Below are 144,179 nucleotides of genomic sequence, written 5' to 3'. Positions count from 1 at the left end.
TGGCATGATGGTTTTATTCAGCTGCATGGTAAACCAAATTAGGAACTTGATCTGGCTGTAAAAGGCCATGGGAGAGGGTAGAGGAAGAGAGGCACCTTTTTCAGCTGACTTATTTCACCAGCCTGATCCATCAAGCAGCACTGCTACTGGTGCAGCTGAGGGGCTGGCTTGGGGGCAGAGACAAGTAGGGAGAGATAAGAGATTGCAGGGCAGCAGTAGCTTGTGCTGGTTTTTATAGCAGTGTTGCTAGTTGTTGAGTCATGACCTGATCTTGATGATAGAGCTAAGCCAAAGTAATAGCTGGCTGCCGCTGAAGGGTAGTGCTATGCCTCTGTCCTCACCCCTGGTCACAGCTTCCTGTCACTTCCTTTATGCCAGCACTAGTGCTTATCTGACCCCTGGCGAGCCAGTTGTGGGCACTAACCTGGCACAGAAGTATTTGCTTCTTCCTATAAGGTTGGCTGCCCATCTTTTCAGCTGGGTGCCCGTGGAGCCCAACCGCTCAGGAGCTGCCTGGTGCTCTGTCAACACTGCTACCTTCTCAGTTGCAACACTTCACCTTTCCCTGTCATCTGCTGGTCTCTTCTCTCTCTGTCTCCATATCTACTCCATCTGCTCTTCTCGTAGCCATACTAATGATGTCCTTTTGGTCACCTTCAACATATGGAATACCCTCCCTGAAGTGATCACGCTTCAGATCTTTCAAGATTTCTTCTACCATGACACATATGGTAAACTGCCATCTGATAATGGCCAGATTACTTGCCGGAAGAAATACTAATTTTCTTTACTGCACTTAATGTGTCTGTGTATTTGCTTGAGATGGGCACACACTGCCAATTTGTTTGACAATTTAAGAGATCAAACTGCTACAGAATCTTATTTATTTATTTTAACAAAAACTCCTAAAGCTATGCCCTGCAGAAGGTGTGTCCTCCTGAGGCTTTATATAAATATCAGAGGCTTGTTGTCATTGCACCTTGGGCCATTTGCTTGTGCAAATGGACATAGTATTATTTAGAGTAGTGACTTGGAGAAATGTAAATTACTGCACCAGAGAGATAGAGGAAAGTCAGTGCTCGTATAGTCAGTGCAAGTATAGAGACTCTGGGATTCCCTTTCATCTAGTTGTTTTCATCGTTTGGGGTCTTTTTAGACATATGTAGAAGCATATCCTAAATATATTTTATCTGAATGTTTTGGTATGGTAAGCATTCTTTTTTTGTTCATAATAACAGAAAATGCATGGAAACCCAGCAATGACTAAACGTTCACATTGCCTTGGAAGCAATAAAAAAGAACTACCCATGTTCCGTGTTAGAAGAAGCATGACAGAGGGCACCTCCGTACCATGCAACCAGCACAGCGCTAACACAGGGACAAGTGTTCCCGTTAAGTGACCTGTTCAGGTGGAAGCAGCAGCAGTAGGAGACTCACTCTTGGTAAAAAAAAGGTATATCCTAAGTATATTCCTGAAATACTGACCACACAATTGCTCTCTTCTCAAATAACTGATTTTAAGATAGCCATAAAACCTTCCTTGGAAAATAATTTGAAGATTCAAATTGATGATTGTATGGAGCCTGGTTTGTTTATTAGTAAGGAAAAGTAAGCTGAAGAAGTAAAATAATTTTTTTTTGTCCAAGAGAGAGCATTCAGAATGACCTACAGGAGAGAAGGGTAATAGTACATCCTTCTCCTCTTTAATTTTTTAAAAAGAGCTCAAATAGTAATTTTGGCAACTTCTTTATTTCCTTTCTACTTGATAGGCAGATGAGATAGAGATTTTATTAGAATGTAGTGAACCATCAATAATCAGCCCATGGCAAGTCAGCAAGGCACTATACAACATAATATACTTGGGCATAAAGGATTAAGATTCGACACCTGTGAAATTATGAAAATGATGAAAATTAATAGCTTTTTGTGATTAGAATGGTTGTTCCTGGTGTTTTGTAAATTGTTTAATGTCACAGGGAGGGATCTGGTTCCCTGAAGATTTGAACAATCGCTGTAAACTTTATAATGTCATCAACCCTTTTTTTTGTTGTTGTTCAAGGCATGACAGTGATAGTGAAAATACAATAGCAAGAACATAGATTATAAAAAATATTGTTGAAAGAAAAGCATGCACAGAGTAAGTAGCCAAGAAAACGAATCTGGATGTTTTTTGCGTTTTTAAATTCTTTTTGATGCTATCTTCAATTAAGATTTTTTCCACTGTGTCTGCCAGGAAAATTTATGCATGCACAGCTAGATATCTCTGACTTTTAAAGTCACGGCACTTAGTAAAATGCTTTTAAAGAGACACACAAAAGCCAACATTAACCAGGAAACTTTTGTAAATATTTATAGGCAATATACGTATGATTTTTGTATTTTTTAATTTTATTTTTTATTTAAAAAATCCATCTGCTGGCAGATTATAAATATTTAGATCAAATTTGTGCCTGGAATACAAGGGCATTATTTCTTCCAGAAGGCCATTAAATTAGATACTATCAGCCCAGCCCCAGTTCCGCAGCGCAAACGGTGTCATGGATTCATATGAAACAGTTTCCAAGGCTGTAAGGCTGTAAGCACCCTTAGTGATCTTGTTGTCAGATCTCCTTCAGGAATTTGGTGCATAGAAAAATATCTAATTTCGCCTTAAAGACTCCAAGCAATGGTGAATCTACCAGCTCCCCTGGCAAGTTATTCCAGTGTTTAATTACCCCCACTGCTAAGAAATTACATCTTATTTCAAGCTTGAATTTGTCTAACTCCAGTTTCCAGTCATTAGATCTTGTTACATTTTTGTCTGCAATACCATCCTCCCTCCCTCCTACTGTCAAGTGTATGTATCTGTGCAGACCGATCCAGTCACCACTCTTCTTTTTGTTAAATTTAAAAGATATCCTAAACCTTTTATCTTAAACATGGTTTTTCAGCCTTTTGAATCCTTTTACTGTTTTCTGAATTTTCTATAGATTCTGCATAGGCTTCTTGAATCACAGGCACTGGGTTTTCTGATGCTATGCAGTAGAGCAAGGTCATTTCCCGAAGGTTATTTGCCTTTTTCACATAGCAGATAGGTTGCTGATTATTATATATTAGAACTGATGTGTGCTGGAAACATTGCATGTATGGACAGGGACTCACGTATCATGTATTGATATAGTCCCTAGAACTGGAGAGGTGTGACACTTGTAGTCTGAATGCATGTTTACATTACCTCTCATATTATATGCTCTAAATTAAAAGAACCATGCTAGATCTTTGCTACTTAGGTCATCTGTACCTCCTAATAATATATTTAAATTGTCATTCCAAATTTTCTAAATAAAAAGTAAAAAGCTGAATTGTAAAGCGTGAATTTTCTCCTTCCCATAGAATAAGTCCTACAGCAGGAAGAGGAGAAGAAACTATGCTTTTGCTGTGCTCAGAGTAGAAGGAATAAGGAAGAAAAAGGGCAAAGAAGCACTGAGAAAGCCTAGTGGTTGTTGTCTTTTGAGGCAGCTGAGTGGCTGCTCTTTCCTGGGCAACAGGAGAGTGGAAACAGCAGCCAATTGAAAGGAGTTTTTTCTAAGGAGAGCTGAAATTTAATGGAAGCCAAAGATTCTTTGTCATTTCTGTCTAGATTAAATCTGGATGCACACACACACGCAAAATGGTGAGGGAAACATTTCTTAGCTTGTGTAGGTTTAAAATATGCTTATTGATATTCTTCATTTAGCACATATGCAAAAAAAAATCTCGTGAGTGCTGAGGAGTTGCTTTTTCTTTCTGTAGCAGGGAATTATAAAATCATAGGAGTGTTGTTTGGGAGAGATTTAGCTCTTTGCTTGGAACAGCACTGCACCAACACTCACTCAGGAATAGAACTCCCAGGATCATCTGAAAAAATTACTGAAGAATCTTCCTTTAATTCAGGGACCCAAGGCTATATTTGGATGTAAATCTCTGTCAATACCTTCTCCAACACTTTATCTGCTATACCTATCTATTTTTTTCTCATTCTGACGTGATCCTTCCCATCATGTAGGTGAGTACTTTTCAGCACCAGGGTACACTGGATCAGGGAACTCCCTTGACTGAAAAGAAAATGCTTTTTTTTTTGTCTCCAGAGTTTTTCAGCCTAATCAGCCCCTGGATCTGATCCCTCACAAGGCTACAAGGCTCTGTGTTGACACATGAATGGTACAGGAGCAGATATGAGCAGCCATAGGGCATGGGGAACCGCCTATGCATCCCAGCTCTGCAGTACAACTGGACAACTCCAGGAGTTTGCCAATGCCAGATGAGATGGTTCTGTGCCTCCCACCTCTTCCTGGGCCGTGCGTTTCCACTTCTCTGGTGGCCATGGTGAGCTGAACTAGAAGAAAACAAACCGTATCATAAAAAGCAAGTGGCTGCCGAATGGTTTAGTGAGCAACAGTGGGAGCAGGGCAGGAGAGTGTAGCACTGCTCCTCTCAGTAGCAGCTCGCCATTTGCTTGCCTTTGCTGCGATGTGAAATCTCATCTCTGGAAAGCTGCTCCGTGGCAGTTTGTGCAGAGCTGCTGCCATAGTCCCTCATGTTCATGCAGCTGAGCAGTGCGTTCATCCAGGGAACTTAGCAGCCAAGAACTAACCTTGCCAAAAAAGAAAGCAGCTCTTTCTTGACTGATTCCAGCGAGTTGGTGTGGCTGAAAATGAATCACTATTTTATACAGTGAGTTAAGAGCCAAGTCTGCAAGCTGATCTGCTGTAGTGTGCTGGAACATGTGGAGAAATGAGGAGGGGATAAAGGCTGGATTGTGAACTCGCATCCTCAGACACAGACAGTGCCCATGACTTTACTTGTTCTTTTCCTGAAGCACATTATCGATGTGACTTTTGGAGCTTGCAGTAGGTCTGGAGATTATTGTAAGATGTTGAAAGAGGCCTGTCATGTATGAAGGCATGTGGAGTCAATATTCTGTGGATCATTCTGGACTCAATGATTATTGAATGGCAGCTTGTGTTTGCAAAGACTGACTCAGTGACCCAGATGGTCTCTTCCAGTCTTATGTTTCTAGCAATATCCTTCCTAAAAGCATCTTACTCTTAAAGCTTTTGAAAACTACTTTTTCTTTAGCCTGTATTTTACTTCAGCCAGCTTGTATTTTGTGGCATTTGCTACCCCTCAGCCATTGACTATTTCTTTAACAGTAGATAAAGGGAGAAAGAGAGATTTTGCTCTTAGTTATGCTGAAGATTTTCCCCAAATGTAGTCATTAGAGACCAGCTGCAGACAAAACAGCACAGGCATTTGGTTTTTTTGCGACAGTGTTCCATTTTGAGCTCCTGTCTGCAGTAATTAATTAGCATCACCGCTGAGCTGAGTCCCTGCGGGACTGCATGATCGTTAGTGCCAGTACCAGGGAGGGAGCAGGAACTCCCAAACCCCTGAGTAGGCTGCAAAGGCAGTTGTTGGCATCCATAGAGCATTTCAAGAACATTTCAAGTGACACTGGGAAAAAGTTCCCTTTCTCATCTCTATGAGGGGATGGCCCGAGTTTGATTAAGCTGCTGCCTGGGATCAAGCAAATCTACTTCATGGACCAGCTATGTCAAAGACTGCCTGACACCTGCAGGGATGCTCCCAGCTAGCTCACCTTCACTCCACTGCTGTGCTCATTAGAGAAGACTTGAGAGAGCTCAGGGTGCAAGTCCATGATGAGCTACAGTACAGGGGTTTCTATTGCAAATGCTAGCCCAGAACTAAAAATATTTCAACTAGAAATTGAGTGTGAGTCTAGCATAGACAGAACTGAATCCAAGCAGGCCAAAAAGAAAGTCCTAGCATGAAATTAAACAACTTCCCATGAAATTAAACAACTTCCTTCATATGTAGGAGAAACAGGAGATAGTATTTACAAATCACTTCAATTTTATTTTTTTTTTTTTCAGGCTTGGGATGTGTAATGTAGTTTAATCTCTTCTCTCATCCCCCATGCCTGTTTCAGAGGAGAACAAGAAATTTAATCCAAACAAAGGATTAGGAAATTTCAATAACAGGACTAGTGCCAGGAGCCGGACAATGGGCTGGCTCTTCAAATGCTCGTTCTTGACTGAAGTCAATGACTGCATCAGAAGCAGCAGAATCAGAATGCAAAAAAGAGGAAATGAAAAGTCTAGAAGAGCTACACAATTATTTTACCTACTGCACCCTTCCAGCAGTGCATCCTGTGAATAAGCATCTCTGAGCAAGAATCTCTCCTCGTTGGGGAATAGAGCTAAGGGCAAATTTTGTGAGATGGACAGAAGAAAATGAAATGAGATTTAATATAGATAAATGTAAGGTAATACACCTGGGAAGAAATAATAATCATTGTACATACAAAATCAGGCATTGCTGTTTAGAAAACAGTAATGGAGAATAAGACCTGGGAGCGAAGGTTTATAATTAATTACTGTAGACAGGAACTTAAAAGGTAACGCTGTAGCAAAAGTCAAATGCATTATTATTCTGGGACAGCAGCAGAGATTTTCTTTTACAGTGACTGCCTGGAGATCATTTACACAAACACAAAGGAGAGCCAGCAAACACATAAAAATCTTTTATGGCTACCACATTACTAGTTTTTATTTACGAGCTAGAGCCTTGACCTCTGATAACCACAAGCACAAGCTCATGGTTTTCTAACTTCTGATGAGTTTGTAGGAGGGTACTTTCTCTTTTTCAGTCTTCATATTTAAATGTGAAACAGTGACTTAAAAATAATCAGATTTAAGATTGAGAAAACAAAAACTTTCTTAAAGAAAAGTAGTAGAGCTTAAAACAACCTGGAAAAAAAAAGACAATGTAAATTCTTCCTTGAATAGACTTTTTACCGCTCCATAATTCAAAGAGAGAATCTGTTTGGAAGCAAATGTAGAAATACACTTTTATTTGAGTAAGAAATATTGCTGAACACATGCATTTAGCAGATAATGAACAAAGATATCAGAACTATCAATGTTCCACGAAAGACGAGATGAAAGATTACTATGCTGAGAAGCCAGCGTCATGTGAAAGACTGCCAGACAACCCAGACGGAGTGTCACGAGGAACTGTCTGATTGCAAGACCTGATGCCTGCGTATTTAGAAGTTCACAGACTTGCAGATCAGAACTCAACACAAATTCATTCTAGTCTTCAAAAAGGAGGAAAAAAAAAAAGCTAAGAAGGCACAGGCTGCAGGACATTGAGGATTTACAGGACTATTTTATCTTGCTAGTGCTGTGAGTTACTAGCCCAGGGTAACTCTGTCTTTGATTCCCTTCAGGCCGTTCCTGAAGTGTATGTGGCACATATGCTCACTATAAGGTGATATTATGGTGGTATCATTCCTCCCCAGACAGGATATAGATTGTCCTCAGAACTACCAGACAGCAAAAATGCACAGGCAGAAGCCCTGCATACACCAGGACAGCTGCAGTTATGGGTGATGGGCCATGTCTTATAGACATATAACTCAAGAAGCAATCCTCTAGATCTAGTCTCCCTAAAAATGTGATATAATCTCATCTGTCCACATTGGTCAGTGCACCACACCTCAAGGCACAACCCTTTTCCCTGGCAGATCAACATCTGGATAAGAAAATTTCCTTTTTGGACAAACTAGAGACTTGATTATTGAGCCATATCAGCCAGGGGAACTCAGTGTGCTGGGGAGATCCATGATTAGCCTGCTAATTCAGATCAGCATCATCTTTGCATGCTCAAATCAGTGCTCAAGTGCTCTGGCAGGAGACAGGCCTTTTCTTAAGCCTTGTCCTTCATCTTTGCTTGCTTACAGGTTTTAAATCCCCAGGGTGAAACTGCAGAGACATTGAAAGAAAAAGTAACTATTGCACTTTGCCAAGAACTGTCCAACCTACCTGAAGTTCAGCATGTGCTTAGGGGATTTAGGGTCGGCACTCTCAGTGATGGTCTTTATTACGGCTTCTTTCCAGACTGCAATCCCAGATTCTGCACTGAATTACAGGATACTTAGTGGCAGGATGCACTGGTGCTGGCTCTTGTCTCTTGCAAACCACCCGCTCAAGTAGTTAATCTGTGGATTCTAGGCTTTTTTCAAGGTTGCTTTCCATCCAGTTGCTGCTTTTTATCTTTTTCAGTTGCATCTTGCTTACCTCTCAGCTTCCATCCTGCCTTGCCCCGGTAACAACAGGCTGCGAGCTGTGTGCGTCAGAGCACTTAACATCACTTTCAGTGTGTTTCAGTGCCACTGCAAAGGGCATTTGCTCCTTTCTGCACAGTCCCATTGGTTCCCTTCACTTTTCTCTTTCTGATTTCTCTTTACTTTTCAAGCTTTGTCTCTTCTACAACATCAAGAGGTAGTCCCTCACTGCCATTATACAAATGATGCCAATTTTTTAAAGCATTACTGTATATACACTTTCATACTTTCATCCATGCTAGGTGAATTTTAATGAATTTTAAGAGCATTACTACTAATAAAAGAGTGAACTAAAATATTTCTTTATTTATAACTCTAAATTCCAGGAAGTAGCTTCAACACAGGATGTTTAATTTACCATACAGAAATTGTTTATATCTGTTGAGTCCTGGAAGAAGTTTGCCATGGGGACTAAGAGAGAAAGAGGGGGACTAGGACTGTGTCTTTTGGGACTGGTGACTCTTAGATTGACTAGAGAACTGGGTGATCCACATGTTCTCGCTGTTTAGCAGCCTCGAGTATTACATTTTAATTCATAGCCAAAAAGTGCCTGTTTTATTCAGGGGAAAAAAAAAACAACTTCGTCAAACAACATCGATACTGGTCTCTGGCAGAAATACACATGTGGTTGGTAAAGATGACTCTATTGACATAATACACTAGAATTTATTTAGAGCATTAGATTTACTTGGTATGGCAGCCTATTTAGGGGTTGTGTGAGAATCAATTGAATAAAAAATGGCTTTATACATAGTTGTATGTTGGATCATAGCCTCCCCCTCATCCATGCCTGCCTCTTTTTCCATGTTTCCCATGACTTAATTTGCTCATAATTTGTCTTATTTAAAGATGAAGACGTCCAGTATCCCCATGATCTATAGTGCTTGAGGTGTTCAGAACCCCAAAATAAGAGACACTGGAGCCAAAGTACTTTGATGAGGATCAATCCCTTTCCAATTACAATCCAGAGCTAGAAGGGAGACCTGCCTTCTCTCTGTTTTATAAAAGAGGCATAATTAGATTCCTGCTTGAATAAAACACAGATCTCTGATGCCTCCAGAGAAAAAAGCTCATGAACTGCTGATTTAGAATGAGCCCAGTACAGGGTGTGACTCAATCTAGTTCCCAGTGATATGTGCACCTTTAAAATAGCCTAACATTACAGCACACAGTTTTAGAGAGAGCTTTCGTCTTCCAGGAGATTCTGTTTCATTAGGAGAACTTGATATTTAATCTAGGTTGCAAGGTAGTGTTTCTAAATACTGCTTAAAATGGTTAAATGCAATTCATGCCCACTCCATTTATTAAGTATTAGTGAAGGCCCTTCCCTGCACGCATAGGGCAGACATGGAAAAGCTGTAGGGTAACTCATTCCAAGGTAGTCCTGTCTTGTGAGTTGCCCAGTCTGTCCTTTTACCACTTCTAGATATGACCTGGTGGAGGAGATTCCTATAAAATGACTTCAGACACCACAGCTCGAAACTGCCCTTAGGTAGAACACCTCTGGGAACAGAGTTATAATTGCCAGAATATATCACAGAAATAGAACTCTTTTGTCATTATCGCAAACCTACAATTCTTAATGATATTTCCAAGTATGTAATAGAAGGTAGAATTGCGGGTTCTTTTGACACTCAAGAACAAAAAGTGATTATAATATGATATATTTTAAGTTGCCTAGCATGGGTGGCTAATTAAGGTCATGGTCATGGAGCTTCAAAATTTGTATGCTTTTAAAAAACGGATTATACACTCAATAAATGCTGCTGGTTTTCTGCTTCTTTGGTATTCAGGAAGGTCTGATTTCCCAAACTGCAGATCCTATTAATTATCAGGATGTTACATATTTATTCTAGTGGGTATACAGTAAAAGGGCCTTTGACTTAAGTCATACGAGCAATGTACACATGCTGTATGAATAAACCATACACAAAACTTCTCTGATTGCAGGTAAGGAGCACACTTCCTCCTGTATGTGAAAAATTTCAGAAGACATAATTCAGAAAAGTCATGAATGCTTGGAGAGCTGTGGTCCTGACTTATTGATATATGTAGGAACAAGGCAGTGAAGAAATTATTTCGTATAAAATAACTTATATTGTCATCAGTCAAAACATTTCCTTCAAAAATATATTTTGACTTTTTGAGGTAAATTACTGTAAGCAGACAGATTTATTCTTTTTTTGACTATATTCAATTAAAAAGTGTGTTATGAGAGACAAAATTAAACATGCTTATAATAATCTGATCTCTTCTACATAATGAAATGCTTGTATTGTGCTTAAAAAGTCTCTCAGGATTATGGATATGGCTTTAACAAATGACTAGTGTTATCAACAGAGACTTTAAGTTCAGAAGGCTGCACTGTAATAGACTTGTTTGACTTGAATAACAAACTCTTCAGTATTTGAGCCCATAAATCCTGAAGAGAAAGATATCATTCTCTTAGGTCACTGAAAAATCTTAAAAGGGAATCATTGTTTGCAGAGCTCCACACAGTTAACACAGTCCTAGTTAACGATTTCACTATAGTAATTACATTCTGTGATCTGTCAATCAGAAAATTTTAAGGTATTTAGTGTGGGACACATTAATTTATTGCAACGCTAGTATTTTGCCTTGTTTCATGGTGTTTGCTTATCATTCAGCCCATAAAAAGTTATGGACTGAATTGAGCCAAATTTCAGTAGAAAAATGTTTTTAAATATCAGAGATATTTTAAATCCTGCAACTTTCATGAATAGTTGAAGCTGGGTAAAGAGATGATCCCATGAATGCTCCCATGGGGAAAAGGTATTGTTACAAGCTCAACTATTACCATTTCTGTAAGGCATGCTAGAGGACCAGTTGGCCTATGCCTAGTCCAGAATTTACATGTCATGTGCTGGCCCTTGTCAAGCTAGCAGTTAGAGCTGGGCAATGAACTAAGGAGTACATGCACATCGCAGCTAGGTGTTTTTCATAGCGTGCTTATCCACTGGGCATTAGGTAAAGTCATACCCTGCACTGGGCTCATTCTAAATCAGCAGTTCATGAGCTTTATTTGCTGTTTGCATCAGTAATTTGTGTGTTTTTTTTTTTTAAATCCAAATAGGAATACACCTCTTTTAAAAAACAGAGAGAAGGCAGGTCTCCCTTCTAGTTTTGGGTTGTAACTGGAAAGAGACTGATCCTCATCAAGCTGTTTTAGTTCCTGCGCCCATTATTTTGGTGTCCTGAACACTTCAAGAACAAGAGTTTATGCAAAGACTAGGCTTTTTTTAAACATGAGTTCACTGAGCCTGCTTGCCAATGTTTGTAAAGGACTGGCACCCAATTGTGTGCTGACATTGGTTTCAATTAGTGTGTGATAAGTCTCTGTTGTGGAAAGCATCATGCTTAATGGTATAAATAGGCAGAGCAACTGGCTAATAAAATGTAAAGTGAAATAAAATCAGTTTTAATATGTTTGTAGGAACTGGGTCATGACTTTTTTCAGCACAACAGTTGGTGCCACAGCTTGGAGAAGCTTGAGAACATCTGTTATTTCTGTTGGAAAATACAAGAACATTGAGTAACTCACACCTTTAAAATTCCTGTGTGGGGGAGGAAGCCAACTCATCTCAACACAAAGCTGATTTATTCAGGTTTTGGAGAACATTTGACTAGTTCATCCTTTAGGTCTCTCATAATTCAGGCACAAATGTTCTTTGAAGGGAAACTTTGAAAAGGAAAGAAAAGGTTTTTCTCTTGTATGACTAATCTGTGAGTTGATTCCAGAAGGAAGGGCTAAAATGTCTTACAAATTTACAATAAACAGCTGTTAATCTTGCATATAAACTTACTTATTTCCTCTAATACATGAAGTTAGTGTCTTTTAAAAAGCTAGAAAGAAATAGTTACAACAGAACTGTGGTACAAGACTATATTTCTTCTGTATAGCTTAAATGTTTGTTATCGAACCAAACATTTTAGTAATGTTTGTAACAAGTCCCAGGAGTCAGCAAGAGCCATCAAGAACTGAGAATATTTCTTACCATTACTGCACCTATAATATCTGCATATGTGTAACGCCCTCGGTATATACATCACAGAACATAATTGAAGTTATCTTCTCTTTTTTTATCCTTGAAACTTTGTTGGTACAGAGTATTTTTTCATGACCCAAAAATACATGTTCTTTGTGCCAGCACACACCAAGGCCTATATATTTTACAAGCATTTGGGTGCTTGGCCACCCCCTTAGCTAGCATCAGCCAAGAGGCTTGTTTTCTGGGCTCACAAGAAAGGTCTGAGTGGCAATTCTTTGAGAATGAAGAGCCTGGGTAGGCTCTGAATATCATAGCACAGACTGAGGTATGTGGAATAACAAATAATAGCAGACCTTTTGTAATAAGGTTGGATAGGTGGATGTGTCGGTGGGGGAGGTCAGAAGGCATAATATGGAAAGAGATGTGTTCTCAGTGCTAATATGGAGATTAGAAGTACTAGCTTTGGGTGTGGGGGAGGAGGCAGGATGGGGGCTAGACAAACAGCCTGAAGCTTCAGACTGGATGCAAACTATGACTAGTTTGATGGGGAAGTGTGACGGGGAAGCTTGAGACAAGGTATAGGACAGGGAGTGACTAAGCTGGCCTGTTCACTGTAGGAAGAGTCTGGTATCAGCATCCTCTCAAGTGCTGTTGAAGTTGGTCCCCTGCAGGTTGCCACAGTCACATATACAGGCAGAAAGAGATGAGTGGATCCTGCTATTTGACCATTCTTTCGACTTGAAAAGGAAATATATCGAAATATGCTTATGGCAGAATGGAAGGGTAGTATAATACTTGTGTATAATAATGCTGTGTTGCCTTGTTTGAGCTTAGCTTAATGCTGGCTTGCATTTGCATTGGCCCGGGTTGGTACTGTGCTCTGTGAAGGATACAATTCTGCACCTCATTCCCATTTGCTGCTCTGGACAAGGTGTGTGTTTAGACTAGGTCTGCTATGAGAAACCCATCATCCTGCAAGTACCGCCTAATGTGGCAGTTTGGTAATCCTTCCTGGGAAAGATAACCCATCAAGAGAATGTGGTTGCTGAATGATAACTGCCCAGAAACTCCACAACAGTTCACGCAGGGAAAGATTAGATTTAAATTAACTCAAAAAAACAATAGCAATTCAGTTTAACCCAGAATAACACATTTTGTTCTACTTTTCCTAACAGAATAGAAACATTTCAGGAAAATTGTTATTCAGATACTTGATTTTCCAAGGAAATAAAGCATCTTGTAGAGCATTCAGAGACTTTCTTTATATCAAAGAGTGTGTAATTTAGATTAGTAGAAATGAGGAAATGTCAGATAACATATTTTCTTCTTTTTATTTTTTTTGCCTTTCCTGGTTCCTAATTTTTTTCAATGTAGCTTAGTGAATTTTCTACTTCTTTTTCATCTGCGACAATCAGACTCGTCCTGTTTTTTCCTTCTGATTAAACAGTGTGTATATTTCTCCTGACATTTTCCCCCCACATTTTTACCTTGTGATCTCCTGTTAGTTGCCTGCATGTGTGCTTTTTCTTCTCTGTGTTCTTCATCTTTCCACTTCACCAAATTCTGTCTTACTTGTTTTTCTGAAGTTATTTAAACTGCGGTTCCTCTCTACCAGCATTGTCTTGTTCTCCCCCTATGTCACATACTCAGTGTGTTTTCTCTCACAATACTAGCGAGCAGGCCCTTCACTTTCCTTCCCTCATCACTCCCTTTGGTGGAGACATGATTTTCTTTTTCTGAATCAGGATTTACATCTGTATGCGTTTTTTTTCTCAGTTATTTTTTAATTCCAACTTCAACTTTGCCCCTAGGAGAAAGAATGAGATAGTATTTTTTGCCCCTTGGATGGCATTCCTCCATAAGTGAGAATGATTATTTCTGTTCTAGATAGTGTTTAGTCATTAACAAAGAAAGGTTGCTTTGCAAATATTTGTCAATAGTTTAGCTAAATAGTAACGAAAGGTAAACTGTCCAATTATGAATCCAAAATTCCTTCTTCTGTGGTGATTTAGGTCATACATAAAAGAGAAGATCTAGTATTAGTGTAAAATATTTAAAGGAAGGCTTTTTAGCATGAACAAGTATATATGGGACAAGAACAATTACAAAAATATTTTTGTTATTAAAAAGTATATGTAATGACTAGAAAATAAAAGTTACAAAGTGCCTTATTAATACTTTAAGTGCATATATTTTAAAGCTAACCGAAAGAATACACACATTAAACTTAAGACAATACAAAGCTTATTTTTCCCCAGAGAAACAGAAATCATGGCCAGGGTACAAGACTAGAGATAATTAGAGATTTGTTTCTTCTGTACTTCCCAAGGTAGGACTTAATCCTACAGTAATCTCTTCATTGAGAGCCAAGTGTTAGTCATGGAGCCTGCTGCACGGATTTCAACCTAGCATTTAGTCCGTATTTTTGGTATCTAGCAAGGAGTTCTCCTACAACCATGTATTGTGTTGTTTTTAAGATGTATCTTGATATATTTCTTCATTTTATCCTGCACTGTCATGCAATAGAAGGGGTGGGCATGCCTCGTGATAAATTTGTTAGCTGATGTTGTGACATGGGTGAGACTTGTCTTTTGTGAGCAGTAAAGCTCCAGAGCTCCTCTGTCTTGTAGCACAGAATGTGGTTTGCGCTGGGCCCACGGGGAATGTGCATGTGTACAAACTCTATGTGTGTGGGTAAGCAGGTTCTCCCGGGGCAGTTTTGCCTTTGGGCATTGCAGTGCTGTGGTGCCCCATTGTCAAGAATGCTGGAAGGACAAATGCCCCCTTACCCAGGGAGTCTAGGGCTCATTCAGAGGTTGTGGATATTGAGCAAGTTGATTTGCTTTGAGTGTCTTTGTTTCCAAACTGTGGTTTGTGGAGCTACTGCAAGCTGGTTTGGTTTTTTGATTCCCAGGTTAGATGGGAGAGAGAAAAGCAGCAAGGAGGAAAAAAAACGATGTCGTTAATTTTGTTTAAGAAAGAACTAAAGGTTAGACCCACAAATGGACTTAAGTGGTATGTAAGGTTAAAATTTACACTCAGATGCAATTCCACATGAAAGAATCCATAGTCTAGAGGTACCTATTTCTCTGATAATAAAGTTATGTCATTGCAGATGGATTGGGGTACCCCCAGCCTTGACGGTGCTGGGAAACTCAGCACTCATTTATCTGCAATCCACTGAGGTTCCCAGGGGAGGAATTTCCTTCATATGTGGCAATTAATGCAGCAATCTTTCTTAGAGCTCACTTAGCAGCACAGGCTCCATGCGGAACAGCCATGTCAGTCTGTGGTTAAAACTAAACTCTTAAAATATTTTTTGTAGGCCAGTAAAAAGGCAAGAGTGGCCTGTACCCTCCCCTTGTTTATCTGAGGGCTTAATGATTAATGTAATCACGCAGGCGGTGTGTACACAATGTCCATTTCATTCACTGCTTGCAGGAATTTGAAAGGCAGTCCTCCAATTGTTGGCCTATAAAGCATTCTTGTATTCTGCTCAGTAGTCCTATAGGACAGATAGCAGAAGACAGAGTGAAACCCACGTGTCCTCCCTTGTGCAGCTCCAGCTCCAGGTTTCTCTCTTCACAAGCAGAGATTACTGCTCGGGCCATGCGGTTGCAGGGGAGTGCGGAGCAGCTGCAGCACGTGGGAGAGCGCGGTGTGCTCTGTTGTGCTGCTCCAAAGGTGCCAGTCTCTGTGGCACATTCTGTTACTGGAGAGGGAGTTGGTGGCATTTGCTTGTCTGTAGAAAAGTGCTGGGTTCTGGGTGCAGTGGTTTCTGCAGGAACATATTAGTTCACCAAAGTCTTCTCCCATATAAATGGAATTCCTTGTCATAACCAAATGTGTTAAGTGCTAGCGTATGTAGGAATTTGGGCACTCATCCGAAATACAAGGGATGGATATCAAAATCAGTTTAATTTAAACAGAGCTTCTTCAATCTCAGCTGAATGACCCGAGCTCAGAGCCGTTTACTCTTCTGGAACGGGCAGCTTTATCTCACTTTATTCCTGTAGATTTTTAATATGTATGGGGCCATGTCAGAGCAAGGCAAAACATTTTTCTTAAACTTCCATGAATCATCATAAAATAGGAAAATGATCTATTCCTCTTTCCTGCTTTGCTCCAAGAGAAAAACAACCAGCTGTTCCTGCATGTCTTTTGTAGTCAATAGGGAGTTGAGCCTGCCCTCTTTTCCCCATGGGGATGGGAGGTATAACCCCACATTAGCACCAAAGAGACCTCACAGAGCTGGAGCACCAAATTAGCCCTTGGCTACACCTGGGAGTGGGAAGCAAGTGTGTGGTGGGGCACATTTGCAGGGGAGCTGAGAGGAGCAGGAAAGAATTGGGAGGGAAACACGCTCTGTGGGGAGATGTTTGGTGCTTGGCTGTAGGAAAACAATGAAATCTAAGAATTTTCTGAAAAAAAACCCCAAACAACAGAAATCGAGCTGGAGGATTTTGGCAGACTAGAAGTCATACTCCTGGTAAGTGGTGATTGCTGCAGTGTGTTGTGTGGGGACAAGAAGGGTATCCCCACGTCTCATTGCTCTGAAGGGGAGCGTGGGTTTGCCAGAGGGCAGGCCCTGTGCGTTAGCAAGTCGTCTCTGTGCCTGGTTCTGCTTCTGTGAGCTTGGAGAGGGGTGGGAGGCTGGACTGGCGAGGGGCACTCGCACAGATCCTGCCTGTGGCTCCAACTGGTGCAGCCTGCCTGGGTTTGTGTGGTGGCCTGGTGTGCACAGGTGTTGCCTGCACATAGAAATTAGCTTCCATGCAGGGAGAAACTGCATTTGTTTGGTTCCTTGGAAAGGAAAGAGGCTGATAACCTGTACAGGAGGTCACCAGAAGAAACCTCTTCTCTCCCTAAAGAAAGGAAGAGGAAGGCATTGCCCCACCCATGGCAGAATGTTGTATGTAGCTTTAGTAGAGCTGTTTCTGAGGCTCTGCTTTTTCCCTTCGTGTGAATGGCTGTCTGGGTCCAGGTGTATTGAATGAGAGCTCATGATTTCAGTTCTTCTTTTGAAGAGCTGAGACAGAGGCTTTTAAAAGTGTTTTCTAGGAAGGGTGGAGGCAGCAGAATTGAGATTACCACTGGAAATACATTTCCTTTACCCTGGCAATCATTGACTGTAGAATTTATTTGCTGTGTTGGCCTAACCAAGTCTGGAATTAGGGACTGAAAAGGACAAGCTACATATACACCCATCAAGCAAGGGAGCATTTTTTTTCTGCCTAGTTCCAACTATCATGAAGTGTTCAGAGGCTCAAAAAATCCATGATTTTATTTCTTAATCTAGTTAGGGATATCTATACTGGTATTGTTTAGAAACCTATAAAGCGGACAAAACAATCCCTCCATAACTATATATAATTTTTTGTCTCCCAGTATAAATGTTCTTTGCTGCTTCTTCCCTACTAATGTATCTTCCTTCCTGTTACTCTCCATGCTTTTAAGTGGTGCATACTTGAAAGTGGAGCTTTTCTCCACTGCAAAGCAGAGCTGAGCAAAGAAGCACTATTATTTATCTCCTAAATACGTGAAGCCCTCCGAAGCTTGTGGAGGGGCAGTGTGCACTACTGAAATGCTCCTGCTAATTGGCAAAGCTGAGGTATTCTCGTAAAAGATCCTGCTAAAACTGTTTCATTACATCTCTTCCTCTTAAATGTTAACTTTAAATTATATGCTGGAAACAATTGGAATAGAAAAACTTCTATAATTAAGGAATTATTAAAAAAATCACTAAAATATTCCTTATGCATACTTATGCCATTTTATACTTTCATCTGTGTGTCTGAGGGCTCTAATGGCACTAGAAATGATATCTTGCCATGCCTCTTGCCATATCTCCCATTAGTATGCTGTAAGGTAGCATTAAGAAGATCATTAAGAGCATAGTCTCTTTATGTTCCCATAAGCTTTCCATTAATTTTCATTTAGGAGTCTAAAGTACAGCACAGTTAATATTTACAACAAGATAATACATTACTAACAGAAATGTGAAACACATTTGCTCTTCTTAGTTTATTAATATTGCTACTATCTAGGCACAGATGTGTTTTCCTGAAATTTGCTTTTTATTAAAAAAAAAAAAAAAAAAAAAAAAGCGTGCTCAGAGCCTTGCTGGAAATGCCTGAATTCCCTGGAGCTCCCGGGCCTGCTCCGCTCCCGCACGTGCCCCGCAGCGTTGCAGGGGCTGCGGCAGGCAGAGAGGCTCTGCTGCTGAGAGCTTTCCTGCTGCTACCCTGTCTCCTGGACCTTACTCAGAAATACAGTGTTACTGGTTATTTATTTAGTTATTTGATGTTTCAATTTTGAAAGCAGTTTTAAACAATGATGACAAGGAAAATAATTACGTGTGTGTGTTTTTTATTTTATTTTTATTTTTAGCTAGCCCCAGGCTGCACATCTCATCATATATGGCCTGTGCTCTCAGTAAGGATGGGGACCCTACTTAGATTCAGAAAGAGTAGAGAAAGGAAGTTAAGGCCAGTATCACTTGCAGCATTTAATTTTCTTGTGCATGTGTTGGGGCCTGAGTGAACTTTTGCAGTAACATTAAATGTGGCTTTTTCATCAGGCCTGCAGGGTTGCTATTGCAGGAAGTTTTAATTTTTAAATTTATTCTTGGTTTGACTGGAAGTCCTTCAGGACCAAGCACTAACATTTGTATATTGTCTTAGCACGTCTCTATGGAGCACTGCTCCATTTGTGCCTAGGATCACTAAGAAACAGTATAATGAAAGGAAAAACAAATGGTGAATGATTCGCAATTGCTGTTGTGTTGTGCTAACTGCACTAAGGTATTTGTTTAAATGAAAGCTTTTAGCATAAATAGCTATGCATAGAGAAACTAATTAAAGTTTTGAGAGGTCTACGTAAACTTCTGTTTGCTTCCACAACAACTTTAAGAATGAAATAACCACAGTAGTCTGACAGGAGCCATATGCACTTTCTTATGTTAGAGTAATAGTTAGAGTAATAACAATCAACTTCTAGCACATTACTGCACTAGTGTTGAAATGTTCGTAAACTGCCTAATAAGGACATTTTGCAGTGTCTCGGATGCTGAAGAACTTGAGCAACATTTAATTGAAAACTTCATCTTTAAAAACACTGTCAGTCCTAGTTTTAACATTAGAGAGAGAAGTATAATCAATAGTCGGCTCAATTGGTTTGGTTTATGAATATATGTAAGCTGGGTTTGGAAATAAACCTCTAAATGTCTCAAATTTAAGTGAAAAGGATTTCTTTTCACGGGAGGAAAAAAAACTGCCTGAAACTGTTGCTCATCGCTTTGTTACTGTTCAAACATGGCTTTGCAGAAATCAAGGTCTGTGCTTTGCTTTTTTAAAAAAGTGTATTGCAACACAAAGCCTGATGCGTGTGGGTAACTTTTTCTGTATTTGTTTACCAGAGCAACCCTAACTTAAGGTCAAATATGGCAAGTCAGGATTAGCAGTATTGTGGTATTAGCAGGATTGCAGTAAATCACAGAATCACAGAATGGTTGAGGTTGGAAGGGACCTTTAGAGATCATCCAGTCCAACCCCCTACTCCATCAGGGACACCCAGAGCACGTGGCACAGGGTGGCATCCAGGCAGGTTTCGAAGATCTCCAGAGAAGGAGACTCCACAACCTCTCTGGGCAGCCTGTTCCAGGGCTCATGCTTTTAGGCTTCTTGAAAGGGAATATCTACAGACAGTAACAGGATAAGGGATACAAAGAGGACAAAAGAGAAAACAAAACAAATCCTATAGGTAGATCTACCACAACTCATTACAACACATGCAACTCATGTTGACTGATTTCTCTAAATTTAAATAATGACAAGAATAGCAGCTACAGATTCCCATTGCCATATATATAAACACATGCCTAAGGCTAAAATCTTAGGTTAGAATCTCAGAATTTTAATCTTTTAATACTTACGGTATGTCCTTAAAGGAATGGATTTCTGCTACTGCTTTTCAAAACTGAGAGAGAGAAACAGAAGAGAGGCTTAAGGGGAGGTGGTTTAGTTCTGCTTCACTTGCATCTAGTTCTTCAGGCTTATGTTTTCCATTCCTTCTGGCTTTCTAGTTATACCTGACATCATAGCATAATGCTACATAGCAGGTTTATGTAATTCTTGGATCTTGTTCCTAAGTCATTTCTTAGAGACATGGATTTTTTTTTTAATTGACTTTTCACAATCCTGTTAGGATAATAAAATGAAGGCTGCTATTCTTTACCTGAAGGCATATCAACCTAGTGGCATTTGCCTTCAGATTAAGAATATAAAGCAGCAGGAGATTTGATTAAAACAAGATCTTGTTTCCTTGCAAATATTACCACTGTCACATCCAGCTAGATTCTTGTTTGTATTGATAATGACCTTGGGTGCCTCTCTGGTATCTGAGCTGAAAGCAAAGGTGGTAGCTTGCTTTTTTTTTGCTCCCTTTAGTTTTCTTTTGTTTTCCCCACAGTAATTTGGAAAAATTGTGGAGTTTTTGGAGGGGTGAATCAGGACTGTTCAGAATATAATAGGTGGTATAGGGGGTGCACAGCAAGAGGTAGAAATAATACTTCCTTGGTAGAATAATACTTCCTTTGAAGGAAGGAAACACAAAGTACTTGGACTTCTATATGTAGTCATGATGTTGCTGCTGTAAAAATTAATCCTGAAATCAAGAAAACCTTTTGAAATTAGAATTCTTTTTCTACCTGGATATCTTGATTCAGGAAAGTGGCAATAGAGTTGCAGCTGAAGCTGATAAAAATGTCACTCAGTTTAGAATTGCTTATTTTGGCACAAAATAACATAGAAATAGCTAATGCAATTCTAAAAAAATATATATTTTTTGATTCAGAGATGGGGAATAGGTAGTCCTGACATTGATTATAGGGCTTGAGATTTATAGCTTGCTTGTTATTCACTCTCTAGGATGCTAATGTGATCCCAGAGTTGTATATTATTGGAATTTATGGGCAACTGGCAATGTAGCAACATGCTGAGTGGTTGGAAATTTCCATATCTGTTGTGTGTTGATGGAAGACTACTTGTGGAAATGTGTTTCCTAATTTGGTTTGGCATCCTTGCTGTTAGCAGATTCCTTGTGAGGCTGTGTGCAATAACTCCTAGAAAATACAGAATGGTGAGACGAGTTGCAGTTGGGGGAACATAGAGACTAGCATGTTAAGCCTTCTCTACCTGAGACTGAATCTAGGCAGCTGAAGGGGAAATCAGGTGGCCACGAAGCAGTGGCTGGCAGAAATTTTGGAAATCTGATCCTGTTGTGATGTACGTTTGTTTTGATGCTTGGGAGCACTGAGGCAGCATGTCCTTCTTGGAAGTACAGGTAAATTCCATTCTTGGGAAGAAATTCTTCTGGATTTGCGAACAAGGAAGTTATGATTAGCCTGTGTCTGATCTGAGCTGATGCCATAAGTAGGTATTGAGGTATCTGGCTGGCCTGAGAGTGCTTGGTCAGGGAGGAGGGCTAAAGATACAAGAAACAAAACACATACAGTCAATCTTACTTTTTCTTTTTTTCCTTTCCGGGTGTTTACATCACCCGGAATCCTGAAAACATCCTGCTACCAGGAGGTGATCAAAAAGTTAGAGCATTGCATGTCTGTTAATAAAAACTTTGGAGAGCCTCAGTAACTTTCATCTTTTCACTCTCCCAGGATGAGTTGCAGTAGGGTCACTGTTTATATCCAAGACTCCGTGCTGATTTACACCCCAGGTAACTGAATCCAATAAGGTTAAACAGTGAACTATATGCTTCCTAAATTACACATACTTGCTATCCTTATGTTAGTTTGTTTTTTATTCATTACTTGATTGTACTCGTGGCACGTTCTTACTGTTTCGTGATTTATAATGGGTCTCTTTATTGAATTATTGAGTAAAACTTTTAAATAAAACATCAAAGAATTCGCTTCTACTATCAGTTCTCCTACAGCGTAAGATGTATCAACCCTTAGGACCGCTTTCCTCATCAGAATACTAACTCTGCTAGGCTTGTTCCTAAATGTGCTCTGCACTAATATGTTCATCCACTATAGGCTTGCTTGCTTTCTTTTGAAAGTGAAATGATTTGCCTCATAAATATGCATAATTAAATTGCTTTTGGGGCAGGTATCAGTTTTATTCTTTCTGGCCACCTTACATGTGCAATATTTGTGTGTGCTCTGAATCCTATTTCAGACGGGAGGAAAAACAAAGTACTCCTAAGAAGTGATTTGACTGCAGTTTCAGAAAGTCTGTATCAGAGTTGAGAAGAAGGTAAAGCTTCACTTCCAACTCATGGTCTGACTAGAACAAGCCTCTCCCTTGTTCTACACCTTATTTAGTGCTTTGAGTACTGCTTTCCTTGGGCTAGAGAGTCACAGTGAATTCAGACTACATGAAACAGTGAGTGGTGATTCCTTGTCAGTAACTCAGATTGTGCAGAAATCAAAATTTGAGCTCAGGTCTGTCATGGTCATTCCTGTATGCTCTACTTGCTAATGCTTTACCCAGGTTTGTCTGCTTGTTTCAATGCATTAGAATGGGCTGTATGGTTCTGGTTACTGCTGTGTGATAATTTTATAATCTCTTTGAGTTTCTTGGCACTTCCATAGAACAAGCAAGTCTGGTACTTGCCTGGAGGGATTAGTGTTTAGTGTGCACATAACAAAACAGTGAGAAGATGTCAAGTACGGTTCGGTTATTCCAGAACTCCAAGAAATAGTTTGTAGTGTAAGTATTATGCTTTAAGAATGGATGAGATGAGGCTGCTGGGAACAGCATCAATTTTTGAAAGTAAAATGTAAGCTTTGATTCACAGAAAATGAAATTTGGAACAGCTTGGGCTTTTTTTTTTTGTTGTTGTTGTTGTTAATGAAATACCAAAAGGAATACATTACTGATGCATGTTTTTATTTAAATGTTTAATTTCTGTGGGCAGTACTAAATATGTATTTTTCCAAAGACTATAAAAGGCTTGCTAGGATAGCCATGCTGGAAACCCTTCTATTGTATGTTGTGGTCTAATATTTTCTAGTCCCTCAAAAGGGAATAGCTATACAGGCAAAACAACTTATATTTGTGATAATTCTAAAAAGGAGGGGATAAGAAAGACTTTCAACACAAGCTGACACTGCTTCCCTGGTGGAAACTTTCCATAGGGCTGGCCTGAGATCAGAAGCTTTTTTTTTTTTTTTTTTTTTTTTTTCTCTCCCCCCCCCCCCCCCCTTTTTTTTTTCTCTTCATCTGAGCAAGGTTTCAGTAAGTGCTTGGACCAAAGGATGAAAGACAAGTCAGCCTAGGGCTTCTGAGCTAGTGTCTTTGCATCCTAGACTTAGGAAGTCCCTGAGCTACAGCTGGGTGGAAGCTGGGAGTGAGCCTGAGGACAGATGCCACCTGCTTGTCTCTCATACCCCTCCTTGCCACGGCTCACTGGCAGAAACAGGACCCAGACCTTGGCAGCAAGGCTGTTACCCAGCTCTAATGCACCCTCCAGGGTTTGGCATGGTCTGTGTCTGGGCAGCACAGGCTTTTCCTCGGCGTTTGGGGCCATCAGTATGTTTTGCGGTTGCAACTCTTTGAGTTTGAGTAAAAGACCTGTTTTTCTTCACTACATTGAACAACAGAAAAAATAAAGCTAGATAGTTAAAGCTGAAGATGTAGGTATTGAGAGAGACTTTAGGCTTTAGACCTTCAGGCTCTGAGAACAGCCTTTTAAATCCTACTACAACCTGCCTCCTTGACTGCTTCTCATGTCAAATCCAGACAATGGAGTTTCTTTGCCTTTTGATCTGAATTATTTTCTTTTCTGGCCTTCAAGGCCCTAGCAATGTCTTTATAAATTAGTTTTTATATATATATCAGATGCTGATGGCAATATTATGTCTCAAATATGCCATGTTAATTATTGAATACTTTATATATGTAGCATAAAAAGACCTTTTTATGATTTAGTTTGCAACATTTCTGTGAGGCACACTCAAAAAAACTTTTTGTCTTGATTTGCTCAGCTGACTATAAGTCTTTCTTGCCATTACTGGTGAAATGTTATTAGGCAGCTCTTGGTTTCCTTTCAACAACTGTTTCTTCCCTGAGCAGTTGGAAATTCCCATATTGTACCTCTGTACCTCCTGTTTAATTTGCAAGAGTCATTCATTTCTGCCCTTAATTCCTGTTTGAACTGGCGCTGGGGACTGTGCTGGTCTCAGATTGTCTTACAGGGCATGACACTGTGGGTCCTTCTACTGCAGGTTCAGGGTCTTCCTTCCATCACACTCCAAGATCTGTTTTAACTGTTACTGTTTTGATCACTTACTAGGCTCCCATAACACATTTTCCCCTCTGCTGTTTTTCAGTGCAAAAAGCTAAATTGCATAAAAATCAGACAGATTTTTTGTTTATTTTTGTTTGTTTTTGTTTTTTCCATGAGAGCTTTTAAACTTTTCCTGGATCCATTTCTTTTGTTCTTGCACAAATAATGCAGCTTTATATTCAATGATGGGTCAGGAAATCCTGTTGTTACGGAGTTTGATGCTATTATACCACTGTACTGCAATATGCCGATGGAAGCTCTTTCTTTCTCCTACTTGTTTCATGGTGGTTGTTCTCCTCAGTCCTGTAAGGATGGCTGTCTTCGCAGTTTGGGCTCTCTCTAATCAATAGGAGACAGAACTGTGGTGTCCTGCAGAGATACATGAGATGCCAGTTTATTCATTTTGTTTAGTGGGCCGTGGTCTGAAGACAGGAAAGGTAAATGTTCTTGGTGGTAGCTGTGAGGTGATTTGAGCAAGCTAGTGCTTTCTGTGCCCTAGAAAATAATCCAGGAGAGGTGACTGTTTTGTAATTCAGAGGGAGAAACCTCAAATGCCAACAGCTACTTACTGACTCGCCGCCTTTTTACTCTGAATGTGCCATGCCTCACCTTGGGCACCGTGTTTAGGGGCTGTGCTCCAGATCTTTAGGAAAGCGTTCCCAAGGTGTCTCCTCTCCCTTCCTTTCTGTTCTTCCAGCTACTCCACCTCCTGCCTTTCACAATTTGGAGCCTGAAAAAGGCTGTTACTGACTTGTATTCACAGAGGTGAAATAACTGTCCAGCAGGAAGCTCAGTGCTCAAGCATTTCTCAAAGCAAACTAGAGAGGAGAATTTTTACCTACAGCATCCTTATTTCCCTACAATGTCTACCTGGGAGAGGATGGAATGTAGGAGGGGAGAACTTGTCAACCCCTGCCTTCCCCATTAGATGTGCTAGAAGCTGGGGACAGGACCCTGTCCTCTTGGCACCATAAGAAGGCAGAATACACATGTGCACCAAAAGGAACATGAATGCAAATATGAGAACTCAAAATGATGGGAAATCTTCAACTGAAATTAGATTTAATTTGCTTGAATGACAACAGGAAAAACAAAACCTACTTTCAAATCCTTTTGGGACTGAGACAACTGGTATGCTGTAAGAAAGACAGTGGACAGTGCCCTCTCCATGATATTAATAGCTGGGTACTGTAGCTGAGGATGGGAGAACAAAAGGGAAGAGCAGGAATTACAGCCTTAGGAAGCAGGACCTCTATTTCTGTGCTTTGCAATAGATTGTCTAGGGATGCTATGTTATTTCCATCAACAGAGATTTTTAAAGAAAAGTAAGATAAGTATCTGTTGGTGTAGGTTTGCTTTGCCTTATCTTGTGAGGAAAAGATGGACAAAAAGTACTTTTAATGGTTCTTTGAATTTATGTGAAAAACATATATATAATTTTACCCTACCTTTGTGGGGAAACTCCCCAGGTTAAGTGTATTGCTCTACCCTGCTATCAGTGGTGTTCCTGTGATTCTTTTAATCAGACACACGGGGTCAGACAGAGAAGTTCAGTTGCGCTCCCTGAGGGATATAATGCTCCATTTTTCTCTCTGCCACAATTGCAGCAAATTCTATGATCGTTGTCCTGCAGAGAAGTGATAATTAGGCAAAGAGAAAGCGTGATAGTACGATATAGCATAAAGGGTTTTCACATGAATACAGATGCATTACTCTCAACTATTGAACCTATACTTTATGAAAATCATCATGCCTTTGGTGCCAGGAGCACTCTCCTAATCTTGTACCATCTGTGCATCTGGCAGAATATTACTGGAAACTCATTTATACATCCACTTGGGAGTGTATCCTTCCTATAAAAAAATACCCATATTTAGGTTTATAGTGTAAAATACTGCATTTCAAACAGACTATTGTTGACAGATTTTTTTTTTTTCTCTCCATTTTATTTCTTGGACTAATGTTCTTATCCCAAGACAATAAAATGCAGATGAACAGTATCTTCATGTTAACAAGATGCTAATCAATGTTTAATGTTTCAAACTTCAGGAAAGATTTCAACAAGGTTTTTCTTAGCCAGTCTTGAGATTTTTTTTTTTTCCTGGAGTGGATGGTGAACAGGAGCATAAGTGTTACAATCAAAATGACAGAGAAGTTTGATATACCTGTATCAATCCTCTTATGCTATGATAGCTGAGAGTGTAATGAGCAGGTAGGATCACCACAAGAGAGATTATCCCACTTCCATCTATTAGAGATGACTCTGCATGTAGTAAGCTAGGACTTTTCAGCACAGGAAGGCCTCTGAGGAAGGATTTGAGAGATGTACACACAAAAATGAATAGTTCTGGAATAGTGACTTATGAATGTTTATTCACTGCTCTTCCTGCAGAAGAACTAGGCGCTACTAAATAAAACGACCTAGCAGTAAGTCTGCAGTTTGAAGGGGAAAATATATGAGACAAATTGAACTGGAATTTATTGTTTTAAGATGCTTTGGATGTGAGTAAATGCTTTTGAGGCAGATTTACAAAGAAAGGGTCTATCAAAGGCTATTCTAAATGCTGACATAGAATTTAAGCCTGCTTTCAGGAGGTTTTTCTGCTGAGGAAGGAAGATCAATCTATTCTTACCATATTCCTGTGCTCTTTTCTTTCCCAAGGATCTGCTGGATACTGCTAGACAGACTGCTTGGCTTGGCCTGTCCTAGTGCAGCCACTCTTGCATTTGTGATATAGCTATGCAGATATGTGCTATCCTCAATAATGTCTAGGTCTTCATTTGTTTGTTTTACTTGTGTAGTTATTAACTTTTGTCTACGGGGATTTTGTGCAAAATAATACAAAGATTTGGGTATATTGCAAAATGTAACTACTTGTGCAGAATATAGTTACTTTTCTGGCAGCTCCTGCTGAGTACTACATAAAGTAAAAAGTAGAGTCTTCTGTATGATCAGTGAATTGAAAGCAGATGTCTGCATAAGTGAATGTGAGTTTTCTTTATGTTGGGAAATGTAAATAAATGTTTCCAGTCAGGATTGCCATCTTCACCATCTCTAGCTTATGGTGAAGTGTTCTCTAACTGCTTGAAACTATGGTACAGAGATAACCTTCACCTCTGTATTCAAGTGATGTTTAGAAAGAGTGTAATCCTTTGCAGGATTATTTTCAGTGTGCAGGGATCATCAGTTAGTTAAAATGGAAATAACTCTAGGGTTATAATTATTGCAGGGGAATGGTATTAGAAATCATCTCTCTGGGTTGCTGTGAATGTGGTCAGGTACCAACTGAACCCACTGGTGCAGAGCGAGTCAGGACTGTGGTCTGGCACCTCTCTGCTGGAGCAGGAGCAGAGAGAAGGGACGAATATGACAGAAGAGGAGGGCAGTTTATGAGTAGTTTTTAACTAATTGTGATAAGTGTTGGAGATTTAGTAGCTTAATGACAGGATGTAATGAACTGTTTAAACTAGCAGCATGCTTAGTTGTGGGGGTGGGGATTTATAGCTTCATTTTTTAGGGAAAAGAAAAGCTCCTTTTTTACAGTCAGAAAGCTCTGCAGTTATTAAGGACAGTCCCCTGCTGCGAAAGAGTCTCTGCTTTTGCATCTCCTACCTCCCAGCACCTTAAGGGTAAAAAAACTAAAACAGTTTAACGCACTAGAATCTGAAGAATAAAAAATAATCATTTAAAATTACTAAGTGAATATTGTTCAGCCCTTTTCTGTCCTCTCCCCAACGCTCAATTACAGAAAAAAAGCAAAAAACCAAAGCCACAGGTGCCCCTCGCTTCCTTCGCTTGTCAGCCGTTCGCGTGGCTCATTTCACACGCTGGCTAGCTTGGTGGATGAAAGGTATGTGTGATTTGCTAATTTATGGCTGACAATTCCCTATTATCACTGTAATCCCTCTATTGTCAAACAATAACAATTCCCAGGGTGGGTTCAACAGGATACTACAAATAATTTGTCTAAATTTTCTGATAATAAGAACAGGCTTTAAGGAATGAGAAAAAGCTTATAATAATAATAATTGTTTGCAGGTGCTAAGTCGAGAGCATTATAGAATTATATATGTGTAACACTCTATGTAACCAGAATCTCATATTAAGAGATGGACAATGGTAGGGAAGCCTACACATTTCACAGCTGAGGAATTGTTCAAGGAAATCATATTCCAATCACTGTTCAAGTGACATGAGTTTTCATACTTACAGTAATCTCCTATATTGACAGTACATCAAAACTAGTTCTCTAAAGAATAAAGCTAATTTTCTAACCCAGTCAACCCTCACTTTGAAGTCTGAATTGGGGTAGTGATGGAAAACTTTCTGCAAAGTTGAAGTACTGAGCCTTAAAGCATTCTTTATTCTTCCAGTCTAGTGATGGCAAATCTACCCTCTCTCATTTCAGTCTTTTGAATAAGTCTCTAAAGCAGAAATACGCAAAGCTTCACCTTTCTGTGCTTAACTCTTTCAATTCCTTTCTCTTCTAGATCTTGTACAACTGCCGTTAGTCTTCCATGTCATCTAATTTCAAGATTTTAACTAATCTTGCTAATAGTTTCTCTTCATAGGGCCTTTCACTCTCTTTGCAAGAAGTACATTTCTTTTGCATACGTAATAGATTTTTGTTGAAGCTGCTTAATGAATTACAGCCAGTGTTTGAAGATGGCAGGAATGCAGGGCTGGGCTGTCCCTGCAATGCCAGAAAGCTGGCAGCAGGTCTCTTTGAGGAGAGGGTTACTGTTTGGACGCTGGAAACTCTTGTACCTCTCCTCCATGCAGGAAGTTTCCCCTTGGCCCACTGGTGTGCAGCTTGCACTTGCCAGGTCTAAAAGCCCTCTGCAACGACTGCACACCAAGCTCCCTGAGGGCAGGTCCTGCCCGGCTCACGGAGGATGGTGAGAGAAGGTGATGCCTTTGTGAACCTCTGCTTTGACTCTGCTGAACTGGCTCCTTCTACTGCGGCTTCTCCGCACTCATTCAGCTGCAGCTACTGCTGCCTCTTCGCTGCAGCAGCACGCAAAACCATCCGAGTACTTGTTGAAGAGGACTCTCCTTAGGTGTAATACAGAAAGAAATGGTGTAGTCTCATAAATCACCACCTCCGAATATTGAGATTTTCTTGAAAATATAATGGTACCATGAGTGGCTGTACTTAAAAGCTAGCTGCTGTTACCCCCATCACTGGTGACCCCTCTCCAGACTGTCTCTCTTCCTTGTTTTCATGTCCCTTTCCAAGTGTTCCTAATCAAATGTTGCTGCCGTGGCTTGCACCAGGGTTCAGGCGAGTACATAACAACTTGCACAGTTTATAGCTGGGAGTTTGGATGTGGGCGGGTGTTGTGTAAACTTTAGTCATTGCGCCTTTCAGATCTGCACCACATCCAGCTCTGCCCGGAGTTTAACTGTTAGCTCTGTATGACTTCCTAGTGTCACTTCCATGGAGAAACCAAGCAGAAAGTTGAGCAGAGAGGAAAAATAGTAGTAACTTTAATAACTGGTTTAAAAAAAAATTTTTTTTAAAGGAATTCAAGTGGGTTCACTTCATTAGCAGGCCAGAATGTACCTACTGTGAAGTCTATGACACTCTGAAAGTTTGGAGGCCCCACCGATTAAAGGAGCTGTCAGTCTGTCTTTACTGTGATATTTTCTGAAGCACTGTGAAGTTTAGGATGTTCTAATACAAATAACTATTTTGTGCTGAAGTACGCTAAGACAATATCATAGCAGGATCAGTTGTTATCTTCGGCTTGGTGCGTCCATTGGTTTCATTGATGGGCACCTCAGAAATGCAAAACGAAAAACTCCTCCAGTGTCACAAATTACGGGGTTCCTGGGTAAGAAAAAGCTAATTCCTGCAAGTTCCAGTTCAAGCAATAAGCTGAAAGGCCAAGTTAAATGAATTAACTCAATTGTAATGAGATGCCAAAGACACTATCTTGTCAGCTTTTGACAGTAGCTATGTTTATTGACTTATACTAACCTTAGTTATAGAAAATCTATACACTGACTCAAATCTTATTTCCATCTTTTGCATATGCATCTCTAAGATGGAAAATCAAAGATAAGAGAGAGCTGAAAATGATTCAGGACGGTGTTAGGTATTTAAATGAGTGTCAAAAATTGTTTATGGCGCTCAGTTGCTATCTTCAGAATTAGCAGAAATTATGCTAATGCTTGAGGAATGTTACTGGAAACACTTGTAGCTCAGAGAGGAGCATGCTTTTGGACAGCTGGAGGAGAAAAACAAGCCCACAACATGCAGGTCCCTATGCGTTATGTAGGAGCTGGAAGTATGGGACAGAGCCTGTCTCGGACGATGCACTGACTGCTTCTGTGGAATTAAACTGCCTAATCCACAGCGCAGAGTGCCCAGGAGCTCTGCACCTGATACTGCTTTCTGCTTATGCTGAACATAAAACATTTGGATAATTACCTGGGCTGCAGAGCTGTGCCAAGGTAACTGCTCCCTAGTACTCTTTCCAGGGGGTGAAATATTTGTGCATTTATCTGTGGTCAAGGAGGTTTCAAGTTGTGCCGAACCATAAGTAACGTGAGAAACGATGGGAGATGGGGGCTGTGGCTGCGAATCGCCTGCTCCAGCCGCTGGCACTCGTGGCTGCGTTGCCTTGTGCCCTAATAAAGCTCCCTCTAGGAGAGGGATGGCTTCAGATAAGATAGTGAGAGGCAGAAATAAATAATGTTGGGGAGGATAAGTGTGAAAGAAGGACAAGGGAGATAGTGAGACAATTGCTCATCTGAGCATCTGCATCTCAGTTCAGCAACAAGTCTTGTTTGGGGCTTGCTGGGATTTTCGTAAGATCAGTAAGCTCCAAGCTACAGCAGTATTTCAGACCTCATTACTATCCTAGGGACAAGACAAGACTTTTATCTTTTTTTTTTTTTCCCTCCAGACAAAACAAGGATTCTTTTATAATCCTGCACAGGATGCACAAGGAGGCTTTGCTTGCTCCAAGTATTGCATGGTTGGTAGTAAGTTGCAGAGCTTACTGGCAGATCTTAGTGGTGTGTCAGTCTGAGTGCTTCTGACTGCTGGAATTAAAGGCTGGCACATTGCTCCAGCTCTGCTCGACGTTAGTAAAGTGAATGGACTTCACATGCCTGATCTGGTATTTTCACACTGCACTGACTGCTGGAAATAGGAGCGGGGAAAAATGTTAAAGGTTCACAGACAAGGAGAGCACAATTGCTTTCCAGTAATAGTCTGACTAGTCACGATTTAAAAGTCAAATAAGTATGTGGCCCTTGAATGAGCAGGAGTGCTGCTGAAGTGTAGCTGTTTATCTGAAAAAAATGATTCAAATGGCATTTCGGAGCTTCTTGTTGAATGTCACGGTGATTTCCAGAACCGGTATTCCTGCTTTAAGCACAGAAAGGGGAGAGGAAGGGTACTGCTGGAAAGCAGCAAACCTGAAAATACAGCCTGGTGCTTGAATTGGTGCAAGTGTTTCCTCCTTTGCCTAGTGGGGGCTAAAGGTAGAGCATCACTTGTACCAGTTTGTTCCTCGGTGGTTCCTGCTCGGTGTTTGGCGAGGTGCAGGTGGTTGGTGCACGTGCACAGGGTCACCTTGCTCTGTGCTGGCTCTTCATGGCTTGTGGCAGGAAAATTGCAGAGGTTAGAAATGGAGGTGAAAATAATACAGAAGTCAGGAGGAGTTTTTCATGCAGCAAAATTTCTTCATGATACCCTTCAGGATTCTGGAGACCTTCAAAGCAATGTTGACATCTTATTGATGTGATAACCCATTTGCAACAACAGAGAATTAAAATATGCAGATTTGTCACATTTGTACATCATTACACCTAGCAAATAAGACCAGGAGAGACCGGAAGGCCTGCCTGGGTTGCACACGTTTGTGTGCAGGTGTCTGCAGTGCTCAGCTTTGGGCAGCTCGGCCTCTCCTGCGCAGCCCGTGCCGTTAGCCTCGCGCTGACCCGGTAGCGAAGCGCGAGCGTAGCTGACGCGGCGGCGCGGAAAGCAGGAGAAAGCAGGAAGAAACCGGCCTCCCTGCAGGCAGAAGGGCAGAGCGGTGTCTTGCTTTGATCAGGGAAGCGCGAGACGCTGCCTGGCGCTGGGAGGGTTGAGTGGCAGATGTTGTCAGACACGCGGTGTGCACCTGCACCGTCTGCGCCGGGCACCCCGGGGAAGGGGACACCGAGCGGCTGTAACTGCTACCGCGTCGCTGCTCGAGTCCTGGGCACGGTTTGCGACGGCTGAAGATCTGCCCGAGTTCATTATGGTGGAGGGATGTCTAGGATTTCATTTTCTATGGTACTTTGACCATTCCCATCTCCTTTTCCCCTTAGGAGTCAGTCAAAACAAAGCCCATTTTAAAAGAAATGAATGTAGAAAATGTGAAACGTAAGGATCTTTTACAAAGCATCTTTTACAGTGCTGCGGACATGAAACAGGGCAGTGGAAGATAAGCCATTATGTATGTTGAGGAAGTCTAAGAATAAAGATTATAGGCAAACAGTCTACCTTTCTTTACAAGGCCTTGATTTACATCCCTGAAATCTCAAATTTAGCTATTACAATGAAGTTCTGTTGCAGACAGAGCTGACTTTTTATCACCACTTAAAATCTAATTAATCCGTATTGAAGCACAAAGATTTCTGTTGTGTTTTAGGGTGAGGGGTCATAGAGCCTTCTTTGTTCATCCTTAGGCTTGTAATCATCAGGCATTGGGATATAATTTTACCAAGCAAATTGGAAGGTAGCAGATCAAATCCTTATCGGAAAGCCTAACTCATGGTTTAGCAAAGTCCTCCGTCCTTTATGTGAAACACTATATTCACAAAGAACAAAACAGTGTTTCAGAGCATACAAAGGGTTAATTGCCAAGGCTTATATTTGGGGCACCAGAGAAGTAAAAATCATCATAGCTCCCACACCACCAAAGGTAGCGCTGGTTGCAGGGCGGCTGGGGCGACGCTCCTGACTGCGCTCTCGCCATGGCCTTGGTCTGCCGGCCCACGGCGCAGCTGAGCGGCATGTTGTTCTCGCTGCTGGGATGGGTGCTCTCCTGCCTCACCACCTACTTACCTCAGTGGAAAAACCTTAACTTGGAACTGAACGAACTGGAGATCTGGACCATGGGACTCTGGCAAGCTTGTGTTGTCCAGGAGGAAGGGGGGATGCAGTGCAAGGACTTTGATTCTTTCTTAGCCTTGCCTCCAGAGCTGAGGATTTCTAGGGTTTTGATGTTTGTTTCCAATGGGCTGGGGCTTTTGGGCCTCTTGCTCTCAGGATTTGGGTTGGACTGTTTGAAAATTGGCGAAAGACAACAGGAACTAAAGAAACGGCTGTTGCTGCTTGGAGGAACGCTCTTCTGGATGTCAGGGATCACAGCTATTGTCCCAGTTTCTTGGGTGGCCCACTCCACAGTCCAGGAATTTTGGGATGAGAGTATACCAGACATTGTCCCCAGGTGGGATTTTGGGGAGGCGTTATTCACTGGCTGGCTTGCTGGATTTTGTCTTATATTGGGAGGATCCCTGCTTAACTGCACACTCTGTTCAACTGAAGTCCTTCCATCTTCGGTCCATCTTGCTGTAGCGGAACTGCAAGACCAGTGTCAACACTTGGAAACTGAAAGCAGGCCGGAACACTGAAGATTTTAAGCAGTACGGACTGACTACCCTATCTCTTTCAAGCACTAGTACAAGCCAGACACTTGTTCTACTAGTAATTCAAAGGATTCTTTGTTACCTAGCTGATTTGCTAAATTTATGTCTGTTTTCTTTCTTTTTTTTTTCCCATAACTGGTATTTGAAAGCAGTGTTTTCTCACTTACAGAACTGTTTTAAACTTTGTTTCACAGCAGGATGCTGAAGTTTTTGTAGCTTGCGGAGAAATGACACTTTTACCTTTTCAACTGTACTGTAAAATTCTAGAAATGGCTAAGTATGTTCCCTTGCATCTTGGCTTTTAACCGAAGTTATGCTTCCTTTTCATATAAAAACTAATTAAATGAGCCTCGGAGCTTGGCTCCCTGTTGCAGTTTTCCCCCTGCCTAATGCAGGGGCACACGAGCTTGAGAGTTTTCACATCCCCACCAGCCTGCGCCAGTTACAGAGCCGCAAGCAGCTCGCTCTGTTCTCGAGAACTGCTGGGTTGCCTAAGAGGACTGCCGTGCTCGTGAGCTGTGCACGAAGCTTTTCCTGGTGGGAGTAGCGAGGGGGAGCTCTTGTGTCCAGGGAGTCGTTTTCCTACCCCAGCACACTAAACAGCACACCCCAGTTATGCGAGGTGCTGTGGCAACTGCACGCTTTGGGCACCCAAAAGGAAGGCTGGGCAACAACTCTTGGACACGTTTAGCTCTTTATCCAACAGAAGAACTGAGGCTTATCTGTCATATAAAAGGCTTCTACAGGATTAGTGCTTTTCTGAATATGTCAACTTTCTGACTTTAGCAAATGCTATTTAGCTAGCCATAGCACAGACAGCTTCATTCATTTACTGCTGCAAGCCAAACGGCATCAATGCACTGTTTGAACTGCCTATACGTGTGACTCCTACCATAGATTTATAGCATGCAATATGAGCAGCTACAATTAGCACAACCCTTGTAAGTTTAAAGCAGATTAATGGAAAGCTATATATATGTGTGTGTGTGTGTATATATATATATATGTGTACACACACATATATATATATATATATATATATATATATATATATATATATATATATATATATATAAAGAGAGAGAGAGAGAGAGCCTGGGGGTGCCGCTGTGGCCGCCCCCTCCCCATCCTGGTTCATTGCGCTGCTTCCGTGGCCCCCAGCGCTGCGCGTGGAAGCAGGTGCCGTGTCCAGGTCTCTGTTAAGTGCTGATGGGGAGGAGCGCATCATGCTGTATAAGCACTGTTTTAACCTTGCTTATGGTTAAGTAATGACTTAGAGCTGAATATTGTTTGCAGAAACCAGCAGTTTCCCCCTTCTATGGCTGCTGAAAAACAAGCTCAGTGCACAGAGGCAGGGTGCAGGTAGCAGGATTACTGGTGGCTGTGGTTGGGTGGCTTTTAACTGGTGCCTGCAACTATCTGCCAGACTGGAAAAAAATCAATTAAAACTTAAATTTACTGTAAACCTGGACCATGGGACTCTGGCAAACCTGTGTAGTGCAAGATAGAGGAGGAACACAGTGTAAAGACTTTGATTCTTTCCTAGCTTTGGTGGTAGAATTCAAGATTTCCAGGATTTTACTGTCTGCATCAAATGGACTAAGACTTGTGAGCCTTGTGATCTCTAGTTTTGGTTTATACTGCCTAAAGATGGAAGATACAGTGCAGAAATTAAAGAAATGGCTGTTGCTACTTGGATGGCTGGAGTTCTGGCCTTGGTCCCTGTTTCTTGGGCTGCCCGTGTCATCATCCAGGAATTTTGGGACGAAGGTATCCCAGAGATCGTGCCCAGATGGGAATTGTTCAATGGTTAGTTTGGTGGATTTTTTTACCATTCTAGGAGCATCCCTACTTCTCTCCAGCACCTGCTCCTCCACTGCTCACCTGTTCCCAGGGCAGCTTGCAGTGACAGATGCCCAGGATACCTGGAAACACCTGGAACTGGAAGCTAGAAGACTTTAAAAAGGGTAGATAACCATTTTTCAGATTTTATTCTTGCATTACAACAAGGAAGGTCTGCTGAACAAACTGGTTACTGTTTACAAGATATTAGGGGGATGTCTTTCTTACTGTGTATGTTCTTTAATAACTACTTACTTTGACTATTAACCATCCCTTTAACTACTTAATCAGATCGGTATAGCTCATCAGTTTGTTAACTTTAAGGAGCAAGTTACCATGCTTTCTTCCCACACCTGATCAGCTGCTTCTTTAGGACAGAGTGTAAATGTTGGATCTTTGGGGCTGCATGGAGGCTTCACTGGCTGGTTCAGATTAAGAGAGTCTGCTTTGATGTCCTGCTTAAAACAGTAACATGAGACTAAGTCTTTGGACTGTTCGTAGTGCCAGCTCAACAGCAACCACAAAGAGCGAGGAGGGTGGAATCTGAAATGAAATTCCCCAGCCCTTTTCCATTTATATTGGTGTAAACTAAACCATCTCGGACAATGTCACGTAATAGGAGATTCCCCTTTGTCTGTGAGGGAGTAAGAATAGAGCTGAGCATAAGGCTCCCCCTCCAAAGCTGGGTCACAGTGTTTCAAAATACCTTACTGCCACGTTGAGAGCCGACCATGCTCACTGCCATGGCTGTTTTTATTTAATGAACGTAAAAAACTAACTTCAAGTATATGAATTACTTTTCCTTATAACTTATCCTAAGACTTGTCAGTGATTGATGTGAACTTTCTATAAATTGCAATGACTTTAAGCTGACAAAGCTGTAGCAACCATCTGTTTCTAGAAAGAACATATAAAGACATAAGAGCAGCAATAAAAGAATGAAATAAAACATGAGTCTGCAAAGGAGCTTTGTTTTTTTAAAAAATGTATTTTCCAATCACTGAAACACATGGAAAAGTGCAGAGACAAGTTAATCTATGTGATGTATTTGCATATGCTTACAGACAAAATTAGAACAGAAACACATTCAGAATATAACCTGATTAAATATTTAGTTCAGTCCTGAGCATTTGATATTTAATACAATATAAACATAGCAATAGTATAAAAGGATCTTAAAATTATTTGATTTGTATCCTATTAAGATTTCTGCTAAAATTTGCTCATTTGGCTAAGTATTCTTGTACCAGTAATATTTAGATTTTGATACATACAACTGCAGAGACATTGGTACCTGGAAGCAGAACTAATTTTGTTCATTACACCCTGCTATGCAGAGTAAGTTCTACTTGAGAGTAGTATTTCTACGTTTAAGATGACAGGGATTTATCCATGTGCATTTTAATTTATTCTGTTGGGTGTTTCAAGTGTGAACAATTTTAATTAATAATAATAATAATAATAATAATAATAAAAACATCCATGCCCAGAACTGTTTAAAAGCTGTCTATAAATCATGTTCAGGACTACTGATCTGGGAAGTGAGGAGCATCAATATGTTTAAGTCTCTCATTTTTAAATGAGAGTTTTGCAAGCTAAATCCAGCAATACTTCAATTTTGGCCTCACCCTATACTGAGCAGGTGATAATACTTTTTTGAAAGCTATTCAACGTGTAAGAGAGACACAGCTAATCTGGTAAGAGTTTGGAGGGCTCTAAGTATTTTCCACAAATAGTGTCCTTAATGTCAAACATTTTTATGGCCAGAACTGAACTATATTAAACAGAACATAAATAAGACTGTAAATAAATAAAAGAAAAATCATAAAGTACACCTCTAAACATCATTCTACAAACATTTTATATAATCAAATTAAGAAGCTGAAACAGTCAACCTTCATTTCACCTCTACATTAAATAATTCCAGATTTTTTTTTTTTATTTGACCTTTCAAACATGAATGCATCTTACGCCCAAGAAACCAAAACCAAAGGGGTCATTTCTAAAGCATATCCCGCCAGCTACCTTGCCCCAGGCAGGGCAGTGCGGGGCTCTGCGCACTTGTGCCCGGGAGGCTCCGGGGAGGCTGCGATAGCAGAGCCGCCTCCTCCTGCACGCCGCACGACGGGACCTCCCGGAGCCTCTGAGGGAGGAGAGCAGGTGCTGCTGGTTGCTGCTTGGGAAGGAGAGTTTCACCAGTGAATTAAACACAGCCGAGTGCAACAGAATGATTTCATTTTCTACTTACTAGGTTATGTGCAGAGTCTAGCTACTTACACAGTACACACCGATAACCCCAGCTGCTTTACCAGGGCAGGGCTTTTTAAACATCTTGTGCTACATTTAAGGTTCTGGACTTCCAGCAAAGCGAATGCAAGCTCATGTGTCTTCCTAGGAGGTTGGCTCAGGTAAGACAAATCTGAAACTTGCTATTCAATTTTACTTGTAAATTATGCCTATGCAGCCTGAGCTGCACACAGGGCCATATTATGTATTTTTTAAAATGGTATTTTTTTGTTGGAACTTTTTCTGTTCCAAAAAGAGTTTTACAATGTCACCAAGATTTCTGATATCTGAGTATATGACAGAGTAAAAGATTTTCCTTCTGGTACAAATATTTTAACAAAAACATCCCCATATGTAAAATTTTTACATTTTCCTAGTTGGTAGCAGACAACACCTCCAGGACAAAAAAAACCTACACTTAAAAATGAGATTTTTCTCTATACTGCAGTGGATATAACTATTCTGATTTCAGCATTGGTGGTATAAATTTGATTCAGCTTCCAGTTCAGAAAGCAGCTGCCCTTTTGGTAGTCTCATCAAAACTTTAGGGTTACTTGTCTGCCTTGCCTTCCCACTCTCCAGCAGATGCAAGAAACCTTTTAGTGCAGGTCAAAGTACTGTACATTCACCGAACTCGGTCTCTTCCTACAAAGAATTAAAAAAACAAAAACAGAAAAAACTTGTGTTTCAGAAACAAAATTCCAATGTGGGTTTTGAATCTAATTAGCAGCTCTTGTGAGGCAGCCTTGATGTTTTGGAAAGGAGCTTGCACTTACGGTTAGCTTCAAATTATGAAAGTCACACTCTTGTACAAAAAATATTGCATGGCATAACAGCCATCTTCACAGTCTGCTCACATGAAAATAGTGAAAAGATAAACAAGCTTCTGTTGAACGTAGTATTTCTCAACACAGTGCGGTTCAACAGCATACATGCTTAGTACTGCGCCTTTGTTCCTCTGTTCCATCTTTACAAAATAAAAGCACACATGCAATACATACAAACTGTACAAAGTCAGCAACAGTATACCAAAATTAACCTACTTTGGTTTTCTGGTTGTTGGGTTTTTGCTTTTTTTTTTTTTAAGCATTTAAGAAATCAACTCACTGTATTTTACAAATAAACATAGCAATGGTGAATGTAAAATAGAAGATCTTTAAAAGCAGGTCACTAGAACTACAAAGTTCATCTAAAAGAAAGGATGAGCAAGTAGAAAACCACTTCAGCAAAAATGCACAGTTTATACGTCATCAGCTGGAAGGGCTGGTATGCTGATCTTTGCTCTTGTGAAGTACGCTATCTTCTCCCTAAATGCAGGAAGGAAAACAACTTATTAGTTTAGTATTTATCACCCCAGTGTCATCTGCTGTTGCGTTCCTGATGTTACAGCCCAGCTGTTTAAATTACGAGTTTGGCAAACCCACAGTGAATTTATTTGCAGCAGAGGTGGCTGCCAGGGCGGCTCCGAGGAGACGCTCCGCTCCTCTCGAGAGCTCCTGCACGATTAGTTTCTGAGGCCGAACCCCGGCGAGAAGCGCAGCTCGGAGGACGCGCGCGGTTCAGCCTTGGCGCTCGTGGCCACTTGTCTGCGAGACAAACCGGATCATCCCTGGCACAGCTCGAGATCCCGTCAAGAGCAGTACCTCACAGCAAAAACACTTGTGCAGACTCAGTTCCTCGGCTAACTGGGGAGTGATCAGAAAATAGAGTGGATTTTCACACACATCATCCTGGGGGGTAGTGATGATGTCTTGAGCACCGTTACCTCCACAACTGTGAGTGTAGAATCGAAGCAAGAGAAGTTGTCCCTGGGGTCTTGCAGGTCCCTATTTGCGTATCTTATAGATTTCTCAAACTGCTTACAATACATGAGTTTAAGAAAAATAAATAAATCTCCAAATTGATTAGCAGCTTGCTCAAGATTTGTACAAAGCAATCCAGAAATCAAACTTCAAAAACTTGCGTTAAAATATAACTACAAACCACTTTCATGTGTTTTAGCGCTATCTGGAAGAGCAAGGATTGTATCTTTCAATCAACTTTTTTTTTTTTTTTTTTTAATATATAGGGAAGTGTGGCCTTCAGGCTGCTAGTCTGCCACTTGTGTTTATACTGTTAGGAATTAGCTCCAGTTAAAACTGAAAGCTGAGACGTAAATTGTTTAATTCTAGCTCATGCTAAGTGAGAGAACCAAACTAATCACTTCATGTCCCCTCTGATGCTTCTGCAACCAAAAGGCGGAAACACCCTGATCTCCCTGAAACACAAGTCTTGAGCAAGACCCCAGTGATGTTTCCTCAGCTTCCCAATCAATGTGCATTGCCCAACTGCTCCTTAGGAGGGGGTTTGCTTCAGGCACCCGCATCACTGAATAGTTCCTATTACTTAAAGCACAGGGGCAACTTCCCGTGGGTCAGCTGAACCATGGGGATGTGTGATAAAAGATGCTTAGCCCATAGGAGCTGCAGCAGTGTTACAAGGTGGTTTTATTTTTTCCTTTTTTTCCCCACCCCTCTTCTTTTTCCTCCACAGCTTAGCTGATAAGTAGCTGCTTCTGCCACATGAGCAAGCCAGAGACCTGGTCCTCAGAATCTACAGCTTTGAGCTGTATTAGAAATGAATGGTGTTTCCTGCAGCATGAGTTTGGATTTTTAAGCAATATCATAGGGCACGCTCAATTATATTTAGGAATATTTTCTGTTACTTCACTACAGTAAAAAGAGCCCCAAAAGCAGAACAGGCCGTACCTGAATGACTGCACTTGCAGCGGCACTTTCTGGCTCTGCTCCCGTAGGCGACACACGTCCTTGGACGCTTTCCTCATCAGCTTCTCGGCACTTAAACCCCCTTTATGCTCCTCCTTGGACTGTTCAGCCTGTGAAGCAGGAAAATGACTGTATTTTGATAATACTGAGCAACTGCTTGTTTCAAAGAAAGGACCTGTGCCAAGCAAAAATCTGTGTAGGAAGCTCAGCAAAGGAAGAGACTCCTATCCCAGGCCTATGAAGTGGGCACTGAAAAAATAGGAAAAAGAACACGCTACAACAGCTGGTTACCAGCTGACATAAGGTTCGACGAGGAATTTCTTAAGGTTACAGTTGGACAATAGCTGTGTGAACACACGCTGTCCAACCAAATGTCTTACCAGAACCGAGACATAGTGATTCTCTTTCCATGTGAAAAAGCTTTCATTGGGAAATCAAAAGTGTTAGCAAAATTGCCTCTCCCTAATCTGAGGTGACAGGCAAAAAGAGAAGACAGGCTCTCCAAGTAAACATCCATTTTTTGTTAACCTTGTTTTCAAAGTAAATATGCATGTACTCTTACTTTTATTCATGACAAGATACCTGTTTTAAAGAAAAATTAAGTTCAACTCAAACATGTGCCTGTTCTAATGTTTGTGCTAACACTTCCATCTTCCCACTTTTCATTAAAGAAATGCTCAGACCAGCTACAGAAAGAAACACCTGGGATTGATGATCTGTGTTCTTATATGGCTTTACACCAACTGCAGGTCTAGCTTTAGCACACAGTTACCTCAAAGGTGCTCTGTAACTTTATACAAGAAAATCACTGCTTTGGGACACACTAAAATGCCTACATTTAACAGATAAGTAGGGAATACAAAACAATCAAAATAGCTGTTTTCCTCCAAATTATTATTTCTCATGTAACCTTCTACTGTGAGAATGCTTCACATGTTCTAAGGGCACAAAACAAAACCAAGCTAAGCTAAGACTAAACCCACTAGCATCACTTCCCAGGACCATGCAACTGATATAACATAGATAGGAGATAGGGTTGCCCATCATTAACAAGGGTGTTCATGCCGCTACATCCAAATGTTCTAGTCACATCTGTTCAAACCTGAGGTTTACGCCCTTGCTGTGCCATCAGTAATGTAGCAGGGGCTGCAGGGTCACCAGTATTTTGTACACAAAGGGTGTATTTTGGTGTTTCTGTCACCTCAGGTGAGGAGCAGGCCTGTCCTAGCCCTTGTGGATCCTTTATCAGATCCTGCACACAAGAGCTGGAGGGAGCTCTGCACTGCAAGGAGGGGAAAGACGAGCGCTCCCAAGGCTGCCGGGTTGTCATTTCCATCTCGGCAGTCCCCTCCGGCTGCGGCTCCCTGGAGCCGGGTTTGGATTACCCGGCGCTGCCCTCTCGCTCCTGGTGGCGGTGAAGTCACAGTCCGAGCAGAAGGGGCCACATAAGCTGCTGCAAAGCACAGATTTTGTATGTGGATAAAGACTGATTCTTTACCTGGCACTGTAGCAGAGCCAAAGCCAGGGCGATGGGTGCGGCGAGCGGAGCGCCAGCCCCGTGCCAGAGATCAGGGAGCTCCTGGCGCCGCCGGCGCCGAGCCCGGGGCACCCGCAGCGAGCGGCCGCGCTCCCGCCGCCAGCGCTGCCCTCCCTGCCACCCGCTGCGGGAGCTGGCACTGCCACTTCAGGACAAGGCCACAGCTGCGCCACCCTGCCTTTGCTATTAGTTAGTGAGCATACATTTGCAACCTATAACTAGAAATCAGTTTTAAAAATATACATGTGTCATTAGCCATAAGTTTTATCAGCTTCCCTAGCTAGCACTTATAAAAGCAGTAAACACACAATGCACTGACAATTCCTACTTTTATCTTCCTCTTAGTCACCTAGGAGATTCTTGAAACTGTACCATGCGTCAGGTTAACAGCAGAGATAAAATGACTTCCTTCTAATATTCTCCATTACTCTGCTGTTTAGCTGTATGTGCTGCTTTTGATATTTCTTGATCCTTTTATTTTTATATGCTTGAAATTACTGTGAGCCAACGATACGCAGCGACCGATTATGGGTCTGCAGACTTATGATCTCTGTCAGGCTTAGCTGTTCTGGCTGTAGAAGTTCCTTCTATCAATTTTAATTTAAACTAGTGCGGCAGGCTGCAAGCTGCAAGGGGTATGGAGCTAAAAGATGTTCTCTGCTGGTGCAGAGCACTAATCTCCAGCAGAAGGAAGGCACGGACAGCTCAGGGAAGTCATTTTTTCCCCCGTCTGCCACAGCTACATCTAACACTCGTTGAGACTCAGAACTCAACAGCTTCGGGATGCTCTCACCGAGACTTGGATTTCAGCTCCGTGTCTGTGATGCACATGGGAAGGATGGACACGATCACGTTTACAGTAACATCACGTTGCTCGAGTGGCTTATGTAAAAGGGAGTCAGTTCTCCACCTATATGAAATACAGGAGGACACACTAGTACGTTGGCCCCTCGCTGAATGCCAAGATCGGGCCTCAGCCAGGCTTGTACAGCCCCAGGTAGAGAGGGGGATAGGTGAACCTCTGTATCTGCATTTAATGTAGGCAGCAAGATAAAGTATAAGGAAACATTTTCAAAATTAAAACTGAAACACTAATTCCTGTTGTGTTCGGTGGTTTTTCTATAAAAAGAAAGTGAACCTAAAGAGTTAACTGTGCAAAATACCGGAAAATCAGGAAAAGGACCTCTTTGTGGAACCAATGTCCTTATTATTGATTACCTCCACATGGAAGAGCTACTGAAAAGATGTAAAAAAAAAAAAAAAAAAAAAAACCCTTAAGACTATTCATGGGAATCTTTTCTGGATTTACACAGGAAATACAGGAAGTATTTCAAAGGACACTAAATGTCCAAAAACTTACTTGTATGAGAACATAAGACAGAAACTTTACTTCAAAACACGGCATAGCTTCTCACAGAAAAGCTATCTCATCAAGAGGAAATGCTCCTGCCGTACAGGAATCCCTGCTGCTTTCTGATCTGCAGATGTTAGCGGGCTGTACGTAGGAAGGGGAGGAAGGAGCCTGTGCTTGGCTTCACGCAGCGCGACTGCACACTCGCTAGGAAGCAGCCCCTGAGTTTCAACATTCCCCACATCTGGGGTTTCATTTCTCACTTGAGATTGTCTCAATTTCCCCGGCATTTCCAGCTGCTGCATTAGCCCGGGCCATGATAACGCCTGCAGGAGCTAAAAACTAATCTGTGACAACGTTCTCGAGGCCGCTGCGTCCGCTAAGCGGAGAGGAGAGGCTGGCAGCGGCGCGCAGCCTTCCCAGGGCTGTTTGCTCCGCAGGGGGAGGCCGCAATGACACCGACGGTGCAAACATTTCCAGAAACTCTGTACGTATCTTCAGAGGGGTGGTGCAGCTGGGATCGTTATTCGGCTTTTAGCTTGAAAAGAGGGGCTTAATGCTGTGCTGCAGCCTGCATTTATTTTAGAAATAAAAATTCTATTCCCCTTATTCCTCATTGCTGATGCTGATCAGGGACATAACAGATGTAAATATCGAAATATGAACCTATCTGTTGCTTTGGAAAAACAAGTTAAAGTATGAAAGTAAAAAAACCCACAATTTATAGTATTAAATGATGCAAGGTATGCTTTACACTAGCAGGAATGGCTATAGAGTGGGCTTAGTGTTAAATAAAGGAAGCAGTTTAAAATGATGATTTCTATCCTGCATTCAACATTAAATATAGACTATAAAACTTTAAGTTTAGCTGTATTTCTTCTACATAAACCACAATTTTCTAGGCAAAACCTTAGGATCAGGTATATATTTTCAGTGTAGACGGAAAAAAAAAAGGGGGGGGAGGCATGGCTACATTATTTGATGTTAAAAAACTGTGCTTCATTTTGCACTCCCTTTTGCAAGGGTTTCACACAACTTGACAACGTGCTGGTGTTTTACAGCCATTCTGGACGTCTACCGAGTGTGGCCAACGGCAGATGCCAGTGAGAGACAGGCAGAGCTAGGGAATATATTGGGAAAGTGCTGTCATCTGAGCTGTCTGATGGTCAAGGACTACTTGAAATAGGTGATACCATTGTGGTTAAGGACCTCTGATGGATTTTTCTTGCATTAATTTATCGAAGTGTTTTTTGAACCTATGTAAACTTGTAGCATCCCCTATCTTCTGTGGCAAACATTTTTGCAGATTATCTAAATGTTGTGCTGTATTTCCTTGGTTTGAACATGCCACCTCCTCAGTTCCCTGCTTCCTATGGGAGACAGTGAAACTGTTCTCCTCCATGTCCCTCGTGACTTTATACACTTTAAGAGTGTATCAGTAGATACAGCTAGCATAGAAGCTATTTCCTTGCCAACCAGAGCCCAACCTTGTCCACCCTCTAGTTTTATTATCCATTTAAGACAGGAAACCAGAACAGAACTGTGCTTAAGTTACAAGCATAATATGTATTTACACCATAGAACAATGCTGATGTGTTTTGTAATGTGTTACATGCTGTCGGATGTCTGCTGAGAGCTGAAGTGGTGTTTTCTTACAACCACAATATCTCACTCCTAATAGCTAATTCAGAGCCCATCTTTGTATAAATAAATATTAGAATCATTCCTTTGTCCTTAACACAAGCCTATTTACTGATTTTTACTTTTTTTTTTTTAAAAAAAAAGATAAGTGAACTCTGTTACATATCGAGTCATCAGCACCTCTCTACAATTAGACTCCATTTGTACCACTCCGAGTAACTTGGCATCACCAAAGGGCGCCCTCATCTCCCGCAGCCACCGGGGGCCAAAGAGCCCAAATCCCTCCTGGTTTCAGCGGTGCCTCCTCGCTGTTGAGACCTGATGCCCAGAGACTCGTGTGGGTTCGAAGGGGCCCCAGGGCGCCTCTGCTCCAACCTCCTGCTCAGGCTCTTGTCGTGTTAAACTCCGGGCACCTCCAGGGATGGAGCATTTGCAGCCTCCCTGGGCCCCTGCTCCAGCGTCTAGATACCCTCATGGTTGAAGAAAAGAAAAGGGGTGAAGGAGGAAGACATCTGTACTCAACCACCCCATCTTTTTTCCTTTCACATGTATGTCAAAATTGCTCACATTTTCTCCTTGTGGAATTTGCACTCCAAATTAATGTATTTAGGTGCCGCTAGAAATAAACTAGTTTGGATTTAACGTTTAATTGCTGGAGTGTGAACTAATCAAGAAATACTCTTTACGTTCCGTAACTGCAAGTAAACACAAACTTTTGTCACTATATCAACTACAAAAGACCAAACTATCTAATGAATTTATAGAAAGGGAGGGGTATATATTCAACTCATGCAATGTCAATAAAAGTACATATAAACAGGGTAATAATGTATGTATCTTTCATTTCTTCATCCGTTTAAACAAAAACATGACTGGTACCAAAAATAATCCAGTAGTCTTTTCCTAAAATAAAGACTAGTGGCCAGACAAAGAAGGGACTCGGTGGTCGCTGCTCCTACCTGCTTTTCAGCCTGCTGCAAGATTCTCTGGACTCGCTCGTCCTCCAGCACGCACGGGGGCAGGTCGGCGTCGCCGCTGCCTCTCACCTCCTCGAGCTTCTCCTTGAGGTGCCGCAGGGCCTGCAGCTCGTCGTTGAGGCGGCTCTGCCGCGTGCGGGACGCCTGCAGCTCCAGCTCCAGGTCGAGGGAGGTGCGCGCGGGGCCCTCGTGCGCGGCCCGGCGCAGCATGGCCTGGCACACCGGCTGCCAAGAGCGAGAGCGCCAGAGTTAGCTTGGCCCGGGGCTGCCGCGGGGCTTCGCACCATGCGGCAAGGACAGCGCGCAGACTTTCTGTTTCCTTTTAGCAAAAAGCTCCAAGTCTAAAAATCCATCTATTCTGGAATTACTCTCATTTACTCCAATTTACTAACTGCGAAAGTTTCACAAACCAGCTGTACAATCATAGAGTTTTTTAAAAAAGTCTGATCCTCGGAACAACGCAACTGCACTTACGAATGCTAGGAGTCCAAAACTAGTCCTATAGATTTCAACACTGTTGTTTACTTTTATCAGTATTTGCTTTTTTAAGGTATATGAACACACTTAATGTTACGAACTCTGTAAATATGTGTTTCTTTTAGTGTAATTCAAATTTCTGTACCATCCTTTCATGGAGCCTTTTCACAAGAACAACTGAGGCAGGACAAGCCCTCCCAGGCTATGCAGCTTTTCTTTCTTACAAGTGAAAAGGGCATCTGAATCCTTGAAATTTCATCGAAATTTGCTCAAGATGCAGGTTGCTGGTGCTGACCTTTGTGCAGGTCAGGCCACCACTTGTGAATCACATGTAAGTAACAGGGATCTACAGCTCGCATCAGGCAGACAGCAACGAGCTGAAGTGCAGCAGCAGATGCCACGATGGGGAGCACAAGAGCCAGCTAGAAGGCGGGAGCAGCAGCCTCGCCACTTGCTTCAGCTACAGCTAGAACAACCCGAGCTTTGCTGGGTGGGAAGATGAAGGACTGGGACCAGCATGCTCAGATGTCAGCCTGGAACCGCAGGGAGTACGTGTGGTATTTCCTTTGCTCTGGCCCACATACTTGAAATAAAGCAGGTGTTTTAATGATTTGCTACTCTTCTTCCCAGCTTTGTGTGAAAGCACGTCCGGGTAACGCAGCACCTACCCGTTTAACTCTCAGGCTCCGCCGCTCTGTGGCGTTTCTCACAAAGAGCGATTTTTTGGCTAGTGTTGAGCTGTCACTGTCGCTTCGATTCAACTGTCAAAACACATACAGTAGCAAACAGAGATATAAAATAGGCATCTTCACAGAGAAATACATCTGTATTGATATACGCAGCTAGAAACCCTCAGTGTTGATAAACATGTAGGTCATTCTTAGTGTAAAAGAAAATTTCTTTCATCAAGGAAAAGTGCCCCAAAAAATCTATTCCTACACCGTGGTAACTACTGATCTAGTACTCATCTAAATGAGCACTAAGCAGACCCTTTAGGAAGGCCAGAAAGGTACCCACGGTTACTCGGCACTGCCTTATCACTAGTGAGCTTTTATATGACTGCACATCTTAAACGAACTGTGCACTTCGCTTGCTTGGGGCAGGCTTTACCAAGGGGCAGGGTAGTGCCCGTAGCCGTGCCCGGCCACACGGTGCTCTCCGAGGCCGGCAGCCCGGCACGCGGCCGCCCTTCCCGGCGCCGCCTTAGCTCCACGCGCCCCTGCGCCCGGGTGCATCAGCACACGTGCTGGTAACCTTCAAAGGAAGCAAAGGCACCTACCTGAAGGATTGTTTATTTCAGCTCTTCCAAAAAGGACAGACGAAAAAGAATCATTCTACTGACATTTCAAAACCAATAAAGCCAGTGCCCTAAAGCACACTTACACGGGACTGATCGGGGGTTGGCAGTGGGAAATAAAACCTCTTGCAATAGGAATACACTTCTCTAGAGAGAAATCTCTCTTTTCACCATGGAGACACTGCTGACAACTTCTCCCTGGATACATACAGGTAACTGCATCATCCCCCATGTCCTTGAAGCACCGTTTGGGGAGGATACATGGTTTGTTCTTTTACATTCTGGCTTCTAGCAACATGAATGTGGCAAATTTCAAAGCTACAAAAGCCCCAAACATTTCTGGATACTAAAACTCGGGAGTTTATACCAGCAAAACTGTCAGAGCATCTGAGGTGACTTCCTCTAGAGGATCTCCACAGGCTATCATTTTTTGCAACACACCCAATCTGCAGACCACTGGAATTAAAACAAAGACTAGATTCTAGATTCAGACAATAATCTCTCGAAATTTGGTAGATTACTATATACCACCTCCTGACCTTCAGTACGGAAAGTATATGGAAGAGTTAAAATTTAAGTATTTTGATCCTAGAGACTTCTTTTAGGCCGATGGTCATCACAGAGAGGTAAGCAACTTCAATATTCCCTGATAACTAAGTGAACCACCTCTAACTGAGCTGGAGAGAATAAGAGCCACACTTGCATGAGAAACCTCTAGAACTCAACATCAAAATAAATGGTCTTTTCTTTTTTATGGTTTCCATAATTAAAATGTATAGAGGTAACATTTATATATATACTATATATAAAATTCATGCTTACATCTTGAAATACATGATTTTCATGCTACCACAGCTCTAGAGAGACTATGGGACTTTTGTCACCAAAGTCATATTTAAAACGAGTCCCCCGGCAGTGCTCGGACATCTCTGACATCTTTCAAAGACGCAGGATTTCAGAACAATATCATGCAGCTGCAGAGCTGGCTGCACAGCTAAGAGACAAAGCGAGATTCAAAATTGATGACTGGGCTGCTTTCACCCTCTTAAAACACCCTTGGACAGCTACATTACCCAAATGCGTTAAGGCAACGGCAGTTCACAGTGAACTCTGTTCTGTGATTTTACTGGTTCCTTTGCAGTGTGAGAGTTGACATGCAGCGAAAACACACGTTTTGCAGACAGCCTGCGCAGGAACCTGCGGTGGCCTCTCCAACAGGCAGGGTTTTTGCCCTTTAAAAGTGTTTTGCAAGAGCATGCAACTTTTCTGAAAGCCACTTCTACTCCACATCAGGTCAGGCAGGGGAAAAAAGACCCTGGAGAAAGCACAGGCTCTGCCTCTCGCAGGGAAAATTGGTACATGACTCACTGTCATTAATGCATCATTCCCAAGAAGTTAAATGACTCTGTGGTTAATAGCTCCTCACTCCGAGCGCTTTTCCTTACCCTGCAGATGTACTGGTTCCGCTCGCCTGGCGAGAAGGTTTGCGAGCGCACGATCATGCTGTTCCTGACAAAGGGGCGCTGTCTGCAGCTCCAGCTGCCTCTGTCCTTGGGCCGCACTGCTGCGCTCTCATTAGCCGGCTCCTCCGTGTTGGTCTCTTTATCAACCTATCGAAAGGAATTTAGCTTGTGAGAACTGCTATATCCAAGCACATGCCACCACATGGGTTTTATGCCTTCGGATTTTACAAGCGTTGTTATCATCTTGTAGGGGATGATAAAAGACCAGGACAGAAAATAAAAAGTAGCTTGCACATACAGAAGCCATCTAAGCGAAGTAAGGGAAACAGGCCTTTGCAGTCCATAAAACCAAAGGTTTTGCAGAAAGGCCCTCACTGCCCTGCGAATGGTCTGACAGACAGCAGCACAAACAAGCACTCTGGTTGCCATTTGCAGATTTTTCAAAGGGGCATTTCTGTTTAAATTGCTCCGTATGCGGCTGGGAAAGCCACGCGGGCCGAGCTCCTTGGGGCACGCGGCCGCACATCCCCGAGCACCAGCACAGAGCTGCGCCAGGGCCCTCTCCTGCCTCCCCGCAGAGCGGAGTTGGCTCTGGCGCAGCTGGGGGAGGCCCAGCTGGCCCGAGGCTGCACGGTGACTGAGGCTGCACGGTGACCGAGGCTGCACGGTGCCTGGCCCGAGGCTGCACGGTGCCTGGCCCGTACCGTCAGGTCGGCTGTGCCTTTGGCTCCCCACCCAGCTCCAGCCCCACTTGGTGACACGAGTGCGTGTGTGTGGGCCCAGCCTCCAGGGTTGTCCTTGACGTGTCCCTTTGCTGACTTGGAGCTTTGATCTGTATTTGGTTGCTACCCAGAAGGCTGTCAGTCCTTCTACTCCATGCCCTTGGCTCATCTGGCATCCTGCCATGTTAACTGGAAGTTACTTACGGTTCCTAGCAAGTCCACTGAGGTGTCAAACTTTTTAGTGTCATAGGTTTGAAGGAACAAGATGTCGTCCTTTGCCTTTCCATTTTTGCTGTGTTATGGAACCTGCGGGCCTCATTCATGCAATAGTATTGCATCAAGATTTAGTGCACATAGAAAGGTGGCCTAAAATATTTATTTCTAGGGTATATACTATAACATGTCTTTACTATTTCTTTACTAAAAGTGTTTTCAGAAATGTGGAGCATTACATAAGACAAACAGTTAACAATTTCTAATCCAAGATCTTGTTCCATGCAGTATGCAGGCAGTTCAACTGTGCACAGTTTGTCAAACACTTTGGAATCTCCTAGTTGCTAAAGACAGTTTCGGTATTTCACACCCTAGAAAAAAGGGAAATACAGAAATGCCCTCACTGGTCTAAAGTCTTGACACCTGCTCCACTCTGTTTATTAGCTTGAAGGAAAACCCATCAGATAAGTCAGAAAAAAATAAGAAGCAATAAAACAGATGTGCAGAAATATTTTAAACATGTACAAGTTAAAGTTACTAGACTGCACTTGAATCCTGAATATTCTCCCTACCCAACATAAAAATGTGGAGAGTGACTTTTCCAGTTAATTGAGTTGGCAGTTCTGTCACGTGTCTGTCACGGCTCCTACGGACAGTTCTGGAGCGACCACCTGATTTTGCTACGTGAACGTTCTGGGAGGTGCAAGCGAAGACCACGCCAACCTGTAAATGCTCAGACACAGGAGGCTTCTAGATTTAACTGCTGAGAAATATTTGCTCACACTGAACAATGTCTTCAGCCCTAGCAAGATACAGTGGAAGGAGAAATGTCAGGTACTCACCAGTGCCAGCACCAGGGGAGCTTGCTGGCTGTCACGGGCCTCATCGCTGTTCTCTCTGCCCTCGCCTTCAGCTGCCTCCGCGCGTGGCCCCTCATCACCAGCACAGCTGCCTTCTGCTGCCAGCTTGGTGCCACCTTCCTCTTCATCCACAATTTCGTCAGCTGCTTCCACAAGCATTTCTAGCCTGTACAGACAGAAGCAACCCGGGCTCATTCCTGAACTGAGAAAGCCCACCAGGGAGAGCCGTGTTAATGGAACAACCAGGATACAGTAAACCTAGAAGAAGGCGAATAAACTGGCTACACGAAAGAATGAGATATCCCCCACCCACATCTCCTCCAAATGTACAGCCCTTTCAGGAGTCCAGGAACAAGAATAAATGAAAGGAAGCATTCGGATGTGCACAGCCAAGGGACAGAAGCAGCATTACCAGTCCTCCTCAGAGCCCCTTCGCTCCTGTTCTTCCTCTTCCTCATCTTCGGCCAGCTCTTGTTCCACTGCTTCCAGCTCAGCCGATGTCCTCTCCAGCAGAGCTGACACCGCATCCTGTGTGTAAGGAAAGGGAAGATGAGACCAGACACACAATATTAGCTAAAAAATGACAACTCTTACAAAAGCTGTAGTTCCCAGGGGCTCTCTGGCACCTGCAAAAACGTGACTCAGATCACAAGTTCAAGGGGTTTAAACTCTCCATGTGGAGCGCTTTAACTCATTGAGATTTACTCTTTATAAACACTGTATGCTTGAATTTTGTTTTAAAGATGACCAATGCAATCAAAAATAATCCTCTTGTCCTTTAATATATTTTCCCTCTCTCCCTCTTACACTTGCAAAGTCCCTAGATAGAAAGAGACTGTCCTTAAAAGCCACATTTTCAACGCATAGTTCTTTTAAGAAGGTATAAAACAGAAAGATTTACTTAACCAGAAAAATTAGCATACAATTTGCATGCGCACTTTTGAATTCAGTAACTTTAGGCATGCAAATTTAAATAATTAATTAAGAAAAAGCAATTTTTAAATAGCATTCATTTTAAAAGGAAACACAGTTGAAGCGTTTCAAACACCGGAGCGCAGGTTCTGCAAACCCCTGGGAGGCCCCGGCCCTGCTCTGGACCAGCTTCTGAGCAGGTTCACAGCTCCACGGAGCTAATGCAGCAACAGCCAACACATTGCTCACCAAGTCCAAGGAGTCTGATGACTGCTTGCTTAACAGAAACAGGGATTCTTCATTTTGTTCCTTGTTTTTTTTGCCAGGAATCTGCTTGCAAGGCAGCAGGTTGTACCACAGAGTACAAGTCTCATCAGAAAATGATAAATCTGCCAGACTGATCTGAGTTCCAGCCTGCACAGAATATGAAAGGGGAAGAAAAGTTTAAATTTGTCATTTTCGTGTAAGACAGCTGAAAATTAATTCTACAGTATTTTTCATGTAAAGCAGGCAGCGTGAATTTGACATGGATCTTAATTCTTTTTAACTGTGCAATCTTCCTATTTCCCCCCTGACTCCAGATGAAAAAAAAAGAAATACATGAAAGATTCCTCATACTGTCCAGCCTGCCATTTTTTATTTCAGCCTGCATAATTTCTCCCCACATGCACACACACAAAAGTCTCTCCATCACTATAATGCACAAAGCCCATTTACCTGCTTCCTACAGCACTCAATAATGAAAAGCTGGGGCACTGAAACCTGTAGCAGCGACTTACAGAACAGCAAGTCTTGACTGAAAAGTCAATTTTTCAGTTGTTCCACCACAAAAATCATTGATGCAGCAAACAATGACGGATGACCTCGTGTGGTTTAGCAGCAGAGAGGCAGGTGAAATGACAGGAAAGGACGTGACGTGACGAAACCCCTCCATGCAGCCAGGCACAGACACCCGCCTGTGCTGTCAAGCGCCGGTGCTCAGGCCCTGTCCTGGCCATTAAAGCCCTCTGCAAAACCCTTTGGTGAAGCAGAAGGTCTGGGGAGGCCCTGGGCCGGGGGCATCGCTCTGGCCAAGGCTCTGGTCACGCTGGCCAGGGTGCCTGCTTGGGGTGCTCCTCACAGATCTTGCTTTGCACCTAGCGAGGAACCTCCACCCCGTGGGGCTTCTCGCCTGTTGTCTCCTCTCACATTTTTTTTGTTCTGTGGCCATTCCTTCACCTAAGGGGAAAACTCCTGGTTTCCTTCACATCAGCCAAGCCAATGAGTTCAGCCACTAACGCCCCGAGAAAGGCCAGCACATGCCCCAGGCATTAACATCACATTTTTGAAACAGCGGCTGTTTCCAGCAGCCTGGGCTGATGAATCCTGCCAGACACCAATTTCGGCATCTCCTCTGGTGTTATAACTGCAAGTCTCACTGTGCTACTAAGTCACACCCTTGGTGAAAGACAAAACTGAGCTGTACCAGACAGCACAGAAGTACTTGGAAAGGAGACCGAGCATCGCTAGTTCCGCGGTGACCACAAGAACTCGACAAGCCAAAGCACAAACACAAACGTGCACAAACCAAACCCAGCTTCCACCAGGCCAGTCTGTAAGTGTCCTGCCTGCTTGTTACTTCCACAAGCCATAAAGACTAAGAAGGTGGATCTGATGTAAATCACCACATATAAAACTTTGTTTTTCATGAAAAATTGCAATATATCAATGAAGGTTTGCATTGATTTTTTTGCACATATTGTGAATCGGGATCAGATTTTACTTTCAGCTAGTGTAATGCTGCAGGGAAGTTTCTTATGATTTTATATATATATATATAAGTATATATATATTATATATATATATATGTATGTATGTATATGTATAATGCACATATGCATAACAAACTGACAAAGTGGAATACCAATCTGTAATTAAAAAAGTTGAGGGGACGTGGGTTCAGAATAATTAAAGCACCCTCTAGAGCTTCCATCCAAGATTCGAGTATGTATCTGGAATCTCAGAAAAAGGTAAAAATTTAATAATTACAGCACAAGTCAAGACATACATCACAATTTTTCAACAAGTGCTGTAGAATTTTAGCAGCTTTGACCACCAGAATAGGCAGGGACAAAATAAACAGATGTGTGTGCAAAAAATAGAAAAAAAGAAAGAGAGAGAGAAAAAAGAGGGAGAGGGAGAGAAAAGAGGGAGTAACAGAGCTGCAGGAGGCAGTAATAAAGCTGCCTACCAAGCACTCCTCCCGACGACTTCTACTGACAGCACAGACGTCCACTCTGAGTGTCTTCTGCAGCAGCGTTGCTTGGGAAATGGCGACTCGGAATATCTCCTTGAACAAAACGCTTTCCGTGGCAGGATGCACTTTAGTGCGGAACAGGCAGCTGATGTCAGTTGAGGATGGAAGCACAGCTACTCTAATATACCTGCAGGGAATAACACCAAGAACATTACCTGTACTTAAATCAGTGCTTTCTGGATGATGCATGATAGCAAATGGCCCCATTACCTAACTCGAACTTCATGGTGAGGTGAGACACAGCCACAAATCAGAGGTGGGAAAAAATAGAGGTGGAAAGGAGAGAAGGGGCTGAGAAACTCCCCCTGCTCCTTGCATATGCATTTCCCCAAGCAGTATTTCTGTGTCTCGGGAAGGTAGCAGCAAAAGAGGTCACTATTTCTGTCTCTATCCAAGTCTATCTTTTGATTTAGTATTGAGAAGACTGACAATCATGTCACAGACAGAAAGAAACGTTAGTGAATGAAACAGTAAATTGTTAACCAATACCTCAAACTTTGCTGGGATAAACCTATGACCTTGTCAGTAATCAAAAATAGCTCTGAGGCAGTAAGTATTAAGCTAGCTCAAGAAGTAAACAGTTACTACACATATTCAAACAGAAATCTAGAAGTCCTTAAGTCTATTCTGTATAGAAATATTCTATGACGTACTAAGTTCTAGAGAATATGGATATGACATAACATCATTTTTCAGTCCCATTTTTTACCACTATGCATATTTGTACAGTAAATACACACATTCACACATAGGCAAGTGACAGCAAAATTCTGATGTGCAAGGTCCTTGGCTTTACCCTGTCCCTCTTACTCCTCCTTGTTTTGGGTAGTTTAAGTTTTATTTAATGTTTTAGCAGGATCTCCAGTCTTCTACACTGAAGCTGCCTCAGTACTATTTAGAAGTACATACTTTAATTCATAAAAAGATGCCAGCTATAACCTGTCTTTTCCTTGCAAAACACTTTGTTGAAATCCTTATTTATATTCTGCATTATCTGCTTTCCACATATGGATGCTCAATAATAATGCTTGATAAATTTGTGATTAATCAAGTTACTCCTTACCTTTAAGGTTCACTTAAAAGACAAACATACATTAACCTCGTTTTACATCAGTATGGCACAAAAATGTATAAAGATAGCATTTTGAGCTGAAAGAATTATATTAGCAAAGTACTGTAAATAAGGTTTTAATAGATGCATAATTGTTCTCCGATTGCAGAAGTATAAAACTTTTACATATACCAAATGAAGCACTATTTTAAAAGTCTCTTTTTGTTCCGCTTTAGTGTAACGTGCAAATTTCCCAATATTTCTTTTTCTTGAAGCATTACTGGAATCTGTAAAGCTAAGCCCCACTACAGTTTGATATAGTAAGTCATACGTCTATTTGAGTGCTGTTAAGCAGTAAATCAATCCATTCCTCTGGAGAACTTGTACAATTTATTACTATATTCTCATATTTCAACATTACTGGTTAGCAATTGTTTGACTTACACTTTAGAGCCAAGGGGGACCGAAAATGCTGGAAGATTTCTGAGCCGGACTACGATCACCACAAAACTTGAACTGCTGGGGTCGTATCTGTTAGGTAAAGAACAATATGAAGCCAGAGCTCGCATTTACATTTGCATTCACATGCAAACAGAAATGTCCCCTCTGCTGGTCTCTTACCTGAGTCCTATTTGTACCTGGGCAGCCTCTAGAACTGTCGAATCATCTTCACTATATACAGTGTCCTCGGCTTCATGTGGTCTAGGGCAAACAGGCAAATACTTGATAGTTAGGAAAGTTACAGTTAACTTCTAACAATAATGGAGGCAAGTGCATACAAAACACACTACATTAGCCAAAACAGGCTGATTAAATTGCAGCGTGCAGCCCAAATGAGAGTTTCAGAGTCTCAGTGATAGCAACTCATGTTTTAGAATAGCTGCTGCCTAGACAGCTTGACAGCTTCACTAAATGATGATTGAAGCAGGTCAGGCTGAGGCAAGAGAAAAAATAGCTAATGTCATTTTTCTGTACATGCTTAGTATTTCTCCTCTCTTCCCCGAATATAAAATTTCAAAGTCAAGTTTGGGAGACGCATCCAAGCGGGATGGGGAATGGCTCTTACTGAGAACGTGTGAGAAGCAGCAGCTCCATGCAGCGATGCGACAACCACCAGCCTTCTTCTCCAGAGCCCATTTTCAGGAGCATTCAAAGAACAGGCTCAAGCCTCACAGCTGAAGAGCTGCGCTAGCACTGAACGGAGTTGCAGAAAATCAGCATGGCACAATAATTTCCAGGCATCCTCTAGGAGGTTCCAATGAGGATGTGGCATTAGGGAGTTCCAGTGGTTTTTAAAGCTCAGCATCACCATTGAGATTGCTAAACCACAGTCAAAGTGGGGGATATGGAGAATGAGAGACGTCCACCCATACCTCATCAAGACATGACACCACTAATTTGAAAGACTTCATCCAGAGGTTTCCTTTTCACTGTTTATTTCATGGCTGCTGGCTAATTTAGTAGAGTTTATTTATTTCGTCCCCTGCTTTAAGTTGCTGAACATGACCAGTTGCTGACCAGTTTATACAGTGGAGATTTCTGTATCAAAAGCTCAGGAGTGCCCTGACAGATTTCCAGTTATTCCACACAGCCTGTTCACAGACACACTCGTACCCAATGCAGGCGGATCACGCAGAGGCTCTTGTTACCTCTGCAGCACTCCCTACTCCGTAAGTGTTAGGAGTATCCACATCTGGATCTAGCACTGGAGAACAGCTAGTGCCTAGAAATCTTAGTGTCCACAAGTGGTCTACAGGGCTTATAACTGCAGCACAGAGTAACTTCTCATCACAGAGACTCAGGATTGGGAGGAAAAAAAAAAAGGGGGGGCGGTGAGGAAGACATCAGACCAGAAATCCATAACCGCAGCCACTCAGTCAAGTGGAGACTTAGTTTTGACAAAGGGAAGTTTACTTCAACCTAAGATATTGCATTAGGAGATCAGGTCTAACTGAAAATAAGGAACAAACTCCTACTAGGTTTCACTGTTCAGGGTGAAATACCAGGTCCACAGCCTAAGATGGGAATGAATGGCCACTCTAATACTTCAGCTTAGTAGAAATTCCTTTTTTATTTGAGCTTTGGCATTTCGTCTCATCTATTTTTATCAGCTTTTAATTTGCAAAATACTTGACTAGTATGAGTACTTTTAACAGAGGCCAATAAAGCCCCTTTCCATTTAGAATACCTTAACACGCTCTCATCTCTCCCAATAGGAAGGCATTCAGACTGGCAGAAGGACATCTATCTACATTTTTGAAAGCATTTTGCTAAAACATATCTCTCGAAATACTTAAAAGGGCAAAAAAACCTTAATGTCAGGCATATGTGGAAACTGAGGTAAAAAAGAAGGGTTTTAGTTTCTCTCAGTTTGCAATATTCATTGTTTATTGTTCTCCTTGCCAAGAAATGGGCAAGTCTGTACAAATGGGGAACCTGGCAGAATCCATCTCTCGTCATAAGGAAGCAACAGTAAATACCTTTCTTCTATCCTGCTCACCACACTGAAGCAGGATTATTAAAACCTTGTCTAGTTTATTTTAATAACAACATTACATTTAAAGGTTTTCTCTAGGAAAGGAAAATATTGGGGTTGGACTAGATGACCTCTAGAGGTCCCTTCCAATGTTAAGCATTCTATGATTCTATGATTCAAACAAAATACTATACAACCATATGATTTCATCTATTTAAACAAGACCAAAACTAACCAAAGCCCCCTGGAGCACTGTCAATACAGCTACACGGCAGAGCCTTTATAGTTTAAATATAGCATGTCTGGTAGGAAACAGCATTAGTAAGAAAAACACAGGAGTAGAAAGTAGCACTAACTATAGCAGCCAAATTGCAGAAAAGCTGTAATGCTGATTTCTTTGCTTTTAAAAAGTAATTATAGAACCCCACATTTTTGTCAAAGTGCTTTTCTTTCAATATGAAGCTGCAAAATATTTATAAAAGGGCAAGACTGATAAACTGCCAATGCTGACACACTGTTCAGAGATTTACTCTTTCGATGGCAGAAGTTATATTATTTCTCAAACCTACTGTTTCACAGAAGCTTCGTACACCCCACTATCTCCAGCTACCGACTCGTCAGACACAGCAGCAGATACACAAGCTGTTTTCTCCTCAAGCAGATGACTAGCTGCTCTTCTTGGTAAATTGACATCTAAGAAAGGAAGAAGAATAAAAATTAGTCCAGCAGATTAATCATCAGGAAAAGAGAAGCGCACGGCCTAGGAAGTTGCCAAGTTGGAACCAGTGGCCCTTAACCGGGCGGTACCACAGGGTGGTTTCATTGCACGTCCTCCAGCATTCTGGGACTGTGTGGTTGTTACCGCACATCCTGGCGAGGGATTTGTATGTCCAGACTGATGAAAGCGTAAAAGGACTGTTCTTTTCCAAAACGCAGGCTTCTATCATCACCCACGTCACCTGAGCTAATTATTATCCCTTATTATCTTCATTATTAACCCTCACCGTCCTGAGCTTTGGAGCTGTTATTTGCCATCTTCACATCCTGCACTTGGGAACACTCCAGCTACATGCAAAGTGACCGCCTGGTGCTCGTTAAAAATTCACAAGCCAGACAGAGGCCCCTCTCTCCAGTGATATAACTGCTAGAAATGAAAAATCCCCTTTGGTTTACTATCATCAAAAACTTCTTATGCTATACAGTCTTTATCATCAGCTACTACTAAACTTTAATCTTCAACTCGTATTTTCACGCTAGTGTCCTGCAGTGAAGAGCAGCGCTCGCAGAAAGCCACGTCCGCAGCATAATAAGTTGAAGGTCTGCGGAGCACTTCTGTCTGCGAGGGAGTGGGCAAATTGGTATGCAGTACACTCCCCACCTGAAGCATGACTTTACATCTTGTTAAGATGTTTAAAATTTAAGGCTTCAGATTAGATGACTGATTGCTGCATTTCTGCCTTTACTTACGGCAGCAGGAATGCTTTTCCTTGGTGATGAAGTGCTCTTCCCCTTCCCCGCCGCCACGTGAGGGGTGAAGGTGACGACATGATTTATTGATCACCCTTAGGAATTACCACCGCAGCCTGAACTGACTTTGACAATGACAGAGACTGACTGTGCCAGAACGACACGATATCCCGGGGTGGCTGCCGCCAGCAGGGACCTGCCCGGAGCAGTAACCAGAGGGTTCACCTGGAAGCCAGGGACAGCGAGCGCCTCACCCAAACGAGGGGTTTAGGTTAAGACAGCAGAACGCTAGCTGCACTGTCTACAGGTATGTCTGCCTGCCCCCAAGTTAGCATTCCTACAGTTTCATAAAATGTAGGTGATCAGAGTGGATTTGTCCATGTCGGGTTTATGCCTCGGGCTGAGTTTGTTGGAAAACCTTTCCATTCAGCATCACAGCAGTTCCAAGAATGAAATTAGTGAGCAGGAACACTGAGCCAATCCCAGCTCCGTGCCTCACCTCCGACGTGCAGAGGCCTCACCGGGAGGCCCGTTTCACTGTGGAAACGAGCAGTACAGGAAGCCTCGTTAATTAACTTCTGCTGCTTCCAAATCCAAGGGCTTGTTTTGGAAGCCTCAAAACAGATCTTAAAATAATTTCTATCGTATATATGACCCTACATGAGGAAGTAAGAATCAGTGTGAAGAATAACAAGATGTTTTTATACTGTAAAATTGTAACTGTTTCAGACTTAAAAATGCCCTGACTATATCCAGAATAACAGGTTCTCAAAGAGCTCTAGAGTATTAAATAACCATATGGTGCCTCTGAAAATAATGATATAAAGAAATAAGTCTTCGCAGGAAAAAAAAATCCATCTGAGTTAATTTCTGATACCTCCAATGCATGCTTGAATTTCAAACGATCATTCAGTTCTCAGACTAAATGATTCACAGTCAGATTGCAAGGAAATAAAGAAGCTAAGTTGGAAAAGATATACTGCTGGAATACGAGTAGGAAAATTAATTATTCTTCCATCTTCTATCAGCTAGTTCCAAAGCAACAGGACTGCAGTGCTCCACTACGCTGAAAAGACAAAGGGCAGGAAGACACGGAAGGCAAAATAAAAGCTCTAAATCCCTTTTCATGTTTTTTCACTTTACATTTCACAGGCTCAGACCATTAGGACTTCAGTCAATTTTATCTTCTCTTCTTTCTGCACAGTCAGAGTGTCGGATGGAGTCCCAACTTGTACTATGTACACTGCACATTCCTCTGCTGATGCCACATTGCTATTACTCTGCTCAACATTGAAATAACTAGAGTAGCATAACAACTTACACTAATGTTACAGAAACTTCTTATTATTAAAAAACAAATTGCTTATTATAAATTATATCTCCATATTTCCAAGTACCTTTTAAAAACAGGCAAGCTCCTGTGGCAGGGGTTTAAGCTTGGAACAAAACTGGACACTGAACTTGCTAGCTGGGCTATTGGATTTCCTCTGACAACCAAACTTAGTGACTTCACCATCAGCTCAGATCCAGAAATTTGGAACTGGGAACGTTCAGTCTCCGGGCATCAATTCACCCTGTCATTGCATGGTGTTCTTCTGTAAAGGTGCATAAGGAAGTATTTTCAAGAGTGTCTTCAAGAAAAACACTCTCTTTCTTTGGGTTGGGCCTCTGGGATCCATTTCTTAGAAAATGCTGCCAAGTGCTCCAGCATGTGACACAGAGAGCCAGAAAGAAATAACAGCTTCAGGTGAGGTGAAAAATTAGCAGTTGGCCTTACATTATAGAGAGCGACTCGAGAGAGCCTGGGCCACCTCTCTGCCACACAATCGTTGCCTGAGTTGAAACAAATAACTCAGGAGTCCGTTTTCAGAAGTGCTGCCATGAGCATGTCAAAGGGGGCCCCCAGCGCTCAGCGCTAGCACAGATTTGGCTCCCCCACTTTCTTCACTGTCAAAATGGAGCGGACACGTACAAACAGGTTGCAAGATACTTAAATCGTATGAGAAAGAATGACATCAGAAAAAGTCAATAGATAAATGCGCAGTGGAAGCACCACATACTGCAGCCTCAGCAGCGGGCAGCAAAGTCACTGCTCTGAGGCTTTGGAGAAGCCATCAACTCCTGGAAGCAGGAATTTTTATAGCTCTGACTCTGTCACAGCAATGACTACATAGGAAAACTAACTGTGTTACCTCGCTTTACTGCATGCTAGAAGTGGAATTAATTACACCTATTTCAGACTTCTCAAAGTTAATGTTCACCAGTTATCAGGATATCTCTCCAGACAACAGAGGCAGACAGGCAGCTTCACAGGGTGATTTATCCCATCTTTCTTAAAGGGATGGATGTTTCAGGATAGGATGACTCCTCCCTCAGAAGTTACCCACAGAATGTGTGGTGCTCTGTCTAACTTTCAGATGGATAAAAAGCTAAAAGGCCCGAGACCCACACTAAAAATGGACAGAGTCTCACTGCACTGCATGGAAGGTGGCAATTCATTTGTCTTTCTCATCTCACACTGAAAAGGAGCTGCAGGTGTTGAAGAGATGGCAGGTTCAAATAATTATCTACACATACAAAAATCCTAACTGTAGGTCCAGAAATCTCTAATGCTGAGGATGCCAATTTGTAACTTATTATTCAGTGAGAAATTTAATTTCTGATTCCTAGCTACTAAAAAACCAGCACAGGATATTTCTGCACTTTCCTCAAATGCCCTCACAATACATAGGGACAACATGAATATCTTTGTATCTTCAGGTTTTCGTTTGTTAACTTTTCATGATAAGAAAGTCTGTAAACAAGGTTTCCATCTAAATGGAATTGGGGTGACCTTATCTCTGAGGACCCAAACGTGAAGCTGTCAGAACCTCTGACTGCCCACCCAGGCAGGCCACCCTTCAGCTGCATGACTAGGATCTCTCTGTTCATAAGACAGCAGTCAGTTGAGAATTTTCATTTTATGCATACCTTTGATATTACAGCTTTATTACCTGCACTTTCTTCATGTAGAGAAGGCAGAGTTTGCCTAATGCTTTCATTAAAATCTTTATCATCTGTAGGAATCTGAGATCCTGCCCTAGCATCAGGGTCCAGTAACATTTGGTTCTCACAGAGACTAATGCCTGCAAAATCCCCGGGAAGGTCACAGTCCTCAAAGTCTGCAGTGAGGTGATGCAGGGGGGAATTTTGAGCTGACATTGAAAATGCACCTTCCAAAACCAAAGGGGAGCCTGGGGGGGATAAGGAGGACAGTGAGGATCTCGAAGACAGCGACGTCACAGATTTGGGAGGTTCAGTCAATTTTGGATGCTCTGAGGCTGAAGGAGAGTCACTGTAACCCAGTCTCCCATGGGAACTGACCACTTCATTTTCATGAATAGTAGTGATAGGCCCCGACGGAATGTAACCACTTTTTTCTTGCAATATGAAGTCAAGTTTATACTGATAGTCCAAATCTGTTATTTGATCGCCTTGGTTATAATAGAGATCCGTAGAGCTGAGCGAGTTGAGTGACCCTCTGCTTGATGTGTTCAGGGATCCCCGGCTGGATGCCAGAGATCCCAAACTGCTCCCTGAAGACACAGACAACGTACTAGCCGAGAGGCTGCAAAGAAAGAACAAACACACACATCGAAGTTACTAAACTAAACCAGACTTGATCACCAGCACCAAACAGTAAAAGGAGTCACAAGATTAACTGGAAGCTGCACTATAATAAGTTCTTAATACTGAATGTTATTTGAGGCATTCTTTTTTTTTTTTTTAACCAATCATACTGGTTGAGGTTGGGGTGCCCAACCCTCAGACCATCACAGTGCCATTTATCCAGCTCATGGCCGGCTCCCAAATCCCCGTTTCTCCTGGCGGAGGCCGCAGATTTGACAGACTGGTGTGGCAGCAACCGCAGCCCTCCCTCGGGCGCGATGATTCCTCAGCGACCCGGAAAGGGGTCCCGGGAGGCAGAGAGGCCTGCGCAGCCCGGGCAAGTCGCGCAGCCGGCCACGAGCCCGTGAAAGACGGCGGCCAGAACCGCTGCCCTGTGGCGGAGCTGCGTGACGCGCGAGGGCGGCCGTGACGCAGCCCCTCCTGCCCGCCAGCGGGGACAAGCGGCCTTGCCGGGCGGCTTCATCGCAGCAAAGGCCACTGCCCCGGCCCCGCAGGACACTGCTGGGGAACACTGCCAAAAAGGTAGTTCCAGGCAGCCCCTCTTAAACGCTTACGAGGTGTTACTGAACAGTAACAGAGCGATTAGCTTGAACAATTTTGCTACTGGGTGAGAAAACTGCTTTTGGCTGGACAAAGAGACGCACAAGCACAAACAAGAGCATGAAGTCTTTAAGGGGGATTTAGGAGACTCTCTCCCCACCTAGTCACCAATCTACCTGTACTCCCCAGGCCCTGGCTATAGCCCTCGAAATCGCTACGGCAGCCTGGATCGCATGGATAAAATGGTATAGGACTTAGTGAGGAAGCACCTTTATCCTGTGCCTAACACACTCCTCCTCTTACTGCTCTGTTTTGATTACTAAGCGAACACTTGAATATTAAGGCAGCTTTCTGAAGAGTGTAAAGAGCTTAAGGAAATTCAGCTGGATCTGCTAAATAAATGCAGTGGACAGATGGTTTTGTAGCCCAGGATATTGTCCATAAGTGGGGAAGTCCCTCCTTAGGATCAGTTACATGCATCATTACACATCACAATTCCCATCAAGTGATGCTTTTATGTTACTATGAATTTCATTCATAAAGTTACATTTTAAAACAATGACTGTTACAAAAAAAAATGCTAATGTATTTTCTGTTTACAGAAAGCAGAGGTCAGTGGTTGAAGAATTAAACTAGGATCACACAAATATTTACATGCACACATGCGTTCATCGAGCTTTGCCAGTTATTGCACCAAATAAAAGTTCTAATAATACATTTTACACAGATATCTGAGAAACGTTTTTTTTTTCTTCAATGACAGTATTTGGGAGACCTGACCAATTAGACACTTTCTAATTTTATTTACTATTTTTAGCACTGTGCCAAGATAATATGCATCCCTGCTTAATTACAAAACTAATTCAAAAAATCTGTTCTTGTGTACCTACTGAAATTATGAAGGTACACTGGGTTTTCATGGAAACGAAATGCTTGAAGCTATTACATTTGCTTTTTTTTTTTTTTTTTTTTTTTACTTCAATGTTAAATAAAATTAGTTTGGCCTCTCGCTAACAGAAAAATCTAAGAATGAAGTTTTGACACCCAGGTCTACTAAGCTGTAGTTTAAAACAGATTTTACATTATGCAGTGCAGCCTCACCTCCTAAGTTGTGAATGCAAATAAGTAGTTAACTTTGTAGTTTCTTCAAGTTTCTGTACCAACTCTTTTCTTCGCTCTTCCAATTTCAATCTGGAAACAGAGGTGTATGTAAGTATAAGAAAGCATTACAAAATAGCCAGATCATCAGACACGTGTGGCAAAACACATATAAGATGGGAACAAAATGACAGAATGGTTGAGGTTGGAAGGGACCTCTGGAGATCATCTAGGCCAACCCTCCTGCTCCAGCTGGGACACCCAGAGCACGTGGCACAGGGTGGCATCCAGGTGGGTTTGGAAGATCTCCAGAGAAGGAGACTCCACAACCTCTATGGGCAGCCTGTGCCAGGGCTCTGTCACCCTCACAGGAAAGAATTTCTTCCACACATGGAGATTGAACTTCCTGTGTTCCAACGTGCACCCATTACCCCTCGTCCTGTTACTGGCCACCACGGAGAAGAGCCTGGCCCCATCTTCCCTACAATACAATACCCTCAGGTACTTGAACATGTTGATCAATTCTCTCAGTCTTCCCTTCTCCAGGCTGAACAGGCCCAGCTTGCTTAGTCTTTCCTCCCACAACAAATGCTCCAGTCCCTTAATCACCTTCATGGCTCTACACTGGACCCTCTCTAGAAGCTCCATGTCCCTCTTGTTCTGGGGAGTCCAGAATTGCCCCCAATACTCCTGGTGTGGCCTCACCAGAGCTGAGCAGAGGGGCAGGATCCCCTCCCTTGACCTGCTGGCAATGCTCCTCCTGCTGCAGCCAGGATCCCATTGGCCTTCTTGGCCACGAGGGCACACTGCTGCCTCATGGTTAACTTGTTGTCAACCAGGACTCCCAAATCCCTCTCTGTGGAGCTGCTTTCCAGCAGGTCGACCCCTAACTTGTACTGGTGCCTGGGGTTATTACTCCCCAAGTGAAAGACCCTGCACTTGTCCTTGTTGAACCTCATAAGGTTCCTCTCTGCCCAGCTCTCTACCCTGTCTAGGTCTCTCTGAACGGCATCACAGCCCTCGGGAGTGTCGCTCACTCCTCCCAGTTTGGTGTCATCTGCGAATGATACTAAATGATGCGAATGAAGTGAAGAACCTTCTTTTTTCCATGTGGTTCTCTAATGCTGAAACCCAAGACAACCGTGCGAGCTCTCAAACCCATCACAAAATCCCAGCAACTTCAGCAGTGACTTTAACTGCAGAATACTAAGTGCCAAAACAAACCTCATAGTCATAAAAACAAATAAAAGGTTGGTGTAGTCACACTGTGCCAAGTGAAAAATACACACAATAAAAGAGCAACAGATGAGCAGTAAGAAAATAGCTGCACCTTCAGAAAAATAAAATCTGTTCTACTACCACTTTTAAAAGCAATGTTGTACACTGGCTTCTTAGTAAATATCATTTCAGATAGAAAACAAAACAATAACACTATGCAATATTGATTTTGTTAAAGAAAGAACAGGGGGGACCACTGCAGGGAAGTTAAAATCAAAACACTCTTTGAATTTCTAAGTCTTCATACGGAGACAAACTATAATAAACCAAAGCAGGGGCTAAACATACGGCTCTGAGGTACTGTCTAAGAGTCATTACCAGGGATTTCTACATCCTAAACAACTCTGTCAGAGCCGCACAGTATCGTAATGCTCATTTTCAAGGGTCACCTTTCTGCCAAAGTAGGATTATTCCCTTCTGCACCAGTACCCAGCCTAACTCTACAAACACAAATGGTGAAACCTTCCCATTCACTTTGGATGACTGCTAACAGTGAGGATTCACTAATCTCTACACTGTTTTTTCCTATTATAAGTCCCTTTTATCGCTCAATTTAAAACAGCAAATACATTGCTCTCCCTCTGTGGATTTAACTAAACCCCTCCCATAGTTGTGGATTAGCACATTCCCCTCTAACTCTTGTTCAGTCAACTGCTACATATAACAAGCTCTCCAGCAACTAATCTGAGACACAAAAATTACTTTTTTTTTTTTTTTTTTTTTTTTAAAAGGGGGGGGGTTTAAGATCCTTGCTCAGAACCTCTTTCTTTTGGCCTTTCTGTCATCTCAGGGATGTATAAATTCAAATTCAAATGCAGAGAACACCGAAAGCAAAAATAAATAAGTAAATAAATAAACGAACTGAACCCTTGTTTTCTCGGGCAAACAGAACGCAGCACTCTGGAGAGCTCCCACGCTGCGCGCTGGCCCCGGGAAAGGCGCCGAGTGCTCCCTGGAGGCCGCAGGGCCCGCGCCGGCACCGTGCGCGCAGCGGGACCCGGGCTGGCGCCGAGAGGAATGGGGCTACCTTGGAGTTGGGCCGGCGCAGCAGGAATTTTGTTCTACTGAATCTTTACTGTTAAGCTAAAAGGCCCCCCCACCCTGGCAGAAGAAACGGTTTGCTTTTCTTTGCTATTACAGTTTAGTCACTAGATAAAATAAATTCTGCTGGATGCAGTCTCATTTACTAGTAATTTAAAAAGTAATATCATTCCTCTACATACATTTCACAATGATTTTAGTCATGAGTCACAAATACAAGTCAGTTGGGTTAAAAATCACCTTAGAAGTTGCATGACATGGAAGAAATAATTTTACTATCCTATGACAAATTCTAACATTTAAATATTTTTGTCCATCCTATACCAAGCTAAATGCAAAACCTCACACAAAGAACGTCTCCTCTTTATAGCAGGAGCAGGAAACTTTAATATCTCAAGACCACACGAACACCCAAACCAGCATCGTGTTGCCTACTCTGACACGGGCCTCTGTCGATCTCTCCCATTTGGCTTCCTTTATCTGTATTAATCTGTTATTGCTGCGGAGAGCTGTACGTGAGTTATCTTTGTCCAGCTTTGATCATAAATTGTAACCTTGCTGAGAGTGGCTAGCATCAACTTCATAACATTAAATGCCTTCAAAGTTGGAGTGCACTTACCTTCTTTCAATGCAAACTTGTCATGTGGACACGTTTGCTTATGACAGTAGGGGCCCATTTTGCAGGGCACAGCAAAATAACTAAGTAGTTGTGAAGCCATGCACCTGTTTAAATGCATATCATTACCTAGAAGATTTTGCCAAGGACTAAAGGATAAGGGAATCTCCTTAACACGAATGCGAAGAGGCAAGAAAGCAGCAACCAGCTTTCAACAGCTGCACATTCTGGATATTTCTGTCGACTTGCTGGAAGGCTTCTTAAAGCAGTCAGGTTGTGCCCTTCCTCTGCTTTTTGAAGTTGATATGTTATGATTTATACTCTCTTTTTGTAAATTGACTCTGAGTACATTACTAGTGGCAATCTCAGCAGCCTACTCCCAAATAACCCTGGGCTACACTGATAATGTTTTTGTTTCAAGCCAAAGCAAGTCTTCCATTTCTTCTTCTTCTTTAAAAAACAAAAACCCATCACATCAAGCTCTGATAAAATTCATAGCTTTCTACAGCATTGCTTCATTTTCAGCACTTGTGAAAATACTGGAAACCTACGGTATCCATGAAACTTCATGAAAGAAAATAGCAATGCAACAACAGGGCTTCTCTTGGGAGATAAGACCTTGTGGCTGCTTCACTAATAAGAGACAGGAGAATCTCTCTCATCTCCGAAAAATAAAATATTAAGGTTTTATCTGATAAAATTAACCATATCCTTTTCTCAAGTTAACATTTCAGTAACATCATCTGAATTCTTAAAGAAAAAAAAATTCTGTTCATAGCAGACACAAGTCATCAGCAGAGAAAGAGTTTTAATATTGAAGAGTTTTAGATAGGAATCCACCAGAATGGTAAAACATCATCAAACCAAAACCTCCCTAAAGCAGAAGGTACCATAAATACTGCCTCAACAAGCAGAATATGAAATGAAATCTTTCAACAGCTTCAGAAAGAGATAAATACTTCTCTTTTTATGTTATGGAATGCAAACCGAAGGAGCTGAAAGAAAATTGAGGGGAAAAAATATCTAAAAGTGAATTAGTAGTTGTGTTGCCATACAGGAGAAAAAAAAATCCTGCTGTCTCATTTCATCTTGACAATGGGAGAAAATGTTACTTGCCCCTGGTAATCTTAAGCTTGGAATCTGACATGTATGGAAAAAAAGGTCAGGTGCTGAATTTTCTTCAGCATTGAACATGCAAATGCAAAACACAAGACCAAGACATCAGCTACTTACAGCTTGAGTGAAGATTTAGCTGTAACTACAAAGGCATATTAAGAAAGATTTTAAATTGTCAACATGATTTTATTATTGATCCCTTATTCTTGTATTAATGGAAGGCAAAAGCAATGGATTCATGGCAATTTAGATATTGCTAACATAGATAGCTATTTTTTCCTGTAAAATTCAGTTCTGCCAGGACACAAACCTCCTTCTATCCCGGCTAATTTGGACACACATTTTGTCAAGAACAACAACAAAAAAATCTCCTTCACTGGTCAGCTACAATGTAGGCCTCAACTTCTACAGTCACTAAAAGAATATGGTGAAACTGGGCCTTTACTTGCAGAGGGAGGTAAGAAAGAGTTATAATGCCAATTGTAGTACTGCTTCTATAAGCGCACTCCACTGATACATACAGCTACATTTTTGTTTTTACGGCATTTTTACATCTACTGTGAAGTTCTCATAAATTCATTTCCATCTGCAATTGATAAAAAGTCTATTTGCGACAAACTCCTTTGATTTTCCTCAAACGCCGTACTTGGTTATGCAGTTTATTAAGGGAGCTGCTTCAGTTAGGCAGCAGCAAGTTAGGAAGATTTTGCAGCAATTACGCTTTTCCTCTGAAACACTTTTTTTAAATTGCATTTCTGTACATAATAAAACTCACAATAAAGGGTTTCGGATGTTGCAATAATCAAAATAATCTTTCTAACCAGAGTTCCAATAGTTCAGAGCTATTATCAGAAACTCGTGACTGAGGTGTTGCCCTCCTGCTGCTATGTTGACATTCCCTAGTTATTTCACATCCGTCAGAGGTGTTTTCATGCTGGTATCAAGTGCGGAGCAATGGATACTGTGGAGCACAAACACGAGGTGTGCACGTTCCCTCCCAGTGCAGAAGAATTCTTTGAGTTACTGCCCAGCAAACTCATCATAAATTTAATTAAGACCTACATAGTCGGGTTACCAAAGGAAAACAGCCCATCCAGGCACAGGGCAGGGTCTGTCATGTGTACAAAAGGTCAGAGTGTAGAAGGAAGCATTTAGTATCAGCAAAGCACAAGCCCCTACCTTTCAGCAAGTGCTTGGCTCGGTGTGCTTCTCACAGACAGCAGCTCTTCTTCCAGCCTCTTCCTTTCCGCTTCCAGCTGCTCTAGCTCATCCGGAGTACGCTTGCGTGGTGTAATAAACTGGAGTTCCTTGAGAAGCTCTTCTTTTTCATTGATTAACATCAGCTTTTCCTTCTCCACATCCAGTGCCCCAGGCCAGGCCTCACTATCTAGCTTAGACAGTTCGATCTTTAAGTTAGCCATGCTAAAATAAAACACATCAGACTTGTCTGAGCCCAGCACATCACACAATTCCCAGGAAAGACAGAAATGATGCAGTATTTTGAAAGGTATTAGGATACTTATGAGGATATTACATTTTCTACTTAAGGAATTTGATTTACATAAGAATACCAAAACACACAATCTTTGTGAAAGGCACTTACTTCAGTAGCACATACAAATATCCTAAGAGGCAAAAGCATTGTTCTTCTGTATGTTTAAAAGAAAACATAATATGACAGGGGCTGCCTAAAGGAAAAAGTTATCATGAATTTGTTTGTGCAATGGTCATTTCCATTGCATATGTCAAAACAAAAATTTAGGAGAGCCAAGACGTAGTTATCTATACATACAGTATAGAAACACATCTTCATACAAGGGAAACAGGATCTTCCCTACATTATTATGACACTGTAACCCATTCCTTCCTAAGAGAGGTTATTTCCAGTTTCAGCCTCTGTAATCACTCTGCCTTTGGTCTCTGCAGCACAGCTTAAAAATTGCAAGTGTTGGAACAAAGACCTATTGCCCGCTGGAAACTATAAAAAACCTTCCCCAACAAGTGCCACGTATCTGAAGATCTGCTAGCTGGTAACATTCAGGCACTTCCTACCTTGGCCACATGTGAGGCAGCTGCATACATAAAGACAGGGAAGCTCCTGAAGTTACCTGAGCCAAGCAAAGGCTCCTCATTGTCTCTGCCTTTTTCCTGGAGGCTGGCAGAAAGACAGAGACAGAAAAAGCAAAACGAAAAAAAAAAAAAAAAAGAAAGAAAGATGTTCCTATATAATCTAGGGCAAGAGGAACTGATCTGTTGCTTTTATTTATTTATGACTGCCATGATTAAATACACATAAGTTATCTCATCAGTGAGACAAGTCTGTGCAGCTGCCGTGTCACCAGACACCACCGGTGGTAACGGCCCAAGCTGCACTGCATGGACACGCGGGGAATTCGGTATCTATCATTTTTGGGAAGGCCTGGCAGGTTTCTGGGAAAACATTTTTCTTCCTTCCACTCTGTTTTCTATGGTGAACAAGATCATGCTAATTTAGCAATTTTGTTATTAACTTTGCAGTACATCAAAGCATTTATCTATGGTCAAAGCTAAGAATAGTTAATGTGGAATCTAACTATCCCCTTGCTCACATTATAAGTTTAAAATGAAAGAAAAAATATATTTACAGAGGTAAGATTTGTTTCTTATCTCTACATCCACGGGAAAAAAAAATAGAACCTTAAAATAAATAAATAAATAAATAAGTAACAGAACATATACCCACCAAGTTCCTGCAAGAACCACCTGACTCAGAATATTTCCACGGCATTTCCAAAAATGCAAAATAAATGGAAATAATGGAAATACAATCAGCAGGGCTACCAGAACCAAATGGTAGGATGAAGCAAAATGATGCATTTCAACACACTTTGCAGCTGTTTTATCCATCATTTATATTCAACAGTCCTTCCAAGGAGCAGTATTCGAAGGAAAAGCAATTGGATAATTTCAGATGGATAATGAGATGTTAAGACTTTCATCTCCAGGTCACTGGTTCCAGCTAACCTTGTTCTGCAAGAAGCTGCTCCCGACAGCTGCTCGATGGCTTGCGGAGCAGGATGAAGATCTCTGAACTGTTCCTTCGCCCCCGCTGCTGTAGGTGACTCTCTGCTATCGCAGCAGCCACCCTTTCTACCTGCCTCATCGGAAAGGTGAAGGACTAAATGGATGTGAAAACTGAACTGCTCTCCCTCTTTTGAGGCAGCCCTTGCCAACAGGTCAAGACACATTAGAAGATAGTTTTGGCGCTCTGGGAAGCCACAGTCAGCACGCTACACCCCAGCTCTGTAAGCAACAGTTTCAGCCTGGAGCACGCTGAACTTGGCATGGCTGGCAAACACGAAATTCAGCAACTTCCTCGTATGCATCTGATTTCAAAGTCAATGAATTTTAATACTGCTTAAATAGGTCAAGTTTGGGCCACCCAACTTGCTACTTTTTTCAAAATCCCAGAAGTACCTACAGAAAATATTCCACCTCTTCAAGACACTTGGGTGGATAACTAATATTAAATATGCAACATGCAACACTGTCTGACAATTTTCAAACAAAAAAGTGCAATTTTAAAATCTTCTCTTTCTCTTGGTTCTATTAACCAAGGTAAGGTTAAGAATTTAAGGTTAAGGTAAGAATTTGCACACTTAATATTTCAGAAAGGATATTATGTTATAGTGATGATTTTAATAGCGATAATAATTTTCTTGAGGGTTGGTGACTTACATTTAGACCCTGAAATTCATGTGGAAATTGCGATGTTTTCCTCATTATTCCAGGATATGAACACTTCATTAAAATAACCCTGTTGTTACTGATGAAACCAGTAGGTTCCAACCCTTTAAAGACTTTATCACTATCTTTCAAGGGATCTCATACTCTTATTTAAAGTGGAAAAGAATATTCATTATTGGTCAGTTCTGAGACAAAAACTAATTAAGAGAGTATTTAAGAGAAGAAAACCACTAACAGAGAAAAGAGAAAAACCACTAACAAATCATAGAGAATAAACACTTGGGTATGTAAAGGTAAGTACATGAGCTACTGCAATTTTGACTGCTCTGAACAACCAATTTGTGAGAAGGCAAGATCTTGTGCTGCTTGGAGCACTCTCTTGTTTTTTACTGGGCAAATGAGAGAGAAAACATCATGATGGGATTTCTGTCAGGACATGGTCAAGAGAGTCTCTTTCTAGATCAGCTGTTCCTGTGAAAAAAGCCACCTATTTGCATCTAACACACCAGCTGACAACATCATTTACATGACGACTCAGAGCCAAAATCATACAAATTCAATTCTGAAGAGCTTTAACACTCTTTGTTGACTGCACTGATTATATAAAGATCATAAAGTTTTATGATCCAAAATGAAGATATGAGGGATTACTTTACCACTGGCAAGGATGGTAGCTATTACTCTGCATGAAGAGGGTGTACGTTTGGAATCAGGCATAGAAAGTGTTGGTCACACAGCCTCCTGCCTTTAAAAATTAAAAGCTAAGCAAGCCTTTATAAGTGGCAATTTTTTCTTCCTGCTTTTCGCCAGCTGAGCATGGTAGTGTATTCCAATTGAATAAATATTTAAATTGCAGAGTAAATGGCATTTTAAGCACAGTTTCATCTAGGGAAAAGCACTAGTTTTTATTTTGTCCTTTTCTTTTTTTAAGGATAGAAAAGAACCTCAGGTGCATGCAAGGCAACTTTCAAGATTTCCATTTCCCTTAGATTTCAAAATGCCTTAATTGCAAAAAGCTGTAACGTTTCAAGACATCTGAAAGACCTTCTAATTTTGTGAAAAATATTAGAAAATATTACAACACAGATAATACATTAATAACAGAGATATACATTTTATATATATGTAAATATATATTTAATAAAGAAATCTTCTCTCAGAATTATGCACCCTCGTTTCTCTGGAGCATCAGCAGGCATGTAATTCTAACCCAGAATGTTCTGCTTTCTGATGTCCATTCTCTGGTGCTACAGCAATCCAGCAAAACAGCACTGCCTTCCTAAGCTGCCACTACAGAACTCATTTGAAGGGCATTCCCCAGTCAGCAGCGAGGTGGTTTCTAATTTCTTCTCACCAGGTTAAAAATCAAAAAGCAAAACAAAAAAACCCACAACCCCACAGTGACAACTGTGAAATCCATAAAATTTAAATTATCCATGATTCCCACGGAAAAAGAGATAACTAAGCTACCGAATACTGCAACTCTGAAGCAACTCTACGACTTAAGAATGATCAACGGCACAAGCTGAGATGATGATCAAAAAAGAGGATTTCAATGGGCACAAATGTGTTGGCAATATCTTTCGGGGGAAAGGCAGTTTATCCCATCCCCTTAATCCAGGAACTGCCATCAACTTGTCACTGTCTGTATTTTATTTCTTAACATACGAAATTCAGCATTAAATGTAAAATCTACTATTTAAAAGCCCCGGTGCCTCCGGAAAGTCTCTTTTGTGCTGGAGGACTTTGCAGTGGTCCCTATGGTTCATGCAGGGAGCTGGCCCACTAGATGTCACTGCAGGCACAATGTTACAGGCACAGACCCGACATCCCCAGCTCCCGCTGCAACTTATCGAAGCAACTAACCCTATTACCTTCTTTTCGCCTCTTCATACTGAAGACTTAGTCTGACCTTTTCTGCTAAATTTGATCTACTTCTTGCTCCAACCTGTTGAGAAAAAAAAAAAAACGGCCGTATTACTGTGTAAAACTGTTAAGTCAATCAACAATATAAAAGAAATGCACAGGCTAGAAAAAAACAGTATTTAAAAAATAAAAACACATCTAGTTGCAGCCATACACTTTCTAACTCTTAAAGATCAAGCTAGGAGGCTATTTGATGCACAAAACATAGCAATGTTTTCTTCTGATATAGTTTATCTATTTTTAACTACCATACTACCAACTGTCCACATTCCATCAAAGTAAAGCAATACTTTTTCAAAGAAGTCCTGCATTGATTTCACCCAAAATTTTGATCTCCTTTGAACTCACTGAACTCAGAATTTAGGATTAAGTCAGTGCATTTCAAAGTAAGACTTCAGTAAAGTTCCTAAAAACACATACAAGATTATCCCTTTGTTTGGAAAACCTAGTACAAGCTTTTCCATATTAATTTAGCTCCCAAAACTTCAAGAAGAGTGCCCAAAATAAGCACAACTTACTGTGCTGCAAATATACTGGAATATATGGATCAGTGGAACACAGAAGTTTTAATGGATCACTGATCAGGTTGTTACAGCAACTGTTTTGAGCTGCTTGAAATGAAGTCAAACAGCTAAATTGTGAGATCTCTTTTTCTGAAAGTTAAAAACATCCTCATTTGGATGAAAGTTAAAAACATCTCCATTTGGATTAAGCTTGAAAGGTGCAACTGACCCTATAAGCAGAACCAAAAGCTATTCACTTAAAAACTGATCTTTATTGCAGTGAAATTGTTTGATTAGATCAAATTGTCATGAACGTTACATGACAATGTAAAAATCCCCAACATTTACAACATATGCAAAAACATCCCCTGAATCTTGATTTAAAATTTATGGCCAAAATCACCTAATGGATACTGGGTGATTTTCAACTCAACATGTCTGTGTATAGATATATAAATTCATACACACATAGATGTATCTGCAATTGATCTGCATTTGATTCAAATCCCATTAACTGCAGCATTGTGATTCACCTTCTCTTTGCACTTGACCAAATGAGAGAGCTCACCTCACCAGAAATGTCAGTCTGAGACCCTGCATCCAGAGTCTGTCTAGAGAAAGACAGCTGAGAGCTTACAGAACTGGAACTCAAGTCCGGTTCAGATCTCCCAATGGTCCGGTCAAGATTGAACTTCTCTCTCAACTTGGCAAGACTCTGTCCAGGAAACAGAAAGCGTGATGGTGTTATATCTGCTTTGCACTTTACACTGCTCACAATCACCAGTAGCAACACATGCCAAACAGTTTCTCCCCAAAAATGTTTACATGAAGGTCTCCAACATAAAATTTCTGCTTTCAGTTTACATTAAAGCAAACTATCCTTTCAACCAAACAGTTGGCAGGTGACACGAACTACCATTAACACCTGTGATATAAAAATAACACGTGTTGTATCTTTTTTTTACAAATTTAGAGATCTGTGCTCTCAAACTGACTGTCACTGAGCAACTTTGTGATTTAGGAAAGCCACAGGCTTCACTTTCTCCATCTAAAAAATTTAATACTGATTTAGCTCATAAAAATCTTTGAGATTCCCCTAAATAAATGTATAAAATGCGAAGTATTTAACATAAATAAAGTTTCTTATGATAAAAGAAATCCACACAAAACTTACATCAACCCCACAAAATACCTTCATTAGATCTTGTTTTTCTTTCTCCCCTGAACTTATGGCCTTTCTGATAGACTTCAATTCACTTAGGATGGCTTTGGCCTCACAGAGTTCATATCCACTCTGGCCTCCAGACATTTTTTGGTCAATTCTGTGAAAGAAAAAAACAAAACAAAACTGTAATACTAGAAGGAGAAAATAAAATTAACATCTCTGCTTCCATTTCAAGCAAAAGTAGTTATAGAGCATAGGGAAGGAGGTAAGAGATACTGCTTGCTTTAATGGTCCTGAAAAAGAAGAAAATGGACACACGTCTCCATTAGAGTATTTACGACCTAATTCTTGTCAAAAGCATCAAGCAGTTGGTCACACACAGTGCCCAGTGGATGGGCTTCCTGATATCAGGAAATTTTCTAGACAAAAAATCCTGTTGGCATAGGAATCAGCTGAACTACTAGGGGCCTTACCAAAGACTGACTCCACAAGCAGGTTTAGTTGATCCAGACATAAAGACACTAGGAGCAGAGAGCACTGCCTAAGGCCAGAGTCCTACTGGGGCTACCAGGAACACAGCAGCTCTGCTGACAAAAACTACCAAAACAGCCATCCATGCCTTAACTCTGCAATACAGGAGCAGCTTTTGGGTACATCTTTCACACTAGTAACTGTTAATGACCCCTACAGAAGCAGAATTTATTATTAATACTATCTCCCTACTCAGATACACAGTGTGGCATTGGCTTTTTGGTACTAATCAGCCTCTCAGAGAAGAAATGTAACCTCTTGTTTACCCTAATCCTAAGCATTAACAGGCCAGAACAGTTGTTCTGCTTACACAGGCATCAGGCTTTCTCTTACTCACTGACTCTCTGCACAATTAACGCATATCTCATACGCTGGAAAATTTACTGAATTCCTGCACTAAAAACAAACAAATAGACAAAAAGATACTTGTGCCTTTACTTATTTTCTTCAGCAAGTACAGCTTGTGAACAAATTTCTCTTAAACTCTAATTTAACTGAATATTTCACGGCATCATACAAATGATTGCAGCTGTGCTTCACAAAATTAAAAGCAACAGGCATCTCACTAAAGTCCAGCACCTATCACAGAATATATGCTAAAGCGTTTGCTTCTTTGCTTTTATCATCCATCATCTTCACTAGAAGGCATTAAACTTTAGGTGAGGTATGAACAAACACTTTCATGACCAGAAGTGATCTTGAGCACTGATTACAAGAGCAAACTTAGACAAAATTCTTGTAACAAGGTATTAAATTTTTCTTCCAATTTTGTATAGAAGAGAGCAATGTTCTAAAGTAGTCTTTAAAAGGTGTGTATCTCTTTCCCCCTCTTCCACATTTCAGTTCCTGTGCAAAAGCAATCTGCATTTCCACAAGAAAATTACCTATATAACTCAGCACTCAGACTCCTATTTATGATTTTTTGTTAACTTGAAAGGTTCTTCAAACTCTTTCAGAGGTAGGCAATTATTTATTGCCCAGCAACACCCAAATTTTGGCAAGTTATCAGGTTCTAAGGTCAAACAGAGGATGTGCCAACAGTTGGGGTCATGATGAACAGTTGGGTAATATACCACGTGCTGCCCAGTAACATAATGTGCCATATTCAAATTGCAATGGTTTTATTCTGTATATAATTAAGATAGACACGAAGGATATCTGACATGTAAGATATTCCATCTTCCTGTTTTAAATTAGCGGGATTAGTGCTGCTCAGAAGTGCCTGAGTTTTTACAACAAACGTCTATTGTGTTCCTGTGGAATGCTGTTGACAGTTTCTGAAACATGCTTTGGATTCCTATCAAAACGGCTTGTGAGCAAGCTGCTTTAAAACAATCCTTCATTGTTGAATTAATATAATAAAACCAGCATGGCTGGCTAACCTTTAATCCTGGTATAGCAGCGTGAGTTTTTACGACTTTAAAAGCTTTCAAATCAATATGTCTTCTTTCCTCTTTTCTAAACTTTGCTTTGAATTAAGTCCGTTTATGCCTAAATAAAAGCAAGCAATTATTCTTTTCTCCCCTTTTTCTCACCTTTCACTTGTCTTTATATATTTAAAGAACAAACAAATCCTACATTTCTGCCCTAGTCAGAATGAAGGTGGGTAGGAATTTGACTGACACCTAAGGTGCTGGGAGCTTTCAGCTTCCAAGCGACTTCAAAGCCTGCATACCAGAAAAATAATTTGGTTGCTCTCAACATATCCAGTTACAACAGAACTCATGGGGCAACATTTGTGTTCACTATCTTTTTTAGCCATTTTCCAGACTAGATTTTTTCCTCATTTTAGACACATCATATTGTGTAGAAGTGATATTTTAAAATACCCAGGAAATAGTGTAAACCTCTCCTTGGATCGAGCTGGGAACTAATCCCCAGTCTCTCAGCTCCTAACACAGACTCTCTCCATCATCCTCAGCAAATCACCTCCCTTGTATTTTGCTCCTTGCAAGATACAAATATCCTTCCCTTCTCCCACCTTTTGCCTGCCTTCTCTCTACAGACCACAAGATCTGCAGGAGAAAGATTACTTACACTGACAGGATGCTACCAGGCAGAGGAGACTCTGAGATAAGGGTAAATGCATCCAGACAATATTACACTGCAATGCTGCAACCTTGCTTCTGCCACTGGAAGTAGCCTACTAAGTACACACAGCTCAGCACTGTGTAAATGTATAGCTACACTACTTCACAGAAACAATTATCATCAAATCTCTGTTCTTAAGGGTGAAGAAAAATATGCATGTTAGCAAGGTTATCCCCTTGAATAGGAAATAACCACTACATTTACTCTGGGTAAAGTTTTGAGTAATGTTTAATATTTTAGGGCCCAACTTTCTAAGTCAGAAGCAGCAGGCAGTGCTCAGACTGAGAAAATAAATAAAACAAAAATGAAAATCAGTTTCTAATAATCCAGCTGACTAAATATTCAAAATGCTCACTGGCTTCAGCATCAGAGCTCAGCTCAGAGCTGGGTGCTCAGGAGGCATCCCAGAAACTGCAACAAGAAAGTCAGGTCTCCTTTAATGCTCAGACTGACTCATTTCAAACTCCAGTTTTGCACCCAGGTATCTCTGAGAAGAGCACCCTCCTCCTCCTCAAGCCCAGAGGTAGAGAGGGAGGAGGTAAAAGACTTTATAAGATTTTTTGTTTTAATGGAGTATGCAAAGAAGCCAAATTCTTTCTAGAGAACCTTAACTGCTTACCCTCTTTCTGCCTCTCTGCAACTACATGGGGAAAGAAAAAAGGGAACAGATTGATCTCATGTTTTCATTGCATAATAGGTTTACCATTTCTAGAGATTTCCTGTTTCTTAATGGCAAAAAGGAGTGATTAGACTCTCATTTTTCCCCCAATAATTATCTCACATGAGATGCATTCAGTTCTATGACAAAGCAGAAATGAGAAGACTGAATTAAGTCAATTTCAACCCTTTTCTCATACTCACTGTTGCAGTGTTTCAAAGCCCTGTTCTTTGTACAGCAGCTCTTGCTTCATCTGAGAGAGTTCCCTCTTCAGCTTCTTAACCTTGTGTGTTAAATCAAAGCAAGACTTAGAAAATCCCTCTTGTTAAATGGCATAACACATGGCTTTGAACAATTAATGTATTCTCTACATCAGATGAGGAAAAAAAGACTGTAAATTGCTCTACTGGCACATATTAAAAACAAATGGATCTGTTCTCTTCCCGATGTCTATGGGCAACATGCTTTAGTATTAAAGGGACGCAAGCAGATTAAATCACATTCCTTATTTGTATCGATACCACACTGTGTTATTAAACCTGAGAGAACTTTAACAAGTAATTTACTTCTCACTTGTTAAGCATGCATTCCAACTGTCCTACAGGGACGTTCCTGTTTTTTTTTAAGCCTATTATATTTTCATTTTTTTCATTCCAGGAAGCTCTCAGTCCTTTACACTGGAAAAGACAAAGTATGCACTCCTTTTTTTTTTTCCCCCTACAAATAAAATGCACATTAATTCAAAAAAGACAATTATAAAACTCACTTGGATTGCAAATATATGCATTAATTAAATAGAAGGATCCTTGGTCGACTCTTTATTTCCCTACATTTGCAGGCTCTTTTATCTTAAAATTCCTATTTCAAGAACACTACACAAAATATTTATGATTCAATGTTTTAAAAATAATTCCTCCATTTAATTTTATATCACACTTCCCAAATGGAGTCCCAAATTTTGGCATTTATACACTGGCATCTTTCCTTATTTGCGCTCAGCATACTAGTCAGATTTTGTTAGGCATTTTAACATTCCAACCAGTAATGTTAAGGAGAGTAAAAGTTAAAAAGTCCCCTGCTCTCACCTCTCACTTTGAAGTTCTAATACTCTGCTTGCTTATATGTTTTTCTTAAGATATTTAGTCTTATGAAAAAATGGAATATATTAACATAAACATATCAGCAAATAAGTATATCACTTCAGTGACTGAAATTAATCTCCAAATTTGTCTTAGAATTTCTTCATTCAGCTCCCCTTAGATTTCCTATTCAGTCCTATTCTTTCAATGAGAAAATGGGAGATTCCCAGCATGTCAGATAACCAAAGTATTGAGCATCACCAACTGTTATATCTTCAGAAAAACTCAAAATGCTTTGTATGTTTAAAAAATACGAACAAACAAACAAAAACCCCCACTAATCTGCTTTCCTTTATATGGGTTTCAGAATGATACTTAGGCATTTGAATTGTTTGTTTTTGGCTAATGAATTTTCTGTGACAGAAATAAAATGCTTTCAATCTCCCTTTTCTCCAAAGGGAAATTCATTAGCTAAATTAAGGATTTGTTTCAAGATATTGAAAACTAGCATCCCTAGCTGCTCCACCTTTACTTTGACCATCCTGGAAATTGAGCATAATCCTAAATCCACGTTCAAGCTCTCATTAACTATACATGACCTGACTACATGACACATTCCTGCAGTTAAGCAGAACAGAGAACTAAATAAGATTTTTAACACCCCCCTAAATCCCAATAATCTGTCTCAATTCTTCCAATCAACTGATGCAGTGTCACCTCCAAGTTCCATGCAATGTTTAAAACACATATAAATGAACTCCCAACTTTTCCTAGAAGCATGGAATGTCTAAACCTTTAAAAGCAGAAGTGTGAATTTAGAATAGCACATGGCATACTTGATTTCAACTTAGAAGACTGAATCTCTCAGAAACCCTTATGTTTTCCTTGAAATCATTTTTCTGAGTGTCTTCTGCTGTAATTCATCATTTCATTATCAAGATATGTGAATTAGATATGTTAACCCACCTGAATGCCACCTACATGATAACAAAGGCTGTGTTTACTGTACCATATTAAACTATTCTTGTGCTCCTTGTCTTCCCCTTCAAGACTTTTATAAAACTCCCTCTTTTTCGCATCTTTGTACTTGTTTTATCCTTCAACCCTTTCCTAGTGCTTCTGCATTTCTTCCTAAGTCTCCTGCCTCACAGATCTCTTCTGACGGCATCTTGAAGCCTTCCTCCATGCCTAAGCTTTGAATTCCTTCCTTGTTCAACATTAACCTTTTTCCCTGCACTGAAATCTTATCTTTGACTAGGCTTCTGGGCTAATCCCTTCTACCCCAGCACTCCAGTGCTAATGCCAGCACTCAAATACTAATGGAATAAAATAAGAAATTTATTGTTATCTAAGATGCAACCCCTACTTACTGTATATGCATAAACATATTATGTTCAAATAGGCTTTGTATTGTCTGGATTATCTTATGATGACTAATTCTGACCTCAAATAGCCCCACTCACTGTCTATTGTGAGACCACATCCTGCAATTTATAATCTTCTTGAGAAAGGACCTTTTTCTCTAGCTTGTTTTTATTTAAAGGTTGTCATATTTGTGTCATTCTGCCTGACATACTGCAGAACAGGTAATTCACACATCCAAAGAGTTTCATATGCACATAGTAGGCACAGGCACCAAGGAAAAGGCCAAAGGCCATTTCAGAACTTCCTCGAATGCTGGCTCTCCCCCCTCCAGCCACCATTAACCTGATATTGCCATTAAGCCTCAGCCAGGGTGAGAGAGAAACAGGTTTAGTATGTCTGAGCTAATAGTTCACTAAGCAATGTGAAAATCCTAACCAGCTGGCTAGCAGCTTGCAAATGACTAACTCTTCTTCCCATCAAATCCACACATGCATACACAGCAGAAAGCCAAAAGGCTGCACACGAGCAAAGCATCCTCAAACATTCGAATAAGGGCAAACTATGATAATACAGTCATACCTCTCTTGCCATCCTCCTCGAAAACCACTTTCCAGCCCTAGCATCACAGGGCTTCACTTTTTGTTATCTCAATGATTTTCATATCCAGTGGGTTTGGATGACACAACAATTTATGCTGATACAGATATTCTTGGACAGCACCCTCCTAAACTCTGCAGACAAGATCCAGGTCACCTATTTTAGGCACATTCATAACTTGGATTTTGCAATGCCAATAAATCAGATGTTAAGAACCAGCAGAGTGAGTGACTGATTCTTGACTCCAACAAGCAACACGGACAGGACGGCACCTCCAAAAAATGAATTTCTCTGATTAACACACTGTCTCTCTCTCCTCAGTGAATGGACAATCTGTAGATATGTAGCCAAAAGTTGATTTGGTATTTCTGCATGCACTAATCTAAGTAATGAGAAAAAAACTGAGCATAAGATCGTGCCTGAATTTCCCTTCTTCGACCTTGAAGTGACTATAGCTGTATTTTGTTGGGTGTTTCCTCCCCGCCAACAGTAAGTACTGTTAACTTTCTAAGTATACCAGTGATCCACTTGCAAGGGGAATGTATCTTCCTGCTCTACTCATTTCAGAACGAAGCCCCCTCCCTTGCTTCCCATTCCTCTCCCATTCTTGTTCCCACCAGCCTTACTTCCTTATCGTCTTAGACTCTCCCTCCTAAACCTCAAAGATTTTCCTCCCACCTCCTCGCTGCTGAAATGAGCTTTCTCACCAACCACTTTCCTCGTGCGTAAAAAGCAAGGGACTACAAACAGAGACTGGGCAGGGCAACATCTGTACATTTCAGCACTAACTTAAGATGGTTTAAATTGTGAGCCATTCCACATTCCTTTTAATCATTAATCGTTTATACTCCTACGGATAACTCTCACTGGAGGTGAAGTGTGTCACTCTCCGAGGCTTCTGCAGTGCTGCTCTCTGCAGAATCCAGGAGAGGGCAATGGAAGAGCTAAGTAACTCTGGTCTCTTGGGCTGTCTCTACTCAATGCAAAAACCTCCATCACCCAAGCACTAGTGAGGTGCTGCCTTTTTAACCTGCATGGGCTGATCTAATTTTTTTCATCAGTAACTATAGAGAGCCCAGCCTACCCGCAGAGCATCATATGCAATAGCTTAAATAAATGAACTCCCTCTATAGATTTTCAATGTCTTCCACATCATTTCCTCTCTACTTAAAATTAATTCACTAGAGACTAAACTCTAGTGTAAAAGAATCATGATTCTTTTACATATTGAGATAACCAAAGCAATGTCTGTAGTATGAAGTCTGTGTTTGTAACCTTGCTGAACAGAACTGATCAAAATGTGTAAAAGTCATCTAACTGCAATTCATCTTGGCCTATTACTTTTCCAGCTTCATCTGATTATTTTTATTTTTCTTTTAAAAAAAACCCCATAAATTAAGAAGAGTTATCAGATTTATCTATTTAGATTTACTTAAACCCAGATCTAATTAGAATATTTTTTCAGTTTCACCTAAAAGTGTTACCTAAAATTAACAGAGACAGTTTTAATTTTTATGAGAATATTGGGACATTTCAGTACCAGTAAAAAGATACTCCTGCTAGTTCAAGTTTTGCACTCTATAGTCATAAACTTCGCACAGAGAATTCAAATGAATCTAAATTAAGCATTCTCACCCTTAATCTGGTAGTGGAGATTTCAGCCTTCAGAATGTCAGGGTCATACTTTGTACTTGATGAGGAGCCTGAGAACACTTAAAAAAAAAAAAAAAAAATCAGCCCCCTTCTTTGAAGAATTCGTATTGATCTGAAATCTACAATTATAGAAGTGCAGAAAAATACTTTAAATATATATCTATCTTTATTATACAGCAGCATGTCAGGAAAGGAATAATCAAACTTCCTTCTGTTCTCTCCTACTATTATTTAGTATCTCTCTGCCTACGACACAACCTAGAGGTAGCACCTCACTTTCCCCGACTTTCGATCCCTTTTTTTCTGTTGCCGTTCTTCTAGCTGAGGTATCTTGGAAAGACCTCTTCCTCGAGGTCTAATTTCTATGGAGACTTCTGGAAAGCAGAGGTGGGTTTATTCAGAAGCTTGAGAGCTCCACTGCTCAGTTCGTCCCAAGATGTGCATGCAGCTTTTATCATGCTAACCTCTTTTAAGGAAGATGCTCAATCAAAAATTCCAACACAGGCCTCATAGTAGTTTACTGTGTGCTAATTCCTCACCAATATTATTACATGCATATCCGCTTCATCCCTGACCACTGCGCACAAGTTGCAAAATTATTGTACACTGCGCTTGTGAAGCAGCAAACAAGCTGCCTGCTTGGTTGGTTGGAGCTGTCTGTCAACACAGTAGGGTCATTCTGGCATGCAGCTATGTTGTACAAGAGATCCTATTTACTTTGCACCTAGATTTGGTGCAATTTTGTTCTCACAAACTGCATGACAAAATAGATTCACAAGCCCACTGCTCTAAATCACAGCTCAAAGGAGTTCAATTGTATCAGGCAAATGAGAGTTCTCTCCATATATCTTTACATCAAAAAAAAAAAAAAAAAAAAAAAGAAGTAGGGATGCTATCTCTAAAAAAGCCAGAGTACAAGATGTTCAGAGTAAACCTATAAAACTCACTAAAGTGAAACAGGATCCCCTACAAGGAACAGATCAAAGAAGTTACATTGTATTTTCTACTGTACTTACAGCTTGTCCGAGAGCTTGATTTTTCTTTGTAGGCATCATTCAGTCGTACATACTCATCCAGTGCAAGTGCCAGCCTCTGTTCTTTCACCTGGTACAGTTGTTTCTGAGTACTGAGGGCATCCTGGGCTACCGTAAGGTAATCTTTCAACATTCTCTCTTGTTCTTGCCTCCATTGTTTCCTGGGATCTTCTATCTGTGTTGTTTCTTTATGGGGAAGGAAAAATAAGTTTTTAAATAGACCACCGCTGGAATCTGCTCACAACTAAATTGCTTCTTTGCCTGTAACAAACAGTTGTAGGTGGGAGGAGGAAAGGGGTAAAATACACTCATCCTGAATGATGTCAGTTTACATAACTTAAAAACTCTGAGAAGCCCACTTTGGTTTTAATTAGTTGAATGAACTCTAAATTCTAGCTTGCATAGTGCTTGCTATTTGAGATCGTAGCTCGTCTAGCTTGTCTTTAGTTATTAGGCAGATACTGATTTTAGCAAAGTTTTTCTTTGCCATAGTAGCATGTCTGTGAGAAACAGTATTTAGGGGACTACAAAATTAGAACTTAAGCTGCATGTGTAATGCTATATGCTAAGCTCATTTATACATCTAATCAGTAACACATTCTAAAACTAAAATATATATCATTTTACTTCTATTTTTGCATCTGGAGATAATAAGATCAATAAAAAGTTTTTTATACAACATGTTAAAATTACATGGATTTCTGAACAGAAATGTAATGTTAGCCATTCCTTCCTCTTCTGCCCTCCCCACTTCGTTAATTTAAACCTATGCTATTGATGATTTGTTCTCTAGCCTCTTTTCTGCTTCTTGTTCTCCACTGTAGCTAACAGAACATTCATCCTCAAAATCTCCTCACCCAGCTCTATCCAGATCACTGCTTGGCATCAGATCCAACTGTTCTACTATGCTTAGCAGAAGTAGAAGGCCACCTTCAGAGAGCACTTCATCCCAACTAAATGAGGGGCCTGCGATACATGGGACTGAGCTGCCTTTCTGAGGTGTCTCCCTCTTTCCACCGACTACATGGGCAACCAGAACGTGTTGCCCAGAGCAGGCCCTTGTCAACGGCCTCAGATCAACCATTTCAATGCTAGGACCCTCATGGAAGGCTTGCATAGAATGACTGCAGCAAGGGATTGAACACACTATATAGCACTATATCATGCGGAATTTATGCAGTGTGATCAATCTGACTGTCTTGATCTATACATGCAAAAAAGAGGAATTCAAACCGAAAGTACAATTTTATCATTAGCATTTCCTGACTTAGTTCTGACTGTACATTTTAAAAATGTACAACAATGAACATTAAAAAAAAGTGTTTGTAAGATATATTTATGAAAAATCTGAGACCAGAAGGCAAACTGTGTACCATGCTGCATTTTCTTTGTAAATTACATACTATAAAATCTACGTAGATGACAAAAAAGGAATATTCAGTACTGAAGAATTTAAGTGCAAACTTGGGGATTTTTGCCAACATAGGGGAAAAGAGGTCAATCTGAGATAGTTTTCTTGCACCCTGGGTCTCCAAATTGCTTCACTGTGAGAACCTATGTTGGCACATGGAACAGCGAAAAACAGTTGGAATATGTGGATGAAGACAAGAAGAAAAACAAACCATAGCGGAATTGCTTTGAACTGTAGTGAAACTGCACTTTTGAGAGGAGGCACTCTCTCAACCATAGATTTGAGACCACAGTTTGTAACAGCAGCAGCAGCAAAGGACAGGTTCTGCTTAATAACAATTTAGCACAGTGACTAATAGTTTCTCAACAGCCCTTTCGGGTGCTAATATCACATAAACCAAAACACAGAAACAAAAAGAGGATACTAGAAAGTATCTTCCATGAAACAAGCCCTATGGAATCCTTAAGTGTCTATATGATAATGTCTATATGATAACTGACAAACACACATGCACATACCATGTGAGCAACCACTTCTCCTTGCCACAAACACGGCAAGCTTTTGTATTTCTACCAAGAAAGTTATTTCTTGGACGTACACAAAGCAAGCAGAATCATCATGTAAACCCAAGTGTAGCGCATAAAAGATTAAAGAAGCTTTATACACAGTTGGTTTTCCAGTAACCCCAACTGGGGCTCTCGCTCCACAGCTAACTATAGCCCCAGACATTGTGCACACTCACATCTGTGTTTCTAACCACTTGCTCTTTTCCACAAAGACATCAGGCCCAGAAAGAAGCAAATCGATACCTTTTCTCTCTCAAATGGTCAACACATGTCCCTGTCTGCGGCCACTTACTGCAGTTGTGCTTAACACACCTCCACTTTCACGTCTATTTACACAAGATAAGAAGTGCTGGTTTTCAGAGGTGTCCCTTTTTGTGAAGTGGGATGAAGAGCATCAAGCAGGATTCTCATGGGTCAGCGCACAAATAGGATAAATGCAGTTATGTTGTTTTTTCAGAAGACTGTAATGATGTGATTGTGTTTTAAGAGTGCCACCAGCAGCCACCGAATAATCTTACAAGATTGGAAGGTCTCATCTTCGAGCATGTTGCAGGTAATTGCCTTGTAGGTTTTAAGTGAGGATTGCTCAACATGCAGCCCAAAGACCAAACATAGCCTGCTGAGTCCTAAAAGGTGGCCTACAGATGCCCTGTCCTTGTGACTGCGTGACAAGGACAAAGCCGATCAACAGAACAGCAGATTTTTTTTTTTATTGCTGACAAATTCAAGCAAATGTTTTCTTTTTGTCTCTCAAAACTACATGCACAACACAACACTATGATTACAAGAGTTAACACCTTTTAGGTAGGTAGATAGTCATAAAATGAGCTAGACATGACCCTGCATTTTAAAAAGCATACATATACAGTAATTTCAGGACATGGAGTTTGGCTAACTGCCTGTGTGGCTAAGCTGACTAGCCAAACTATTCCGAGATGATGCCACTGGAAGGTATTTTAGCCTGGAAGGCACGCTCCGTTAAGAAAATACAGAATCACTCCAGCAAAACCGTAACTGAAGTGACTATTCCAGAATTGTCACCCACATTGATTTTCACGAGCAGAGAAGACATTCCTGTAATTAAAAAAGGTATTTTCTGCTGTGTATCTTCTCAAAACACCATGCTGTAAAAAACCCAAAAAGCAAATCACTTGTTTGGCACGTTGTTCATTTTATATCTATCCATATATTTTATATATGTACATAGGCACACACATGCACATAGCACCATATGCTTGCTCGTTTAGAGTTTTCAGTCTTCTAAATTGTAATCAGTAACTTTGTCCTGTACAGGAAAAAAAGAAGACAGATAATACTCCTGGTACCACAATACTACATTTTGGAAAGTAAGTTCATTTGAGCAAGCACATCTTGCAAGAGCCAATACTCGGATTAAAAAAAAAAAAAAAAAAAAAAAAAGGCAGGGTTGTTCTTTCAGAAACAAATATTTGTAATTGTCAGCCTAAAATTCCAAAAGGGTAAGGATTTTTTTTTTTCCACAAAAAAGAACGTTTTAAGTACTTGGTGTGAAGGGCAAAGTTGTGTGTATAAGATTATTATTGGGATAGTTTCGTGCAGGTTACGGAGTGAACAGCTTGCTAAAGATTTAATAATGATATGATATTTAAACCAAAGATTGGATTTGTGATGGTAAGATGTTATTTCCTCTGTTCAGGTGAAAAGTGAGCACTATTCATAAACACTAGAAAGCTTTAAGGTTGTATCTGTTCCAGCACAAGCTAAATGGTTTTAATCTTCAGGAGCCCAGAACAAAGAAATCTCCTCATTAGGATCTCTTCAAAAATTTCTCTATTACCAGACAGGCGAATTCCAGAGGTCAGTTGTTTCTTGCAGAGAAAATGAAGATACACTGGCCACCATTTTCTGTAGCGTAAACTTATATGTGAACAGAAAACGTTTCCTTAAAAATGTATCTTCAAAAAGGAGTAGGACATCGGGCTCTAAAAAGAGCACTATTTAGATCAAAAGAATTATTTACACGCTAACTGTCTCGGTTCAACCACTATGCGAAATAATGAACCACAGCAACAAAACGTACATGCCCTGTTATACATTCCGCATTTGACTTGTTTCGAGCTGCATTCGGCAAACTTACTTGTGAATCAAAATTACTTAATTCTATTAAGAGATCTTGATTTAAAACTAATTAATTTTAAATAAATTACTGCAAGTGCATAGTTAACACATTTGTGAAAAATTATAAACAACGCAATTTATTTTCTCCTATTTTTAGCGATCTGAGCGATTAGCTCACACAGGGGAGAAATTCTCTGAGACAGAAACCACTCGAGGCCTGGTCCAGGAAGGGCACAGCAGCAGGATGGCATTCCCCACCCAAGGACATTCCTGAGCACCGCAATTACCATACCCCCACAATGTAAAAAAGCACTCAGTGCTGCCTTTAATCATGCTGCTATTGATGAAATGCAATATCTTTGTGGCTAGCTGCCAGCCAGGTTCGATGCACTTAAAACCGAGCAAAGAATTTGGCCCAAGCAAGAATTCAAAGCCAAAATACCAAGGCTTTCTTTACTGCCCTTGAAGCAAGCTCTAACCAAAAGAATATTACGTGTGGCCTGGGTAATTATACATAAGATATATATTATACATAGAATATTCAGGCATATCTATTTTTTATGAGTTAATGTCAGATGTTATGTTCCTGTCTGCTATCAAAATGCTCTGCCAATTCTTTTTTTTTTAGTTCACTTTAACAGAAGGAAACTATTAGCTTATCTGCAGTAGATGGTATTTCTCTAAAATACATGAAATTAAAATCCCATAAGAAAATCCCACAGGGAAGGGAATGGCTCCCTGGTGCCCTAGTAGTAAAAATGAGAGAACTGGACATTTTTACTACAGGATTAACAATACATGGAAGCAATAGTTTTTCCAGCACCTCCCCTTGCCAAACAAAACAACAGTGTTGACTGGCTCCAGAATGACCTATGTCTAAGCTATCCTCAGCCAGACAGGTTGTATTTAGGCAACAGGGTTAAAGAGCAAGGACTCTCAAGGGGTCCCGCAAACAAAAATGCCAGCGAGATGCTAGACTGCTACTTGAGAAGGACACACAGCAAGAGGAGAAAACACGATGGGACGGCACTTGGCACTTGTTCCACTATTGTCTGTTTAATCACGTATCTGCGGCTCCGAGCCTGAGCGCCGGTGCAGGCGGGTGGCCGCGAGGCCGCAGGAGCACCGGAGCCCCTCGGAAGCACCTTGACATCTCTCTTACCTGAGATCTCTGGTTACTCCCCACCTCCCCCTCCAATAATAATAATAATAGTAATAATAATAATAATAGCAAATATTACTCCATTGTGTTTCGCGTAGCGTAACAAACGTCACAGGATGCAACAGATGCAAGGACTAATGCATGATAATGGAGGCAAACACACGAGCACTGGTTTCAAGAAGAATAGCAAAAAAATGTGACAGGACTGGCTGAAGGAATGCACTCCTTATTTACATACCAGAGACTGAAACATTTTTTGTATTATTTTTTTTTTCCTTTCCTCTTTCCCCTTCTTAAAATACTGACAACTCAAGCCCATCACAAGAAAAGCAATTCCCATCCTTGAGGAAAAAAATCATACAGTAGTATTATATTGATGTATTTGTTCTATGGGTACCCTTAAAAAACTGTATATTTCAGAGCCAGTGGTTTCAGAAAGACCGTGCAGCCCTACAAGATCACACACACTTTGGCTGCAGAATTATCTAAAACATTGTTGGACATGAAAATATCATGTTCTACTGCATAATAGGATAAAACACAAGTTAGTAAGAGAGACGTGAAAGAAAATTAGGCTATTCAGGGTATGCTTCAAGTTCTCTACAATTTGCTTCCTGCCAATGACATGCCCTTTTCCCTTCCAGAAACCTTCCTCACTTTTCTGTAAAATAATTGCATGCTCACGTTTGAGAAAGGAGAGAATGAGAACATGTTCCAGCTATACTGAGCAAGCATGAGTAGACTTCCAAGAAATATTTATTCAGAGATTTTACTAAGAAATGTCGAACAGCAAGTCAGCCTTCTGGCTCACTGGTTTCCTCTAGCCCGTAGATAACAATGACTCTTTATCTCAGAGCCAAGTGTGATAGGAATTCCGAGCATTTTGGTCTACGTCAGCCAGCCCTCCACAGGTAGGTTGTGTTCTGCTGCTGCGACTGTCAGAATTATGATTCATACCAACAGGAATGATCTTTACATACATTTTTAGAAGTCATCAGCTGATCTTCTTCCACCCAGAGCTGTCCTTATCCTTGCTTTCCTTCTGCAGACAGCATCAGATTACTCTAAACCCTTCCCACCGTTATGGAGCTCTTTAACAGCCAGAGAGCAGGGAAGTTCCTTATTTATAAATAAGATTCAAGGCAAAACCCACTGCACCTGGATTTTGACCATGTGTACTTGCTGTAGCTAAAGAGTCTTTATGAGCAGTTCCCAAATACTTCCACTTGCTTAAAAGATTGTGACAGGTTGTGGGAACAAACGGCACACACTTCGGGTCAAGAGACACAGCTCTGCGCCCTGAACTTAATGGTAAGTGCAGACTCACAGTAGCATTTTCAGGTTTCTCCCCTCTCCAAGAATGCTATGTTATGTATTTTCATAGATGCACATGTACTAATGTTGGGCTGAAGCAGAGACCAGCCAGTCTATCCACAAAAATCCCCATGTTAGATAAACCAGTCACACAGGTCTCAGGTGGCACAAACCAGTCACACAGGTCTCAGCTGGCAGGAAAGTCCTAAAGACTATGACAAGGAATGGAGAACCTGTGGCTACAAGACCGTGTTAGAACTTCAAATTGCATAGGTAAATGACTAGGATTTTAAATTTTAAGAAAGAAGAAAATCAAGCGAGGAAATAGGGTCATTCAATGAATTCTAGCCTCAAACCAAGCAGATGTGAATCCCTACCTCTGCACTTCCTCACCTTTTAGCATTATTCTGCCTCTTACTTTTATTTTTCTTCATGGATGCAGCAGCAGTAGGAAGCAGCCCCTAGGAAAGGGATGAAATGTGCATTCATGCTTCTGAAGTGGACAGTTAAAACTAGGAGCAGGGAGGAGCTGCAGGAGCAGAAAAGGTGGATGTTCAACTTCTCTCTGCAGAGGAGAGCAGGGACAGGGAGCAAAGAGGACTATTACTGTATTCAACACAAAGTAAAAAATGGCAAAAAGAAAGTGGATGAAATACAGCTAGGTTAGGAGCAGCTATTCCCTCTTGTCTTTATCTTTTAAATACTGCTACCCTGTTCCTTTCTGTAATACTCCTGTCACTGAACAGTGCTAACAGCACCATGCTTGTTTTATAAGCCAACTAGATTGATGCTATAAAGAAAAACTCTTGCCTGGTTATTCCTGAGCCTGAAAATAAGAATTGGAAGTCAAGGAGATCACTTATTTAAGAATATGCCAGGCTCTGAAAGCAAGGCAGAACATCTCTCCCAGTCAGGATCCTCTCAGGCTGTTCATATCAAGCCAAGAACAGAAGTCTTTCAGATAAGCAGAGGTCTTAAAGAGATTTTAGAACCACAACCTTTAATCTCTAGACTCAGTAAATTCTCAGATTGTAAAGGAAACTAGAGTGTTCAGTGCTGTTAGTAATATTTCTGGAAATCAGCTAGTCATACAAAATAATCTCTCAAATTCCAAGCATGTGGGAATTTGTATCAGAATCTTAACACATCAATGCAAAATTAACACAGTAATAATAGATTGGTATCTCTAGTCTAGCATTTGCCTAGCATTAAGGCAAATCAAAATGTGGTCATAGACTTTTTTTTTTTTTTTTCACAATCTGTACTTGCTAGCTTCTTTGTTGTGTTGCTCTCCGAATTTAGACCAGGAGATCTGTCATCTAACCTTATCCAGGAACAAATGAAAAGCCACCATAATATGCAGATGCAGTAAAAAAAAAAAATGCATCTGGCAGCAGCACAGTTGAAGAATGATCCTGCTGATCAGAAAGAGCTGTACCAAGGACGTCTCTTACCAGGCTTCCTTTGAAGCTGAAAACACAAACCTGCTCACTGAAGTTCAACTATTTATTCATGATTAAAAAGTCTACCTTAGAGTAATGTCCACTGGCATTTGCTTTTTGAGAATTTTTCTAAACATATTATTCTAAAGTTGAAGTCTAATTAACTGAAATTTAAAATAAAATAACTTAGAAAACAAACAGCTGCTAGACCTTGACAGGCCACAGGTAAAAATTCAAAAGCACCTCAAAACAAACTATGACTTTCTCTGTGTAGAGGCCAAATTTACTACCAATTACAGCTACTTAATTGCTTAATACTCTAATTAAATCAGCCAAAACATGAATTGCTGTAATTAGGTTGAAATTATAAGTTGTTCAAAAAACGCTAGTATTATATTTTTAAAAGGGTTTATAGTGATGACAGCTCACAAAATTCAAGAAATAAAATCCAAAATATAAATTAGCAAAGCATTAATTTACATAAAGGTATTAGAAACCCACAATAACACTGCCTTATTATTTTGTGACTATATTCATGCCATTTACACAGTATGCAAATGAAACCACAAAAATCTTACAACCTAAAGAGTTTCTTTCATGGGTCAAACGAAATTAGAAAAACTCCTCTGAAGTATTTTTTGGTTGCGGGGAGCTACTCCTGCAGCTGCCACTGAAGGACTCCACGACCACCCAAGACGAGCGTGTGGAAAGCACGGCCTCCAAGTGAAACCCACCTCCCGGGAAGCAGGCGCAGGGCTTGGCAGTTAGGGTGGTTGTTTCAAAACTCTCTTAACCAGCGTTTGGCTGCTGTCCCCCAGTGCCTTCCACCCTCCTTTGATACACCTGTATTATTCTTGCCCCCAGGTCGCCTTACCTCCCTTACTTGCATAAATAGGGGTGTGGAAAGGAGAACAAATAGGAACTTTTTTTTTTTTCCCTTGCCAGATTAGTTTCCACTCAAATCAGCTCCCTGATCTGATTCACTGTCTGGCCATGCAAGTGTTCATGCCAGTATAAGCAAAAATATTGTAGGGACAGAATAAAAGGCCAGAGGTAGCAACAGAGCAGGACTGTTTCTTTCAGAGATTTTATCAGCTTAAAAGTGTTTGCAAATCCAAGCAATATTGGCATAATGCTGGCATAAATGCCAGCAATTACTAGGAGAAGTATTTTCATCTTAACCACTTGAAGTCTGATATCAGAAACCCTGCAAAAGATCTTGGAAAGTGTGAAAGTGTTTCTTTTGCCTTTATGTATATGTAATTGAGTAGAACAATAAGTTTGGGTTATTTCTTTGCCTAAGTTCCTAACCATGTTGTTCATGAAAGTTGGTAGAAATTTGCAAATCAGACAGTTAAAGAAGATGAACACAGAAGTGCAGTTGTGCAGTGAGCACTGTAAGCATGAACAGAACAAGCTAAATCTTTGGTCTCTCCTGAAGGAGGATGCCTGTAAGAGGGTTATTCCTGAGTCCCTGCTCAGCAAACAACATCCCTCCAGGCAGCCTCTGACAAAGCACTATTGAACAACAGGATCAGCATTTAGGTCCTTATGGTTGTCGCTACCCACATCATATGCATGTTCTGCCTTGACAGATGGTCTGTAATCTTGTCTCCCTTGAAGCTGAAAGCAACCCATTACGACTCCTAATTGAAGTAATATATTCACAGAGAAATGACCTCCGTCAGTGTTTCGCAAAGTGTGTTGCATCATCCTACATTTCGCCTCCTGCAAAGTTGCTCTACAGAGGAGGACCTGGGCGTCCTGACGAGCAAGAAGCTGACCACGAGCCAGCAAGGCACCCTTGGGCAAAGAAAGCAATGGTATCCTGGGCTCTGCAGGGAAGTGCTGCCAGCAGGTCAAGCAAGGGGATCGTTCCCCTCCACTCAGCTCTTTTGAGGGCACATCTGGAGTGCTGGGCCCAGCGCTGAGTTACCCAGTTCGAGAGAGACATGGGCATACTGGAGCAAAGCCCATGAAAGGCCACTAAGATGCTAAAGCGACTGGAGCATCTCTCATCTGAGAAAATGCTGAGAGAGCTGGGATTGTTGAGCCTGGAGAAGAGAAAACTGAGGGGAGGACCTTACCAATGCATTTAAGTAGCTGGAGGGAGGGTGAAAGGACAACTAGGACAGACTTTTTTAGTGGTGTCCGGTGACTGGAGGAAAAGCAACAGGTACAAACTAAAACACAGGAATCTCTGTCTGATCATAAAACAAACAAAACTTTAGTTTTTTGGGTTTTTTTCCACCCTTTTTCTTTTTGTAATGATTACTAGTTATCTCCATACTAGGTATTTTGGCAGCAACATCTGCGCTGCGGACAGATGAGCTAAAAGCTATACTCTCTATGTCCCCACAAATGACCTGCTTGTAAAGCACTTAGGAAGGTTCCCTTCCAGCAACTCGGAGTGCTTTCATCAAAACACTGCACAAAATACCATTCGCAGGACTAAAAAATACTGCTTTTCCAAAACAGTTTCACTGAGATTGCTACAAAGCAACTTGTATTAATGTAACAAGTCAAACACACTACCAAACAATGGGTGAAAACCTCCAACTATACCAAAGTGAAGGCTACAGTTTTGTACTCTATAACACATATTAACAAAAGAGAAACAAATACCTAGCTAGCCATGCTTGTTTGTTGCAGCCACACAAAGACAACTGCACGCAAATGAATACACACCATTCTTCTCAACTAAGTATTACTGCTTGAATTAGATTAGGATTTTCACAAGAATCTGAACACCAGGCTGTCCAAGCCCCAGCTCTCTGCACGTGTGAAGCAGAACTTGACCCGCAAACTTTCCCCAGCATCGTGATTCCTCAGTCCCTCTCCAATTACTACAGGATATAGCATTGTTTATAGGAGGAATGTATTTTGCAGTATGTTGTACTTAGAACTATAACACATTTGCCAGATCCCACATGCAAATAAGCCTCCTTCCTCCGTTCTAGCTAATCTAGAATAGCTCCATTCTGTGGTTCGATCTGAGTCAATTCCCATTACTCACATCCAACTATTTCTACCATTGTGCATTCCTGAGTATTTAAAAATCACCAAACCATCTATACGTTACAGATACCAACAGATGTAAACTATCTTTATTTACTCTACATTACATGGACTTCTTCCACAGAAAAAGATTAAGAGTCACGTGTACAATACTGGGCCAGCTGCAATACATTTGCAGCCATCCCCCGAAAGCCTGTGCAAACAGGACAGCCTGCCTCTTGAACATCAATTATTACTACGACTAAACTCTCCTGCAAGAAATCTGTGCCTACTCCTACTCTAGTTTAGGGGCCTACTTGGGAGCTCGTCAGAAAAATCTACTCTAGAGGAGCTTTCTTATATAATCTATACAGCAAACTGAAAAAATACTTACGGTTGACGTGATCAATATAGTAAACACCAATCTGAGGATCGTATGCAGCTTCCCATCCCCACGGCAGTTCATCCCCAACACAATCCGCAAATGACAAGGGCTTTGTTAACCTAAAAAGAAATGAATGGGTTAAAACTACGGCTGTTATCTTCCCTACGTAACTTTCTTATTCGTATTAATTCTTACTGCAACAAATGCTAGAGTTTATTAGATAGCATTGAGAAAAAGAAAGTCCATCATTCCCCTGTCCATCCTTCTGAATGTATTAGCTCCAAGAACATTATATGAATTATTGCAAACATTTTTCGTACAAGAAAAATTTCTGCAACACCTTCTATATTTTAGAGTAACTAAACAATAAACAACAGGTTTTAAACATGCAACTGATAAAAACTGGAGCATAAGTTTAACTTAGAAATCATTCACCTACAAATAAGCCATTACTAACATTACTATTTATTATTGATGCATGTGATTCCTTAGGTAGGAAAAAGCTTAAAAAAAAGAGATGCAGAAATTGCAAAGAACCAACAAGCACAAAGCTCCTACAGTCCAAAATTCTTGCAGTGGGGACAGATTTAATCTTTAAGCCACAAACACGTCTCAACTTCCTCATACTTGTCCAAGGCTCACAAAGTAATCACATGAAGATAACAAATACTTAATATAAAGTTTCTAAACAAATTCAGAAATCAGTTTGCCCCTTCATAGCCTATTAAAAATTGTTGTGCAAGACCTCTAAACTTAAACACAGTGAGAAAAATGTTAGAAAATCCATACGAGATGTGAAATTACATCTGAGTCACTAAAAAACAAAAAAGGCGAGAAAAAAATCTTTAAATTGGGAAATTTTATCATGAAACTGGACAGTCACAGTCATTTTTTTTTCAGTATAGCAAAAAGTTAGCTTCTGTGGTACTTATTTTCCTTCTTTTTAAACTAAACCCAGTATGTCTATGCTGGCTCTCACCTTTAAAGTCCAGGAGTTTCCAGGTGGGAATATCTCAGAAAACAAACAAACAAAAACCACCACTTGTAAGCTCTGAGGCCAGACATGGGAGGAAGGCACGGTGTGTATATTAAAAATTTCAAGGACCCTTTTCCACAATCTGTTTTTCTGAATGGAAATACTGTAAAGTCATTAAAAACACAGATAAACAACAACAAAAAGTGATCTGGGGCAAAGAAATCAATAGGCCAGTAGCAAAGCTGCTCAAAATGGGGTGGCTGCCTTGCAAAGCAGCGGTTGCCCAGCACGGTCACATTAAATATGCCTACCCAAATGCATTGGGCACTATTGACTTAGTAACTACCAGCATCACAGCAACGACTGCTGGTTGGTTTGCAAATAGCACCAGCTAGATGGAAAGAGGTGAACCTGAGGAAAGCAGGAGAAGGCTCTTAAAGGCAGGGAATTGCAGGCAAGCCCAGCACCTCCCGGGTAGCCTCAGCCAGGTGGGAACGCGGGCTGCCCCCACGCTCTGGAGCTCCCAGGCCAGTATTCAGAAGGAGCGCCAAATGCATAAAATCAACAACTCTTTACTGAGATTGGTTAGTCACGTGGACCCAGGCCATCGTTGTGCATAAAAACGCACAGATGACCTTTTAAGTTCAATTAAAACTCTGCGTGTTTAATATTTTCACAGAATGACACAATGGTTGGAAGGGACCTCTAGAGATCATCCGGTCTAACCCCCCTGCTCCAGCAGGGACACCCAGAGCACGTGGCACAGGGTGGCATCCAGGTGGCTGTTGAAGATCTCCAGAGAAGGAGACTCCACAGCCTCTCTGAGCAGCCAGTTCCAGTGCTCTGTCACCCTCACAGGAAAGAAGTTCTTCCTCACATGGAGATTGAACTCCCTGTGTTTCAACTTGCACCCCTCGTCCTGTCACTGGCCACCACGGAGAAGAGCCTGGCCCCATCCTCCCTACATTCACCTCCCGGGTACTTATACCTATTGATCAGTAGATACAGAATGCTCCCTGGTTCTGCTAATACCATTATGCAAACAGTTTGCAACTAAACTATTGCCAATTACTTTACAGATGCCCTGGGAAACCTAGGAGACCAAAATATCTTGCAAATTGAGAAGCAGTATTATCACCTCAAATCCGTATTTTCTTTACAGTTTTCAAACACACAGCTAGATATGTCTTTAAGACAAAATGTAGACTTTGCAATGATACCAGCAACAGTCACTACAGCACTATTTGCAGTCATAGAAGAAGAAGAATGTGTATATATTAAGGTTAATGAAGTTATAAAATGGAAACATAACTATTATGGACTGTCAAAGCTATATAGTTTCATTTAACCCAGTTTCCATACTCTCTTGATTGATGTAGTACCTTCCACACAAAAATATTTGGAAGACAAGTTTTCCTTTAAGGTTGGGTCTAAGAAAAATAATGCATCTGCTGCATACACTAGCGAACACTGTCAAGACACAACCAACCTATGGTATTTCATACTACTTTGACCTATGATTATCAGTGTGTTCATTTTTAAAAACATGTACACATGTATACATTCGTACACACACGCACATTTTTCCAAAGAAGGAAAACTTAGTTCTACCGCATTCCTTTGCCGATTCCTTTTTTCTCCAAAAATCTGTCTAGGACAAAATCAACTACCATGCTGAAGAAGACATTACCTATATTATGATTAAGATTCTGCTTTCCCAACAGAGAACCCTGGACTTCGTTTTTTGCTGACTTCTAAACTCGGCTAAAACCAACACCCCTGACGGTCTTCGCATATTCCAAGACTTGATTTTGTCCTCTGAAGGACTCCAAGTAAAGCAGATACTCTGCTTAGAGACCTTGTTTATATCAGTTCTGCGAGACTCATTTATCATGATTTATAATAAATGCACTAGAGAATAGAGGTAAGAGAGAAGAGAAAGGTTACAGGAGACAGAATTCAGGAAAATGAAAAATTCAGACTCTCTTCTTCCCCTCAGTTACAAAGAGGAAAAATGCACGTTGATAAGAGCTACAGAAAATATGCCTGACAATTACAAACATGTTCAATTTAATCTCTTTCAGAATGACTTCCAAAAATATCTGATTTGTTGCATAGTGCTTGACCTACAGGCAAGAGACTTGGAGTGTGCAATTCAATTATAACTAGGGTCAATGCTCAACTTCTATAGCAACTTCAACATATATTTGAAAACTTTCTCCAAATCCCAATTATTGCCAAAAAAAAAGTTTACCCAAAATGATCTCATGCTCTTTGACAGGTAGCAAAATGCAATGTGACATCTACCTGAAGTATTGCACAGATTAAAATTCATATCCATTATGCATACAGAATTATAAATAACAATGTACATTACACATTATGCACTTTGTCTTACAATGCAGCATATGTTTTTTTTTTTTTTTTAATTGACTCCCAAGTTTTCTGAAAAATGCATATCTTTACTCGACACTCTAGGAACTGACAAGGCAAGACACAAATAAGTTAACATTTAGACTTACAAAATGAATTTCTATTAAAATATAACTGGAGAAACCCAAGGTGCATGGACCACATGCCCAGCTACCCGGAATCCGACTCGCTCGTCTTACAACAGGATGAAGTACAGTTGACTTTCCAGTAACACAACACAATAGTAACAAGCTTTCTTCTACCTTTGAGGACTTCCCCACAAATATTCTTATTTATCCATAAACACAGAATAGATAAGATCACTGTCAGATAATTTCATATTTAAAATTTTGGCAAAATGACCTAAAATTTTAGATCCTTCTTTTGAGCCTTATTACTATAATGGCTGGGAATACAAGAAGAATATTTCTAACAGTTTGGTTGAGTCAGAGATCAGGAGTTTGAACAAGAGGGGAAAAAGGGCGTTATTTTGCCCTTTGTTAACTGTAAAGAGTAATAGCTTATAAAATGCATGAAAATAACAGCTTAACCACTTTTCTTTCCCAGCTATGCAGATCTCTCTTTTCTTCTTACGAAATGCATGCCTCAAAGGAGAATGTTTCTGACTTGTTGAAGTCGCTAGGTAAAGGTATATATGTGAAATGAGATCACTATGGTATTTGCTGGTTGATGAAGTCAGATTATGCAGTTACTTCTGAACATTTACCTCATATAATGTTAACAGGGAAGCAGCACGAGGTGTTTCTCACTACAGACTCCAGACTGACAAACGTAAAGACTGCAGTTAACTGACCAGGCAAAGGAACCCATAAAGGAAGAAGAGCGTTCTCAGGTATGACCTCTAATATAGTGGTGACCTCTAAAATAAAACCTCTAAACTAGACCTCTAATATAGTGCTCAAATAGGATACTCTTACCAACTTTCTAATGCTGCAGGTATTGTGAATTAGGATGTCTATAAACACATCTTGCTCCTGTGCCAAATTTCACCCCAAACAGGGGTTTAATTCACCCCAGGCATCCAAGATAGTTTCCTTATATAAAAGTCAGGGGCACAATTAATCCCATCTAATTTTAGATTTCAAAAGTTAGACATCTAACCTGTATTACTCATTTAGGTCCCCTAAGAGAGGCTGATTTCATCATACCTAGTTTAGTCCAAGAATGAATCACACACAGAAGGTTTCCCTCTCTTTCTATTGACTAGAGAAGAGGCCTGGATGCACAGCTCCTTTGCCTACAGAACAACTACAGCTGTGGAACGAATATCCTGCAGTGTAGTAGTGTCCATGGCAGGTTAGCGCTGGATGGCTGCAATGCTGCTCGCTAATGCTATGGTCAGCATCCTAACTGCACAAGTGACATGAATCAGGAAGTCAGTTTTTTTTAATTTTATACAAATTAGTTAATTATACAAAATAGCTAAAGCTGAAATAAAATGCCTACTAATATCATCAGTTCCCTAACTACAAAAAGTGGTAACTCATCTATCTATACATCTGTCTCTGTGTACAAAGGCATAGAATGCATGCTCCTAAGATTAAAAAAAAAACCCTTCACTGTATTCTTTATTCATCCAGGTCTATAAACCAGCAAATTCCATACACAATTTCATTCTCCAAAAGGCTCATTCATGTTTCTGCTGAGGCTGCTTCTAAACACCATGTTCTTAACGTAGTAGTGCCTCCCATTCAGCTACCAATTCCCAGTCCAAGATGTTATGTGAAATCTTTGTAGTGTTTAGCAATTTTTATCACAACAAATATGTATATTTAATAGACCATAATTTATTAGGTCAACTAATAAGTCTTTCATGAATACATTTAACATATTTCCACTCACTTTCCAGATCTGAAATCACACTGCTCCTGACAAAATGAAGATGGGCAAAATAGTCAAACTTGTACATAAAGAAATGAAATTTGACATAATTGAGCACTGATTCTACACTATTAAGTTTTCTAAAAATCACAGAGGTTTTCTATCTTCTTTAGTAGCTTGCAATTGTATCCTATGATAGTTTTATACACTTGAATACTTACAAATACAATAGGTTTTAATAGACGATTAAACAGATTTTGGAGATTTTAGGTTTTCTGGTAAATGAAAATATTGACACATGCAGGTAAGTGCTTATAAGATACGCAAAAAATAAATAAATGGTAACATCATCACAGCAAAACAGTACAGCAGGATGCAATGTAGGTATGAACACAGGGAAAAGGAGCTCTTGAGACTATTTTACAAGCTCTGAAACTTGACTTCAGGACTGACCTGACCAACCTGAGGTTGGTTTACAATGGCATTTCCCAGCATCACTATTAGAAACAATCTATAGGCTTGTACAGACAGGACACCAGCACATTCAGTAATGTTCCAGGGAACATGATTGAGGAAACAGTACTTTTAAAAGACTCTTGTCTAGCTGTCCGAAACAGATGTTCGGGAGATCACTGTGTTCAGGTAGCATACAGAGATCAAGGAGAAAGCAGACAATCTTTTTTCCTTCCTTAAGCTGTTTCTGATCTCTTTCTCTCTCTATTTAAGATTCTGAATAAATGGCTTCTTCTCAGTAATTTAGGCAAAATACTCAAGTCTGGTTTGAAGCGTTTTGCTGAAAAGAGCAGCATGCTGCACAGTGTCTCAGTTCTCATTAGAGAGCCCTTCAAATGCACTGTTAGGTTAGTGCTACCACGTGAAACGGCAGCATCAGCCTATTATCACTTCTGACTGTTTGTTGCAGCTACAGGGCCTTCCTGAAGGCCAACTGTTGTACTGTGGCACATAACCTTTCATAACAGCCAACAAAGGCTGCTTAAAAACAGCAAGTTTATGTCTCACAAATACATATTTTTGGAGACGAGCACCAGCTACAGAAAATTGCACTCCATTCCTCAAACATTTTTCCAGCAACTGCTCTCCTTGAGCTAACGAGAGACATTTAACTGCATAAGGATGTAAAACAAACCAACCAACCTGTTTGCAACCACAGTACAAGAAAAAGTAGTAATATTTATACACACTTTTACTAAATTTGTCCAGCACTGAACAGCAGAACAAAACAAACAAAACCCCACCGCCCAAGCCTTACTTGCTTTCAATAATGTATCTATTACAAACATCACCACTTTAAACCAATACTTTCAGCCATGAATTCAATAGAAAAATGCATTGTACCTTGAAAGTAACAAATTTGGTAAAATTTAAATCGGCTGATCTTGGAAAGAATTTTAAGAGTCCACTGTAACAATAGCACAAGTATGTTTTCAAAAACACAACTTGATAATAAAAATAACTGAAGGAAAACAACTACAGAATGAATGTTACCCCCTTTAATAAATAAAGGGCTATTTTTGGAGGGGGTGGGAGGTAGAGAGGGGGAGGCAGGACAGAAGAGAAGGTTAAAAATAAAGTTCCAGATTCTAAGAGGGAACACAAGACAACTTTCTCAAAAGACCCCACCACTGCACTCTGCAGTTTTGCAAGGGTTCTGTAGAACTATCAGGGATTAAGTGCTTGTCCCACACTAACAGAATATCACTTCTTGCAGGGGGAGGGGAAGGGGGCTAACGGCATGACTTCATTGCTCAGAAATCCCACACATTTCCCAACTCCGCAAGCTTTATGCAATACAAAAAGAAGTCAGGGATTAAACCCTTCAGGTTCTCTAAAGATCTTGCCAGTTTTTTTCCACAGAATGAAACAAAATCAGGGAGCTGATATCCTCCACACAAACAAGTAAGCAAGCAAACGGTGAGCATACAGCTTAAGACTTCAGTACAGAGGGCATTCAGTTCGGAATGAGAGAGAATACACTGCCTTTCAGCTTTCCAGAAAAAATGAAGTTTATCTTAAACACTGCTATAACATACGTGGGCACACGTGCCTGTTCCCAATTCTGAGGGGGGTTGACATTAGCTCTGTGTCTCTCTGTCCCTGCAGAGGTGCTCCCGAAAGGGCATATAAAGCAAAGGGCCCAGAGCCAGGAGGAGCAGAAGGCTCCGGGGAAGGAAGGGGCCCACTGGTTGCAGGGCCAGGTCAAACTGTCTACTGACGTGATTTTTTGCTTGCTTTTCCTTTTGATTATAATAACCTGGTTTTGCTTTCTACTTGCAATTACCATCAATAAAGAGAAAGCCCTGCTGAATGCAGCTATACATGTGGCTGTGTCCTTTTATCAGTTTAAGATACTGAAAGAAACCAAATATTTAAATGAAAAGCAGAACAAGCAATATTTTCCAGTTCAGCATACTGGCCATTTGTTTTCTGGAGGGCATACAGAACCACCAAATCAACTTACTGCTGATTTGCGCATCCTTTACATCCCAAGCTCAATGCAAAGATGACATTTTGAAAGGTTACTGGCAGGGGGAAGAGAGGAAAGACGTGGAAATGGTAATGTCAGGAGCGTTTTCTCCTGCGTTTTTCTCTGACGCAGCAGTTGGGTCTTACACTGGCGTGTAAGCAGTATAATATTAGACACCTGGAATGTGAGGAATGTCCTGATAACCAGAGCCTGGCACAGGGATAATTCCGCAGCTGTAAACCAAACGATACGACCTTTGAGCTTTCCAGAGGAAAAGTCCAGAGGAAGCTATGAAAAGGCTATTATGTACAGTGTTGCTACAGGGTAGTTGGTATACATGGATATACATTGCTGATAGAGGAAAAATGTATTGATGAGGAACTTAATTAAGAAAAATCAGCTATTACTTTTAATTCAAGTCCATAACTACTTTGACTTTTTAAAAAAAAAAAAAATAAATAAAATCTTTCCAATCCCACAGTCGCTGCCTTCAAACTTAGCTTGGAAATGTTTCCTTTTTGTGTCTTTTCCCCTTTTACTTCTCATTTAGTGTATTTTAGTTCTTACCAAACTACTCCATATAATAGAAAGGTGCACCCTTAAAAACATGCATTTGAATATATTTTAAATACATACACACACACACACACACACAAATAGAAAAAAAGAAACAAAGTAAGAAGTCAGCCAAGCATTGGCTTGTGAACATCAAAGAAGGAAGCTCAAACTGCAGTAATCTCCGTAAGCAAACAGGAGCAACTCATCTGTCCCAAAGAGCCTACTATTTAATTGAAGCATGATATAACACACAATGGAAAGAAAACAGGTTGCCCATAGGTTGGAATACTTTATTAGGATAAATCAAGACAAACACATTTATTGTAAGGATAGAAACATCTATTCTGCTATTTTGAATGGTTTGACCGTGTGGATATCTGTTAGTAAATATCCAAAGTATCCTTCCTGGCACACAGTTTACTATTAAAATGTTTAATACAGGACCTTCGTGTAGTGAAAATTAAATCTGAGAAGGAGAAATGCATTACAAAGGCAGAACACAGTCAAAACCAGAAACCATCATGAACAGAAGCTTGCCTTATGGGGAACCTTTGCGTGTACAGAACGAGTATTTTAAAGCAGTCCCTCTAAGCTCTTTTTGTCTAGATTTCTACCTTCTCATCACTTTGTTTAGCAACCATTTTTAATAGATAGCTTATTCAATTATTACGTATTTTGTAGCATATTGGAGCTCTTATTGCAAAATGGATGAATTTGATGCAAATTCGGACGCTACACAGACCTGGGCCAGCCACATGGCATTGGTATACACAATTTCTAGTTTCTATATTAGACGTCTTTGAGATGTATTAGCAATGATTTACATGAAAAAGGAATGAACACACCACTGATTTTATACAACTGCAAGCAGCATTTTTAAATAGTAGAAGACGCAAGTATCTTGATAATAGAAACAAACCATGAGAAAGTTTGACAGACATCATCATAAATGGTTCAGAAAGTTCCCTCAAAACATTTCAGGTATGGGTCCATAGAAGGCAGCCTTTAGAAAATCTTCTCATTTTTGAGAATGGAGCGATGCACCCTGCAATAGCACAGAAGCCTAGATAACATGAAAAAAACAGCATAAAATAAAGAATAAGGATCATAAAACAAGATGATGCGACGCAACATTAAGCATAAAGTGCAGGTTGCAGAAATGCCAGAATAAAATCACAATTATAGAAGAGTTTAATACACATGTGCTTGGTCTCCCTTTAATTCCTCTACTGATTATTTTCGTATGCAAAACTGTATTTCTCATTATATTTATTAAAATGATATGATTTTTCTTTGTATATTCCAAGGCAAGCCAAAATACTATTAGACAAAATCAATGCGAGTTTCCTTTGTACCTCCACTATTTTACAGTCTTTATTCTCATTGTTAATTGAATCCAAGTTTCAGCTGAAATTTATTCCCAGTGGCAGTGAGGTTTGAGGAATGAGAAATATGCAACAATTATGTAACAGGAAACATCCAAGTGTTCTGCTGTGACTTCCTTCCCACACACCCACTCCCAGAAACCGCATTCAGAAGGTTGAACGAATACGGTAAGCTTCCTAGTAATCACTAGCTGGAATGTAGTATATACTCAATTTATCTTACTTCCATAAGGTACCCTGTTAGAGAAAAAAAAAAAAAAAAAAGCTTTTGCCTCTTGTGTCCAGACTTTACAGGTCAGGTATTTTTGGTTCGGCTGAAGAAAGCAAGCATAGAATAAGCTGTACTTGAACACCCGGCACTTAATGTGCTTAATCACACTTCCCTCTTTACTGAGTACATCTGGCACAACCAGCAGTTGTTCAGAGCACGGGAAATACTTCCAACATAGTGATCTGCAAAGATTGCTTGGGAATTACATGAGACACTGTAAAAGTGGAATGGATGTGCAGATGAGCTATCACTTTACTGGACTGCAAGGGAGCTGTCTGCCTTTCCCACATGTGGAAATGTGCTTTCTCCTTCAAGTTTATTTACTAGTTTGTATCACTGGCTTAAAAGGTTATTCTAAACCAGGTGAGAGAATAATTACCTCATATCATCAAAATCTAGCTTGTGAGTATGCCACCTAACAGCACAGAGTCAGTTATCATCATTTCTTTGAGTAATTATACAAATATCAAAAGATTACCCACAACACTCCCATGAGTAGAAAACAGTAACTTTTTACCATTTGTTTTTCAAGATGAAAGAGTATATGACAATGAAAAAGCAAATTAGAACAACAGACTGAGGTTAACCTGCACATTTTCAATTTTAATAGCTTAAACTAACATTTACAAACCCCTCCCCCCAAAAAAGGTTTGTCACAAAGATTAGTGAAGAGATTTTCTATTACTGAATCACTTACAATTTGAGGAAAAGATATTTAAGTATTTTTGCTAGTAACACAAGTAAGTCGTTCAAGTCTTAGGGGGTAGTTCTTTGAATCAGCTTAACATTTTGCAGAAGTCAAACAGCTTGATTTTGAGTTACTAGGAACGGAATATAAGACAAAGCAGAAAACATCACTGTGTCATTTTTATAAATCATTTGAGTGATTATAGAATCATGGAATCATAGAATGCTTAAGGTTGGAAGGGACCTCTAGAGATCATCTAGTCCAACCCCCCTGCACACGCAGGGTCACCCAGAGCACGTGGCACAGGACTGCGTCCAAGCGGGTTTGGAAGATCTCCAGAGGAGGAGACTCCACAACCTCTCTGGGCAGCCTGTTCCAGTGCTCTGTCACCCTCACTGTTAAGAAATTTTTCCTTAAGTTCCTGTGGAACTTTTGGTGCTTCAGTTTGTGGCTATTGCCTCTAGTTCTGTTGGTGGCCACCACAGAAAAGAGGCCAGCACCATCCTCCTCACTGCCTCCCTTGAGGTACTTCTAGACACTGATCAGGTCCCCTCTCAGCCTTCTCTTCTCCAGGCTGAACAGGCCCAGCTCCCTCAGCCTCTCCTCATAGGGCAGATGTTCCAGGCCCCTGATCATCCTTGTAGCCCTGTGCTGGACTCACTCCAGCAGCTCCACATCCCTCTTGTACTGTGGAGCCCAGAACTGGACACAATACTCCAGATGCGGCCTCACCAGGGCTGAGTAGAGGGGCAGGATCACCTCCCTCGACCTGCTGGAGACGCTCTTCTTAATGCACCCCAGGATCCCATTGGCCTTCTTGGCCACGAGGGCACACTGCTGCCTCATGGTCAACTTGTCGTCCACCATGACACCCAGGTCCTTCTCTGCAGAGCTGCTCTCCAGAAGGTCGGTCCCCAGCCTGTACTGGTGCCTGGGGTTATTCCTCCCCAGGTGCAGAACCTTGCACTTGGCCTTGTTGAATAACTTAATATTGTGTTCAGCTTCTGATACTCGTGCACTTACTCCTGCACCATCTAGCAAATAAAAGCACAGACCAAGATACAGAGAAGGGCGGGCAATGAAAGTCAAGGTATGAAAGACATATGTAACTGAACGGAAGTTATTCACCTTTGAAAGTGCTTAAAGCATGGAAATACTATACAGGACACTATAAACAAGAAATGATGAGGGAGCCATTATGCTCCATTTTTCACAACATATGGATGGAAGAACACATGGAAATCTTGAAGGAGCAGGTTTAAAACAAAGTTCAAAACAACAAAATTGTATTCAGACCTCACTGCCACAGCACTTTAGCAGTAAGAACTGTAAATGTTTTCAAAAATGGATTAGACAAAGAAATACAGAGATTAGATCTACACTAAGAGTAAACAAGCCATTCCAGATGTAATCATTTTACTATTGGAATTTCTATTCTACATTCACTCTCCTCCTAGCACATGTAAAAAGAAAAATTAAATTCACTACTCCTTCCTTTCCTGAAGCTGTTATGACTGGAAATTAGAATTCCAAAGACAAAAACCATTCAAGATGCAAAGTCTTGCCTTAAAGTAAATTTAAAGTTTTAGTTGTACAGAAACTGCTGACCCTCACATTAATGATATTAAAAAAAAATAAAATACCTTAAAATAGCAGAAGTGATACTTGATTCAAGATAACTACTAAAAATATCAGCATAGCTAAACAGTATGCTATAATCTTCATTTCGAGGCAAAACAGAGGAGACAAAATGGACTAAAAACCCTAAGAGCTAATTTACAGCACTGAAACAGAAGAAAGCTCCCTATTGGAAGGTTTAAAAACCAAAAAACAACAATAAAAACACCCCCACCCGCAACACACTTTAGCCTTATGCTTACACACCTTCATTAGAAAGGATTCTTCGAACTGTGTGCCTCACTACAGACACCCTTACGGAGATGCAGCAATTCATAACAAAAATATATCTCTGAAGTCCCTTTAATGCACTCCTATTTAATAAATACTTAGTTATGTAACATTTCATAATGTGTTGCAGGAATTTTTCTTAAGCCTTTTTTGTTTACATTTGCTCAGTTAGTCACAAAGGATTTTTCTTAAATACAAAATACATATTTTAAATTGCATTTGTTTGGATTTATAGTAATCTCATTTTGGCAAATAATATATGGTTGATATTGAACGGAACATCTCTCCTGCACAGGTCATAGCAACAGGTTCTACCTTGAACTTTGCAGCAAGCAGCAAAACAGGCCATGGCCAACCGGTTGCTGCCCCTGGCAGAAAAGGCCCTGGCTGCAGCAGCAGTCAGGAGCACGGCCAGTAGATTGAAGGAAGTCTTTACTCCCCTTTCCTCGGTCCTCTTCGGTCCACACCTCGAATAATGCATCCTGTTTTGGACCACCCAGTACAAGGAAAATGCCAATAAAGTTCAAAAGAGGGCCACCAGGCTGGTAGGGCTGGAGCACTTGTCCCAAGAAGGGAAGCTGAGGGATGTGGAGCTTGTTCAGCCTGAAGGAGAGACAGCTTCAAGGGGACCCAAGAGCAGCCTGCTTGAACTTGCAGGAGGTTAGCAAGACAGCAGAAATAACAGGCCTAAATGGAAACAAGTGGAACAAGTTATCCAGAGAAACCTGGTCTGGTCTCACAGCTGGACTCCGCTCTGAACAGGAGGACTGGAAGAAAGCCAGCATCACTCCAGTCTTCAAAAAAGGCAAGAGAGAGGACCCGGGAAACTACAGGCCAGTCAGCCTCACCTCTGTCCCTGGAAAGGTGACAGAGCAGCTCATCCTACAGACCATCTCTAGGTACATCAAGGAAAAGAAGGTGATCAGGAATAGTCAGCATGGATTCACCAACGGAAAGTAGTGTTTGATGAACCTGATAGCCTTCTACGATGATTTGACCAGCTGGATGGATGATGGGAGAGACGGGGATGTTGTCTACCTTGATTTCAGCAAAGCTTTCGACACCATCTCCCATAACATCCTCATAGGAAAGCTCAGGAAGTGTAGACTAGATGAGAAGATAGTGAAGTGGGTTGAGGACTGGCTGGATGGCAGAGCCCAGAGGGTGGTGATAAATGGGGTCGAGTCCGGTTGGAGGCCTGTGGCCAATGGTGTCCTGCAGGGGTCAGTACTGGGCCCAGTGCTCTTCAACTTGTTCATCAATGACTTGGACAAGGGCACAGAGTGCACCCTCAGCAAGTTTGCAGATGATAACAAGGAAGAGTGGCCGACACTCCCGAGAGCTATGCTGCCATTCAGAGAGACCTAGACAGGATGGAGAGATGGGCAGAGAGGAACCTTATGAGGTTCAACAAGGACAAGTGCAAGCTTCTGCACCTGGGGAGTAACAACCCCAGGCACCAGTACAGATTAGGGGTTGACCTGCTGGAAAGGAACTGTGCTCAGTTCTGGTGAGGCCACACCTGGAGTATTGGGTGCAGTTCTGGGCTCCCCAGTACAAGAGAGACAGGGAGCTTCTAGAGAGGGCGCAGCAGACAGCCATGAAGATGATTAAGGGACTGGAGCATTTGTTGTGTGAGGAAAGACTAAGTGAGCTGGGCCTGTTTAGTCTGGAGAAGAGAAGGCTGAGAGGAGATTTGATCAACATGTTCCAAGTACCTGAGGGGTGACTGTAGGGAGGATGGGGCCAGGCTCTTCTCCGTGGTGGCTAGTGACAGGATGAGGGGTAACGAGTGGAAGTTGAAACATAGAAAGTTCAATCTCCATGTGAGGAAGAACTACTTTACTGTGAGGGTGACAGAGCCCTGGAACAGGCTGCCCAGAGAGGTTGTGGAGTCTCCTTCTCTGGAGATCTTCCAAACCCGCTTGGATGCTGCCCTGGGATGTGGCCACATACACATATGTGTGTACTCACTCCTGTGCCACGTGCTAGGGCAGGGTTGTTGGACAAGATGATCTCTAGAAGTCCCTTCTAACCTCAACCATTCTGTGGTTCTGTGACTTCCAGAGGTCCCCTCCAACCTGAATTGTTCTACAATTCCAACTTAGTGTTCACACATTCCTTCTCTTGCTTCTATCATCACTTATTAAAGATATTTCCAAATTCTCCTAGGAAAAATCCCATAATGATGCTCCTCAACTCAGACAATGCATTTATTGCTCTTCTGATGAGTTCAGAAACGGCACATCTCAGACCATGTTTTTTTTTTAGTTTTTATGAAGACAGGTAGAAAAAAAATCAGTGGCCAGATTTCTGCTTTTGTGATTATCACAGTCCCCCCTTAAAAACTTCCTGCTTTATTTTTCCAGAGTTGTAGGTTCTTCCAGAACTTACTTAGAAAGTCACGCTTGGCATATAATTTTAAAAACTTTGCTATCCCTATTTTTCCAGGGCATGTGGTCACATATACATGTGTGTACTCACTCCTACTTTTGCCATAGCATATCATTCATCCATAATATCTAAACTGGCATACCTTTTGAGCTGCCTTCATCAACAGAGCAGTTTCCACATGCCTGCCATGTGGAACAGTGCCCATTTCTACATGGGCAGAAAATTCATATGGATGCCAACCCATCACCTTAATTCTCTTCTTCAACCTACCACTCCCACAGTGCTGACAAACATAACCAGCTAGGTAGCACTGACTGCTGCCTGCCTTAACTAATTTTGTTATTTTATTCTCCAGACTAACACAGATTTATTTTTCTTTTGACAAGATATCCTATGACAGGGTTTTACAGCCCAAAAAAAACCAAACTTTGTTGCTTGCCTGTATTACGCCAAATGCTGAAGTTCCATGACAATTTAAACTGCTCTGAATTGGCTATCGCAGTTCAGCTCTCCCTCCACTTCCAACTACACGTTCATGCTCTTGTGCTTCTTCTGGCACTCATCTAATTCCTCAGTAAGCCAGTTCAAAGAAATACATTGGTAGAAATGGAGAGGTTGAAGTTTGCCAGCACAGACATCTCACCAGCTCACTACTAGCACCAGTGCTGACACGATAGAGTATGAAACAGCAGTAGTCCAGGTCAGAGAGGTATGAAGTAGACATGTCCTAAAAGGCACCAAAGCCCTGTTTCTTGATGGAGATCTTAGATAACAGAGTAATATATTTGATTACTGCTAACATTCTTTAGATTAATCTATTAAACCATACAGATTCAGCATGCAGAATAAGACAGGTGTTACACAGTTTTTAATGTGGTTAAAGTTAGTAGACTTAGCAGGTTGATTGAGGGCTTTACGGCTGATAGGAACTTTAACTGGCTACAAAGCAAAGTTTGCAAAAAACAGGAGAAAGAACTAAACAACTTGCAGAACAAGCCAAGGGTACATCCTTATCCTTCAGCATTATAGTCCAAAGCAGCCTTCCGCTGTCTTCAACAGGGACAGAATTAAACTTTGGCCACAATTATGTTTCAGTGACTTGATTTTCATTATGCTAAAAAGAATCTAAAAAGGTGAGTTTAAAAACAATTGCCAGAGACTCTAAAGGCTACAATACTGTCTCAAACAGGGAACTTTCATAGCAAACTAATGCCTAGGCATAAACAATTGATTAAATGCTAATCTCTCACACTGCATACATCTTAGCGTTGGAGGAAAAAGCAAGCTGCCATATAAGCAGTATTTCAATAAATTCAGCTGACTAGAAAGCTGCAATTTCACAGACTTCTGATATTTTTGACACATTATTTTAAAATGATTACTTCATAAAAAAAATCACTTTTGAGGTATATCGTTAGGTGTAAAGTTTTTACACAGTTAGAGCAACGAAAAAAACAACATTAGCTCACACAGTGGAAATACACAGTAATTCCTTGCCAAGATAAGCCTTACCTCTCCATATGCCATTTTTCTTTTAAACTGAATAAAGATTGCTCTTAAGAGACAGTCCAGATACAAATCGCTACTACCCAATTACTTGTGTAATGTCTTTAAACTTCTCAATGAAGTCTCCTACTATCTCTCATAAATCAATCTACATCAGCAGTTTTTGCAAGAAATCTTTAACATAAATATTAATACTTCATGATACTATTTCTCCTCCAATTCTACAGGATATCCTTAGTTTCCTGTGGGAAATTACTTTGTGTGTCATTAAAGCCTTTAAAAGAGAACGTATCTAACTGAGGGCCAGGCTTCTGACTTTCCTCCTATAAATATCAATCAGGTAAAAACAATTCCATAAGTTTGGGAGAGCTTAAGAATAGGTGCCTTTCTCTCTTTCTCTCTCACTGTAATTAAGTGGAAGACAAATATCTGTTAAAAATGCCATTAGATGCCTACAGGCATTTCAAAGCTCCACTGTAGAGCAAATAAAGCAACAAGAACAAATACAAGGCAAATTCAAGCAGAATTGCCTATGTGCATCAGCGCAGCATTTGACCTAACAAAAGGACAAGTTTCCAAACTTACGAGAATCAACACAATTCATTTTTAACTTAACTGCAGGTGCTCGTTGTAGCTAAAGTTCTATTTTAGAAAGTATGGAAAGGGTTAGAGAAGAAAGAGCGAATCGTGATTATCCACTGTCCAACAAAAATCTGTTATCTGTGCTTTGGACTCTGGGGATTCCACAGTAAGCTTAAGAGAAGAAGCTGGAATTTCCTGATCTGGCAGATATAACTTAGGGTGGGGGAGGATAATTCTCAAAAGGGCTTTTAAATGTGAGCTTGGAATTTTGCTGGACAGAACAATGATTGATTTGAATCAGCTATAAAAAGAGAGATTTGATCTTCTGTCGAGTCTTTGAAATGGTAGAAGTTAAGAGGAATCAGCAATGCTGCATGCTTGTTTAATGAAAAATCCATTCTCTCACATTTAGTTCTAAAAAGTTTTCATCTATTTGTGGGTTGATCAGTTTATGCTTTCAGTTGCAAGTAAATCAAGCATCTCTTTTTATGCTATGGTACGAAGAACTGATGTTTAACAGACAAGAAGCAGTGAGAGGAGGGTTTTTCAATAAAATGAAGCTGTTCTTAAAAACAGTGAAAATACTCTGCTCTTTATTGGAAGCCAAAGCAAAAGCGTCTAAGTTCTGTTCTCTGCCGGCATCACTGCTACATGCCAAAGATACACACAAAGATTTTATTTTGCCCATCACATTCCCTGTCCTTCGCTTTGCTACTTGGTCTTAATGTCATTGTATTGTCATTGTCTGTCATTACAATAAATGGATTGTAACAAGGTCTCTAATTTGGTTAATATTCACTTACATGAACAACTTGATTGCAAAGAACTAAAGATAGCCACCAAATTGCACCAGAGCAGTCACTGAGTAACAGTGTATGGTACTGTCCATTTCTTAACATTATAGTAATTCAATCATTATCAAAATTTATGCATCAAGACATTAAAGAGATTTTGTCAAAATGTGATTTGCACCTTCAAGAATCTAACAATAACAGCTAAAAAGTTCTACTTGCAATCCAAGAAACCATAACCACAAAAAATGCTATTACATCTAATGTTCGATAGCTTCATTTGATAAGCACCTGCTGAAGAAATCCACAGCTCTGTGCAACAGAGAGAGATTGGGCTTGGAAAGGAACAGTTTGTTGTCTGCTTGCTTTTTCCAAGCCTGGTTTATTCTTCATGTTGTCCCTCTAAAACCAGCTGCTGGGAGATATGCAAGGAAGCAGTGGTGCTTGGTGACCCTCACCAGCAGCCAAAGAAATTAGTCTGGCTGACAGAGCATGGTAACCCACCAGGTCAGCCGAGGGAAGCAGGCTAGAGCATTTTCTGATCCTTTCCCTGGACTTTGGGATGACAAAGTCACTTCTTGTCATGAATTTGAAAGATTAGTGACTCTCAGAAGGCCTTCTACTGTATGGACACTCACTAGGCTGGGCTATATTCAAAGTCCTTTAGGAGTAGTCCAACCGGTAGTAAATGGGTTGCTAGTGACAGTCTTCTGCACTATGGATATGTACTGCAAACAGTAAAAAACATGGCAAAATAACCTAGCTGATGCATTGTTCCTGTAATGGTCACATCAAGCAGAAGGACTGTACTTGACTGCTTGCCAGTAGAGCAAGAGAACGCGATTTGTGCTCGCGAGAGGCAGAACAAGGCAGAGAAGGGGTACAGGAAACCCTGAGGGATGGGGATGCCTGTAGTCTGCTATACATAAAGGCCAAACTCCACACTAAGACACCTAATACAAGGACTGAAATATCTAAACCTCGACCTTTGTGTCTCTGCTCCTTTCTGTCTCATTGCCTCCAGCTGCTACAGAGTCTCTGAAGGGGAAAGCGGAAGGGTGAAAGCCATTTCCAAGGGCAAAGGTAGCTCCAAATCACAGCTGGAAGCTCCTGTCACTAGAGATCTGCAGCAGAAAGACCTGGCTAAATCTGCTGGCATCGCCCAAGGAACACAACTAACAAGAACTTCATGGAGCAAGACGTGCTCCTCCTGCCAGTCACTAAACTGGTAACAATCCTAATGGTGCTGTTAAGCTGCCAACAAGCTGAAAACCTATTGTGGACTTCATCACAGCAAAAAACATTGTGTTCTTCCACTGCCATCACTCAGCTTTTATTTATGCCAGGCTGTTCATACAGATGGAAGGATACACCTGAACAGGCTAAGATCCTCTCTTCACATCATGCCCCATCTTCTGCTTACTCGGTCTTTTTCTGTGAATTCAGACAGTCTTTCACATGCTAGGAACGTAGCACATACAGGACATGGGAGCTGAAGCTGGAAACCACCACTGATAAAGATCTGAGAGAGATTTATGGACATTACAAATTGTCTTTGGTTAAATATTTCTAGCAACAAGTACTCCTCAATGCTATCTGAAGAATAACAATTACGGTGCACAGGAACTTTACAGCACTGACTCTTCTTATTCCTTTGTGAGGCCATCCCAAAAACTAGGCAAAAAGTTCACATTTTTAAACTTAAATCCAGATTTTTTTCTATTGCTTTGGATTATACTGGTTAGGAGAGCAAGCCTGTTGTGTCCCAGCCACTTTCAACAGCACCAGGTCATTCTGAGTCAGAAAAGGGATTAGAGTCCAACTCTCACATTGCAGACCACTACCCTGACTGACAAAGCAATGAGGGCTTTCCAGCCTTTTACACTCCCCAAAGGCTTCCCTGCCAAAAAACTTCATCAAAACAGAAAAGTGTAACATTCTATGAAGAGTTATCAATATCACAAGTTACGAAAAAAAATGTATATCCAAAATATTTCAACCAACTCTTTATCTCTTGTTTTATGACTTGACTTACTTCCTCTCATTTCTTCTGTCATTTTAATGGCAATCCAATGAAATATCTCACCTCTAGGAAAAAACATGTGGTGCAATTTGTGTATTACTGCCTTATTGATATTTTTCATAAAATATTAACCTAGTCTTTAAACTGTTATTTTCAATAAGCCAATAACTGGATGTAATAAACATTTGCCCCACTAAATTCTAATATTTGGTTATCGTAATTAAGTGCTAGCTCTGAGACATGGGAGGTCTATTTCAATATTACTGATACTACATAGACCACAGTCAGTCTTCGAAGAAAGAAAGCCAATTTCTATACTTCTGTTTAGAGGTTTTATTGCTAGAGCAAAAAAAAGCTTCACCTATTGCATTGTGTGGACACTGGAGTAGATGATGATTTGAGTTAATGACACTTTATTCTCCAAGTCACTACTAGTAACCTCCCATCATCCTTACAATTCCCGTTCCAATGCAACACATTTTTAGTCTTGTCCTGTAACTCCTTGAATTTTTCTTTTTTTTTTTTTTCTTAATGGCCTGATATACAGCCTGAATTCATTCCCTGACAAGTTCCTTCCCTGAATTTAAGCACATCAGATCAACTAGAAGTTTCACATTTACCTGCACACCTTCTCCTGTGAAGGGAAGACCACTTATAAAACCTTAAATTGTATCTTCTTAATAACAACAGATCATAAAACACTTCTATCCTTTTAAAAATAAGGGTAATCATAGAATAATGCAGGCTGGAAGGAACCTCAGGAATTCATCCTGCTCGAAGCAGGGCCAACGCTGAAGTTAGATCAGGTCACTCAGGGTCATACCCAGACAAGTACAGCATCTGCAAGAACACATTTTCACAAGTACTTGGGGAGGCCTGCTAGGTCTGCTCCAGCATTTGATGATACACCCCACTCTACATTGCCTTTTTTTTTTTTCATTTTTTTCTAGGATATGTTATATATTGGTCCATTAGTTTCAGCATAACAAACAGTATAAATTTTTACTTCCATGAAAGTTTTGTAGCAGTTGCCTCCCATTACTTTCAAATACCTCTGTATGGAAGACCAGAGTAATATATTAATTTCCATACCTAATTGATGAAAATCTCAAAATAATGGAGAGTAAGTAAATTCCCTTTTACCAATGTAGTAGTATTAGCAGCTTTTGTTGGAATATGGCCATTGATCATGTGTTTTTTCCATTGCTCTTACACCTTCCTACTATGCTTTTCTACCTCAAAGCAAAGCTATGCATGTGCGTTAGTACAACTGAGGTTATGGATCATCAAACAGATCAAAAAGTACAAATAAAAAGAGGTGAAGAAGGAAATATTTTCAGCAATTACTAGCATGAGAGTTTGGTGAAATCAAAACCTGACTGTCTGCTAATCCCCTCACTTTGTTCCTTAAATTCATCCAAGCAACCAGTCACACAAATCAAGATGTCAGCTGACCACTGCCCTATCACCCTAATCACATTATATCATGAACCATTTTCTTCTTGGAAAAAAAATATCATCTTTGTTTTTTGATTTTCATGTGAAAGCACCCTTTGCAACAATTTATCTCAATCAGACATGCAGCACTTAAGTACACTAATGCACTAATTAACATCTTTGAACAGAATCATAAACAATGTGAAATTTGTAAAATTACAGCTTTGCTTTCCTATTTTTTTTTTTGCCCCCTTCTTTAATAAGACAGTTTTAATTATCATAAAGATTCTCTGCCCTCTCTCCTCTCCCAACTTAATGCCTGATTTCTATTACCTGGTATATTTTTAGGGTATTTCTACAGCAGACTCAAAGATGACAGCAACACAGATAATAAAAACTACCTTTAAGTAGCCTGGGTTGGACCCTGATGAGTCCATTCACAGCAACGTGCTGTTCAGTTACCCTGCTGCTTACGAGTTCCGAACTTCTGCGACTTCAGCATAGGCATTCCTGAAAGGGAATGCATCTCCTGGCATAGAAAAGGGCAGTTTGAAAGATTTTGCATTAGCAGTATTTCTCTTCTATATTTATTATCAAGCAAAGTTAGGCTGACAGCCAAAGGAGAGATCCCAAGGAGGTAAAAGACTACATCACAACTGAGGGGGGTACAATTTGGGAGTACTTCCCACCTCCCGCTAAGGAACGACTCTACACCCACAAGGGGGGTTTCTTGAGGAGCACAGCTATGCCTTAGCATTGCACGAGACATCTCCCATGACATTATTGCACAAAAACTACAGGCAGCTGCCTGAAGCTGCTCCATTCCCTAATAAACTTACCACATCTAGAATAAAATGAAAAGTGATGGGAACTCTAATTTGGTGGAAGACCACATGTGTTTTTTTCTTCCTTTATACTCTCTACATATTCTAAAAACAGTTGAATAAATTTGTCTAGCAACATTAGGCTCCATATCTACAACCAGCCAGAAGACATCCTACAACTTTTGAGCAGAATCTGACTGACAAAAAAGGACAGGAAATAACAACTATAGGATGTTTGAAAGAAAAAAATATTTTTGTAAACAAAGTTCTTAAGAACAAATGTAGAATGGTTTAACATAGCTGATTTTTTTCTTGCCAAAACCTCATCTTGAAAATGAAAGTTCTGATGGCTTGCATGCCTTCTGAATGAATGGGTCAGCCCGGGCCTGAATGTAAATTAATAACCAGCCATGGCACAGAAGACCATAGGTCATGTTACATCACTACAGGACAAGCAGAAGAGCAAGCACAAACATAAATAAAACCCCAAAAGCCCAAACCATTCCATCATAATTCATTCTGCTACAAGCACTTCCACTTCCAGACTTGAGCAGCATTAATCTAGCTAACGCGGCAGGGTAACTAGTAACAAAAGTTCCGCAGAGAACCTCAAACTTCAGTTCACTAAAGTCTTTCTTTCAAAGAGTAGACACAAAAAGAAAGCAACTGGATTACAAATAACAGGGAAAAAAGAAAAGACCAAACCCCCCCCCCCCCAAAAAAAAAAGACCATAAAAAAGACCCAAAAAAAAGACCAAAAATTTGAAGCACAGAATCTTGAACAAATTATCCGTTTAGTGTGCAAGTTCCCGTGTATTAAGCCTTACTTACTGCAATAGTAAGCCATTGACTATGCTAGCGAAACTAAGAGGCCTACACTGTTTGTGTGCTTTGCTGCATCCCATAATTTCTCTGGTCATCTGAACACTATTTCAGGAATGTCCCACAGAGATCTCAGATGATTATTCACATCCATAGCATTCTACCATTCACCAGAATGATTGCAAATGTATTAGCAGTTCATTTCAAACTTTGCAATACTTCGAACAGAAAAAAGAAAAGGTCTTTACTTCACGTCAGATTGCTGTCTTGGACCGCACATTCTTGTGAACAACCAGACACTACTTTATGCTTCTCCAAAATATATTTTAAGTTTTTAGTACTTCCATTCCAACTGATGCTTCTTCATGCTATAATCCACACAAACATCAGCTCAGTCTGCCACATCTGCGCAGAATAAAGCTATACAGCAACTGCAAAAGAATGTGGGAAAGAGGAAAAACTCTGACCAAACTCCTACTGCGTAGGAACATTAGATACTCAAACACAGCAATAAAGCCCTCCATTTCTGGGGCCTCTCTAGACATCTACATTTCAATCCAGTAAATTTAAGAGAACATTAGTGATTTATTTTAGAAAGAGGAAATACGAGCCAGACCTTCAGAGATGGCATCATCTGATCAGAATGCGGCTTTCTCTGCTGCACACTAATGCTCTCTGCGGACATTCCTGTTCCAATTCTGGCAGTTTATCACTGTCCACTCTGGAATTTATTACTGAATAGCTTTGTGCTTTAAACTCATACCATCACTTATTTTGCAAGCCTCTTTCACAGAAGACCATAGCTCTCCAAACCAGAATCATCCACCACTGGGCCATTCTGCCTTGCTAAAATTAAGAAAAAACATGTACCAGTTTCATTTGTAAAAGCTCCAGCAACAAAAACACCATTTAGGCCAGATCCTGCAGACAGTAAAACTACATTACTAGGAATGCAAGCAGAATCAATCGGACACCTTAGGAAAACACAGTTACACTTACACTATAACATTTGCTAGGTTATACTTGCAAATCTGTCACAAGTTGCTGTACAATATGGCATAACATGTTAAGACCACCACTGACAGAATGACATGAAAAATACTTGCTTTTTCTATTTTGTGATGTGTGAATACACTAAGTACCCATGATAGAAGTCTTGGCAATACTGGGTCAGATTCAGACAGGCAGTGGGCTTGGAAATACATCCCTAAAACTGTGCGAAAGCATTATCAAGCCCTGTATAGTTCTCAAGGCAGGACCATGACCTATCTTTTTTCATAGTTTAACAGGAGCAAACATGTAAATTAAAAACAGAAGCAATCTGCTAGTATATTCCTAATCAGCCATTATTTCCTAAAGAAAATAAACTATTGTTACATCCCAAACTGCCTGAAAACTCTCAAGCTCCTCAATTCTTACTGCATCTCTTAAAAAAAATACACTATTTAATTTTGTACTGATGAAGTATGAATACATAAACATACCTGTAGCATAATTAAAATTAGCCATAACATTTTAAAATTGAAGCCAAGCCCCAATCAGCAACATAGGTTTGACAGGAAAAGTTAAAATATGTTCAAGTGCTGGTCTGTTATAGAAAGGAAATATCATTTAGCTCACAAAGCAATTTTATATCACATGCATCTCAGATGAAAATGCAGTAGACTGAATATGGGGCAAAGTCGTTCTATAAGCAATAATAACCACAGAAGCAAAGTAAAGCAAAGCAAAGAAGTAAAGCAATAATAACCACAGAAGCAAAGTCCATCAGACTCCCTTAAGTAATCCACTTTCCCGTTCCTCTCCCAAAAGAAACAAAACAAAACCAACCAAACAAATGCACTTTGTTATTTTAACACACAGAGTTATTTTGTTAATACTGGTGGAAGGAAGTTGTACAGGACATGAAGTTTTAAGTTTAAGTAAATGTTTTTAGTAAAATCGGAGTAAACTGAATTAAGACTAAATGGGACTAGGCCTTAAATAAGGATAATTACTCTTTCTAGGTCAGATCTTCAGGTCATGAGAAAGCACTTCTGGACTAGACTACAGTTTAACAACTATATTAAACATAGACCAAAACCACCCACTGTTTCTTTATCAAGAGCAAATAAATGCCTTCCCCTGCCAATGTGCAGTCCACACAACAGAGCATGTGAGGTTTGATGCCTGTTCTTGGAGCTAAAGCAGGTCAGACCTGCTCTTCTCGAAGTATTACAGAACTGTAGAGCAAATTGTTCTCTCCTCCAATGATTCAAAATGTCACAGAAGAATGACAGACAGATGTATCCAGAGAAGTTTATTCACAGAGCGGTCAAAATAAAAACACTGCCATGCAGTTACGTGACAGGAGACACCTGCACTCCGGTCAAACTCAGTTCCTTGGCAAGACGCACACTAAGGCATACATCTGCCACATAGCTGAGAGTCAGACACCTTTCATCATGCGCTGGGCGCATTTCCAGCTAGTGATGGACACGTATAACATCCCCAAGTCAGATGGCATGACGTGCTCGTACACAATCTGCAGAACACCACATATTCACGTTCCATATGACTGAAAATAAGGGCACCTCTGCCAAACATTCTCAGGGCACTGAGGGAGGTAAGCTTTCAAGAGAAAGGGCAAGGCACTGAAGGCAAGTCTTCACTCTTCTTCAGAAATCAGGCCTGCAGGTCACAAGATAAGTTCATCTGGACAAGACCACACTTGAGCACTTGAAAGTACTTCAAAAAGAAAGATAGGTGTGTCAAGTACTGTTCCTTCACCAAGGATAGGAGAAAGCTGCTAATACAAAGACTGTGTCACAGCAGGAGTTAGCTAAAATGCAGATTATTCTACATCTTTTCCCCTATACAAAAAGTCCAAAAAGCTTTGTATTTCTAGCACCGAAAACTTGATAACAGGAATAACAGTATATTATGGAAGATATTCCAGTATAGTTCTTCTTCCTTTTTAACTAAAGATTGGCATTTGATTTTATGAGTTGATTGAAACAGTATAGACATATTAAAGCAGGTTCAACATACGGTATTGTATAGCATACATACAGAGCATGCACAAAAGGCAATACCTGCCTTTGCATACCCAAACAATTACTTCAATTACAATATAGAGCTGATGGGATAAAGTTGCCTTCGTTCTCGTATAGCCAGCATTAAAGTTGAAAGAATGGCATCTGATCTTGCCCTATGAGATGCAAGTGACTATTTTGTCAGCTGAAACATTCAGCTCACTGGCAGACTGCCTCTAGCCCACAGGTCCTAACCATAAAAATAAATAAATAAATAAATAAATATTGGGAAAAGTGCATCTTTTTTTTTCTTTAAAGTCTCTTTGCCAAGAAGCTCTTTTATTATTCTTCTGAGAAGAATAGCTAGAGATTGACCTCATTCAGTAGAAACTGCAACATTACTAATGGTTTTATTTACCAGCTATCACTGGGATGAGCCACGGTATGCAAGCAAAGCTCAAAAGGTGCAACTGGAAAACAAACAAAAAATCCAAGATCCCCAAACCTACAAAGTTCTGAAGCAACACAAAAGGGAAAACTTCCCCTGTGCTTTATCACCCCCCTTGCAGCCACTGTCTGCTCTTTCCAAATGATAAACAAGTCAATTTGTCCAGACGACTTCCTCAAATACATCAAGAGACATAAATAGCTAAGGACTACTCGGCTTGCTTCACCCAATAAAACATTCAAAGTCCTGAGTTTCTCATCATTCTGCTTGCCTAATTTTACTGTAGCCATCATTTGCACAGTGAAAGTGCAGGGTATGCACTTTGCTGCAGACTCTTAAAGACATTTTATGCATAATTAGAAAAAAAAATGCAGAGAAAAGCAAAGAATTTCTGATTTGTTTTCATACACACTAGAAGTAAGCAATTCACAAGCATGTTGTCACAGCAGCACATTCCTGGAAAAAAGAGTCTAATTCCGCACAATGACAAAATTTTTCTCCACTTCAATGAGCTTTACCGTAACAAATAGTTAAAAGTTTGGCCCTAAACTTCCTAATATCATAAAGATTTCTCAGTGACAGAAACTTAGGAGCAAAACACTTGTGACAGTCATACTGCTCCCTCACAGCAACACAAAGGTACACATGTGAAAACAACAGAACCCCCCAGCAAAAGAAATGGGAACGTAAGAACACAGTTTCATGGCACCTTATACGATTTCTATTCACATGACTTTCTGAAAAAGGGGCAGCACAGAAATACTACCATATCCTGGTCCATTTTCATTCTCCTACATGACTTCCTCGAATATTCTCCTAATTCTCCGTCATCTCTGTGGGATACAAAGATTGTTAAATCTCAAATACCCATATTTTTTCTCTTGACTATATATAGAGAGAGTATTTAAAAAGGTTGAATACAAGTTAATATTTAACTGGAGAAAAACAAAAACTCATGTTCTAATCTGAAAAAACTAAAATTGTAAATAAGTCTATGGACTGACCTTTATCTGCACAATCAAAACTGCTTTCTAAGTCACTGCTTCAAAGAAAAGCCACTTTCCTTTTCCCGAAAGGGTAACATAGTTCTGAAGGATTCCTTTGTTCAACCACGTTGTAGTAGCAAGACAACTCCAGCAAACAGCTCAGACAAAAGGTGTGTTTTATTTCATCTGTAGGAACTCTCATTAAGCAGGGCTTACCCTGTGCATAAGGACTACAGCATTACCACCTTGTAAGTCAAGGCAGCTTTGTTTAATCAAAACAGCTCAAGTAGGTGAGTGCTATAGACATTGGTCTGGGTAAACCACAGTCTAGACCACTTGCCCAATTTTACATAACAAGTCACAATCCTTGGCTTTAACCAATGGTATGTACTTTGCACACGTAAGCAAATACTCTGTAGCATTTCCTGACTTGTCAACTTTACATGCTCTGAGATGAAAGATACAGAGCAACCCTATCACTCGAGGAGAAATAAAGAATAAAAGCCTTATCTCAAAGTTACCATAGCCATTTTCACTAATGCTAAAATCAACAACACATAGCCCCAGGCAAATGACAGACTGGTTAAAAAACCCACATACACAATCACTATGTACTTTAACGCTGTCTGATGCTATCACAGCTATATTAGCACTGTAATATTAGAATTCTACTTTATACTGGATAAACAAATGAAGGTGTCAGAAGTTCAGACACAGCTAGTCTCTCATCATGGGTTCAGTACTTGCATCACGGGTTTTGTTTTAAACAAATATACGTTGATTAAGTAAAAGCAGTTCCCAACCTGTCACTGAAACCAGAATGAGATACCAGACGGCTTCACAGGGAATATGCACATTCTTGGACAGACAAGCAGACGGGAACAAATTATCTGGGGTTTTGATAAGCAACAAGTGATACTACAGGCTGAAACAAAGCAGACAAAAAAAGAAAGAAAAAAGACCAAAAGATATTTGGAGAAAAAAAACTAATTGTCCTCTCTCAGTGAATGATTTATGTAAGTTGTCATCAAATGATCACGTATTTATTTTCCACAATAGGAAGGTGGTTATATTTCTTATTAAGGATACAATTCACAAGATAGAGGTATTATATGATTGTATCCCCATATGCCATCAAGAATGGGCGGCCCTATTTGATCCTCAGCTATTAATCAACAAGGGAAAAGTAAAATCACTAAAAAGGGAATGAGACATCCTTTTGGCAATGGTAAGCCATTAAATGGAAATCACTCTGAGCAAGCAGTAGCCTAAATAAACTATTTTATCTCTACTTGTACCTTAGATCAGCCATGTTGAGATTTGCACTTAAAACAGAACTAAGATCTCGACCTTCCAAAGTGTAATGACTAACACACCAATTTAACATCACTATTCTTCAAAGGACAGACGAATCATCCTGCTACTCGGTGCAAAGTTTGCCTTTTTCCCTCCCCCACCCAAGAAATGTTGGAAGTTTTGTTTTCAAACTATTTTGGCTGCAGACCTACAATTATCAATTTCACCTGCCTTTAACCATGTCTGCCTAGCATCCCAGATGCTAGACACTTCACCAAGTAAGAACTGTTTTACTCATCTGTCACAGCACAGCTTAATTCCATACAAAAAGAATAGACCTAAAGTATTTTCCAGTCTCTGATGATGCTTATCATGCCATGCTCTGTTCTGCTTGCCCTTTATTTGCTCTCCATTCTGTACACTACCTGCAACTTTTACCAACACAGTTGTTGCCGCTACTTGTCTGATGCTGTTTCCACTCTTGACTCCAGACTTCTGCCAAGCACCCTTGACCTACTGTAGCATCCACTAAAGAGAAAGGATGAAAGACCTCAGCACCTTCCCTTCCCACAAACTCTGCTTGTTTACAGGACAGGGAGCAGCAAATTTCAGCAAAAGAAAGCTAGGCTTTTCTTCTAAAGGAGAAGAGCATGGAGCATTTAATTGCTAAAACCTAATAAAGTTCTCATAAAACCAAGCAAATCTTAAGCAAGTTACAAAACTACAGGGTTAAAAATGTGTTTTCATTTATCCCAAAATGAAAGTAGCAATGGTAATTGCATTCCCTCTCTGTATCTGTACTGAGAAAACTGTCCTTCATAAGCTCTGACCAGTAAGGGTCTCTGTTTTTCATACATCTGATGCACAGGGCTCCCCACGGGGCCCTGAATGCCTGATGAGAAACCTGAACACCACTCAACTGCTGAAGATATGAGGATACAGAAATTCCCATCTTCCTACCTTCAGTTTTTCCTTGGTTTTCTACTCTATGGGAGTTCCATTTAGCACTGTAACAAAAGTGAAGTCCACTAAAAATGAATTGAATAAAGGAGAAAAGGTAATATTTTCCACATTTTTGTCTCCACTCCAAAACCCTCCCATGTGCATATCAAAAAAAAAAAAAAAAAAAACTCAAAAAGCCTTACTGTACGTCAGCATTTTAGGAACTTGAAAGAGTTTGAAAGAAGCTTGAAAGAGAAGTATGAATTCCTCCAACCCTTTCACACCTTTTAATCTGGCTCATCCTCTTCAAATCATATTTGCAGATTTTTACTTTATGAAATAGTAGCAGGGTACAACTGCTGATATTTTTGGCTATTTCCTTTCTCACAGTAAATCAGTTTCAGAGGAACTGACAAGAGAAGTCAGTTCCCAGTGTGCTGTAGCTCAGAGGAGTTACACACAGAAGGAATGACATCTATATATTTAGACAGTGAAAAATGCTACTAGAGCTCCAACATTCCTGTCTAAATTTACATGCCTCTTCCTCACACTTCATTTCTTACAGAGCCTTCTCTTTCAGGCCACTCGTCTTCCAAATAAATCAACACAGTACCCTAAGTGCTTGGAAAAGTCACTCTTAAATAGCACAAGAAACTAAAAAACTCGTAAGAACAAAACTGTACAAATAATTTCCACAGCACTCCTAAAACACACAAACCTAGGCAAGTGTGACCTAATGTCAGTGGGATTACTCACATAAATGAAGCAGGCAAAACTGAGCCCTAAATTTGAAGCTGATGCTAGATTTCCTTCACAGCTGTATACAGGGTTATCATTATATTACCAAACCTGCCCCATATAAGCAATAAACAAAAACATTTATTATCAAAACATTCTAGAAAATTAAAAACAGTTCATACACAAGTTTCAGGAAAGCTCTGAATATTGGTATTTTCAACTGTCTATCTGTTTGTACGCATGAACTTCGTTACCCGTAGCAAAGAGGTTCCAAATTGTGCTCAGACACATTGGGTCACCTGCAGGCGTAAGGCTGATGTCAGAGAAAGATGAGGATGAAAATTAATTTTAAAACTCCCAGCGTGACTTTCCTACATAATCATTCTGAGATTGCAGCATAATAAGAACAGAAGGAAAATTGTCCATAAAAATATATCTATTCTACACTCACTTTAGCAAAGAAATTTCAGAAACTTATGAACTACAATACTGCACAAGTGTTATAAAAGCTTTATGACTTCCATCAGATTAAAAAAGAAAAAAAAAGTTGAAATAATGAAGGTCTAACATATTATCAACCTAGGTAAGGTGTTCTTGAGTCCTTCTGTAGAATCCATTACCTTCACTTTGACAATTTAAGTTTCAGAAACAGCATGAATCCAGATGTTACTGTATTGACACACTTGGAAGATGACTTTTCTCTTTTCCTGAAAATAAGCCCTAATTACATTTCATATGGTGTCATAACGTATATTTTCTATATGCCTGGAAAATACAATGGGAGCTAGAGCAAGGTCATCACAGAACTTTCCAACAATTCTTGAACACTCTTCCAAACTACGTCATTTATATAAACATAGATTGTAAATAGAGGTACTGTAAATACAAATACTGTCAACTCTACCCTAAGCATGCCTGTCAGCCTGTTCTATGCAGACAATTCAGCTTCTCAGGTGAGCCTTGTTTAATAAATTAGGGCTGCTCCTCAACCAGGTAGAGCAAAATCGCTTCGGACTGTTATTTAACACAAAGAAACCCAGCAGACAAGGGTTCACAATTAACTGAAACACCGCACTTGTCAAAAATGTTTCCAGTTTCTTAGTCCGCGTAGAGACAATCAAGTTTCAGGACTTGACTTCTCTTTCATATGTAATCAAGATATTAGCGAAACAGCATTTATCCTATCCTTATAGGACGACAAACACAATTGTTACTCACTTGGCCATCTAGTCTACTAAGAAAAGTAGAGATTCAATATTAATACCACACATAAACGCTCTTGAACTTCGCAGGACTACAGAAGGAATAAAAAAAAATTTCAAAATTAGCATGCTCATGAGGCAGTGTTATAATGAGTAGCTTATACTTTCCACTTCTTGCCTTACCTTGATTCTTATCTTCTGTTATCTGCTTTGCAAACACAAATTAAGAGATGTCTAAAACTAGACAAAGTTTTAAATATGCTATTTCTAGAGGCAATGAAAAACAACAGGATTTTTTATTGTCACAGGTAACATTTATACACACCCTCACTCGAAGCACCCAAAAAGGCCAATTTATTTCAAATGTAATAAATAACACTGTCTTATGTTCCTTACCCCATCACTAATATTCACGATGTATTTCACGTGTTTTAGAGAGTTTAAGCAGTGAGTGCACGAGCATTATTGGAGCTAGCTGTTACGAGGGTGACAGAGAAGCAGGCCTGATACCGCACATGGTGCTTGTCAAAAGCCAAAACTTCCCCTAAGTGATGCCAGGCAGGCAAGCATCATTCCAAGCTACCTCTCCTCACTCCCGCAGAGGAACACAAACCAAGGCCTTCATTTATAACGCAGCGGCGCTTGTCCCGTGCACGCCTAACGCCTCTTGAAAGTTTTCGGGAACCTGGCTGCACGTCTGCAAGGGCTATGGAGTCCGGGGGCTTTCAGCTGCTTTCCAGGGCCGCTTTGCAGAGTGAATGAATAAGCCGGGCGCGTTTTGCGGCGGCTCCTCCGGGAGCTTTCCCGCCCCGCGGAGCCCGGGCGCCGCTGCCCGCGCCGGGGGAGGCGGCGGTGGCGGCGGCCGGGGGCTGCGGGCCGCGCCGCGGCCTAGCCGGGACGCGCCGCCTCCTCCCAACTTCGGGAGCCGCCGCCGCTCGTGCGCGCGGCCCGCGCTCCCTCCGCGCGGGCTCTCAACTTTTGTTGCTGTTTTTTTTTTTTTCCTCTCCTTTTCTTTTTCCCCTCCCTCTCCAAAAAGCCGCGCAGCGCGAAGCCGCCCCGCGGGCTGCGCCCGAGCCGCGGCCCGGCGGGGAGCCCACCTGTCCCGGGGGTCGATCCAGCTGGTCTGCTTGGTGTTGTGGTCGATGTAGAAGACTTTGCCGTCGTAATCCCTCGCCTCCTCCCAGCCGGCGGGTAAGGGGAGCTGCCCATTGCCCGCTTTCCTAGGCATGGTCGCGCGGTGGGGCTAGCTGCTCCATAGGGACGGAAAGAAAGACGGGAGGCGGGAAAGGCCCCCGCCCGGCCCCGGCCTCCGGAGCCCGGGCCGAGCCGGGGGGAGGAGAGGGGGAAGGAGGAGGGGGCGCCGCGAGCGTCTCGCAGCAGCCCGCAGAGCGCGCTCGGCGGCCGCCCCTCAGTCCACCATGGCGCCCGGGGCCCGCGGCGGAGCCCAGCTGCCGTGCGGGGCGCCGCTCATTAGCATGAGATTAGCATGAGATTAGCATGCGCCTCGCCTGCCGGCGCCGTCCTCCCGCCGCATTCCTGCGCTTAACCCTGCCGCCCCCAACGGCCGCCGCCAGCGGCCCCGGGGACCGGGCGCCCTCGCCGCTGCCGGGGAGTCTCCCGGCCCGAGCTGCCTGCAGGTACCGCCGGGGCCTCTCCCGTTATCTGCGCACCGAAAGGCGCTGCCTTCCCCCTCCTCCCACACCTGGAAGTGCCTGAACTTCCCGAGCCCTCCTGGTTTAACAGGAGCCCCGGTGGTTAACGCGCATCCTGTGGCGTTCGTGCCCCAGTGCAGGAGGCAGGTGAGAGTCGGGGCGCTTATCTCGCGTCTGCCACCGGAGAAGAGCGCTCGTCCCGGGCCGTTACCATGGCTCACCGGGCGCAGGTAACGTGAGGAGCTCTGCTAGGCTGCACGGGTGTCTGATTCCCCAGATTTGGCACCAGAAGTAGAGCACCCGTGGTGGAAGGTGGCTCAGGTTTGGCAGCCAGGGCTCTTAGGTAACATAAGTTTTATTCCTTCTTTCCTAAAATGCCTTACTCTTTTTCATTTAGTAGTTCGTGGATTAAAATAATGACAAAATTATCCCGGGAGATGAGCTGTGGGGCCCAAAGCTGTCACTTTTTATTTATTTATTTTTAATCTGTTTAACTACTCTCCTATAGCTGTCTTTAGCATTGAATTAGCACTTGAATTATTCTCCTGAGATATTTTACAGTTCTTAAGTACTGGACCTGTCTAGTACGTAATAGGGATTCGGATTCCACTTCAGAGGCCAAATATCTGAAACATATTAAGCACTGCAATAGCTATAGGTATTAAAGCCTTGTTATTGGATCTGTTCCTAAATAGAAAAAAAATTGCATCAAGAAATAATGTTAATTTAGCTAATTCCTGGTCTGGGTAAGGTAAGACCTATATTATTCTTAGTCTGTTTTACCAGTCTGCTTTTCTGTCTCTCCAAAGGGCTTCTGTGGTTCATCAAAACACCTGTGTGTTGAGCACCAGGCTCTCTTAGATAGCTTATGTTCACATCTGTGAACATGTCTATTATTACAGACATGAGCCAAGGCCCTGGTGCTTAACAGTGCAGAAAAACCAAGCCATCCTATCCTCAGTGGCTCTTTGTAAGGGCGCAGCCGCTTACAGAGAGCAACAGGATCAGAGCCTTTTAAAGCAACTGACTCTTTATTTTCATTGAGTATTAAGTTTCAGTGAGCTGTTTTGTTTATAAAGTCCGGTCTTGTTTCCCTTCAGAGTAAAGAGCACTTTCACTATCCACTTATATTTGTGTCTTTTTCAGTTGCCTAATCGTATGATCTTGTTTTATAGGTGACATCCTACAGTGAGAAAGTACATGTTGCAGGTATGGGACAACATAAGCTACATATATTTTTTTTCCTTTTAAAGCTCAGTTTGCTTTATCAGTAATATTTCAGGTTAGGTAAGTTGGAAAAAAATACAGAGCTTATTCCTGTCTTCTAAAACTAGTTGCAAATTTCTTGTCTTTGACACTAACAAGCAGTTTTTGAGAAGATGAAGTCTTTCTTAGTTCTAAAAAGCAGGCCTGTGTTGCAGCACTAATATACTCCTACACAAAACAATTTACGTGACAAAAAAGCATGTGTTAAGAAAATCTACAGGATTAAGCCAAAAGTGAAACATCATTTATGTCATTATTTCTCTGAAATTAATTAGGATAGCTGAAATACTTCGTAATTTCTATCCTATGATATACCATAGCTGAGAGAACCATGTATTTGTTTATTGGTCAGATCTGTATTGATTTGATTTATAATTGTATTTCTATCTAAAACTTATAAAAAAAATCACAATATTCATTTGCAGAGATAGAAATGTTAATGCTTATTTATATATATATATATATACATATGTTGCTTCAATATAAATTGGTATATGGTATGTGTTAGATTTTTTTCTCTGTGTCTCCCTCTGTCCCCATGCTCTTTTTTGTTTGTTTGTTTATTTATTCTCTGTTGTTTGAATATTTCATTGCATATGTGTTTATAGTTAAGTATCTACAGTCCAGAATGCCAATTTAGGACTACTTAGGAGTTACAGTATTTGAAATCAGACTGACAAAGTTGGTAATATTTGTGTAAATGAGATGTTGGGTGTTTGGTGTTACCAATGAGATTAGCTTTTAAAGGACTGTTCCAGGTAACAGAATCCAATCATTATATATATATTTTTTCCTCTTTTGCGATTTGGACTCACAGGAAGTAATTTCTTCCACTATCTTATTCTTTGGTATTTATAATATAGGAAGGCAGAGCAGATATTCACAGTGATCCTTTTTTTTTTTTTTTTTTTGCTTAAAATACATCATGAATGCTAACTAAAAGTTGCTTTGCAAGTATAGACCTCCTACATCTCAACTGATAACCACCTGCTGACACTGACAGGAAGCCCCATATTGTTTGGCTTAACTGCATAAGACAGTATAGTTCAAAAGATACATGTGTGTTTTACTGGAAACGCAGAAGGCTTCATATGAAGGAGCTGTCTAAAATATGGAACAAGGTTGCTATGTCTTGACTCAAGTCTTGCATAAGACTTACAGTAAGTATGATAAATAACAATGATACAATCAATAAAAGAGAGCTAATTGTCCTTCTCTTTTGCTTTGTATATGCATGTTTAGCAGGTTTGAAGAAGTTCATGTTATAAATAGTACCTAGTTATAAGACTGAATTAAATGAGAATTAGCACCAGGAATGTTTAGCATCATCTCAACTTGCTGTTATCAGCTAGAAGGAGGAAAAAATGTGTATGGAAAAATTTTGAACACAAGTATGGAAGTTGCTGAATTCAGCATGGGGGGGACTGCACGCCCCCTTCCAGCCTGTGCTAGTGTGGTGTAGCCTGATGCTGCCTGCTCACCTCTTGTTTCACAGTTAGTCTGTTCCTGGGACTCACTGTGGCTACAAGAAAAAGTCTGTATCTTTTGCTAGTGTTACAGGGTGATCCAGTGAAGTGATGTCCCTGAAGAAATTCACAGCTGTTACAGTTCTAACTTGTAATATCAACAAATGGCTCTGAACCAAGAGCCACATTCATCTCCCTGAAAATCCACATAGTCCATCCTCATTGCTTTCCAACAGAATTTAAGTGATTGGAGAATGAATTATGAAATTTATCTCTAAAAAATAAAGGTCCCTACCTACTGGTGCAAGGAGTAAGCACTCCTGGCAAAGCCAGAAGAAATCGTTTATTATGTACATCTGGTGTACCGTATCTAATGGGGCCAAGAGATGACATACAAAAAGGAATGTTTTAATAAGAACTTTCTAAAGTGTATTTCTCCTCTGTATCATCCATATACTCTTAAAAACACAGTGCCATAAATGAAGTAGACTGGGCTAGTTGCATGAGTATTTTAACAGTTGTGTTACCAAAAAAAAAAAAAAGTCTGACTGATAGAGAGGTCTTGTTCCTTCTAAAAATGAAAAAATCATTTTTCACAAAACAGGTAAATCTACCACAATTTAATATGAAAAAAAAATGCTTCTTTGCATAAAATGCTTTTCTACCTGCTCTCTACTTTTTCCCTCTCCTCAAAAAAGTAGTTCCCTTGTATGAGTGCAAAGTACTTTGAGTTCCGCCTGGCCAACAACAAAGCAACCCAAAGCCTGTCTTATTATTAACTGTATGCTACAGGAAAAAAAAAAAAAAGACTATGGGAAAATTTTTAGCAAAAATGGGACTGATATATCAATGCCAAAATTTGACATTGCTAGATCAATCACCCAAGGCTATTTTCACTCTATTTTGCAAAATGCAGAACCCTAATGTTTTTAAATTTGTAAATTTGCAGTATTTGGAAGACTGAACCAATTTAAATATCTGTACTATATTGTCATCACTGTATTATGTCCACTTTATGGTGGAGCTGGGTTAAATGACTTGCTGATGGAGTAAAAAATATCTACATGAAATAGCAGAAGTAGCATAGGAATAGCATAGGATGCTTTCAACACCTGAGCTGAATCTGTTGAACTGAGCTGTCATTCTTAGTATTTCACTATGTCATCTCAGAAGTACTTGAGATAAGCATTCTTATCGAAAGGAAAAGATTATATTTCATACAAAAAACTCTTATTCAGTATCTCATTCCCAGGTAAAATGTGGCGTACAATAGTTATAAATTGCATACAGTCAGGTATGTGTTATGAAATGCTTATGTCCACCTATGAGACACATGACCATCCCGAGTGCTTTCTCTCACTCCTTTTAATTTCTTGTTTGAGCTAGGCATAAATTGTAGTTAGCTGACTTGTATGTTTGTAAGTGTTCTAATAAAGAAATAACCTCTATCAGTGCAAAAAGAATGCATGGGAAAATAAATAAAAGCTAGGTAAATTCTGCAAATTTACATAGTAAAACATAATCCTTGGACTATAAAATCTGAGGGCTGTTGCTGATAATAAACTGTTCTGTTCTCCAAATCTGTGGAGTCAACCAGCAGTGCTATAGGCATTAACAGAAGACATTGTGTTTTGCATGGAAGCATTAGTACCTGTTTCTACAACTCAATATACCCCATTCTCTGATATAGAAAAGAACAATGGTTGTTTTTGAATGTTGTTTCAGAAAGTCTCTGATTACCTAACCATTGATAGCTTTGCTACAGAAAATAGCCAAACTGAAAGCTACTGCCATGCAGCAGTCCCCATCTCACTCTAGAAACTCAGGGGTAAAAAAAAAAAAAATCCAGATTGTAGAATATGGCATTTCAGCGTGAAGAAATAAAGTGGAGTATATAGTGAAATAACAGATTGTTCTGCAAATTAAATCTACTTTTACCTCATATGCTTATACCAAGCTTCTCCATTCTTTTTGATATATATCACTAACAGGGCTCAGGGAATCTCCTTTTTCAGGAGCAAATGCTGGTTTCTGCCAGCTTCCCTGCCTTCCCCTTCCCAGCTCCCTTTTTTTTCCTCCTTACAGATTCTACCTATCCCCTCTTGCTCCTATTGCTCAGAGTAGCCAGCTCTGACCTGTAATGGGCTAAAAATGTCCTGGGCCTGGCCTACCCCAGGCCCTGGTGTGGACCCCCGGTGTGTCTCCACACCGTGCTGCCCAGTGTCTAGTAGCTGCATTAACCTTGTTCCGCTCTCTGGAGTGTCTCAAAAGCCAGTTCCAGGCAGCGCGGAGTGGTCACCTCCATGCTGCTTGCTGTGGTGAGCAGCCTGCAGAAGGCCAAGCTGCCAACAGTGACATCTGCTGTTAAGCCCTGGCTGGGGCGACAATGGAAACCTTGGCACCCCTGTCACACAAAGCCAAAACAAGAGTGCTCACCTCTGGATTCTGCCCTGGAAAGGCTCCAAGGGGGAGTTGCATGTGCTGCCCATCCTTCAGTGGTGTCGAGGCCACCCCAGTGCCTGGCTGATGGTCACAGCAACAGTTCCTGGGAGAGCTGGAAGAAGCAGCAACTGAGAGTTGAGAACTGCCGTCGCCACCATCATCTGCTATCCCCGTGCCCACCCCATTCCTCGGATGCACCTGGACGTCTAGCTAGCTCGCCTGTCCCAGGCTGACCTTCCCAAGCTGGAACCTGAGCTGCTTCCAGCAGACCCCCGCATTTCAGCTCACAGGAAGGCACATTAGCCAGCACTGAAGAAAGCCCTCTGAAGCTGGGGCTTGGAATCACCACTTCTTCTGCGCTTGTGACAGGAACAAGTCCTTCGAAAGTCGTATGTGACACTGCTAATTACAGGCTCCGTGATGCTGTAAACCAAAAGCTAAGACCTGGTCAATATGAAGACATAGTTTAGCAGGTAAGGTGTTGAGAGGCTTATGGTTGGGCTCGATAGTCTCAAAGATCTTTTCCAACCATAGTGGTGGCCAATGACAGGACAAGGGGTAATGGGTATAAATTAAAACATGGGAAATTTAATCTCTGTATGAGGAAGAAATTCTTTACTGTTTAGGGTGACAGAGCCCTGGCACAGGCTGCCCAAAGAGGTTGTGGAGTCTCCTTCTCTGGAGATCTTCAAAACCCACCTGGATGCCACCCTGTGCCACGTGCTCTAGGTGTCCCTGCGTGTGCAGGAGGGTTGGACTAGATGATCTCTAGAGGTGCCTTCCAACCTCAACCATTCTGTGATTCTGTGATAATGATTTTATGATTCTATGATTCTATATATTTTTAAACTTTTGGGTTGTAGATCATGTTTTTATAGACTCAGGATAAGGCATGGTTTATGAAAAGAGGTTTCCCTAAATCAAATAAATGCTTGAAGGAAAAACATGTTTTAAAAAAAAAAACATAAAAAATCTCAAAGGCACATATAAGCAGATTTTTTTGTGTGTGTTCGTAACACCACCTTAAATATTAATGCTTTTTTGCATTTATCTCTAAGAGATATTTTCAATGTTTCAACCTAAATGAAGAAAGAAAAGTTATAATCGGAACACTCTGCTGTGTTCAACCTCTAGTGGTACTCTTGCCCGTTAACCTTTAGGTCATGAACAAAAAAGTAGTAGATACCTTACCTTTTAATAAGGTAGAGAGCCCTCGGAAGTCATTTTGTTTAATCTCCCTTCTCAGTATTCCACATCTGTGGAATATACTTCTCCAGAAATCTCATTTTAATAATATATTCTAATCCATTAAACTTACTCTGGTAGGCTTTCACTGAACCATGACATTTCCAAATCAAAGTAAAATCAAAGGCCTTAAACCAAACTGCAGAGCTGAAATTCTCTTTCATATCCCTTCACTTTATTTACAGAAGATTCATATGTTCAAATATACCAGATCATCATGACAGAATAATTATGATGTCTTGTCATGTCATATTTTTAGAAACAATGTCAAATAATGAACTGGAGAACCTGCAGAAAACTAAGGAATAGCAAAAAAGCCAAAGCCAAACAGTGATGGATGAAAGACAACCCATAATGAGCATGTCAAAACTTTCTATTTCCTCTGCTGCCTTACCTGACAGCTGATACCTCTGCAGCATCAAGGGAACCTGTTTTGAGTCTGATGATTTAAAACCCTTAGGGTGACCCGCCACTGCCAAGGCCATATAGCTGCGTACAGGGCAACCACTGCCAACTCCAGGCTATGATAAAGCTTCTTGACCTTGCAAAGCCCTTCTTCTCCTGATCACAGGTATATCATCTAGATAGACCGCTGTACGTGATGCCTGAGACATGACATTGTCTCTGAGTGTAGCTAGCTTAATCTTTTTTTTTTTTTTTTTTTGATCCCTGTACCTGTATAAACAATCAAAATTTTTCTGGGATCAGTGACAGAAGCGTATTTTCTTGAAAGCAAACATCTAACAAGGAGGCAAGCAACTAAGTTGCTAAAATAAGCAAGGGTAAAAAAACACTGAACCAAGCAAGGAAAACTAATTTTTGGGTTGCTCTTTAAATGCTTTCAGGATACCCAAAGAGCTAAATGATAAAACTATTTAATTTTTATTTGAGGTCAGGCAAGTGATTTTTGCACCCTCTTCAAATCCTGAATTTTTGACTCCTCCATTCCAGCTTAATTAAACATAGTTATAGAAAGGAGGAAAATATTTCCATGTCAGAATTCCTCGCTCTTATATTTTACCAGATGCTTTAAAATCTCTTTTTATACGAATGAAAGACCATTTCTATTTTACAAGTGCACATAATGTGATCAAATCTTTTCTTAATCTCCTCTTTGGTAAGTCTTCTCTGTAAAGTTTGTTTTTCAGTCCCTTAATCACTTTAATTTGTCTTTTCTGACTTCACATAAAAGACATCTTTTTTTCGACTTGCAATATCAGAGTAGAAATAACTTTCCAGTAATAGTAACACTAATGTCAGATATAGGGGTGATGTAATCTCTCTGTTTCTACTGCAGATGCCTCTCTCCTTTTGCCCCAAAATGGGGGCTTCTAACTGCTTCTACCACAGCATCTCATTTGGAGCTTGGGTCAAAAGATTGCTAATGTGACCAGGCTCCTCTTCTGTGACATGGATTCCTGGGACTAAGGCCACCATCCTCTAATGCTAACCAAATATATGACTTTGTGCTGCTTAAATCTATATTATTTGCTTTCCACCCACAGATTCCAGTGCCCTCGTGCCTGTCTCAGAACCATCCCATCTGTTTTTTTCACGATTTACTTTCACAATGGGAAGTATTTTATCAGCATCATTCATTAATAATGAATGTGCTTTTCCCCTAGCTAGAGAACAGTGTGTTTCTTGAGCATACCTTTTTTTTGGCATCATTATTTATAATTCTATTGTTTCCATTCAGTAATGGATCAATACGACTAGTGATATCAGAATCTGAAAACGCCAGTCTAAACAAAGTCTTTCTAATTGCCTATTTGCAAAAGGCTCCGATGTGCTTACATTTTAAGATAGCATGTAGATAGCAGTTCAGGTATGTGCAGAGCCTTGGAACTCAGAAGCCTGGAACCTTTTGCAAAAAAAAACAGTTTTAAGTTAATAGTCAAAATAATGGTATGTGTATATATGTATAATTTGATAATACATTAGGTTTTGCTATTCTCTGATAAGAGTGATACCTTTAATCTCTTGCTGCATCTGAACGTTTATTTGACAAACATAACCACATTTTTTTTTTCACCGATAATACAGAAACTGTGCATCAAATAAAAATACTGCTGTCATGGGACAAAATTTTAGATAATATATGCAGAAGTTACAGTAGCACCCAGGAGTTCATATTTTGTAGCTGTTTTCATTAGGGAAAAGCTTTATTAACACTTAGTATTTTTTTCATCAGCAAAGCACTTTCAAAACATTTACTAATTAAAACCTTTATATCTTTTAGACAGTAGAAATGCCTTTTTCCAACCTGCAACTGCTATATAACTTATTTTATTAGTGGTTTAGTAATAAAGTCAGATAAACCTTTGATTTAATAATTAGCATTTATAGAGTGCTTTCTGGCTCCAAAGCACTTTGCAAACATTAACTAATTAATTCTTGCAACTCCCCTGTAATTTAGGGAAGCAAGTATTTTCATATACTTTTGCCTGTGGTATTATCTCAGGCATTTTATAACCAGAGAATTAAGGCAGATAAATTAAAGTGATTCACTCAAGTACACAAAGACAAAAACATTGTCACAGTAGCGATTGGAGTAGAATTATTCTCCTCATCCTGTTCTGTACTCTCCTTGCTAAGTTTGCTCACTGATTTTCCCTGGTGAAGGGAAAAGATCTGCTAAAGCAAAGCTGTGGATGCCAAGCAGGCCTCTCCAGCGTCTCTTCACACACGTCAGCGCCCTCCTGGCTGGTGAGCCCATGCCTGAGGAGCATCAGGCTTGCGCTCGCACGTGGCGCGCGTCACAGGGACGTGCAGGCACCTGGCAAGGAGAGGGCCACAGCAACGGGCCGCAGCGGGGCCGTGGCTGCTCCGTGGGGCACAGGGCCTCGCCGCGAGGCACTCGCACTGGTGGAAGCGGCGGTGTTAGCGCCACGGCCTCTCTCCCGCTTCACAGCTTGGGCCTGTGACACAGGTAGTCACGGCCGAGCTGCAGCAGCAGCAGCAGCCCTGAGAGGGCCGCGCACCGCAGGGCGCCGCGCTCCGCCAGGCACATGTCGCGCTCACCTCAGGGCGAGCTCAGCCGCAGGGCGAGCGCCTCACAGGGAGCCAGTGTTCAGTCAAACAGGGCTCACCCAGGGCCAGTACTCTTGGCCCGCTTGGCTCGTTAATAAACTCTGTTCTCTCTGGTCTGCCAGGTGTTCTCTCTCCCTGGCCATCTCCACAATATGAAAACAAAATTTAAAAACCCAAGCTTTATTGTCCTGTTAACAGCTTCATTATCTCTGTGTCTAGTCAGGGTACAGCTTGCTACAAGTATTTATTACTGTAAAATAATAAATACAATATTGCAAAATGATAAACTATAAACTATAAAATAAATATAAAATATTATTGTAAAATAATATAATAGTGCACCTTTCCACTCTACTCCAACCGATCTAGCTGATATTACATCCAGTTTATGTATATAATAAGTGTGTACCTCGGCACATGCCGCAGGTAGAATCGGGGTAGGAGAACTAGCTGCAAGAGGGCTGCACCGTGGGCCTGGCAGTATCAGAGGCCAGTGAAGTCACCTGCAGACTTTCAGCTCCACAAGCAAGTAGGCACACTCTTCGTTCTCCTCCCTAACTCCGTACGTGCAGTTTTGCTTGAATGATGAAACTGTAACACAGAAACGGATTCTATCATTGCCGTGTATCACTTTTTCTTCAACTTTTACAACTTTCAAGAAATTTCAGGATGTTTTTAACAGTTCAACAAAGCCGAGTTTTCATATCTCATATTCTCCAGACAAAAGGATCGGCAAGCAGCAACAGATAGGTGGCTGGCAGTGTGCTCACGCACACATTCCGATAAACAGTACAATTAAATAATGCAGGCGGTTTGTAAAGCCTAGAGAATTAGGGGCTAAGCATTCCTTGGTGATCAGCTATTTGTTGAGTATTGAAGAGAAACTTCTTATGATTCTGTTTCTGTAATCTGAGTCTGACAAGTGGAGAGTACAAGAAAACAGAACGGTATTTGGTGCGCCAAGCACTGTTTCTCTGTGGAGATGAACAGATTTTTTTTTAATTTGCAATTTTATTGTATTTATAATTAGCCGGCTGGAGAAAAAAAAAGTTCTCTTTTAGCATCTGCAGTGATGCATTGATTCTTTCATTACAGCAAATACACATGACCCCCGGTGTTCAACTGTAAACAATAATAGTTACTGGCTTCATTAGGAAGCTAGCAGATGGCTTATAAGTTCTCATGGTAGCTTTTATCCATTTGAGGCTTGCAGTGTGCAAATGTTTGTCTTTTAAACAGGATGAAACAATGTAAAAGGGGCTTTGTGCTTTGTTTTTATTAGTAGCATTTGAATTGTAGATTTGGACATATCTGAGTGTACAGTTAATTTCCAACTGCAGGTGAAGTACTTGCTGGGCCTTGCCTCTGCCTTCTTGGCTTTTGCTGTACCGGAAGAAATTAGATGAAATTTTACTTCTGGAGTTTTAACAGCTGTATTTTTCTTAGTAGAATGCACGTTTAAAACCCTTCCCTTTCTCCTTCCCTTTTCTCTTCCTCTTACCCTTCCCTCCCATTAGAACCAAATGGTGCCCCCTTCCAGCAAAGATGCCACATTGCCTCTAGTTTTTCCTATACAGGGTGAGAATCCGATCGTGAAAATCACTATGATGCCATTTTGTCATTCCAAGACTTTATTTAAATAGCCAAATTTTTGAATACAGTTTTGGAATACCCGATGATCAACAACAGCTCATTTACTGTGGTCACCAGCCTAGCCCCTGAGTGTGATGATCTTTATGGTGCTTCCCTGATAGGCTGTGTGTAGTTGCAATGACTGTCAAACTTAACCTCAGCATTTATTATAAAACTGCACAGTGCATAATATTTGCATAAAAACTTTATTTCTTTAAAGTACATCTGCTGTTGCTGCTTATTCCTCACCTGAAGATCTAACCCTTTACATGTGACATCTTCAATGAAGAATAAGCAGCAGGAGCAGATGAGCTCTCAAGAAATAAAGAACCTATTTTCATGCAAATGTACTAGTAATTAAAAATGATCGGAGAAAAAAAAAAAAAACTGAGTATGTGATACTTTCAAACTCAATTTGAAGTGTAATAGTTTTTAAATTTTCCATAAGAATTCCCAGACTATTTAAGTGGTTTAGTTTTGAGAAGATTCGTAATTGCTACTCAATTAATGGGATAGTTTTTCATATCAAAAGACATAATCTTTAAAACTAGTTTGGGGATAATACTATTAAGTTTTAAAGTTTGTAAAGCTTCTTTTTTTTTTTTTTTTGCTATAGTCAACTGAACTGCCATTCAATTCTGTGAGTGAAGTAGCGGTTCACAAAAACTGAGCCTAAGACCTACTTCAGGTCCTACATGCCTTCCATAATGGAAAGCATGCCGAAATCTTCCACATTTACTGTTGCTTAATTTACTATCTCACTTTTCCTGAAAAGGCATTTTATTAAAACAAACAAGGACTCCATATTTAAGCTTTACAAATCACTACTTATCATTTACAATAAAAGGAAGGGGAAGTTACATTGTGATATAAACACATCCCATAATTCCACCCTTTAAAACTGCAGCAAAAAAATGAGATTTAATTTATATCTTTTCTGATGTAATCCAATCCAATCTAATATAACTCATCCTAATCTAATCTAATCTATTCTCTCGCCATAGTAAAATAGAGTTTCAAATATTCAGCATACTCAGTTCTCATGACACTCCGAGAGACTTTTAGGAAACTTCAGTTCACAATAAAATAATACCATTGCCTAATGATAGACCTACTTCTGTTCATCTTTAAAGTTGTAAGGTTGCAGAGTTAGAATACATAAAGAACTTCTGCCATTTTTTCCTATGCTATTTAAATTCTTTACCCAGTGTACAGAAGCAGTCACAGCTCCCAGATGATAAATGTACCTTTATGGATTAAAAATAAGTTTATTTTTGATGGATTTGGAAAGGATGTGTGTTTTTTATATACACACACATATGTACATACCTTTACAGAAACAATGGAATGCTGCATAATATAGATTATGCAGCAAAGAATGAGACACTGATGATTGATTACAGCTTACAGCTAGGTGGGAAGATGCAGGAGCTGATAAATAATGTAAATTTTTTAAAATTCTGTCAGTGATAACCTAAAGGGAATATTTTGATTTCCAATAATACTTGGGAAAATTCCTTCACTAATGCTAGCATCTAGGATGTGTGTACAGCAGGGTGAGGTACAGCCCACACACTTCACAGGGACTTGGTAATGCCTCCTATGGAACATCTAATTCTATCTTCCTTTGCATTTCTGTTTCTTTTTTTTAACTGGAGGGAGGGAGCTGGAGCACAAGTATGAAGTTCAGCAACTACAGAAAAACACTCGTGTAAATGCTCAGAATAGGACCAACCATTACTTTTCACTGCTTCTAATTTCAGTGGAATTAAGGAACAGAGAAGGACATATCCAGAGGTTGGATGTAGCCATGATGGAGATGGCACTTGAATGGAGAGAGAGAGAAATGGCTGCACAGCGTCTCGGCCTCCTCTCCATCATGTGACACCAGGAACGTGGCTCACTGTCCGGTGCAAATGTGGGAAGGGAAGGCAGTGTGTGCCCCTCCGCATCTTCCTGCTCCAGGAAACTTGATCCGGGCTAAGATTTATTCAAATATTTCAACTCCACTTTCATGCAAATTACTGGAACTTCATCATAGGTTCGTTTAGCTGATGCCTCAGGCAGCTACATCGAGTGCTTGAGTTTCTTATGATAATGAACAATTAAAGATAACTGAAAGCACCTATATTTTTATAATTGATTTAGCAGTTGATTGTCTCTCAAGATTAATGATTCTCCTCGCTCAGAAAATAAAGTTGTCAGTTGATGCCTGAAGCACTATTATTTTTATTGCAAATACCACAGATGAAGCAACATTTCTGTCAATTATGATTTTAGAGGATGCAACAGATTATTTATAAAAGTTGACGGTATAAAGGACTGTGTTCAAGGTTTCAGTATATCCATAGTTGATGACTATTTGGCTATAAATGACCTGCCAATAAGTACTTTTGATATATTAATGCTTCTCTATGCAATAACATAAAGCAAGGGAACTTGCAGTATGTCTTTTTTTTTTTCCAGTACAGTAGTAAGATTGCTTTCATTTCTGCTTCTATCATCATTCTTTTTCATAGCAGCTTCACTCTCTACACATCTATTAAAAACATTATTATATTCCTCTTAACCTATTGTAAACACCTATAAAAATGTAGGTATCTTGAAAGCTTTGTAAAAGAAGCAATTAAATGGAAAATTGTCCAGAACAGGATCCCAAGGAAACTGTTCTCCAATGCATAACAAAATTACATGCTCTTAATCATTGGGTCTACTTCTATTCATCATTGCGTTGATGCTAATAGCAGATTGCTCTATTTTGCATCTGCTCTGAAGATCATTAGTGTTGCAAAACTAAACACTCCAAAGTTAGAAGCTGACAAGGCTGTCATAAGAAGCATTAGGAGATTGATGTAAGGAAGGAGGGCTTCATCTTAATTTGTGGATATGAAATCTGGAAATCTACCAAAGGTGGATATCTGAATGTCTTTGAAGACAAATTCTTTATGAAAATATTAGATATGAGGTACAGATGTAAGATTCATCAGAGAATTTGGCAGCACCTTTATACTACAGTCATCCAGAAAGATGATGAAAATATCTAAGATGTTAAATATTAAGCAAGAGCAGCCATAGGTTAATT

The 144,179-nt window shown here is 40.7% G+C and overlaps 2 protein-coding genes and 1 pseudogene across 2 annotated transcripts; 2 read left to right on the top strand and 1 right to left on the bottom strand.

Moving 5' to 3' along the window:
* Window positions 1-33,463: 33,463 nt before the first annotated feature.
* LOC104567082 (claudin-22) lies at window positions 33,464-34,123 on the top strand. The gene has a single exon (XM_010213884.2). The coding sequence runs from the start codon at window positions 33,464-33,466 to the stop codon at window positions 34,121-34,123; it is 660 nt and encodes a 219-aa protein (XP_010212186.1).
* A 242-nt stretch (window positions 34,124-34,365) lies between these two features.
* On the top strand, window positions 34,366-36,100 carry LOC104567081 (claudin-22-like; annotated as a pseudogene).
* A 2,825-nt stretch (window positions 36,101-38,925) lies between these two features.
* WWC2 (WW and C2 domain containing 2) lies at window positions 38,926-129,831 on the bottom strand. The gene is made up of 23 exons (XM_088524643.1): window positions 129,459-129,831; window positions 96,841-96,950; window positions 85,440-85,643; window positions 84,406-84,482; window positions 79,933-80,012; window positions 76,477-76,606; window positions 75,853-75,999; window positions 74,730-74,803; window positions 70,309-70,551; window positions 65,082-65,171; window positions 62,765-63,378; window positions 58,874-58,997; window positions 56,450-56,530; window positions 56,273-56,359; window positions 54,712-54,904; window positions 52,731-52,895; window positions 51,982-52,097; window positions 51,552-51,735; window positions 49,757-49,921; window positions 47,683-47,775; window positions 46,520-46,762; window positions 41,014-41,141; window positions 38,926-39,573 (listed from the first exon to the last, which is right to left on the bottom strand). The coding sequence occupies exons 1-23, from the start codon at window positions 129,587-129,589 to the stop codon at window positions 39,507-39,509; spliced, it is 3,546 nt and encodes a 1,181-aa protein (XP_088380769.1). The 5' UTR covers window positions 129,590-129,831; the 3' UTR covers window positions 38,926-39,506.
* Window positions 129,832-144,179: the final 14,348 nt, after the last annotated feature.

This window comes from Tinamus guttatus, unplaced genomic scaffold, assembly GCF_059628265.1.
Source record: "Tinamus guttatus ecotype Peru unplaced genomic scaffold, ASM5962826v1 Tinamus_guttatus_pri_ptg000213l, whole genome shotgun sequence".
NCBI classification, from domain to species: domain Eukaryota; kingdom Metazoa; phylum Chordata; class Aves; order Tinamiformes; family Tinamidae; genus Tinamus; species Tinamus guttatus.
This window is presented reverse-complemented; position numbering and strand designations above follow the sequence as displayed.

What these genes read in the sequence shown, in the direction of transcription:
- WWC2 (XM_088524643.1), bottom strand. Translation starts at nt 129,589, where the DNA reads ATGCCTAGGAAAGCGGGCAATGGGCAGCTCCCCTTACCCGCCGGCTGG. An exon ending in CAGGTACAAATAGGACTCAG is followed by an intron (nt 56,360 to 56,449) that starts GTAAGAGACCAG and finishes TTTACCTAACAG; the next exon opens with ATACGACCCCAGCAGTTCAA. An exon ending in CTCCCCTGGTGCTGGCACTG is followed by an intron (nt 49,922 to 51,551) that starts GTGAGTACCTGA and finishes TCCTTTCGATAG; the next exon opens with GTTGATAAAGAGACCAACAC.
- LOC104567082 (XM_010213884.2), top strand. Translation starts at nt 33,464, where the DNA reads ATGGCCTTGGTCTGCCGGCCCACGGCGCAGCTGAGCGGCATGTTGTTC.